Source organism: Adiantum capillus-veneris, chromosome 2, assembly GCF_014529385.1.
Source record: "Adiantum capillus-veneris isolate H3 chromosome 2, ASM1452938v2, whole genome shotgun sequence".
Lineage (NCBI taxonomy): Eukaryota > Viridiplantae > Streptophyta > Polypodiopsida > Polypodiales > Pteridaceae > Adiantum > Adiantum capillus-veneris.
The window spans coordinates 52,251,890-52,396,068 of record NC_140932.1 but is presented as its reverse complement, the minus strand read 5'-3'; the positions used below and the strand labels follow the sequence as shown (position 1 = coordinate 52,396,068).

Below are 144,179 nucleotides of genomic sequence, written 5' to 3'. Positions count from 1 at the left end.
CACTTAGTCATTTTGTACTCTCTTTTCTGTGAGAAGAAGAAGAAGCTTTCCATCTCTGTGTGCTTTGTGCTTGTCTTGTGTAGCTCTCTTGCATCCTCATTCTTTACATGGTATCAAAGCCTGGTGCAGGCAAGAGAGGCTAAGAGAGCAAGAGCATCACAATCTCTTCGTTCGCAATCCACGACCAGGGGTATTTCATACAAGTTTCTGAACAGGTCTCCAAAGTGCAGTACTACACAGAGATTTATTATACAAGTACAGTGGTTGTATGTACACTTGATTGTGGACACTCATTGAGTGTAGAAAGCGTTATAGGTACCACGATAGCAGGTTCAGCAGATTTGCAGGTTTTTGCAGATTGCAGCTATTTTGTCTTAGTGCTTCAAGATGTCTGACGGTTTCAATCAGATTGTTACTGAGGAGCTTGAGAAAAATAACTACCCTGCATGGAAGTTCAGAATAACTAATTTCCTAAAAGGAAAAGGTTATTGGGACTATGTAGAAGGAGACAATGAATAGGAACCAGAGATTCCCGAGGCAAATGCTACAGCAAAACAAAGAAAAGCTTTGAGGGACTGGCAACAAGGCCAGAGCAAAGTGATGTATTGGCATTCTATCAGCATCACAGATGGCATGATGGGCTATCTACAGGATGCTGAAACTCCCGCCATTGCATGGAAAAACTTAGGCACAGTTTTCGAGGTGAACACCAAGGCCAGGAAGCTTCAACTAAAGTCGGAGCTAAATCAGGTTAAGAGGAACAACCTCTCCATCAATGATTATGCCTTGAAGATCAAGAGTATCATTGAGGCTCTTGGATCTATTAAAGTCTCAGTGGAAGACGATGACATTGTCCATGCATGCTTGGATGGCCTAAGAGATGAGTATGTACATTTCAGGTCTTCCATGAATACAAGAGACGACATCCCCGTGTTCCAAGATTTGATTTCTATGCTTATTCTTGAGGAGAAGAACCTTGACACATCTTCTTCTCATGGAAAAAATAATTCTGAACAGGCCTTCCATTCTAACTCCAACAGAGGTAGAGGTAGAGGTCGTGGTCAAGGCCCAAGTGGTTGCAGGGGCCAATTTCGAGAAGGTCAATCAAATCAAAACAATACAAGTGGCAGGGGAAACCAGTCTCAAGGCAGGGGGAGTCAAAGAGGTCGTGGTGCAGGATCAAGCAGGCAACAATATACTGCAGATAGCAGAGAATGTTGGACTTGTGGTGAAAGAGGTCACATGTCACGTGACTGTCCAAAGGAAAAAGCAAGTGGAAAGAGAGAACAGGGAAACTATGCATCTACTAGCAGAGATGCAGATGATAGCAAAAGCCAGCGCATGTTTGTTATGCAGCATGTAATGAATACAATGACTGCAGAGAATTCCACCCAAGATGATGTTTGGTATGTGGATTTAGGTGCCTCTAATCACATGACGTCTCGTGGAGAGTGGTTTAGAGATATGCGCAAACCAGATGTGTCAGGCTATGTGCAGACAGGAGATGAAACAGCTCACCCCATTGCTCATGTAGGGGACATACCCCTAAATACAAAGAGTGGGAAATCAAAGTACTTAGCAGATGTACTTCATGTCCCAAACATCACAAAGAATCTTGTTTCTGTTGGACAAATGGTTGAGCAAGGTTTGCAGGTTCGCTTCAATCCGAATGGTTATTATGTAGAAGATTTCCAGAATGGCTGTAAGCTGATCACAGAGGGCAAATGTGTGGGCAAAATGTTTACGTTGAATGTAGACATGCTTGAGGTAAAAGCTGCATTATTTGCACAGGGCACAGGTGTTGTGGCTGATGTTGACATTTGGCACAAACGCATTGGCCATGTCAATGAGCAGAGATTGCGTAGCATGCAATCGAAACAGATTGTAAAAGGTTTGCCCAAATTCAAGGTGGATGGTATGCATAAAGTGTGTGCAGCATGCAAGTTTGGAAAACAGTCAAAGGGCTCATTTCCACATGAGCGCAATGTATGTAAAAAGTCACTTGAGGTGGTGCACACAGATGTTTGGGGTCCAACTGATACTGCAAGTATACATGGTTGCAGGTATTATGTCTCTTTCATTGATGACCATACAAGGAAAGTATGGGTCTACTTCATGCGTAACAAAAGTGAAGTGTTTGGTCACTTTCAGGACTTCAAAGTCATGATTGAGAAGGAGACAGATATGCAAATCAAGACATTGAGGTCAGATGGACGGGGAGAGTACTTCTCCAATGATTTTTTAGATTTTTTGCGAATGCATGGTATACGCAGGCAGTTTACATGCAGATATACTCCACAGCAGAATGGGGTCGCAAAAAGGAAAAACAGGTACATTGCAGAGGTTGCACGTGCATTGATGAATGAGAACAACATGCCTCATCATTTCTGGGCTGAAGCTATAAATACAGCTGTGTACATTATGAACAGGACACCTACAGCTGCGATGCATGATGTAACACCTTAGGAAAAGTTTGCAGGTACAAAGCCTGATTTGGCACACTTGAAAGTGTTTGGCTACATAGCTTACGTGCACGTACCTGATGAGTTGTGTAGAAAATTGGATCCTAAAGAAGAGAAATGTATTCTTGTGGGATATTCCCTTGAACAAAAGGGGTACAGGTGCTACAATCCTACTACACGAGAATTACGACTGAGCAGAGATGTAGTCTTTGATGAGATGAGCAGTTGGTACAGTAATGCACATGGCACTATTGGGCTGATGTAAAAGATGATGTGGTTGTACAAAATGTGAGGCCACAGACACAGGTTTTGAGTGGACCACAAGAGTCCTCTTCTCGTGGCTCTGTTGAGAAGCCATGGAATGGTAGACTACGTACACAGGTCACTCTACCAGCAGGTACAGGGAATGTATCACGAAAAGGGAAGGAAAAGGTTGATGAACCTCCCTTTATGGCTGATGCATCATCAGGTTTTTCACATGTAGACATGGATTCAGTTGGTTCTGAACAAAGTCTTGATGAGGAATTTGGAATTCCGGCTGTCAGGACACATGGTGTAATGAAAGTACAAGAAGATACTAGAGGGCAAAGGAGTGACCCAGGACCGCGCAGATCTAACAGAGTCAAAATTCCAGTTCAAAAATTGACTTATGATGGATATCTAGCGCATCACCAAGCCTACATGGCTAAGGTGATAGAGGATGTGGAGCCCACATGTTTTGAGGATGCAGTTGGAAATGTGCATTGGGATGATGCAATGAATGAAGAGATGGCTGCATTGGAAGCAAATGACACATGGGATTTGGTGCCATTGCCAAGTGGCAAGAAAGCTATTGGCTGTAAATGGGTGTATAAAACCAAGCATAAGGCTGATGGTAACATTGAGCATCACAAGGCAAGGCTGGTCGCAAAGGGTTATGCACAGACGTATGGCATAGACCATGAGGAGACGTTTTCTCCAGTGGCAAAGATGACGAATGTGAGAGCTGTCATAGCAGTGGATGCATCTAGAGGATGGATTATGCATCAAATGGATGTAAAGAATGCCTTCTTGAATGGTGAGTTGCAAGAGGAAGTGTATATGGATCAGCCACCTGGTTATGTCGATCCAGGTGACCCAGATTATGTATGCAGGCTTCTCAAAGCCTTGTATGGTTTGAAGCAGGGCTCTAGAGCATGGTATGACAGGATTGCCAAGTATCTTGTCAGTATTGGTTTTAGGAGAGCTCATGCTGATCATTCACTCTATGTACGTGAGATTGATATGGGGATTGTGGTCATTACCATATATGTAGATGATCTTATTATTGTGGGTGACAATGCTATGGAGATTGACCATGTGAAGGGTCTTCTCAAACAGGAGTTTGAAATGAAAGATTTGGGCGAGTTGCGCTACTTTCTTGGCATTGAGGTGATCAGGACTCCAGAGGGTGTATGGTTGTCACAGAGACAGTATGCTTTGGACATGTTGTCAAAGTATGGTATGGCTAATTGTAAGCCAATTTCTATTCCCTTAGATGTGAATGCAAAGCTGAGTGCAGAGAAGGGTGATGTTGTTGAGGATGTCAAGATGTACAGGAAGATTGTGGGTAGTCTAATCTACTTGACGATCATGAGGCCAGACTTGAGCTACACAGTAGGCTTGGAGAGTCAGTTCATGCAGCTTTCAAGGAAGACACATTTGGATGGAGTACGACGCACACTTTGGTATGTGCAAGGGACTATTGACTTCGATTGTTCTATGCAGCAGATGCTCCACTAGCATTGTATGGGTATACAGATGCAGATTGGGCAGGTAGCATTGTTGATAGGAGATCTACGAGTGGCTTCATGTTCTCTTTTGGGAGTGCTGCTGTTACTTGGAGCAGCAAAAAGCAGCCTACAATTGCTTTATCGAGCACAGAGGCCGAGTACAGAGGTGCAGCAGTTGCGGCGTGCGAGGTAGCTTGGCTACGCACATTACTTGAGGACTTGGGAGTGCAGGTGGACCAGCAGATTGTCATCCATTGTGACAACCTCAGCATCATGCAATTGGCTAGGAACCCAGTGTTCCATGCCAGGACCAAGCACATAGAGATCCATTACCACTACGTTCGAGAGCGAGTGTTGGCGGGCAACATCGACTTGGTCTACGTAAGCATAGAGGAGCAGATAGCGGATATCTTTACCAAGGCCCTCGAAGCTGAGAAGCTTCGACGTTTCCGGACTATGCTTGGACTCTGCGACATGCAGAGCTCGAGGGGGAGTGTTGAGATGTTGAGCTCTACATCTTGAGCTGGCATCCACTAAGGGTCTTGGCGGCTTACGGCATTTACTCACTGGCGCGTTAGGTGAACGACATGGAGGATCTCTACCAGTGATTCTACAGCTAGACTACACTTATATTGCCAGCCTAGTATGCTTCTAGCAAGTTCACACTTAGTGACCGCATGTACATATGTACTACTTTTCAGCTTTAGCACTTAGTCATTTTCTACTCTCTTTTCTGTGAGAAGAAGAAGAAGCTTTCCATCTATGTGTGCTTTGTGCTTGTCTTGTGTAGCTCTCTTGCATCCTCATTCTTTACACAACCGCGGTTCAAAACTCTCTTGAGTCTCTCCAATTCACGCTTGGCAATCTCATCTCGTTTGGTTTAAGGTGACATGTTCTTATTTTGAGATTCTTTTGTTCGGGTTTGCAGAGATTGAAGAGGGTAGATCTTCAATCTCATGGTATGTAAGCAGCTCGCCACTATTAGAGAAAGAAGAGGGGGACTTCTCTTCGATGAGCCCTCATGAGCTGCACCTGGAGCTCCATAAAAGGCCATACGCTTGCAACGTAGCAATGCCTAGATATGGATGGAACCCGCAACCTGAAGTTGTCGGTGATCTCATAGCCTCAACACCCCTCAACTTTTCTCGTCGCTTGGAGAAACTCTTAGAAACTCAAGTCAAGAAAGGTGGGTGGTCCTATGTGTAGCAATTGAGGGTGAGAAAGAAAGAAGGAGTTGGATGACAATGTTGGAGAGGGGGAATGGGGGAACACACCTGGCACAAACACAAGGGCCTCTCTATAGCTCAGGGTATCCACAGCACCCCTATCCTCTCGAAAAACACCTTCAAAAACACACTTTACACTAGCAGATCTCCGCCTGCTCAATTTCCACTGTCCACACACTCCACAAATCCTCCACACAAAGCACACCTAATGCCACAGTCTGTCTCCACCCTTACACACGCACACAGCCACTCAGCTTCACTGTCTCACACAAAACACCATCGGTCCGGGGAGGCACACACATCCACACTGCCGGCACCGAGGGGAAACATGAAACCAGGAGAAAGAGAAGGGGGGAAGGGGAAACAACAACAAGATAGGGCAACAGTGGCTTGATTGCACTTCATAAGGCATGTACACAGGCTTGCACTACCATCACTATGGCCATTTTCAAGAAAAAGTTTCAAAGGGATTAGCTTGTCAGAGAACTTCACTTTGTAGGCTTCAAATGGCACCAAAAAAGCCCCTAATTTGATTAAAATTTGACTTTTATAGGGGGGGGCTTCAACTTTGGAAATTATCTCTTCATTGGTCCATCTAGTACCCTGATTTGGCATCTTTAGGAAGGGGGTAACCGCTTTACTTTTTTTCTCTGCTCTCTCTTTCTCTCTTTGCACTTGGGGGAGGGGGGGGGGGGCATTAGCGATGTCGCTATTGCCCCCCTATGCATTTTTACCTTTTTATTTTTTTCCTCATTTTTTTACCCCTTCTAGGGAGCTTAGCTTATACTGCCTCTTTGGCCTAGCTTTGACCCTCTTATTGTCCGATTCCCTCCAGCCTTCTCTCTCTCTATTTCTCTCTCCTCCTCCTTCCTCTTGGTTCCGGCCTCTCTCCTTTGCTTTTTGCCCTTGCTCTCTCCTTTTTATCCCTTTGATTGGTTGCCCGGTCAGCTCCTCCTTGCTTTCACCTCTGTTTGGCCGGCCTTGAAATGGCCCCCTTGCACTTGGTCCACATGGCTGCCCTCGGACTCTCTCTCTCTCTCTCTCTCTCTCTCTCTCTCTCTCTCTCTCTCTCTCTCTCTCTCTCTCTCTCTCTCTCTCTCTCTCTGTGTGTGTGTGTGTGTGTGTGTGTGTGTGTGTGTGTGTGTGTGTGTGTGTGTGTGTGTGTGTGTGTGTGTGTGTGTGTGTGTGTGTGTGTGTGTGTGTCAAACCCTAGCATCTCTTCAAAGCCGTTGCCCTCCCTAGCCCCCCAAGCTCCCCCGTGGGCGAGGGGCTGCCCTTGGGGGGGCGTTAGCCATAGCCGTGCCCCTCCCCTTTTCAACCAGCACCGCTCGAAGCTCTCTGTCAACTCAGCTCTGACGACTCTCCACCAACCGAACTCAAAGCCCACGACTCTGTACCAGCCGACCTCAAAGCCGACTCTGTACAAAGCCGACGTCAAGTCGACATCCATTTCGGGCTCAAGCCGATCTCTGTTTCGGCCTCAAGCTGTGTCGACCTACTGCTACCTCAAGCCGACTCTGTTTCGGCCTATCGACCTCAAGCCGATTCTGCTGTCGACCTCAAGCTCTGACATCAAGCCAACTCGCTCTGTTTCATAGTAACCTCAAGCCGAAGCTCTGCCTACTTAATCACAGTAACCTCGAGCCCACTCTAAGCTCTGCCGATTTAAATCACAGTAAACTCAAGTTTTTTACCCCTCGAGTAAAACCATGGCCACTTGCGCCTCAACCCGAAACAAACTCACCTTTCTGGGGTTGTGGCGACACCCCCCAAAACGGACAACGTCAGTCATCTTCAAAGCGAAGTTGAAAGACTCCACAAGGAGAACGACGAGCTGAAACAAAAGCTCATCGCCATCGAGACCCGGCTAACTGCAGTGGAGAACCACCATATAGAGGAATCGGAACAGATGCAAACCAAGTTCACCAAAACAAAAGAAGAAGTGGAGACTACCCTTACACAAGCAGTCAAAAATCAAGTGCAAGAAGCCATCATTCATAAGGTGGACGACCGTGTGGCGTCCACGCTACACGAGCGACAACGGCAAGAGGAGATCGCCCTCAATGTTCGCATGGGTGGGCTGCCAAGTGACTAGAAAGGGGAGGGAGAGTTCAAGTTCCATGAAGCGATTGCCCGCATCCAGACAACAACCCACATGATAGAGTGGAATACACCAACAATCGACTCCATCACACACGAGCATCGCACCAATCATGCGATCCTCACTTTCAAGACCAAAGAGGGCCAAATTAAACTCCTTGAACAATCAAGGCTTCTCAAGGGCACTAAAATCTGGTTCGCAGAAGATCTTACCCCCGGCCAACTCAAGCAGAAGAAGACAGAACTACAAAAGGTGCGAGCAGCGCGTACGGCAAGGAAATGGGCAGTCTATCGAGGAGGTAAAGCCATTATTCAGGAGTTTCGAACTCCTAAAATGGCTCCCCTCTCACCTATCCCCCCTTAGATTTTAAGTTTTGTTCATCCCATCCCATTTTCTCTTTTGTTCACCCATCACTGGACCCTCAGTCCTTAACTGATATGTATCTGCCCTTCATTTAGAAGGAATCTTTGTATGCGCTGGTTTTCGGTCCCATAGGTCATATCTGACCTCCATGGACGATAATTCAATCTATCTATCTATCTATCTATCTATCTCTCTCTCTCTCTGGCTCAGTCTACTGTCGTGAGAACCCCTCCCCTAGAATTTGACCCGGTTGCTCTGCCCGTCTCCCTTCATCTCGGACACGCCCCTTACCCTACCATTAGCGACATCACGGGGGGGGGGGGGGGGGGGGGGGGGTTCTTCTTTCAAAAGATGGGACGGGGCTGCTACCCGTGTGAACTCGGTTCCCCCATTGGGAGCGCCATGCCACATCAGCCCCTGACGGTGTCTAGTAATCATCGCCGACCACCTACCCTTCCTCCTCACACGGGCGCACGCCCCTGGAGCCACCCCTCGTCAGCAAAAACTGCCTGGCATGCCGCCGCGCAAAGCCACAAGCGGACTCATCATCAAACTCCATAGCCAACGGAGCACCAAGCCCCTTCCTCCTCTGTATTGACTGCTCATGTGGGTATAGCCGTCCGCCGCCACGTGGCACCCCTGGACCACCAAGACTTTTAAGGCTTTTGAAATTCCAAGAACCTCTTTAAAAAATCTTGAAAATGAAACTTTTTTCCCCCACTTTAGAGCCTGCAATATTCCAATCTGAAATCCGATTTTTCAAGCCGCAAAGCCCGCCAACCGGGACTCCGTGGTGTCGACTCCCCCACAGGCAAACTTCATTGCCTTGTATCTCCTTCGAACCCGCTATCTGAGACCATAAAAATAGAGAAAATTATCTGCAAACCCTCCACCACCAAATGCTCCCATTCTTTCCAGGCTGTAACTCGGTGCTCGGGGCTCAGATCGACAAACCATGACTTCCTGCTGACCCCACATGGCATGCTTTATATTCTTGAACCCTATCGAGGCCTAGAAAATGCCAGATGGCGCATCCTCTAATGGGGGCAAGTAGGCTCAAACCCGGCCCCCCGAAAATATTTCACTTAACCCTAACTTATTATCAGAGCTCCGATTGGCAATCCGAGAAGATAGCCATGCTCCATAATTCTAACTCTACGCATGCATACACTAACATCAACCTGGGCCTCCTGTCCCCAACTGCCCTGTCCGTCAAGAATCTGCTAAACCTTCTAATTTGAACTGCAATATCTTGAGCACCGGGGCTCCATTTGACGAACCGTTTGGACCGGCTTGTAGAGCACATCAAACACTACATTCTAGGACACTGATAGAGAACTTTGGACACCTAGATCTTCCATTCCAATTGAGTAAACTTGGAGCTATTTTAGCCTAAAATGTTGCCTTGGGCATACATTCCCGCTTCCCTTAGGACTTTGGTACCTGCCCTAACGTTCTACACTGCACCTGCCTTCAGCCTCTGCCTGGCATAGACCATTTCCTAGCTTATACCAACTTTGGCTGCACCATCATTGCCCAGCCCCCTCGTCAAACATATATGCTCGACCAAAAGCATATGTACATAACTTAAAACTTGGCACACCTCTCTCACAACTGAAAGCACTTGCAAAAACTGCAACCCTATGTACAAGGTATGTACAAAAGCTCTGTTTTTTTCTTCCTTGCACACCGCATGCTTTAGGTGGGTTGCCCACCCCCCTTGGCTACAATTTTGATGCACCGCGGGCACTAGATTTCTGTCAAAGTATAATTTGAGCCGCACACCGTTCACCCTGTTCCTAAAAAGCTTTCCATTTGCTCTTACCAGCTGATAGGTCCCATTTGGAAAGGCCTTTTGCACTTTATACGAATCTGTCCACTTCTTTTTGAACTTCTTCTGGAATGTGAAATCCAGGTAGCTTTCGTACTTCATGACCAGGTCTCCTTCCTCTATCCTCTTGTCTGGCAGGTTCTGATTGAACTTGGCAACCCGCTGCTCTCTTTGCTTCACATAGTAGTCTGCCACTACCTCTCTGTCCATCTGCAAAGCTTGCAAACTGGATATCCGATCCTCTAGAATTCCTTGTTGAGTGTCATTGACACGCCACATGCCCTTCAAAGCACCTACCTATGCATGCACCAACAACATATCCTCCTTACCATAGACTAGCTCGAATGAATTGAAATTTGTAGCTACTTTATAGGACGTTCTATACACCCACAAACACTTTTCTAGATTTGTTTCCCATTCAGTCTCCAGCTTATACACGTACTTTGTTAACATTTTGATCAATTGTCCATTAGCACTCTCGACTAGACCATTGCATTGGGGGTGATAGGGTGAGGAAAATTGATGTTGAATCTTTAGCTTTTCCACTAATGCACTCATGAGCTTGCTCCTAAACCCCTGACCCCTATCAGAAACTAACACCCATGGAACACCAAAACGGCAATAGAGGTTATCGAACACAAACTGAGCCACCACATTAGCATTTACTTCCTTCACAGTCTTGGCCTCAACCCACCTTGTAAGCTAGTCAATGCCTACCACCATGTACTTCTTACCGCTCGTAGACTTTGGGAGAGGACCTATGGCATCCAGACCCCACTTCTCGAAAGCACTTTGTGCGATGATGGCACCTTGTTACTCCGCTACCATTCGTCTTTCAGCTATAGTCTAACAATCATGGCACGTCCTGCACCAGTAATGTACATCCTTCACCTTGGAAGGCCACCAAAAGCCTACTCTAAGCACTCAAAACAGAACCTGGTCTTTGCCTTGATGTCCACTTTCTTCGTGGCATTGCTCCAGCACCATTCCTATCTCTTCTTTGTACAACTCCCTTCTTAATACTCCATCACGCCCATAGTTCATGAGATCCTTGCCTACCAGTGTGAATTTGCGGGCCTTTTGCACCACTCTTCTTTTTGCAACTTGGACAAACCCTCTGAACACTGCCCTTTATTCAAAAACCCTTCAATCTCCTTTAGAGTCTCCCTACCTGCATAAGTGGCTGGGACCATATATGGACCTGCAACATGCACCTGCACTTTGCTACTTGCTAACTAATCCGCCTCTTGGTTCTACTCTCTTCTCACATGCTTGAATTGGACTTCTTCAAAAAACTTTAGCATCTTCTTGATGGAAAAGAACCAATGCTTCAATGAATCGCGCTTTACCTGCCATTGGCCTAACAGTTGCTTGATGACTAGCAACGCATCTCCTTTCACCACCAATCTTGAAATGCCGAACTCTATAGACTGCTTCAAACCCAGATGCAGAGTGAGATACTCCGCCTTGTTATTGGTGTGGACATCCTCCAGATCATATGCCTTCAAAAATATAGCTTTGCCATGTGGGTCGTGTATCACCACACCTCCTCCTGCCTTCTGTACTACCCTTCGATACGCTCCGTTGAACCACATTGTAAAAGCATCCTCTAAATCAGGATCCTCCTTAGCTTCATCTCGCACCACCCTTGGATAGGCTGGTAAATCGATGGCCTTGCTGACAAGAATGTCCGCCAAGTGACACCGACTCGTGTGATCTACTTTGAACTCGAATTCGAACTCTTGCAGCTCCAACACCCACTTCATAATCCTCCTTCCTGGCTTCAAATGTAACACTACCTCTGGCAATAGATTATTAACTGTCAACACAAAAAACTTGCCCACAATTAAATGCACCTCGAACTTCCTACAAGCGAAGACCAAAGCCATCACCCAGTGCTCTGCCTAGGTGTAGGTAGCCTCTCCTAGGCTAATCACCCTGCTTTCGAAGTATATCGGTGGCTTGTAGCTTCTCCCTACCTTTTGCAGTAGAACCGCTCCAATGGCAGCTGTGCCCACCATCATAGACACATAGAAGTCGTCCTCTCGATTGGGAGGACACACCGTTGGTAACTGACACAAAATTTCCTCGACCCTATCAAAAGCTTCCTGAGCTTCCTCATCCCACTCATAACCATGCACCTGTTGAGCTCTCTTTTGAAGAGGATGTACATATTGTGATAACATCCAAAAGAAACGTGATAGATACTTCACCTTATGAACAAACGAAGCCAAACCTTGAGCATCGGATGGTGGCTCCATCAACACCAACACCTTTACCTTTTTGGGATCAGTCTCTATACCGTTTTGCGGCACCACATGACCCAACAATTGCGCTCGAGGCTGTGCTAGCTTGCACTTCTTGGGGTTCAACTGACCTCCTTCTTCATCAAGCCCATGAAAGCATAACTGTGACTTCGATAGGTGCTCTAATCTTGAACTGTAGCAAGCCTATATCATCCATGAAGACCCTGATAAATCGGCCCAGGTATGGACCAAATACCCTGTTCATCCAATCTTGGAAGGTGGCATATGCATTCATCAATCCAAACGACATCCTGCGACGATAAGCGAAACAACCCCATGGAGATATGAATGCGGTCTTCAAATGGTCTTCAAGTGCAATCCCTATCTGAAATTACCCCAAGAAACCATCCATAATCGAGTATCTCTCGTGCCCGGCCACCTGGTTTAGGATTTCGTCTTGAAATGGCAATGGATAATGATTCCTCTTGGTCGCTGCATTCAGTGGCTTGTAGTCGACACAGACTCTCCATTTCCCATTCTTTTTAGGGGTTATAACCACTAGTAAGACCCACTCTGACTCTTTGGCAGGATATATGATGCCTACATCCAACAACTTATTGATCTCCTACCAAAGGGCCTCCTTTTGGATTTCCCCTAGTCTTCTTAGCTTTTGTGCTTTAGGCCTATGTCCCTCGTTGAGAACAATCTTGTGCTCTACCCCTTTTGAACCTCGCAAATGTTTGTACTTTGTCGCAAATAGATTTGGATAGGACTCACACAGTTGAACATAACCTTCCTTTTCACCCTTGGTTAAATCTTCACTTAACATGCTTGAAACCTCCTCTATGCTTAAACCTTGAGCTTGAGGCTGCATACCTTTTTCCTTGGGAGGGGGGGGAGTCATCTATGGTGATTCCGGATAAGTCTGCATCTATCTTCAGCATGTCATCCTCGCTCTCCTCTTTCTCTATGCTAGTATAGCCTTCATCATAGCCCGTCTCTGTCTCCTACTCGTAGCTCGTCGTGTCGCCCTCATCTTTAACTGCCATTGCTCTCCTTGGTCTTCAAATCAAGCACAATCTGTCTTCCCCTCTCTTTGTCAGGCAAGGTGAACACTTTGCTCTCCCAATCTTGCTTAGCACCTATCACCAAAAGCCATGGCCTACCCAAAATGATTGGATAAGCATTATCTCCTGCCTTCGTCACAAAAAAGTCTATCAGGCACTCTATGCCCATGACCTTGACCTTCACATCCTGAGCCACATCGAGACACCTGGCTTTAGTATGATTAGCCATCCTCATATGCACATTTGACTTGTTGGCTATAGCCTTGACTCCCGTCTCTCTCATTGCTGCTTCCGTCATGACACAAACTTGCGCTCCACCCTCTATGTAGGCATGTACCTGCATCCTCTTTTCTATAACAGCATCCACCAGTGGAAGAACATCAGTTGGTTTACCTACCCTCAAAGCCATGTTTTGCACCGCTTGCACATTTCCCTTAGCTATCGATGGCCTGGTGCTAACACTTGTGGACCACTCCCTTCTTGACTTTGGATTTAAAGCTAACATGACCAAAAGTAATGTTTGCTTTTTTGATTTTGAACATCACTTACCATATTGTACTTGGGATAGCCACGCCCTAATTGGAAATCCGCTTATTTGATTTTGCGACGCCTCCTTCTTTTGCTAGGCTCGGGCTGCTCTCTACCTCCATACACCTTCTCTTTGCCTTTGCGAGCTCTGATTTCTCTCTTTGTCTCTATCTCCTTCTCAACTCTCTCGCTCTCTTATTGCCCAAAATCTCGACATCTTGCTTATCCACCGCGATGATGTTCACTCTTGGGACTTTGCTTCCGTTTGGTGGAGCTGGCTGCACAAGATTATCCATCGCTTGCTCTCTTGGACCAATGAATTGCCCTTGACCTTGACCTCTACCAAACAACGCGTAAATACCTCCTCTCTCTCTTTGTGGTTGAGGAAAATCAGGTGCATAGTGCCCCTCTTCTCCACAATTGTAGCATCTACCTGGCAGTGGCCTTGCCCTGCCCCTTGCTCCTCTTGGTTGTCCTCTATCCATGATACTGAGCTGCAACTCCTGCATTTGCTCGGACAAATCTTGTACCCAATTTTGTGCACGACAGCTACACCTCGGTTTCCATGATTTTCTTCATGCATAGCCTCCCTCGGACTCTGTGGTTGAATAGGGGCCATTGTCTCGTAGCTTGACACGCCCTACTCTATCTTCTTATTTATCTTTCTGCTCTTTGATTGTGCAATTGCCACTGCACCATTGTAATTCTCGAGACTCTCAAAATCGACCTTTTCTCTCACCTTAGGATGCAGACACGCCATGAATTTATCCAGCTTAAAGTAGTCTCCATTAGCCAATTGCATGGCTGTCGCTAATTCTGTCACTCTTCAAAATGACCCAAAAGCAGATTGAATTCTTCACTTACATCTTGCTTAAGCGCCTTCATCTTTGCATCCATCTCGACTAGGGACACCTCCTTGCGAAAGTCGTGAAGGAACCTCGCCCGTAGAGCCGGCCATGCCTGCCTTGGCTCGCCTTCCAACGCTTCATACCATACTTTAGCTTTCCCACACATCACCAAAGGAAATGTATGCATCTTGCTATCCTCATTGGGCATACGCAACGATACCATATACAATTCGACATCTAACATCCACTCGTCAGAGCCTTCCTCGCCTGTGAAAATCGGTCCATAACTTCTTGCCGCCATGACTTCCAACATGAAAAACTGCTTCTCTTCGATCTATTGGGAGCAATCAGTGTGCTCCTCCATGGGGGCACCAGAAGATGGAGAGGGGGAATGGGGGAGCACACCCGACACAAACACAAAGGCCTCTCTATAGCTCAGGGTATCCACAACACCCCTATCCTCTCGGAAAACACCTTCAAAAACACACTTTACATTAGCAGACCACCTTCTGCTCAATTTCCACTGACCACACACTCCACAAATCCGCCACACAAAGCACACCTAATTCCACGGTCTGTCTCCACCCTTACACATACACACAGTTGCTCAGTCTCACTCTCTCACAAAAAACACCGTCAGTCCGAGGGGGCACACACATCCGCACTGCCGGCACCGAGAGGAAACATGAAAGCAGGAGAAAGAGAAGGGGGAAGGGGAAACAACAACAAGATGGGGCAACAGTGGCTTGATTGCACTTCAAAAGGCATGTACGCAGGCTTGCACTGCCATCACTATGGCCATTTTCAAGAAAAAGTTACAAAGGGATTAGCTTGTCAGAGAACTCCACTTTGCAGGCTTGTCAGAGAGGAAACATGAAAGCAAGAGAAAGAGAAGGGGGAAGGGGAAACAACAACAAGATGGGGCTACAGTGGCTTGATTGCACTTCAAAAGGCATGTACGCAGGCTTGCACTGCCATCACTATGGCCATTTTCAAGAAAAAGTTACAAAGGGATTAGCTTATCAGAGAACTCCACTTTGCAGGCTTCAAACGGCACCAAAAAAGCCCCTAATTTGATTAAAATTTGACTTTTATAGTGGGGGGGGGCTTCAACTTTGGAAACTATCTCTTCATTGGTCCATTTGGTACCCTGATTTGGCATCTTTAGGAAGGGGGAATCGCTTTACTTTTTTCTCTGCTCTCTCTTTCTCTCTTTACACTTGGGGGGGGGGGGGGGGGGGGGGGCATTAGCGATGTCATTATTGCCCCCTATGCATTTTTACCTTTTTATTTTTTTCCTCATTTTTTTACCCCTTCTGGGGAGCTTAGCTTACACTGCCTCTTTGGCCTAGCTTTGACCCTCTTATTGTCCAATTCCCTCCAACCTTCTCTCTCTCTATTTGTCTCTCCTCCTCCTTCCTCTTGGTGTTGGCCTCTCTCCTTTGCTTTTTGCCCTTGCTCTCTCCTTTTTATCCCTTTGATTGGGCGCCCGGTCAGCTCCTCCTTGCTTTTACCTCTGTTTGGCCGGCCTTGAAATGGCCCCCTTGCACTTGGTCCACATGGCTGCCCTCGGGCTTTCTCTCTCTCTCTCTCTCTCTCTTTGGCTCACTCTACTGTCGCGGGAACCCCTCCCCTATCATTTGACCCGGTTGCTCTGCCCGTCTCCCTTCATCCCTGCGGGACGCACCCCTTACCCTACCATTAGCAACATCGCTAATGTGGGGGGGTGTCTTCTTTCAAAATATGGGGCGAGGCTGCTGCCCACGTGAACTCGACCCCCATTCGGAGCGCCATGCCATGTCAGCCCCTGACAGCGTCTAGTAAGCATCGCCGGCCACATACCCTTCCTCCTCACGCGGGGGCGCCCCTGGCGCCGCCCCTCATCGGCCAAAATTGCCTCGCGTGCCGCCGTGCAGAGCCGCAAGCGGACTCATCATCAAACTCCATAGCCAAGGGAGCACCAAGCCCCTTCCTCCTCTGTATTGACTGCTCATGTGGGTTTAGCCGTCTGGCACGTGGTGTCCATGGACCACCAAGCCTTTTAAGGCTTTTGAAATTCCAAGAACCTCTTTAAAAAATCTTGAAAATGAAACGTTTTTCCCCCACTTTAGAGCCTGAAGTATTCCGATCTGGGGTCCAATTTTCCGAGCCGCAAAGCCCGCTGGCCGAGACTCCATTGTGTCGACTCCCCCACGGGAAAACTTCATTGCCTTGGATCTCCTTTGAGCCTGCTATCCAAGGCCATAAAAACAAAGAAAATTATATGCAAACCCTCCACCGCCAAATGCTCCCATTTTTTCCAGGCCGTAACTCGGTGCTCGGGGCTCAGATCGACAAACCGTGACTTCCTGCTAACCCCACACAGCATGCTTTATATGCTTGAACCTTGTCGAGGCCTAGAAAATGCCAGATGGCACATCCTCTAATGCGGGCAAGTAGGCTCAAACCCGACCCCCGAAAAAATTTCACTTGACCATAACTTACTATCCAGAGTTCCAATCGGCAATCCGAGAAGATATGCATGCTCCATAATTCAAACTCTACACATGCATCCAATAACATCAGCCTGGACCACCTGTCCCCAGCTGCCCTGCCCGTCGAGGATCTGCTAAACCTTCTAACTTTGAACTGCAATATCTTGAGCATCAGCGGCTCCGTTTGACGAGCCGCTTGGACCGGCTTTTAGAGCACATCAAACACTACATTCTAGGACACTGATAGAGCACTTCAGACACCTAGATCTGCCATTCCAATTGAGCCAACTTGGAGCTATTTTAGCCTAAAAAGTTGCCTTGCGCATACATTCCCGCTTCCCTTTGCTTGCCCAGGACTTTGGTACCTACCCTAGCCTTATGCATTGCACCTGCCTTCAGCCTCTGCATGGCATAGACCATTTCTTGGCTTAGACCAACTTTGGCTGCACCAGCGTGTATATGCGTGCGCACGAGAGCTAGAGAGAGAGAGAGAGAGAGAGAGAGAGAGAGAGAGAGAGAGAGAGAGAGAGAGAGAGAGAGAGAGAGAGAGAGAGAGAGAGAGAGTTCAACTGCGTTTGTGTGTGTGTGTGCATGGTGGCTGGAGTTAGGTAGGGAATGTGGGGTGACGGTTGAAGAGAGAGAGAGAGAGAGAGAGAGAGAGAGAGAGAGAGAGAGAGAGAGAGAGAGAGAGAGAGAGTTAGTTGGCACCAATTCGACCACTGCAGTAGCAGAGAGCGAAGAGTTTGCATGCAGGTTGGTTGCGGTTGGACTGGATGTGTGTGCACCTACTATAGAGAAAAAATTTGTTGGTGGTTGTGTGGATACAATGTGTATGGCATGGGATGGCAAAGTATGGCGGGTTGGTGGTTGGATTTTTGAGTGGTTTACTATTAACTGCTCGTGGAACCTCATTATCCCACCACTCATTATCCTATTTGCATTTCTCCGTGTGCGCAACTGGAGAGAGGGAGAGCTATTGACAACAATTTGAAGACTGTGAGAGACTACATGTTGCTGAGAGAGAGAGAGAGAGAGAGAGAGAGAGAGAGAGAGAGAGAGAGAGAGAGAGAGAGAGAGAGAGAGAGAGAGAGAGAGAGAGAGAGAGAGAGAGATCAAACTTTGCATGCCAAGGGGGGTGGTTGACGTGCCTAGATGATTGCTAGCCGCAGACAACAACCGGCCTAGTGGTCGCTAATTTGACTAGCCCCGCCTCATGCATGCATCGACGTCTGCATGTTGACCATGTAGAGCTTGATAGGCTTTGATGTTGAGGGTCCCAGGGCACTGTCGCACCGGCCTATAAATGGAAGATGAGTGCTAATGTTTGGAGGTGGTGGCAATGGGGCCCTAGGGGCAATGCATGCCAGCGCCATTGGCGAACATCACATACCATAAGCACATGTGCCAAAACATCGGCACACCCCTGCTATCACATCATACCATCATTGTAATGTCCTGTTTCATTCTTTTTTTTTTTTGTCTCTTGGGGGTTGTTCCCATGGTAAAGAAGCTCCTTTTGACATCACCTACACGGGGGCTACAAAGAGATATCTATCTACTGGCTTGCAAGAGAGGGACCCAATGCAGAGCAGTGGGTAAATAATAAAGTAAAATAACACGGCTCTCTTCTTACTTTGATCTGCACTTCTTTCAAAAATAATTCAATACTATTAATCATCTAATTATGCACGTTAGCAAGTGTTAATGATATTAACAGTTATAATTCCTCCTAATCACTTCATTAGTCTTTTTTAATCCCCTCTCTACTATTTAATCTTTGGTGATATCCTATCTAAGGTCGTATGCTAATCCCTTCTTATTATTGAGTATTTTCATTATGTTTAATATGCTCAATTACTATGTTTAATTATCATAATTTCACTAGTAATTACTATATCATGACAATAAAGAAGGAATTCTCTTTAATTTCAAAGATGACTAATTGTGTCATACAATCAACACTAATTACTGCAAGCTAAAGCAACTAACGACACTCACAAGCATGAGAGAAAAAAATACTTAGCTAATGCTTGTCAAAATCCTTAATCTTGGAGTGTAGCCTATGCAATTCTCTTTAATTTCAAAGATGACTAAGTGTATCATACAATCAACACTAATTACTGCAAGCTGAAGCAACTAACAACACTTACAAGCATGAGAGAACAAAATATTTAGCTAATGCTTGTCGAAATCCTTAATCTTGGAGTGTAGCCTATGCTCTAATACCACTGCTACAAACGGAATGTGTGGAAAGCCCTGCAAAATACTCAAAATAGCACCATACATACCATAAAATGATAAATCGGCATACCTAAATCGTTGCACATTCACATAATCGAGCTCAACACGAACACAGAGAGATAGAGCGAGGGAGAATGTGCAGGTGCACCTCCTAGAGCGGAGTGCTACGCTGGCATGGCAAGAGAGAAGAGAGGAGAGGAGAGGTGAAAGACACGAACACTGGGTGCAATCTCCCCCCGTGCAAGAGTGACCATTTTCCTCTTGCACGTATTTGATTTATAGATTTCTTGAATGGTCAATGTGAGTACAAACTGGCCAGCCGGTCATAAATGGTCAAAGCTCATAAAAGAGCACTTGAATAATAAATTATAAAATATAATATCCTTTGGAAATCCTTTCGCAAAACCCTTAGCCTTTTCACATGTCAGCTACACTAAACAATAAAATAGCAATTCCATTACAGTATCTCCCTAGTAGTAGTTGATTACTTAGCTATTTCTTTCTCAATGTTGTGCAGTGAGAAAGCCAAAAGAGAGATACAAAAATCACCCAATGTGAAGTGCAAGTTATGGAATTATGGTAGTCATCCATAGATATGATGCAATCATTAACTCCATATTTAATCAGGAAATCAAAATGAACGTGGATGAGGCAAAAATAAAGAGAACATACCTCTAATTAGCTAAGACAATCTATAATTCTCTACTAAAAATATCCAAATTATCACAAAAGCTTACGGCTACTAAATGAGAAAACATCTCGAGCATCTAGAAAACCTTGGCATACATTGTGATATAGTGTACCCTCATCCTCACTCCAAAATAAAGAGAACATACCTCTAATTAGGTAAGACAATCTATAATTCTCTACTAAAAATATCCAAATTATCACAAAAGCTTACGGCTACTAAATGAGAAAACATCTCAAGCATCGAGAAAACCTTGGAATACATTGTGATATAGTGTACCCTCATCCTCACTCCAAAATGATAGAAACATATAAAGACCAACATAAATTTTAAATAGCGACATAAGCTCTACACAACTTACATACCAAAAACTTTGAACATAAATTAGCAATTTTTGATAGCGAAAAAGCTTTGAGGTGCTAAGTTGGAATCTACATACACTCTTGGGTTTTAATTGAACGCGACGAGCTGTACCTAAAGTGCTTGGGGGTTGGTTAGCAAGAAGCCACAACCTGTATAGGGTGGTAGTCCTCTACAAATGGCGAGGAGTTGCACCCTGTTGTAGAGGCCAAGAGCTACGACATTGATCTACTAGTTACATAAGTTTTTCGAGAAGATGGTGGAGTGTTAATGGCACTGAGCTGTCAATTATGGGATGCAAGATTGAGCTGAAAGTTACCAAACAGCTGGTAGAGGCTTTCTTGAAGTACATGGTAGGTTCAAAAGGTTGTGCCCTCATGGATGACTTTTCTACCAAATTCCTCTTTTGAATTCCTTCATCAGAGGAGACCATCAAGAATCTCCAAGTGCTTGCTGAAAGAGATGTCAAAACCTGCACACAAAGAGGAAATTAACATGTATAAGTCGCCTCACAGAGAGAGAGAGAGAGACAGAGAGAGTGAGAGAGAGAGAGCAGACGTGAGAATATGGATGGGGGACTACTGTGACAGTGGTTGTTGGAGCTACGGAGATGTTCCTACTGGGGTCTCTCACTCACTCTTTCTCTCACACGTTACCTGTGCCCATGCCGTGCTTGAATTTTTGGTGGACATAGGGACAATCGATGGCAAAGAGTCTTCTATCTCACATAGTTTGTTTAGTGCAAAAAGCTTCTCTCTCTCTCTCTCTCTCTCTCTCTCTCTCTCTCTCTCTCTCTCTCTCTCTCTCTCTCTCTCTCTCTCTCTCTCTCTCTCTCTCTTGTTGTTCCTGTGTTGCAGGGTTGTAGAGCGCACTCACAGAAGAGAGGAACTATCGACGCATGGCAAGGAGAGGGGCCGGAATCCCACCTCGCATTATAGATACTATAGAGCATACATTGCGATACGGTATCAAATTAATAGAAATATATCAAGACCAACATAAATTTTAGATAGAGATATAAGCTCTACACATCTTACATACCAAAAACTTTGAGCATAAATTTGCATTTCTTGATAGGGAAAAAGCTTTGAGGTGCTAAGCTGGAATCTACATACACTCTTGGGATTGAGTTGAACGTGGCGAGTGGTACCTGTAGTGTTTGGGGGTTGGTTAGCAAGAAGCTGCAACCTAACCTACATATCAAGACCAACATAACATTTAAATAGCGATATAAGCTCTACATAACTTACATACCAAAACTTTGAGCATAAATTAGCAATTCTTGATAGCGAAAAAGTTTTGAGGTGCTAAGCTGGAATCTACAAACACTCTTGGGTTTTAGTGGAACACGACGAGTTGTACCTGTAGTGCTTTGTTACCATATACATGTGGTAGTGATGTGAGTGAACACACTAGGGCCACCGGAATATTTTTTCCCTCTTTAGGAGGTTTTTTCTCCCGTGCATTATATATACGCCCATCACTCTAGGGCTATCTATCTTTCCATTGCACACTAAGTAATATACTCTCTATTGTGTGCCTTGAGCTTCCTTTGTCTTCCCCAAGCTGTGTGTGTTTTCCTGCAACCCTAATTCCAACAATCGTTATCAGAGCAGGTTGCGTCCTCCCGGGCTTAGTCGCCAACTGCTCCAGCACACGCCTACTCACTTTCTTCGGTTTCAGTGAGCTTTGGCAAGCGTTCGAAGGTCGGCAAAGATTTCGAGGGAGCTCATAGAGCATAGTCTGCTCAAATTTTTGATTTGGGCTCGTTTCGGCCTCCGTTTCCACTACAGGCAGTACTGCACAGGCTATTTTCTCATTTTATGCAGAATTACTATTAGTGTCATTTTCTGTATAACAGGTGCCTTCAGTCTTCTACGGTTTGTGCTATATAGCACATGTTGTTCCCGCTTTGTTTCTCCTCTTTTCGATCAGTTTTCACATCAGGTGCAGCATTTACCATGGTTGACAACAACACAGATGTATTCAAGATGTTTGTTGCTGAGGAAAGATTGGATGGGGACAATTACCCTATGTGGGGCTAGATGATGCAACATGTTCTTGTGTCATAGGGTGTTTGGAATATTGTGCAGGGCATTGATGTATGTCCTGGTTCTGAGGATGTAGGCGATGTTGAGTTTGTTGCTAGTCTTGCTGCAAGGATTGTTGCTATTAGAGTTGTTTTACCTACGATAGAACAAGCTCGTTGGGATGTAAAGGATACGCAAGCTCATGCATTGATTGCATTGTCTGTGAAGCGCACCATTACTCCTCACATTCGTTCAGCGAAATTTGCAAAACAGGCTTGGGATGCATGAGGAAGATGATATGGACACTTTCCTTGTTGGTTTCAAGGATATCAATGAGCAATTTATTTCGGCAGGTGAACTCATTTCAGATAGTTCCCTTATGCAGATTGTTCTTGATGCCTTGCCAGATTCTTACCAGATTTTTGCTAGTACTTGGAGACTCATGACCCAAGGAAATCCTGAAGCTGTCAAGTTTGATGTATTGTGCACATTGCTGTTGCAAATTCACTTTTTAAGAAAAACAGGACTAGACAGCATGCAGTTAAACAGGCTTTTATTGCTGCTAAGAAAAAGGGTGGTAACTACAATGCAACCACTTCTTATGGTTCTTCTGCGAGTGGAAAATCATGGCACACAACAGAGAGTATATGGCTTAGTGCACAATGGTGTCCCGATGGTCCTAAGTGTGTTCACAAACATCACTACCACACAACCACATATATGATAACAATTATGTGTCATGACATAGTCCCTATGTGTTGGTCAAATATTTTTATTAGACCACTTCAAGGATGTGATATCGAGAACAATTTCAATGCCAAAAGTTGTCCGGTATCTAGTAAGACTTGCTAATGCAACAAGTGCTATAAATAACATTAGCCAATGCTTGTTTCAGCTTTTTAGGCTGCAACTCTGCATACCTATGGTGCACATAGCAAGGCTATGTCATGCGAATGAAAATGTTTCATTGTTTGTACATAGTTGTGGTTTATGTGCACATTCTATTATGGTTCAAATGTTTTTGTAGGGCTACCTAGTGAGTGTTCCGTATAGCAAATTATGAATTGCTATGGTTCATGGTGGGAAGTGTTTAATGTCTTTAAAAAGAGCTATTTACACATCTATTCACTCAACTTTCATGTATGATATGAGCATAACCTAAGCCATCGGCATTGGCAAGCACAACACACTGCAATAATGGAATTGCAACCTTCGATAAGTTTTTTGCTAATGCATGTGCACCATGTGCTATGGACCCTAGTGTTTAGCAAATCCATATCTATAGTGGCATGCATATTCATGCAATTGATAGCTTATGAAGTTGACAACTTATGAAGCATTTTAGTCACAACAAGTGTAGTTTCATTGTGGATTATTGCGGGGCTGCCAACCATCTTATGAGGTCATGACTCGCTATGGGTGATTGTAGATAGGCTTACTAAATTTTATAAGTTTATTCTACCCAAGTCCACTTTGTTTGTTGAAAATTTATATATGTTATACACATTGCCCAACAATATTGTCAATGATTGTGATACCAAGTTTAATAGTCTCTTATGAGGGATGTTTTTAAACGGTTGAAAACACCACTCGTCTCAGTATTGCAGCTCATCCATAGGCGGATGGGCACACAAAATGCTAGAGAATATTCTATGAGCATATGTTAGCAAGAAGCAAGCCAATTGGAAAAGATTGTCTCCATTTTGGTTGCTACGAAGAAAATTCAGAAAGTCAAGGACTTTATCCAAGATCATACGGATATAATGACAACTACTCATTGAAATGTTCAAGAGGCCCCAATAGAAATACAAGAACCATGTTGGTGAGGAAAGTCGGCATGTTACTTTTATAAAAAGGAAATGGATTCCTATGTGTCCCATAACCTTCAAAAAGTCTACAAGCTGGTCAATCATTTAGTTACCTTTTAGGTGGTGTAACCCATTTAAAATACTCAAGTGAGTTAGAGATTTGGTATACACACTCTTGTATATATGATTTATCACAAAAATGCTATGTGGGGACAACAACATAGTCAATCAATATGTTCTTGTTGATTTCCTTGAACCTCCCACCCACTTTCTTGAGATATGCCACTTTTGGCTTTCAAGGATGAAAACACTTTGTAATGAAAGGGCAATGGTAGGACCATTGGGCATGGCCTAGTCTAAGCATGCAGTTTAGGGGTGGTCGGCATTGAACTAGAAAAGGGTATATTATACTCATGAAAAACTTCAACTAGTGTAGAGGAGCCAGTTGAGAGATGCCAAAGTTGAGCAAGCTTGTTCTTTGTGTATAGTGGACCAATTCCTTAGAGGATGTGCTCATCCAATATCTTATATAAAGAATTTTCATGCAATGTTTGCTCTGCCAACGGCACTGGCTTTACAGGTCGCACAATAGACATCAAGAGTTTCCATTGACTAAGATTGAGTGGCAAATAACTTATGCAACAAAGCCAAATTAAAGAACTATGAGAACGAGCCTTGGACCCTCATCCCTGAAATGAAATGTTCGCACATCTTTTATTCTATCTATTACCCATAGGAGTTTGCCTCTAGTATGGGGAAACTATGTCCTTAAAAGTTATTTCTAACCTAGGATTGTTAGAGACAAGGAACTTTCATGTAATGTTTTTTCAGCATAGTGCATTGGCTTTTACAGCTTACACAAGAGAGATCAAGAGTTTCTCAATAAGCAAGAATGAGCACCAATAAAATTGATGCAAATTAAAGAACGATGCAAATGAGCCTTGCACCCGCATCCACTGAAATGGACGCACATCATTTTCTCTATCCAACTAGGGCAACCATGTCCTTAAAAACTTGTTTCTAAACTAGTTAGATCCGTCCTTTAACCACCCACCCACCCCCGCCCCCCCCCCCCCCCCCCCCCCCCCCCCCCCCAACACACACACACACAAAAAAAACAAGCATGACTTTCAAATGTGAAGGAGAAAGATAGTTATTCGTAGGTAATGTAAGTAGAAATAGAGTGGGCTCTATGAAGTAGGTACAACGTTCTTTCACCAAAAGGACAGGATGGTCTCTAGTGTATTGGCCATACACCAATTGAAAGATGCCATATCCCTAAAAAGAAGGATATGTAAGACTCGGCCCATAAAGAACGAGTACATCATGGAAGAATAGCAGGCAGGAAAAAGTCTTTGGTCATTAAAATCAAGCACTTGAGAAAAAAAAAAAACAAAAGGACATTGGAGAGAAAAATCAGGCACGTCTTATTGACCATGATTCAAGCTGAAATGGAAACCTTCCATAGCTTTTTTGACAACAAACTTTTTCTTTTTTTGGTTGAGGAAAATGTTACCATATGTTTTAGAGTATTAAATGGATATTTTTATTTCACCTTTCATTTTACTTCCTCACACGACTTGACTTCTCTTGCATTCTATTCTTTTAGAATGATACACACACACAATATATATAAATAAGTAAATATATAATTATCTATTTACACACACATATATATATATATTAACGAGAAAACCATGGTAAAGAGAAGGAAAAATAGATGCATAATGTCAAAACTGAGTTCAATAATCTTACAAATTAAAGAAAATTTGCTAGTATTTTTTGTTTGCTTCTTTACGAGGAGGACACTCAATTGCTTAATAGAAAAGACATTCTCGAACATTGCCTCAACTTATTTAAACTCAACCTAATGATTCTATCACTTTCTTATCGTTTTAGAAAGCCATGGCAACTGAGCTTAAACCCAGTCATAACTTGGATTTTAATCTCAGAAATAGGTTGAAATATGATGTGAGATGAAGCGGAGTGGCCGCATCGAGTGTATGGTTGCGCAACCCCCTTGTGTACGAACAAAATCGAAAGATGTCATCGAAAGTTAGAGCTCACTCTTTACAAAATAGACAAATTATGACACGATTGAGTCACATAATTCGGCAAATTTTGTCTCGTGGTAGATGAGAATTGAAAGGATTTTGGCTTTGTTCTCCTTTTTATCAATGGTTTTTGTGATCGCGAGTCTTGCCATACTTAGTATGATATTGCTAGCTTCGACATTGACTTCAAAAGTAAGGGTGGTTACTTATTGTTGCCTTGATCCAAATTAATCAACTAACTATCAGTATGAGCTTTATTTATAAGCTTTATTTATAAAATTGCTCCAAAGGAGTCCAGACTCTCCATGCCAAGGCCTCCCTGGTCTCCTAGGGGCCTCCAAGGTGCAATAGATAGTACATAAAAATTAAGGCAAATGTAAAGACTTGTTGTATGTGTGTGTGAAAGAAGGGGGGGGGGGGGGCGGATCAACAACACGTGTCTATTTCTCTTTATCTCGAAGTGTCGACCAACGTGGGCACGAGAAATCCACGCAATTGCAGGGGAGAGGGGGGCAGTTGTGGTAGTTGCAGATTGTCTACGAGCTGAGGGTGGGGGTTCGCACTTGAGGAGGAGTGGAGGATGGGCAGGGGATTAGCCAGAGGAGCAGTGGAGTGCAACAGGTGGTGACAAGGTTATGGTGGGAGTTACGACCAGGGCTTGAGGTGTACACGAGATGGAGCGTAATGTAGGCTATTGGCGTTCCCATGATCGGTTGCAAGATGCTAGTTTCCATTGACGTGGTGGGCATGTAGGGGCGAGTTGGCAGCTCCCTCTTCATGGTGGCAACCACCTGCGATAGTGGTGTCGGTGCAAGGCTTGCCTGTAAAAGCTTTTGTATCCTTCATCCCATCCGATTTTGCGGATGAAGGAGTCTTTGTGCAAGGGGATGGAGCTTATTGGCCCCCCCTTATTCAGCTCTATTCTTTTTTTGGCAGGGTGGCTCCCTAGTCAACTTGCCATTCCAACTATCTAGATTAACTTGTTATTCCAAGTATCTAGATCTTTGTTAATGGTATGTTGGCTCCCTCGTTAGCCTTAGAAGTGGTTGTAGTTCTTTTTGGACCTTCACATTCTTTAAATGACATGGTCCTCATGGTAGTGTTGCTACAGGAGGGTATTATGTAATATTTTTTGTTTTAATACATCTACAACCTCCACTGCCAAAAAAAACACAAGGCGAGGAAGCAATAAGGCTTGCTAACTTCTGAGCTAAGGGGGGATGAAAGTTAAGGAGAGTGAGTCTAAATGAGTTCCCACAATTATATGGCAGTTTTGTTATGTTTTAATATATATCAATTATACATACATAATCAAAAGTAAGTGTGTCCAAATTTTGGAGGTTGGTCTCATTAGAAGGTATCTCACAAGATACCTTCTGGAAACCAAAGCAAAAAGCAAATATATTTCTCTCTCTTTCTCTCTGTTTTCTTTCTCTTCCACGCATACGATGTGAAGATATTATTTTTTTCTCTCTCTTGTACACACTTTTTTTTAAAATTCTCTTTCACACATGCACACTCCCTCTCTAACGATCATGCTCTATCTCTTGCTTCTTGTTGTTGCAGGTGTGCATGCGATATGGCAATTTGTCTTTCTCTCCCTTCGCCTCTAAGTGCAATATTCTCCCTCTCTCTCTCTCTCTCTCACACACACACACACACACACACACCCCTGCAGACACACACTCTACGTCTCTGTTGCATACCAAGGTGACGCAAGCACCAAGAGAAGGTCTGTGTGTGTGTGTGTGTGTGTGTGTGTGGCTATCACGCTTGACATATGCACCGATGAGTTCTAAGAAGTAGGAACATGCGTTGCACGGTTAACAACAAGAGTGAATGCGAATTGATTGATGGATGTAGCATGGACAAAGAGTGAGGGGATCTACAGCAAGAGGGGGAGGGGGAGTATAAGGGGGAGAGTGGTAGCTAGGGCTTGTTGCAGGGGATTCTTTCACACTATGGCACCTCTACCAAGGGTGCCCATGGTGAGCTTCTACATGTTCTACTTCTCCCGCTGATTGTCGGAAACATCATTGCCCATAGCTAGCTTCTCCTTGTGCATGCAATCGCGTGCATCGCCTGCTCCCCATCATCGACATCCCTGCCCATAGTGAGCCTTTGTACATGCCATGTCCAGCTTTCCTCTCTGTGTACGATGGCATGCTGCTCGCCTGTTGCCCTTAGTAATATAACTATGAAGAAATCTTAATGTTTTTGCCCAATTATTAATCAAAAGTCCATACTCTGCTACTAATCTTCCACCTAGCTTCCTTGGAATGATAGAACACCCATTGATCCCTGGCTCCACTTTGTATGCATTAGGCGAAAATTGCATGAGATTCCATAATTTAAATATCCCAACTCCTCCTATATCCCCCCTGTCGGCCTCTCCGTCTGCTTTGCTCACATATCACAAGCCTCTCATGCACCATGCCCACTAAATTGGCAGGCCCCCCCCGGGCACTCCGATTGTCCCATTGAAGCGACTTGCACTCTCTCACGTGACCTTGCATAGAACACCCTCCCCCATGCTTATCCTATGAGCACAGTCTACAGGAGATCAGGCAGGACAATAAGAGGCAACCGATGCGTAGGCCGTAGGGCATCGAGAGAGAGAGAGAGAGAGAGAGAGAGAGAGAGAGAGAGAGAGAGAGAGAGAGAGAGAGAGAGAGGAGAGAGAGAGAGAGAGAGAGAGAGAAGCGGGACCTGCAGGCAGCAAGAGAGAGAAAGAGAGAGCGAACTGTAGAAAACTGTCGCCTGTGTAGCTCTAGCGCGCGCACGCACGCACACGCACACGCGCGCACACACACACACACACACACACACACACACACACACACACACACACACAGAGAGAGAGAGAGAGAGAGAGAGAGAGAGAGAGAGAGAGAGAGAGAGAGAGAGAGAGAGAGAGAGAGAGAGAGAGAGAGCTGTAAGATGTTTTACAATAACAATAAGAATTTCAAAAAGAAAAGAGAGAGAGAGAGAGAGAGAGAGAGAGAGAGAGAGAGAGAGAGAGAGAGAGAGAGAGAGAGAGAGAGAGAGAGAGAGAGAGATGGAGAGATGTACGCCACTGTACCCACGTGAAATAAAAACATTGTCTTAGGTAAGAGACATCACTTTTCCTCTCACCTTTGGTTCCACATGGCTTCAAAATTCCTATCGTAAACTATCAAGAAATTAAAGACCAATTTTTCCTCTAGAAAATATATTAGACTACAAATGATGTGTGGGAACAATTTATCAATCCCTTAAGACATCTTAGTCAAAAGAGCATCTCGATTGAGTTCCTAGCGGTTGAGTAATCCCAAATGCAAGACATTATTATTGTAGACTTTCAAACGTTGCTCGATCTCCTTAGCCATATGATGGGGTTTGCTGGTGTGGCTAACCATACTAGTTCACCCCTACTAGCGCGTGCCTTATTTTATTTGTTACTTTGCAAGATTCTTTCATTCCTCCCACTCGAGGCTTCCCTTCCACCTATTGAAGCCTCAAATTTGGAACGTAGTGCTTGAATCGGAGCCGTTGGGTTCTACGATTCACGAGAAGTCTTTGTAACCAATCCAGCTCGCATGCAATGTTGCAAGCACAATGCAGTCCATTTAATAAGGGAAAAAAACCGTCTGCCCTCTAATGGTGTTCGCCTTTGCCTCACTGCCATCTTGTCACCACGCCACCTTGTCTATCATCGTCGATCGCCAGATAGCACGTTCTGCAACACCCCTTTCTTTCCTTACTGTTTGCCAAATGGGATCTTCCCCGATTCTCTAATAAAACAATAAAAGAGATTGGAACCCCCCTACTAGTTCACCGGGTATCATTGTGCGTGTTGTTGGCTCCCTATAAAAGCTAGATATGTAGTCTCAGAGTGTCCATGGCAAAACATCTTCGCATGGGTTTCGATGTACATTTCTTGTTTTGCTTAATACAAATATCCCACACACTGTGGGAATTGCCAAAAAAAAAAACATCTTAGTCATCTCTAAAAATGGTAATGTAGCAGTCCCTTTGGACATCTTATCATTGGGTAGGGTATGTATATCCTCATTGACATTGAAAATATACTTCCATTGTTATAATTGTGTAGGTATATTCTCATTGACATTGTAAGCTTGTTTCATAAAACAATTAAACAACATGACTCAACTCGCTTAGAGGAACTCGTATCTCCTGGCTTTGACACATTAGTTCATATGCTAGATATTTATAAACATCTCTAGAGATTTGCTTGGAAACAAACTTAGGAAATGCTTTTTTTTTTTTGTTGCAATTCACATTGTGTTCACAACCGTGCACATCTGTAATCCGATGGCGTAGATGAACGTCGGTCACGCCTTTGATAGGAACCATTGATCTTCAGTGGGTGGTCTGTGTCAATTAATCTTGAGGCATTGCCTTGTGAAATGTAGATGAGGCTTGAGAGAGAGAGAGAGAGAGAGAGAGAGAGAGAGAGAAGAAGAAGAAGAAGAAGAAGAAGAAGAAGAGAATTTTAACGTCATAGGAAGATATCCGAAGAGACCCTAAAGATCTATCCGACGAGGAGAGTTGAACTCAAGACCTGCTGTTCAAGAGAAGAAGAAGAGTATTTTAACGTCGTGATGTGAAAAAATTTGGACGGTTGGATGCGAGATTTATGTGAGGACACGTTCCTCGCGACCCATTACTGTGTTCTTGTGGCTGCAAAAGACATGCATTGACGCTTCTTCCCAAATCCTTCTGTCGATGCCAGGGAGCTTCCTCGCCAGTAGGTGAAAATGACAGTCGACAAGCTCTCCTCTATGTTCCGAATCTCAGGAGTTTGCTTCCAATAACGGAAACCCACTCTCCCATTTTCTCTTCAAGCCGTTCTCCAGGTCAGCAATTATGGATCTACGCCAATCTCAGCTCCTCTAATGCATTTTGTTTGCTTCATTCCTCTTTTTTCCCAGTTTATTAGCTGTTGCATGCCATGGTGACTAGGGTATGAATGCTTTGATGAGTGTTGAGACTCCTCCTTGTCAAGCTTTTCCTGGCTTATCATTTCGCATTCATGGATACTCAGTCAACATTTCCTGGAATAAGTATGGCTCATCTACTTTGTTTTATCGTGGACCATTTTGCATTGTTAAGAAGATTGGTCCAAATGTTGCCTAGTATTGGACATAGCTAATCGCCAGGTTAGCTATGTAAACCGTTTGAAAGTACGATTAGGGAAGGGCTCCCATGTGGCTAGCATTCATTCTTGATCAAAGATGAAATGTTGGGTAGAATGCTTATTTCATGTGGAAGTCTGAAGAGTTGCATGCTACATGCAAGTTGGTAAATTGGTTCAGAGTCACTTCCTTTGCTGCGTCACTTATGATGTTGTCGAGGAATTCTCTACATTTTTGATTTCAGGTTGGCCCTCATTGCAGTTTTTGTCAAAAGCCCTTACACCAGAATGGTTAAGCAGCCCTTTAATAGTATCATTTGCTCATTTGCTGAGTTATGCTTATTTAGTTGTGGCGCTTGTACTCAGTTAAACTTGCACAAGCATGGAAGCAAGAAGGTGCACATATGAGGAAGAAAGAAACAAAGAAAGCTACTAACTTCTTGTAGTGGCCGAAGTTGGCCTACAGAATATTCATATAATCCACTTCAGGGGTTTCAAAAGAACAAATTAATGAGAACAAATATTGACTCAAAAGTGCTCCAATCGGATGAGATGTATATTACCAAATGTATAAGGATCCTATTTAACACCACTGTTTTCTGCTCGGGGGGATATATGAGAGAGAGAGAGAGAGAGAGAGAGAGAGAGAGAGAGAGAGAGAGAGAGAGACTATGCCCAATGTATAGAAAATCTATGTCTTCAACGCTCACTGCTTGAGTTATTTTCTGACACACCTGAGTAGTGATTGGATAAGTTCCATTAAATACGTCAACTTTTTTAGATATGATACTTTAATAAGGACAAATAAAGCGGGTCATGCACCTCCTCAATGCCTCTTCGATGTTTAACCATAGCATATATAAACAAGCACCAGAAGCTCTAAAACACACTTGATTAGACATTAGCATAGAATACGTTTTGAGCAAGAAAACGCCAAAGTAGAAAATGTTATGAGACAAACTGTACGTGTCAATACAGGCCGTCCTGTATTCTAAATAAAATACGCGTATTTTAGTTGCTATGCACTGAAGACACCTTGAAAATTGCGATTTTCAGCTTGTCATCATAGGAATACCATTTGAGCACCAATCACCATTTAGAACAATGATTTATAGACCGCAGTACACTCAAAATATTCCTTTTGTTGAATTGCAAACATAACACATTCAAAGTGTATGTCAAGGGTGTTCCTTACCAGATGCACGCACTTTGAACTCTTGACACAAATGTCAAAGTCTCCTGTTTTGATCTGCGTTTTACCCCCCTCTTCCATTTACATGCCTTCTCTAGCTGAAGCATGCAAGAGGCATATGCCAATGGACTAAACTTTGTTGCCTTGATTGGTTGAGTCTATCACTACTGCCATCTGCTTGTTTTTCCCTCTATCCCCATCCTTTTTCCCACTGTAATCTACAACCACAATGCTTTTTCAACCGTCTTTTAAGGTGCAACGGAAGATAAGGTGACAGAGCCAAAAGGACCACATCAACATAAACACCACTTCATGTGCGGTTGTTCTACTACTGAGGCCCATGTCACACTGGGGCTAGCACACCAGCATATATTCAATGTACTGATCCATATTGTACCAAATAGTGTACAATACAAGATCTATATGTATGTAAAAGGAACCTTGAGTACGCACCGAGCACTCATCCTAAGTTAAATCACCATAAATCACTTCCCCTGCACATTACACGTACATTTTCAGATTACATGGCATGCAAGTGTCAGATAGAGACCCTAGATTCACGAGCTTGTTTTGGAGAGCAGTGTGGGAGAATAAAGACACATAGCTTAAATTTTCTTCTTCGTTTCATCTATAGACCGATGAATTGTCGGAGATAGCCAACTTAGTGGTTTTGGATTTGTTGAAGTCCTATATCTCTGAGACTCAACGGGAGAAGTATTTGGTGTTGGTGGAGCTTGCTTACAAAAACACTGTTCATATGTCTACAGGGAAGGCGCCATTTGAGATTGTCGAGGGTATCAAAAAGGTTCCATCGATTTTGTGCACCAAGGACAAGATTTGTGAAGCAGATCGGTACACACAGGATCTGCAGAATGCTTTTGCTAAGGTAAAGGAGGCTTGGGAGAAGTTTCAAGCATGCATAAGAAGGCGGCAGACAAGCATCGATGCAACTGTAGTTGAAGGGGAACGATTGGGTGCTACTTTGGTTTGAGAAAGCATGCCAACATAAGAGGAAGGATAAGGAGAAGCTTCTTGTGTGCGATACTATGGGCCCTATAGATTCAGGAAAAGATCAACGATGTATTCTTTTGACTGAAGTTGCTAGATACTTTGTGAGGTGCAGCGGGATTGAAATGGTGAAGACTCAGGATTTACACTTCACAAATCTTTACTTCTTTCCTTACGTTAATGACTGCAACTTAGCATGAGTGATGGTTTCTTTTATTTCCCTGAAGAGAGGGAATGAGAGAGGTATAGATGTGTAGAGGGAGAAAGAGAGGGGGAGGAGGAGAATGACATCCCATGGGGTCCCAACCAACCCTCTCAAGGGACCCCCACAGTGTTGCCGATGTGGTACTTGCTTTTGATTGCGTAAATGGAATGTACACACATGCAATACCTCAAGTGCAGACTCTACTGACTCGAATGGGGAATGTCTCTTTGGTAACTCTTCAAGATGAAGCACCTCCGGGGCTGATTTGATGCACCTTTGGATCTGTCTCCATGTGGTGTCACGTGACACATCCAACCCTGTGTGTCTGTGGACAAGCTACAGCATGATCAGGGTCCAGTCAGTCTAGATTAGAAGTGATCTGGCACTTTTGTGAGTCTATTCGTAGACCGTGCATGCCCAGTCACTTAGTGTAGATGCATATCCTCTGGTTGCACATAGCATGATCATAAGCATTCCCATCAGAATCCATTAGAATCAGTCAGGGGAATTTTCCAGTGCATTTAGCCTATTTTACCTATTTTTGACATTTTTCACTTATTATTTTTAAGTGACTTTTGTTGGAAAGTAGGTAGGGCAAATTGAGTAAGTTTGTATATAAGCAAACTAGAGCTAGCACTATTTGGCAGAAGAGGCAACATGAGCCAAGCTTAGCAAGCAACTTCTCAACAAGACCTTGGCGGTTTCCCCCACCAAGCAAGAAGAATCAGCCCTAGCGTTTTCTCATCAGCAGATCACCGCGACGGAAGACCCCATTGCATAGCATTTTTGCATCAGCATCATCGCCAGTAGAACCCCCAACAGATAGGGTTTTTGCAGAACCTCAGCCTAGCGTTTTTGCAGAACATCAGCCTAGCGTTTTTGAAGATTTCAGCCTTTGCATATTTGCAACGGTTTCAACATTAGAAGACCTGCAAGATCAGCCCTAAGGAATAGCAGATTCAGCTCGGATAGACCATCAGTTTTCAGCCTTTAGGAACCTTAGTTTTCAGCCCTAAACCTGTAGATTTTCAGCGTCAAAGACCCACAGAAAACAGCCCCCAAATCAGCATTTTTGGATTGTAGCAGATTTCAGCCTGTCACAAAACGGGAGCGTACAGGAGCACTTAGAAAATCCGAAAATTATAATACTTTGCAAACATGAGAGAAGGGAGAAGATTGACACAGTATTGGGGACCAGAAGATGGGTTGGTCCCCCCCCCCTTAAGAGTATTCTTTTATTCAGGGAGAATTCTTATGCAAGCACGAGAACCCGAGGAAACCCCTCCGTTCTGTAATCTTAGACCCGAAGGTCGTGCTTTCCTGTAAAGGGCTTGGGCACAAGGCCGTTCCTTCCCGTAAGGGACTTAGGCCCGAGGCCGTACTTTCCCGTAAGGGACTCAGGCGAAAAGCCGAACTTTCCCGTAAGATGGGAGGTTCTTGCAAAACAAACCACACAAAGCAACAATTCTCAATGCGTATCAACACTATATACCTGTCGCTCCTTACTCGAAAAAACGACCTCCGTACTCAGTCGTCACACGAACACTTGCAGTTTCCGTCGCCAGTCCTTGCTCCAGAATCCCAGCGCTAGCACTTTCTGCTGCTTCCCGCATGTCCAGAAACTGAACGTTGGCTGTCCTTTTATAGGCCCTGGCACCTGGCGGGAATAGGGGCCCAAAAAGCAGAGCTTGGCGCTCCTAGAGAGAGGAGAGAGAAAGATCGCAAATTCAGCCCCCCCCCCCCCCCCCCCCCCCCCCCTCCCCCCCCTTTCTAGCGCTGCCTTTTTTTTTTGAGGGACTTGCTTTATTTTATTAATAAAGGCCTGGTCACTTAAAAGTGACCGGCCACTTTAATAACATAAAGTGTAAACCTGTTCAAACTTCAAAAACTCACTTAGTTAATGAAAAGAATGCTACACGGACACGTTCCAGGCGTCCCCGGGTGCAGGACACGACACAGATGCAATGCAGACACAGACTCCTCGCGGGAAAACATGTGTCCTCCCGCGATTGTTCCTGCCATTCGTAAAAAGCTTCATTGAATCCATCTTTAATCTTGTGCTTGCGTTCTTACGCGTATTTTCTTACTCTGTTCGGATTTCCTCCTTAGCCTACGGGATGCCCCCTTACTGATGCACCTGTCACCCATCATGTGACGCATCTGGGGCACTCGTAACCCGGCCCTTTCCACCGAACTTACGGAAACTCCTTCGCGATGTTTACTGTCACCCATCAAATGACACATCAGAGTTTGTCTGTTCTTGATGGCAGTTCCTGTAGCTACAATCTTTTAACAGTTCTTAGTGCACATAATAAAATATCCTAAAAAGAGATTAATCATTAAAAAAAATAAGAACATAGTCCAATTAGCAACACAGCCCATAGCGTTTTTGGACAACAGTAGAAAGATTGCAGATTTCAGGCCGTAGGTCGACTTCGTGATCATCGTCGTCATCATTGACATAGCCTAGACTTGCATCAGTCTCATGCATCACCATTGTACCAGTTTGTGCAATCAAAAGTAGACCACTCTCGCCGACGAGTGGGGCCTTCGGAGGAGGGTTTTACAACGTCTCTGGTGTCGTATCTCTCTTCTCTCTCTATCTCTCAGTCTCATACACTTGCACGCACTGTGTCCATTCACTTTGTTTGTGTCCATTGCACTCTCTCACTAAAGGAACGGAAGGCTCTCCCTTCCATAAGAACAAAAGGAACCTTGAGCACAGTTCGGAGCACTCATCTTGAGCAAAGCGCAAACATTCATTCCCGCTGCACCTTACATTGATATCAGAGCTTTGGCAGTGTTCTGTATCACTCAAGGAAAGAACCACAAGAATCACAAGAATTTTTTTTGCTTGTTACGGTCGCACGAACCCAAGTTCGCTTGGGCGTGTCGATTCCTAATCGTGTTTTTGAAGAGTGACAGGAATCCCAAGAAAGATGGGCTTGCCCAGCCTTCCCTTGTGTCTCTTTTCACTCATGAGAGCGGATCGTGCACTTAGCGGCCAGCCAATCGACGTGAGGTGGGAAAAAGCAAACTTGGTGTGAGCGCAAGGCCGCCTAGGGGTGCGCCCGCGGAAAAGAGTAGAACTCGGGTGAAGAGAAGATCCTTCTCAAACACAGATTGCAAGCGAAAGAAGAACCTCAAGACCCTCAAGAACCCTAGAACCAAAGACACTCAAGAAGCCAAGTTCATCGTGAACTTAAGAACCCAACACCACAAGAACCCACGACTTCAGAATGGTCATCACTCGAAGCGGAATGGATACTTCGCTTGGAGGCGATGAGCATGAGAGAGGCGAAGAAGAATTTTCCCCACCAGGAGGTTTTTCCGACCCTCCTCCCCCTTCCCTATCTACGTCAAGGATTGCCCTAACTCCTATGGAGGCTTTGGACTAGATGTTTATGGAAAGAAAGTTAGAACGCGAAGCAAGAAATGCAGAAAGAATTGCAGAAATGGAACGCAGACACGCAGAAAGAAGAGTAGAAAGAAAAGTAGAAATGGAGCGCAAACACCAAGAAAGAATGGCAGCCATCGTCAAAGGAAAGAGCGACCAACACATGAAAGAGTTCTTGTGACTCTTTTCTCAAGTTCAGGCACAGATGCACGAGATCCGGGAAAAGGAGACTCTCTCAGTCTCTTCTTCTTCAAAGCAAGACACATAGCATTTGCATGATTATGAGAAGCATGATGACTTGAATGATAATGATGAGCATGATGATTTGAATGACAATGATTTGCATGAAGAATTGCATGACAATGACAAGCATGATGATTTGCATGATCAAGATGTGATTTCTCACAAGCATGATGCTTTGCATGATCAAGATGTGATTTCTCACAAGCATGATGAGTTGCATGAAGATGACGTGATTGTTCACAAGGATGATGAGTTAGTTGATGCTTTTTCTAGCGAAGCTAACCTCATTTCAGATTCCATCAATCACGAAGGATCGATCTTGGCTCCCGAGCCTAGGTCCAAAGAACCCCCTCAGGAAGAACCGATCTTGGCTCTCGATCCTAGGTCCAAAGAACCTGCTCAGGCAGAACCGATCTTGGCTCTCGAGCCTAGGTCCAAAGAACCCTTACAGGAAGTATTATGTGTTCGCATGATTAGTACGCACGCATTGTACGAGTGTTTCATTCGTGATCGTTTCCTGTATTTTTGTCAGCGTCTTTATGTGATCCCTTTTCCTAGGCATGACATATTGTACGTTGAGCACGTTTCACTCATGAATGAGCACAAATGTATGCGGATTGTTCATGAAAAGCTGAAAAGTATGCATTCAAGTAAGTCACATTCCATGTCTCTTCCTTAGCACGACACAATTGAAGAAAGAGCACATGAAAGTATGAGTACTAAGCATGGGCATTTCCGTTGTGAATTGCCACAGTTGATTGCTTTAGATCATTAGAGAAATATTAGATCTCATTGTTTGTGTGTGTGTGGTGAACCGTTTGGCATTCCGTCTATTTGTTCATCTACATTGCATGTACAGTCTTTGAGGAAGACAATATTTTTTCCACTCACTTTACATGGAATAGGTATGTTCATGGTTTTGTGTTGGAAATGGGTTTAGGAATTTTCAGCCTCTGAGATTCTTGAAGAAGGTGAACCCACGTCCATAGACAAAGTTAAAGCATCGAAGGAGCCACAGAAGACTGTCGCTTTTGGTGCGGCCCAAAGAAGCAAGCATTGCAGACCTTTATGAAGTTCAAGTATCGCATGACCCACGCATCAGAGTGGGCCGGCGAAGAGTCCCTTCCAGGATTCCGGATGCTATTGGCGATCTCCCTCGATGCCATACAGTTCGGTACCAGTACCTCACTTTGAAAAGGAGGGGATGTCACGTGACACATTCAACCCTATGTGTCCGTGGACAAGCTACAACATGATTAGGGTTCAGTTAGTCCAGTCAGTCTAGATTAGAAGTGATCTGGCACTTTTGTGAGTCTATTCGTAGACCGTGCATGCCCAACCACTTAGTGTAGATGCATATCCTTTGGTTGCACACAGCATAATCATAAGCATTTCCATCAAAATCCACCAGAATCAGTCAGGAGAATTTTCTAGTGCATTTAGCCTATTGTACCTATTTTTGACATTTTTTACTTATTATTTTTAAGTGACTTTTGTTGAAAAGTAGGTAGGGCAAATTTAGTAAGTTTGTATATAAGCAAACTAGAGCTAGCACTATTTGGGAGAAGAGGCAACAGTAGCCAAGCTCAGCAGGCAATTTCTCAACAAGACCTTGGCGGTTTCCCCCACCAAGCAAGAAGAATCAGCCCTAGCGTTTTCTCATTAGTAGATCACAGCGACGAAAGACCCCATTGCATAGCGTTTTTGCATCAGCATCATTGCCAGCAGAACCCCCAGCAGATAGCATTTTTGCAGAACCTCAGCCTAGCGTTTTTGCAGAACCTCAGCCTAGCATTTTTGCAGAACATCAGCCTAGCGTTTTTGAAGATTTCAGCCTTTGCATATTTGCAGCGATTTCAGCGTTAGAAGACTTGCAAGATCAGTCCTAAGGAATAGCAGATTCAGCCCGGATAGACCATCGGTTTTCAGCCTTTAGGAACCTCAGTTTCAGCCCTAAACCTGCAGATTTTCAGCATCAAAGACCCACAGAAAACAACCGCCAAATCAGCGTTTTTGGATTGTAGCAGATTTCAACCCATAGCGTTTTTGGACAGCAGTAGAAAGATTGCAGATTTCAGCCCGTAGGTCGACTTCGCGATCACCGTCGTCATTGTTGACATAGCCTAGACTTGCATCAGTCTCATGCATCACCATTGTACCAGTTTGTGCAATCATAAGTAGACCACTCTCGCCGACGAGAGTGGGGCCTTCGGAGGAGGGTTTTACGTCTTCTCTGGTGTCGTATCTCTCTTCTCTCTCTATCTCTCAGTCTCACACTTGCACGCACTGTCCATTCACTTTGTTTGTGTCCATTGAACTCTCTCACTAAAGGAACGGAAGGCTCTCCCTTCCATAAGAACAAAAGGAACCTTGAGCACAGTTCGGAGCACTCATCTTGAGCAAAGCGCAAACAATCATTCCGTTGCACCTAACATGTGGAGTTGTTGATGGCCGCCAAAGGTTAATTTTGGGGCTGATTTGCACTCCTGATGTTAGAGGAATGAAAGGCTGAAAATGCAGATGATGATGAGGCTAATGATGAGTAGCAATTGTAATAGACTTGGACACTCCCAAGTGTCACGTGACACATCCAGCCCTATGTGTCCGTGGACAAGCTACAGCATGATTAGGGTTCAGTCAGTCCAGTCAAGTCTAGATTAGCAGTGATCTGGCACTTGTGTGAGTCTATTCGTAGACCGTGCATGCCCAATCACTTACCATAGATGTATATCCTCTGGTTGCACACAACATGATCATCAATCCCTTAAGGATCCATCAGATTCAGTCAAGGGAATTTTCCAGTGCATTTAGCCTATTTTGCCTATTTTTGGTATTTTCACTTATTATTTATAAGTGACTTTCCAACAAAAGTAGGTAGGGCAATTTTGCTAAGTTAATATATAAGCAAACGCAAGTTAGCACTAAAATGGCAGAAGAGGCAGCAGGAGCTCCCCGCTCACCAGGAAACTTCTCAGCAGAACCGCAGGACCCCCCCCCCCCAAACCTTGGCGTTTCCTCTCACAGCAGCAGGTAGCGTTTTCGGTTTCCCAGTAGTACCTCCACAAGATCCGGCATATCAGCCCTTGCATGTGTCGCCACCAACACAGAGCCATAGCGTTTCCAACTCTGCATCGCCTTCAGCACTCCAGCATCTCACTAACGCTAGAGGAAGGCAGTAGCGTTTTGGTTTTCAGCCCATCTGTAGCAGAAGATGCATCAGCGTTTTTGCTTTGCAACCCCTCTGTAGCAGATCAGTCCAGCATTTTTCATTTTCAGCCTTAGCGACAGTAGAGCAGCAGCGTTTTTCAGCAGTACTCATAGTAGCAGATCCATCCCTAGTTGGTTGCAGAAGAACCTCCATTTTCAGCCATAAAAACGCAGCCAAAACAGTCATTTTCAGCCACCGAAACAGTCCCAAAATTCAACAGATAGAAGACTGTCACAAAGTGATGACGTTGCGGGCAGCAAAAACCTTAATTTCTGCCAGAAACCCTAAAATTCCTGCAAACCCTAATTTTTGCCAAAAACCCTAATTTCCAGAAATCGTGGAGGCTATTAAAAAAAAAGTAAATAAAAAAATTGGAAAATGATGAGCGACGCAAATTTTGCTTTTTCTCTACAATATGAGAAAGAGAGAGAGAATGCTTTTGATTTCAAGTTTTGACTCTCTGAGAGAGAGAGAGAGCAATTGCTTTTGATTTGAAGCTTTTGGGGCTCTGCTTTTGGGCATCCCTTGTAACCTTTAAATTAGTGGTGAGGGCCTCACTTCTCAGGGCATCTGGACGCAGAGTCTGAGAGTGAAACCCTAACCGCTCTCTTGTACTTTGATGATTGATTAATACAAAAAGAAATACCGAAAGGGGCGCCAGTCTTTGGGGCCAATATCTCTAGGTACGGAACTCCGTCGGGCCAGTGCAAATCTATTGTGATCTGTGAATTGTTTTAAAGTGGTTATTTGGTGTTGTCGCGGTTGATTCTTGACTTGGAGTGTCCAAGTCTGTTACAGTGGTATCAGAGCACGACCGATTTCTCTTCTACAGAAAATCCGATCCCCGAATTTTTTTCCGTGGCGCCTATGGCTTCAGGCAATGATCAATCGACTCCCTCTGCATCTGGAGATGTGGGCTGGGATCACAACGAAGATTCAGTTAGAGAGTATGGCCCGCCTTGGCCTACTTAGGCGGAGCGGCGAGAGATGGAGCGTCGCCAGTTGATCGGCGATGCAACAAAGATGATGCTCAATTTTGCCAAGGACCCAAAGATGGCAAAATATATGAACCAGAACTCTTTGGAAGAGGTACTGATGGAGTAGCAAAGAACCACAACACCACTCCCGAAACCCGCTCTCAAGAAACCTTCTGCCTCCAAGAAAATATACGGAGAAGGAACTGGAGAACGTGGTTGATGCACGGATTGCTCAGCTTTTTGACGCGCAAAAGAAAGCCAAAAAGCACGGCAAAAAGCAGAAGAAAAGCACTGACTTTCCAGGTTATTTGGGTCGTCAGTCGACTTTTGACAAGGCAAAGAAATAGAAGAAGCGTGTTCGATTTGAAGGAGTACCCAGTTCTTCTTCTTCTTCTTCTTCTGATAGTTCTTCTAGCTTCTCGGATTCGAGCGAAGAAGACAGAAAAGGTAAAAAGCGAAGCAAGAAACAAAGCTTCGGAAAGGGCAAGAAGAAGGCTACACCTCGCCTAGAGAGTGAAAGTTCTACTGAGGACTTGTCTACAGACAGCTCAAATTCTGATCATGGAAAATTTTATGCGAACAAGAAGAATTTTTACAAAGCCAACCAGTATGACTTTCTCGAAGATGAAAGCAAGAAAGTCCGAGAGTTTAAGGAAGGTGGCCACTCGATCAAGTTTGATACTTTTTCAAGATACTCGGATGCTTCGAAGGCTTTGTCTTTTATACAGCAGTTTGACATCGCTTTCGCGGGAGGACGCTATTCAGAGCACTCCAAGATTCGGAGAGTTGCCTCTTACTTTAAGAGGAATGCTCGTACTTGGTGGTCCACGCTTCTTTTAAACAAGACTGCGCCAGTTAAATGGTTGAAATTTAAAAAGCTTTTTATTTCTTCTTCGTTGACGCAAGAATATGAACGAGATGTACGAGCTGCTTGGAACCATCTTCGGATGACCAAGAAAGATACAATCAATGCTTATTGTGAAAGATTCTGGAGCTCTTTTCTACCCGCCTCTTCATTCAAGAAGATCTCGTTCAGAGAACAGATTAAGCAGTTTACCTTGGGTCTACCTACAGAGATCCGAGATCACTGCTTGGAACAGAAGTCAGCTTCTATTCAGGAGTTGATGAGTCATGCGAAGCGGGGCTTTGCCATTCACTCTGGCAGTCTGACCTACCCCACAGATGAGGCCATGACACAACGAATACTACGGACCTTTCCAGATCACTGCCAAGATAAGTGATGTCTCCTTCCGATTGAAACTGCCAGATACTTGGAGGATTCATAATGCATTGCATGTGAGTCTCTTGAACCCTGTTAAGGGTGATGTGCCTGATGATGGGGAGCCTGATGAGCAACCCGAAGTGGAAGAAAACGAGGAGATCCTTGTTCCTGAACATATTTTGGCACATAACGATACGAAGAAAGGTAAAGTCCGAAGGCGGTTCTTGGTTTAGTTCAAGAACTTTCTTGCATTTGATGCGAAGTGGATGGAGGAGGAGGACCTAGCAGATACTCCTCGGATTGTAAAACTTTACCTCGATGTTTTGGTTTAGCATAGTCTACTCCAAACGGAACCCAGAAACTCAGCTTGGCCGAAGATCTGGTGCAGTGGGATGCACAAGAGGGAAGTTACTCCACTCCTTTGTCAACATATGCCTTGATTTTGATACTAAAGTCATTGATGTCTCTCTGAGCTTCAGGGATATTGAGAGCTGACAGTATTCTGTTGGATGACTTTATGAAATGGAATTCCTGATAATGATACTGATTTGTTCTTGACTTGTTGTGAGTGCAGGAACTGATAGCCGAAATGACTGCAACATTTTGGTCTTATTGATCTCGAATAGACATGGTTGCAATAGGAGTTAGTCAATCGGACATCGATGAAGTCCCGATTGGACCTAGATGTGATTGCTAGCTACATTGCCGATAAATCATTGTCTAAGATCCGAATGAATGTAAAATGTCATGTGATGTCCTGTGATGTCTGGTGGTGTCCTGTGATGTCGTGTGATGTGACTGTCGATTTTGTACATGTGCTAGATGTGTGTTCCTAGTACGTAGGTACTAACAGTCAATGTCTGCTAAGACGGTTTATGGCTTTTGTCGGTTTTACAGGCGTAATTGCGGTCGATTACAATGCTTTCAAGAGGGGGGTATGTCACAAAGTGATGACGTGGCGGGCAGCAGAAACCTTAATTTTTGCCAGAAACCCTAAAATTCCTGCAAACCCTAATTTCTGCCAAAAACCCTAATTTCCAGAAATCGCGGAGGCTATTAAAAAAAAGAAAAAAAGAAAAAAAAGAAAAATGATGAGTGACGCAAATTTTGCTTTTTTCTCTACAATATGAGAAAGAGAGAGAGAATGCTTTTGCTTTCAAGTTTTGACTCTCTGAGAGAGAGAGAGAGCAATTGCTTTTGATTTGAAGCTTTTGGGGCTCTGCTTTTGGGCATCCCTTGTAACCTTTAAATTAGTGGTGAGGGCCTCACTTCTCAGGGCATCTGGACGTAGAGTCTGAGAGTGAAAACCTGACCGCTCTCTTGTACTTTGATGATTGATTAATACAAAAAGAAATACCGAAAGGGGCGCCAGTCTTTGGGGCCAATATCTCTAGGTACGGAACTCCGCCAGGCCAGTGCAAATCTATTGTATTCTGTGAATTGTTTTGAAGTGGTTATTTGGTGCTGTCGCGGTTGATTCTTGACTTGGAGTGTCCAAGTCTGTTACAAAGACCACAAATTTCAGCCATCAAGTTGTCGTCGTCATCGGCATAGTCCCAAGTTGCATCAGTCCATTGCATACGCATTGTACCACTTTGTGCAATCAATCGTAGACCGCTCTCGCCGACGAGAGTGGGGCCTTCGGAGGAGGGTTTTACAACGTCTTTGGTGTCGTATCTCTCTTCTCTCTATCTCTCAGTTTCATACACTTGCACGCACATTGTCCATTCACTTTGTTCGTGATCATAGCACTTTCCACTAAGAATGGAAGGCTCTCCCTTCCATAAGAACTAAAAGGAACCTTGAGCACAGTTCGGAGCACTCGTCTTGAGCAAAGCGCAAACAATCATTCCGCTGCACCTAACATTGGTATCAGAGCTTTGGCAGTGTTCTGTATCACTCAAGGAAAGAACCACAAGAATCACAAGAATTTTTTTGCTTATTGTGGTCGCACGAACCCAATTTCTCTTGGGCGTGTCGATTCCTAATTGTGTTTTTGAAGAGTGACAGGAATCCCAAGAAAGAAGGGCTTGTCCAGCCTCCCCTTGTGTCTCTTTTCACTCATTGAGAGCGGACTGTGCACTTAGCGGCCGGCCAATCGACGTGAGGTGGGAAAAAGCAACCTTGGTGTGAGCGCAAGGCAGCCAAGGGGTGCGCCTGCTGAAAAGAGTATAACTTGGGTGAAGAGAAGATCCTTCTCCAACGCGATAGCGAAAGAAAACCTCAAGAACCTCATGAACCTCAAGATCCTCAAGAACCCAAGAACCCAAGAACCAAGACCCTCAAGAACCCAAGTTCCTCGTGAACTTAAGAACCAAAGATTCTAGTGCATGGTCTTCACCCGAAGCAGAATGGATACTTCGCATACATGTGATGAGCATGAGAGAGGGGACAAAGGATTCTCCCCACCAGGAGATTTTTCCAACCCTCCCCCTTCACCATCTACACCACGAGTTGTTCTAACTCCTATGGAGATGATGGTCAAGTCAATGATGGACATGATGCTGGCACAACAAGATGCGACTCGCGTCACTTTAGAAGCGAATCGAGTTGCGTTGGCACAACAAGAAACCAATGGCCTTGCTTTCGAACGCGAGCACGATGAACGAATTGAACGAAAAGCAGATAGGAACGTCGAGCATGAAGCTCAAAGGGAGCTACGCACTCAAGAATTTATTTCCCAAGTGCTAGCCTCGAAGACCGAACCACCCAAAGATCGTGGGAGTTTCTCAAGTGGTGCAAGCCACGACGCGGATTCCAACCATCCAGTCACACAGAGAAGTTGACTTTCAGTAAGTATGACGGTAAGATGGATGCTACGGTTATTCATTCTTGGTTGCATCAATTTAATGCTTATTTTGCGACAACTAAGAAAACAGGAAATAGCAAAGATTTGACGGCAGCTATGTACCTTGCGGGTGATGCCATTAATTGGTACCACGCATGGCAAGAGGCACAGCTAGCCGCGCACCTATGCCATAAGCTTGATTGTGCGGGGGCGGTATAAAGTGAAGAATATGGATGTGTATGTTCGTCCACTATTGGAAGAGCTACAACAATTGTGGATTGGCATAGAAGTGGTGGATATGAGCCGACACACAGGTCGACGGAATACTTTGATCAAAAGCATTCTAATGTGGACCATGCAAGACTATCCCGGACTAACAGAATGCTCAGGTGATTTACACTCAAACTCAAACACTGTAAATCTTGGTTTCTCTCAAGCTTATCTGTTATCATGTGTATACATGCAGGGCTTCAAACAAGCGGATACAGAGCATGTGTCACATGTGGACCTAGACTGAATGCACGTCGGGCGCCCTCATTGAAGAAGCAAATCCACGAAGGTCAGCGCTAGCCTCGAAGACCGAACCACCCAAAGATCGTGGGAGTCAAGTGGTGCAAGCCACGACGCGGATTTCAACCATCCAGTCACACAGAGAAGTTGACTTTCAGTAAGTATGACGGTAAGATGGATGCTACAGTTATTCATTCTTGGTTGCATCAATTTAATGCTTATTTTGCGACAACTAAGAAAACAGGAAATAGCAAAGATTTGACGGCAACTATGTACCTTGCCGGTGATGCCATTAATTGGTACCACGCATGGCAAGAGGCACAGCTAGCCGCGCACCTAGAGGCAGTCGACGGATTCACACCCCTTTCCTTCGATTGGGCTGATTTCCAAGACAAGCTCAAGGCGCGGTTTATGCCACCTCAGTATCTCGCACGATAGAAAGACGATTGACGCTCTCTCAAGCAAAATGGTATGCCATTCATGTCTTTTTCTAATCGTGTTTTGCAGCTAGGCACTCAATTACGAAAATCGGATGATGAGCGCAAGGAGGCTTTTCTTTTGGATTGGATGAGTATATCAAGTACGATGTCGAGGTTCTCGATCCAATCGATCTCAACAAGGCGATAGCGATTGCTCTCGCACAGGAGATGAATCACAACAAGGGAAAGCCTAAGGAGAACAAGACTTCGACAAGTACCTCGCAGACTTCTCAGAACGGTAAGAATGGTAAGAATGATAACTCTTCTAACCAATCTTCCAACAGTCTCTCATCAATTCTTCCAATGAATCTAAGGGTAAGGCTAACACAATTGCTAAACCTAAGCTTACTCTAGGTGATAAGGTAGCAGAAGGAATTGTAGGAGGATACATCACGTCGGAAGAGCAAAGCACTTATTCTAAAGAAGGTCGTTGTTTTCATTGTCACATTAAGGGTCACATAAAAAGAACATGTCCTAAGCTTGAATGGAATGAATCTAAAGAACCCACAACACCCACTTCCTCTGTCAATGCAATGAATGATAACACGAGTGTGCCCCAAGTTTCTAAGGACCCTCCCATTGATGATTCTCTCATTAAATGTTATGGTCGTACATTGGGGCACCGTTTTGTCATATTGTTTGACCCAGGTAGTATGCATGATGTGATCAGTTCCTCTCTTGTTGAGAGAGCCCGCCTCGAAGTTAGTCCGAGATCTGTTGGGTTAAAGGCTTAAATAACCCCTTTTTGTACATTTTTATACTTTGTTCAGGTTCAATATTGTTTAGGTTCAATATTGTTCACATTTTTTAAAGGTCACTTATAATAAAAGTGGGAAAACCCAAAACTCACTTATTGAGTTTTCCCCAAAAAAGTGAGCCCTCTCTCTTCTGCTAGCGCTTCCTCTCCTGTTGGCCTTCGCCTCCTCTCTCTGCACACACATTGCACTTCCTCGCGTGCTCTTTCACTTGCACACACCGCCGCGCGCTCATCAACTGGTATCAGAGCCTTGATTAGGGTTTGCCCCAAACCTGCAAACGCTGAATTTCAGCCAAGAAGGTCAACTTTCACGCGATATTTTGCAATTTCGTCGCCAAAGGACTCGTCCCGGACACTAGAGAGCTCTCGGCAACCCAAATTGACCCAAAATAGGTTGAAATTAGGTAAAAAACAGGAAATTACAGGTTATGACAGCAAAATACAGGTTTTGCAAATGATGTATTAAGGTGTGGGAATACTTTTGCTAAGTCCCCGCTACCCGAAAACCCTGAAATTGCCGAAAAACAAGCTCGCAAATTTCAGATTTACGCAAGTTTTTGCAAGTGTTTTTATGGTGCAATTACATTGGGGAAAGTGTAAATAGATGCAATCCACGCACATTTGACAAATTTTGTCGATGTATGACCATCTGTGGCTCAATTTCATGCAATTTTGATGCTACAAATTGGGGCTTTTGTGCTTACATGCTTCTAAAAGCTGTGTCTTAGCCTTATGTATGTCTTCTGAGGTTAAAAGAAACTAAATTTGTTGTTTTTGAGCACAAATTCGCTCGTTGAAATTTCCTGCGCATAAATTTCAGAAATTGAATTTTGTGCCCAAATCGTCCTATTTTGCCCCAAATTGCTCTTGTGACCATGTGGAGTTGTAGTGCACATCTCTGTGAGGCTACACTCTGATTTTTGCTCATTTTGCCCAAAAATTCAGCGTATTATCCCTCTTATTTCGTGCAACTATGGCCTCATCTTCTTCGGATGTGAAGAACCTCTTCGAGATTAGGTGGTACAGGTTTTGATATTTGGAAAGACAGGATTCAGGGAATCCTATTTCTTAAGGATTGCGAAGGGGCACTTGAACAGGTGAAGCCACAGAATATGACAGATGAAGCATGGGTTAGCATGAAAAGGAAAGCCGTTACATACATTAAAATGGCCATGACAGATGAGACCGTCATTGATGTGAAAGGTCTCACGACTGCTTTTGATGTGTGGGAGAAGTTAAAGGGAATGTATGAAAATACGCCGCCTGTCAACCAGGTGCACTTGATGCAAAAACTTGTTGGCATGCAACTGGATGAGTCCAAGAGCGCGGCAGAGCACTTGTCATTGTTCGCAGGTACTTTGTCGCAGTTACAGGATTTTGGCTTGCCCCCTTTAGATGATAGGCTGAAAGCTATCTTCTTGCTTATGACCTTACCTGAGTCATGGGAAACTTTGGTGGTTTCGTTGTCCAATAACCCCAATTTGACCTTTGATGGTGATAGGGGTTCTATTTTGAATGAAGAAATCAGGAGGAAAGCAAGTGGAGAGGGAGGCAGCTCTGCCAATATGGTTAGAGGCAGGATAGAAAAGAAGAATGCTTATGCACAAAGGAGTAAGAGTAAGAGTAAAGAAAGGGGAAATGCAAGCAAAGGCAAGGGTGATTCGACTTGCTATCAATGCGGCAGGAAAGGTCACAAGAAACCCGATTGCAGGTACTATAAAGCTGAGTTAGAAAGGAAAAAGAATGGCGGAGACAAAAAGAAAGAGAAGAAGGAAGTCAAGGCAGATGCACAGGATAGCTCAAAGGACAAAGAGAAGGCCAATGTGGCTTCTAGTGTCGTGATTGAGGAGCTGTCAGATGTAGAGGACATCTTGTGTGCCACTTTGTCAGATGATGATGCTTATGACTTTGATGCCTCTCTAAATGTTCATTCACAGGACATGCAGATCACCAAGAGTGATCTTATTGATGCTTTGTTGACTGTCAATGATGCATTGTCCCAGACTTGGATTGTTGATTCTGGTGCTTCATTTCATGTGACTCCTATCAAGGAGTGTTTCTCTACTTTTGATGCGGGCAAGCGTGGCCATGTATACCTTGGAAACAATCATGCATGTTCCATTGAGGGTATTGACACTGTGCATCTCTCCATAGATGGCACAAATGAGATTGTCTTGCATGATGTTCGATATGTGCCGGGAATCAAGAAGAGTCTGCTTTCTGTTGGTCAAATGGATATATGCATGGTTACAGCATCTTGTTTGAGAGAGGGTCATGGAAAATGACCAAAGGCTCAAGGCTGATTGTAAAGGGCACAAAGAAAGGGACACTTTACTGCATGCATAGAAAGGCTGTGTCGGACAAGTTTATTGCATTGGCTGAAATTAACTCTCACATGGAGTTGTGGCACAAGAGGCTTGGCCATATGAGCCAAAAGGGCCTTTCTAAGCTTTGTACTTTGAACAAGCTTGATGCTAAAGGCATAAAGCTTGACTTTTGTAATGAATGTCAATATGGCAAGCAAGTAAAGCGTTCTTATTACTCTGGTGTCTCTCGTAAATCGTGTGTGCTTGATCTTGTACATTCCGATGTATGTAGCATGCCTACTAAGTCTATGGGTGGTGCATGTTATTTTGTCTCCTTTGTTGATGATCATTCTAGGAAAATTTGGGTTTATTTGCTTAAGTCTAAGGATGAAGCCTTCGTTGCGTTTAAGAGATTTCATGCATTTGTGACCACCCAAACAGGTAGAAAGCTAAAATGCTTGCGTACAGACAATGGGGGGGAGTACACAAGTGCTGAATTTAACAAGTTTTGTGAAAATTTGGGCATTAAGAGGGAGCTTACTGTACCATACAGCCCCTCTTCTAATGGCGTGGTTGAAAGATTCAATAGGACACTTTGTGAGAGGGTGAGATGCATGCTGTCCATAGCTAATCTCTCTCATGGATTTTGGGGAGAAGCTTTGAAAACTGCAGTGCATATATGCAATCGATCCCCTCACATGGCTTTGAAAGGTGACATCTCTGAAGAGGTTTGGTCTGGCAAGCCTGCTTCATACGATCACTTACGCATTTTTGGTTCCGAAGCTTTTGTGCATGTTAAACCTGAGTTGAGGAGTAAACTAGATGCGAAGTCCATTAAAGGCCTCTTCATGGGATATGGTGAAGAAGGCGAAATGGGTTACAGGATTTGGTTACCTTAGCTTAAAAGGGTTGTACGCAGCCACGATGTTGTTTTTAATGAGGCAAGGCGGCTTCAAAACAATTGTGCCTCAAAGCATAACCATAAAAGGGTGAAATTTCAGCATGACCAGCCACCTGTTAGGCCTATTTTTGACCCTCAGGATGCACCACAAATGGCTGAAAATGTAGATCATCCAGTGGTGTTTGAGCCGGATGATGTTGGACAGCAAATTGAAGCTCCTGAAGGGCATTTGTAGCCAAGAAACAATGCTGAAAATGATGTACAACAGCCCATTGTTGATGATTTTGTAGTGCCACCTGATGTAAATCCATTGCCGGATAATGTGGATCATTGGGTGAGGCGGTCTACTCGTCAAAGACGGCCTGTGAGTCGATATGACCCCTCTTTGCATTACATTATGTTGACAGATGAGGGAGAGCCTCTTACGTATAAAGAGACAAAGACATGTGAGCACAACGACAAGTGGGAGCTTGCTATGCAAGAAGAGATTAAAGCTTTGCAAGCTAATCATACTTGGGATTTGGTTGAATTGCCCTAAGGAAGGAAGGCTATTCCTAACAAATGGGTGTATAAAATCAAGACTGTTGATGCAAAACCCAAGTATAAGGCAAGGCTTGTGGCAAAGGGATATGTTCAAACCAAGGGCATAGACTTTCAGGAAGTGTTCTCTCCTGTGGTTGTGAAGATGACGACTTTGCGTCTATTGTTTGCCATTGTGGCTGCTCTTGATTTGGAAATGGACCAAATGGATGTACATACCGCTTTCTTGCATGGTGATGTGGAAGAAGAGCTTTACATGAAGCAACCCGAGGGTTTTGTCATCCCTGGCAAGGAACATTTGGTATCTATGCTCAATAGAAGCTTGTATGGGCTGAAACAATCATGTAGACAGTGGTACAAGAAGTTTGAGCGCTTTATGCTTAAACATGGTTACAAAAGAAGCCATGCAGACCATTGTTTGTATACCAAACGTGATGATGGCAGCCCGATCATTCTTGTGCTCTATGTAGACGATATGTTGATAGCTGCAAAGAAAAGCACTGTTGATGCTCTTAAAGGGCAGCTGAAATCTGCGTTTTCAATGAAAGACCTTGGGGCAGCTGAACATATACTTGGAGTGCGTGTTACACGGCAAAGAGACAAGCGCCTATTGTATTTGTCGCAAGAAAAGTACATTGAAAAGGTGCTGGACAGATTTAACATGGCTGAAGCAAAGCCTCTTGGTCTTCCATTGCAGCCATATGTTAAAATCTCCAAGGATGATTGTCCCAAGTCAAAGGAAGAAGCCAATGACATGCAAAGTGTGCCTTATGCTTCAACTTGTGGTTCACTTATGTATGCTATGGTTGCTACTAGGCCTGACAAGCCCATGCAGTGGGAGTTGTGAGCCGGTTTATGGCTAATCCAGGCAGGTTGCATTGGGATGCAGTGAAGTCCATTATGAGGTACTTGAAAGGGACTAAAAACAAATGCCTCTGCTATGGTAAAGGACCAATTGAGTTGAAGGGATTTTGTGACTCTGACATGGCTGGTGATGTGGATACACGGAAATCCACAAGTGGCTATGTATTTACTCTTGCGGGAGGTGCTATTTCATGGTGTTCTAGATTGCAAAAGATTGTTGCATTGTCTACTACAGAGGCTGAATATATTTCAGCCACTGAGGCTTCCAAAGAAGCTATTTGGTTAGCACGCCCATGCAGTGAGTTTGGTTTGCCTGCCAAGGCACCTATGCTTGGTTGTGATAGCCGGAGTGCCATATGTCTGGCAAAGAACGCCATGCTTCATGTACGCACAAAGCATATTGATGTGCGGTATCACTTCATACGAGAAGTGCTTGAGGATGGCCTTATTACATTGGTTAAGGTCCATACATCACAAAATCCAGCCGATGCTCTCACTAAGTGCTTACCCAAAGCACAACATCATCTATGCACAGAGATGGTGGGAGTCACGTAGCTTAAAGGCGCCATTTATGCCTTTAAATGGGAAGTTGTTGGGTTAAAGGCTTAAATAACCCTTTTTTGTACATTTTTATACTTTGTCCAAGTTCATATTGAACCTGGAACCTGGACACATTTTTTAAAGGTCACTTATAATAAAAGTGGGAAAACCCAAAACTCACTTATTAAGTTTTCCCCAAAAACGTGAGTCCTCTCTCTTCTGCTAGCGCTTCCTCTCCTGCTGGCCGTCGCCTCCCCTCTCTGCACACACATTGCACTTCTTCGCGTGCTCTTTCACTTGCACACACCGCCCCGCGCTCATCAAGATCTCCTATCGAGGTCTTTGGCTTTCGTCCCGGTATGGACACTCTCATCACAGAAGAGTGCCTTGATGTGTTGTTTGCAATTCAATAGACTGCCTTCACTTGACTACCATGGGTCTATACCTTGCACTTTCCTTTAAGGGTGAATCTGGGCTTATCCTGGATTCATCTAGGTATATTTTTTAGTCATATAGCGGACATGCAGACTTCACATTGTGAAGTTTTCGTCCGAGTTACGACCAGTTGATATTGTGCTAATTTTTTCTATCTTTTGTGGTGCGTATGCCCTATCAACTACCTCATTTTTGTGCTAATTTTTTCGATTTATCGCTTCTTTTAGTGCTAGGCTTCATTATGGCTGAGTTTGCGCTTGATCTCCGGAGTCATGACAGAAACTTAGTACGCTGAACTTTGTGTTGATGTATGCTCATGTGTGTGTGCGTGTGCGTGTGCGTGTGCGTGTGCGTGTGCGTGTGGTGTGTGTTGTGTTTGGGAGCATATGTTAGTACCTAGTTCTACACCCACTATTGGGCACTGACGACGTTAGTGGGGATGTCGTGGTATTTAGTCAATACTATGCATGATGGAGCTGATGGTTATATTGTCTTGTGGGTGACTACCATGGGTCTATACCTTGCACTTTCCTTTAAGGGTGAATCTGGGCTTATCTTGGATTCATCTAGGTATATGCCTTCACTAGAAGATTTGTTGTTTCTCCTCTCTCAGGATGTGATATGATTTTGGGCATTCAATGGTTTCGTGATACTGACGCTCTCATTGATTTTGAGGCTAACACTTCAATGCCAAAAGTGATTCTCCTGTTGTCATTCATGGAGAGGACATTGATCATTCTCCATCTCTCATTGCTAATATGCAGAACAAGATTGAAAGGATTCAGGAGAAGGAGACTCTCTTAGTCTCTTTTTCTCCAAAACATGACACAGGATTTGCATGATTGTGTGAAGCATGATGATGATTTGATTGACAATGATTTGCATGATGATTTGGATGATAAAGACAAACATGATGATTTGCATGATGATCAAGATGTGATTTCTCACCAGCATGATGAGTTGCATGAAGATGATGTGATTGTTCACAAGGATGATGTGTTAGTGGATGCTTTTTCTAGCGAAGCTAACCTCGTTACAGATTCGATCAATCCCGAAGAATCGATCTTGGCTTTCGGGTCGAGGTCCAAAGAATCCCCACAGGACGATTCGATCATTCAGGAAGAACCGATCTTGGCTCTCGAGCCTTGGTCCAAAGAACCCTCACAGGAAGTACTATGTGTTCGCATGATTGATACGCACGCATTGTTCGAATGTTTCATTCGTGATCGTTTCCTGTATTTTAGTCAGCATCGTTATGTGATCCCTTTTTCTAGGCATGACATATTTTATGTTGAGCACATTTCACTCATGAATGAGCACGGATGTATGCGGATTGTTCATGAAAAGCTGAAAAGTATGCATGCAAGGAAGTCTCATTCCATGTCTCTTCCTTGGCATGACACAGTTTCCGAACGAGCCCATGATAGTATGAGCACCAAGCATGGGCATTTCCATTGTGATTTGCCACAGTTGATTGATTTCGATCAAACAGAAAAGATTCGATCTCATTGTTTGCATGTGTTTGATGAACGGGTAGTCACTCCGTCTCTATGTTCATCTACATTGCATACACAGTCTTTAGAGAAGACAAGATTTTTCCTACTCACTTTACATGGAATGGGTATGTTCATGGTTTTGTGTTGGAAATGGTTTCAGGAATTTTCAGCCATGGAGATTCTTGAAGACAAAAGAAGCAGGTCTCTAGACGAAGTTGAAGTATCGAAGGAGCCACAGAAGACTTTGAGTCGCTTTCGGCGCGGCCCAAAGAAGCAAGCGTTGCAAACCTTTATGAAGTTCAAGTACCGCACGACCTATACATATGCATATCCTCTGGTTGCACACAACAAAGTCATCAGTACTCCCTTCATGATCCATCAGATTCAGTCAGGGGAATTTTCTAGTGCATTTAGCCTATTTTTCCTATTTTTGGTATTTTCACTTATTATTTTTAAGTGACTTTCCAACAAAAGTAGGTAGGGCAATTTTGCCAAGTTAATATATAAGCAAACCCAAGTTAGCACTAAATGGCAGAAGAGGCAGCAGGAGCTCCCCGCTCAACAGGCAACTTCTCAGCAGAACCGCAGGACCCCCCAACCTTGGCATTTCCTCTCACAGCAGAGTAGGTAGCGTTTTTGGTTTCCCAGCAGTACCTCCACAAGATCCGGCGTATCGGCCCTTGCATGTGTCGCCACCAACACAGAGCCATAGCGTTTCCAACTCTGCATCACCTCCAGCACTCCAGCATCTCACTGACGCTAGAGGAAGGCAGCAGCGTTTTGGTTTTCAGCCCATCTGTAGCAAAAGATGCATCAGCGTTTTTGCTTTGCAACCCCTCTGTAGAGCAGATCAGTCCAGCGTTTTTCATTTTCAGCCTTAGCGACAGCAGAGCAGCAGCGTTTTTCAGTAGTACTCATAGTAGCAGATATATCCCTAGTTGGTTGCAGAAGAACCTCCATTTTCAGCCATAAAAACGCAGCCAAAACAGTCATTTTCAGCCACCGAAACAGTCCCGAAATTCAGCAGATAGAAGACCACAAATTTCAGCCATCAAGTCGTCGTCGTCATCACCGTCGTCGTCATCGGCATAGTCCCAAGTTGCATCAGTCCATTGCATACGCATTGTACCACTTTGTGCAATCAATAGTAGACCGCTCTCGCCGACAAGAGTGGGGCCTTCGGAGGAGGGTTTTACAACATCTCTGGTGTCGTATCTCTCTTCTCTCTATCTCTCACTCTCATACACTTGCATGCACATTGTCCATTCACTTTGTTCGTGATCATAGCACTTTCCACTAAGAACGGAAGGCTCTCCCTTCCATAAGAACTAAAAGGAACCTTGAGCATAGTTCGGAGCACTCATCTTGAGCAAAGCGCAAACAATCATTCTACTGCACTTTACACCAAGCCGAGAATCTAATGAACACAGTTCAGAGAAACTGAAAGAACTAAACAAAACTAGGAGAGAGACAACACGGCACGGCGAAGTTTTGCGCCCAGAGAGATTGGCCGCAAAGATTGCGTCCTTTTTATTATTTCTTCATTATTAATGCTTCACAAAGTACAATGTCCGAGGGTCCTCTTCTCGCAGTGCTCCCAAGCTAATCTGCGGGAGAGAGGCCTTGGCAATTCTTATATAGGCCTTTGGCCTTCCCAAAAGCAGTGTACATGAAAAGCTTCAAGTCTCAGAGCATCTTGGCCCAAAAGCTAGTACTAGAACCTACCCGCACGATTTGCGGAAATCCATATGGCGTGCCACATCAGCAACGCGAAACGCGGGTGTCCGTACAGCTGCCACGTCATTAGCCTTTTGCACAATTTTTGGGGATGAGAGACTGGGTCTGCTTTATTTTTAATTCCTTGTGTCTCTTAGGCCTCATCAGACAGGGTCCCATAAGTTGGTGTTACTAAATTGGCTTTATCTGGCAGAAAAATAATTCTAAATGAATTATTGGATTTATAAGTGAGAGGGTTTTCTCGCTTGGAACACCAGGAAAAAAACAACTCTAAATGAATTATTGGAGCTTTAAGTGAGAGGGTTTTTCTCACTAGAGACATCCGAGTACAAATATTTCTAGTGCGTCATTCAAAGTGATGACGGGAGCACTGTGAAAAGGAATATCTGTAAGGCCACCAGTGTCACATGCACATCTAACCCCATGTGTACGTGGACAAGCTACTTCATGGCAAGGGTTCAATTCAGTTCAGTTAGCCTAGCTTAGGAAGTGTTCTGGCACTTTTGTGAGTCTGTTCGCAGACCGTGCATGTCCGGGCACTTAGAGTAGATGCATATCCTCTGGTTGCACACAGCATGATCATCACATCTCCATCAGAACCCATCAGGACAATTTTTCACTTATTATTTTTAAGTGACTTTTGTTGGAAACTAGGAAGGGCAATTTGACTAAGTTAATATATAAGCAAACCTAGCGCTAGCACTTTCTGGCAGAAGAGGCAACAGGAGAACCTTGCTCAACAGGCAACTTCTTAGCAAGACCCCCACAGAGGCCTAGCGTTTTTGCAAGAGACAACAGAACCTAGCGTTTTTGAATTCAAGACCAGCCCTAGCATTTTGCACAGCAGATCAGCCCTGGCGACCACAGTAGACAGCAGATCCCCTAGCGTCAGCAGATTCCACAGCAGGAAGACAATTCAGCCCTAGCGTTTTTGAATTGCAGTTCAGCCCTTAGCGTTTTGCAGTTCCATCGTGACAAGATCAACAAGTGGACCAACGTTTTTAGTTTTCAGCAGTCAAGCATCGCAGTAGACCCCCCAAACCTCGCAGATCTCACCTTCCTGCACAGCAGATCCTCGTCGCACGGTGAGATTCATCAAGGTTTACAGTTTCAGCCCGGAAAACGCAGATTTCAGCATCTGGGTTTTCAGTGCGTCGTCGTCGCATCGTCGCCATCGACATCGTCATCGAGATAGAGTCAGAATTCAGCAGATAAAGATTTGCAGATTTCAGCCATTAGCGTTTGCAGATTTCAGCCTGTCTTGTCGTCGTCCTCATCGTCGTCGGCAAGTCCAAAGCATTGTAAAGATTTGTGCAATCAATAGTAGACCGCTCTCGCCATAGAGAGTGGGGCCTTCGGAGGAGGGTTTGACAACATTCTGGTGTCGTATTCTTCTCTCTCTATCTCTCAGTCTCAGCACCTTCATTCACAGTGTTCACCACTTTGTTTGTGTCCATTGCACTGTCACGTGACACATCCAACCCTATGTGTCCGTACAGCAGCACAAGGGTTCAGTCACTCCAGTCACTCTAGATTTAGAAGCGATCTGGTACTTTTGTGAGTGTTCCGTAGACCGTGCATGTTTAGACACTTAGTATAGATGCATATCCTCTGGTTGCACACAGCATGATCATAAGCATTCCCATCAGATTCCTTCAGGGGAAATTTCCAGTGCATTTAGTCTATTTTTCCTATTTTTGACATTTTTCACTTGTTATTTTTAAGCGACTTTTGTTGGAAAGTAGGTAGGGCAAATTGAGTAAGTTTGTATATAAGCAAACCTAGACTAGCACTAATTGGCAGAAGAGGCAACAAGAGCCAAGCTCAACAGGCAACTTCTCAAGCAAGAACCTTGGTGGTTTGCCCTCCAAGCCAAGATCCCATCCCTGGCGATTCCATCAAGCAGTCCTCCCTAGCGTTTTGCATCAGCAACCCATCTCCACACACTTCAGGCCTAGCTTTTTTAATCCAAGGCGTCCCGCAAGAAGACTCCCAGCCTAGCGTTTTTCAGACCATATCGCCCTCCCTTTTGGCTGGCGTCTTTCAACAATGAAGCAACAACAGATTCGGCCCTAAAAGACCTGCACTTTCAGCCCAAAGAACATCGGTTTTCAGCCCTACAGTAGATGTAGATTTTCAGCCATAAAGACCAGAAAAATCAGCGTTTCCCATAGCGTTTTCGGCAACAGCAGATTTCAGCCATAGCGTTTTTGGACAACAGATAAAGACCATTAGATTTCAGTCCATAGCGTTTTTGGATAGCAGGTAAAAGGTTGCAGATTTCAGCCCTTAGGTCGGTCTCGCCATCCCCATCGTCATCACCGACATAGCCTCGAATTGCATCATTCACAAGCATGCACTTTGTACGAGTTTGTGCAATCAATCGTAGACCACTCTTGCCAACGAGAGTGGGGCCTTCGGAGGAGGGTTTTACAACGTCTCTGGTGTCGTATCTCTCTTCTCTCTCTATCATACACTTGCGCACACAGTGTCCACTCACTTTGTTCGTGATCATAGCACTCTCTCATTAAGAACGGAAGGCTCTCCCTTCCATAAGAACAAAAAGAAACCTTGAGCATAATATGGAACATTCATCCTGAGAAAGAACAACATTCATTCCGCTGCACCTAACATTGGTATCAGAGCTTTGGCAGTGTTCTGTATCACTCAAGGGAAAAACCACAAGAATCACAAGAATTTTTTTGCTTGTTGAGGTTGCATGAACCCAAGTTCGCTTAGGCGTGTCGATTCCTAATCGTGTTTTTGAAGAGTGACAGGAATCCCAAGAAAGAAGGGCTTGTCCAGCCTCCCCTTGTGCCTCTTTTCACTCATTGAGAGCGGATCGTGCACTTAGTGGTCGGCCAATCGACGTGAGGTGAGAAAAAGCAACCTTGATGTGAGCGCAAGCCTGCCAAGGGGTGCGCCCACAGAAAAGAGCAGAACTCGGGTGAAAAGAAGATTCTTCTCTAACACAGATTGCAAGCGAAAGAAGAACCGCAAGAACCTCAAGACCCTCAAGAACCGCAAGAACCTCAAGAACCTCAAGAACTCAAGACCCCCAAGAAACCAAGACCTACAAGAACCCAAGTTCCTCACGAACTTAAGAACCCAAGACTTCAGTGCATGGTCATCACCCGAAGCGGAATGGATACTTCGCATACAAGTGATGAGCATGAGAGAGGCGACGAAGAATTTTTCCCCACCAAGAGATTTTTCCGGCCCTCCCCCTTCGTCATCTACGCCACAAAGTGTACCAAATCCTATGGAGGCAATGGTCAAGACGATGATGGACATGATGGCCAAACAAGAAGCGACTTGCATTGCCTTGGAACGCGAATGCGACGAACGAAAAAAAAGAAAAGCACAAAGAAAGGAGGAAGCTGAAGCAAGACGAGCGGTCTGGGTGACCGAGTGTGAGGCTTAAAGAGAAATACGCACTCAAGAATTGGTTCGACAAGTACTTGCCTCGAAGTCCGAACCAGCCAAAGATCGTGGGAGTTCCTCAAGTGGCGCAAGCCACGATGCGGATTCCAACAACCCAGTCATAGAGAAGTTGACTTTCAGTAAGTGTGATAGTAAGATGGATGCTACGGTTATTCATTCTTGGTTGTATCAATTTAATGCTTATTTTGCGACAACTAAGAAGACAGGGAATAGCAAGGTTTTGACGACAGCTATGTACCTTGCCGGTGATACCATCAATTGGTACCACGCATGGCAAGAGGCACAATTAGGTGCGTACCTAGAGGAAGCCGACGAATTCACGTCCCTTTCCTTCAATTGGGCTGATTTCTAGGACAAGCTCAAGGCGCGGCTTATGCCACCTCAGTACCTCGCACGATTGAAGGACAATTGGCGCACTCTCAAGCAAAATGGTATGCTGGTTATGTCTTTTTCTAATCGTGTTTTGCAGCTAGGTACCCAATTACGCAAGTCGGATGATGAACGCAAAGAGACATTCCTTTATGCATTGGACGAGTATATCAAGTACGATGTTTAGGTGCTCGATCCAATCGATCTCAACAAAGCGGTAGCGATTGCTCTCGCACAGGAGATGAAGCACAACATGGGAAAGCCTAAGGAGAACAAGACTTCCACAAGTACCTCGCAGACTTCTCAGAACCCTCAGAACGGTAAGAATGGTAAGAACGGTAACTCTTCTAACCAATCTTCCAACAGTCTCTCTGAAAAGAATTCTTCCAATGAACCTAAGGGTAAGGCTAACACAATTGCTAAATCTAAGCTTACTCTAGATTATGAAAAGGTAGCACAAGGAATTTTAAGAGGATACATCACTTCGGAAGAGCAAAGCACTATTCTAAGGAAGGTCGTTGTTTTCATTGTCACATTAAGGGTCACATAAAAAGAACATGTCCTAAGCTTGAATCGAATGAATTTAAAGAATCCACAGAACCCACTTCCTCTGTCAATGCAATTACTAATAACACGAGTGTGCCCCAAGTTTCTCCTGACCCTCCCATTGATGATTCTCTCATTAAATGTTATGGTCATATGACGGGGCACCGTTTTGTCATATTGTTTGACCCAGGTAGTATGCATGATGTGATCAGTCCCTCTCTTGTTGAGAAAGCCCGCCTACAGGTTAGTCAGAAATCTCCTCTCGAGGTCTCTGGCTTTGTTCCCAGTATGGACTCTCTCATCACGCAAGAGTGTCTTGGTGTGTTGTTTTCAATTCAACAAGCTGCTTTCCATAGAAAATTTTTAGTCTCTCCTCTCTCAGGATGTGATATGATTTTGGGCATTCGATGGTTTCGTGAGCATAACCCTCTCATTGATTGGGAGGCTAACACTTTTACTCTCAATGCCAAAAGTGACTCTCCCATTGTCATTTGTGGAGAGGAAGTTGTTCATCCTCTCTCTCATTGCTAATGTGCAGGACAAGATTGAACGGATTATGGAAAAGGAGACTCTCTCAGTCTCTTCTTCTCCAAAGCATGACACACAGGATTTGCATGATAATGATAAGCATGATGATTTGGATGATAATGATGATTTGCATGATCAAGATGTGATTTCTCACATGCATGATGAGTTGCATGAAGATGATGTGATTGTTTACAAGGATGATGTGTTAGTTGATACTTTCTCTAGTGAAGCTAACCTCATTGCAGATTCGATCAGTCACGAAGAACCGATCTTGGCTCTTGAGCCTAGGTCCAAAGAACCACCTCAGGAAGAACCAATCTTGGCTCTCGAGCTTAGGTCCAAAGAACTCTCATTGGAAGTATTATGTGTTCGCATGATTCATACGCATGCATTGTACGAGTGTTTCATTTGTGATCGTTTCCTGTATTTTAGTCAGCGTCTTTATGTGATCCCTTTTCCTAGGCATGACATACTGTACGTTGAGCATGTTTCACTCATGAATGAGCACGAATGTATGCGGATTGTTCATGAAAAGCTGAAAAGTATGCATTCAAGGAAGTCACATTCCATGTCTCTTCCTTGGCATGAGACAGTCGTAGAAAGAGCACATGAAAGTATGAGCATCAAGCATCGGCATTTCCATTGTGTTTTGCCACAATTGATTTATTTAGATCAGCACGACAAGATTCAATCTCATTGTTTGCGTGTGTGTGGTGAACGAATTAGCACTCCGTCTCTTTGTTCATCGACAGTGCATGCACAGTCTTTGAGGAAGACAATTTTTTCCAGTCACTTTATATGAAATAGGTATGTTCATGTTTTTGTGTTGGAAGTGGTTTCAGGAATTTTCAGCCATGGAGATTCTTGAAGAAGAAAGAAGCATGACTCTAGACGAAGTTGAAGCATCGAAGGAGCCACATAAGACTTTCACTTTCGGCGCGGCCCAAAGAAGCAAGCGTTGCAGACCTTTATGAAGTTCAAGTATTGCACGATCCACACATCAGAGTGGGCCGGCGAAGAGTCCCTTCCAGGATTCCGGATGCTATTGGCGATCTCTCTCGACGCCATACAGTTCGGTACCAATACCTCACTTTGAAAAGGAGGAGATGTCACGTGACACATCCAACTCTATGTCTCCGTGGACAAGCTACAACATGACAAGGGTTCAGTCAGTCTAGATTTAGAAGTGATCTTGCACTTTTGTGAGTCTGTTCGCAGACCGTGCATGTCCAGATACTTAGTATCGATGCATATTCTCTGGTTGCACAGCATGATCATAAGCATTCCCATCAGAATCCTTCCAGTGCATTTAGCCTATTTTCCCTATTTTTGACATTTTTTTACTTATTATTTTTAAGTGACTTTTGTTGGAAAGTAGGTAGGGCAAATTGAGTAAGTTTGTATATAAGCAAACCTAGATTAGCACTAATTGGCAGAAGAGGCAATAGGAGCCAAGCTCAACAGACAACTTCTCAAGCAAGAACCTTGGTGGTTTCCCCTCCAAGCCAAGATCCCATCCCTGGCGATTCCATCAAGCAGTCCTCCCTAGCGTTTTGCATCAGCAACCCATCGCCACACACTTCAGGCCTAGCGTTTTTGATCCAAGGCGTCCCGCAAGAAGACTCCCAACCTAGCGTTTTTCAGCCCATATCGCCCTCCCTTTTGGCTGGCGTCTTTCAGCAATGAAGCAACAGCAGATTCAGCCCTAAAGGACATGCAGTTTCAGCCCAAAGAACATCAGTTTTCAGCCCTATAGTAGATGCAGATTTTCAGCCATAAAGACCAGAAAAATCAGCGTTTCCCATAGCGTTTTCGGCAACGGCAGATTTCAGCCATAGCGTTTTTGGACAGTAGATAAAGACCATCAGATTTCAGCCCGTAGCGTTTTTGGACAGCAGGTAAAAGGTTGCAGATTTCAGTCCTTAGGTCGGTCTCACCATCCCCGTCGTCATCACTGACATAGCCTCGAATTGCATCATTCACAAGCATACACTTTGTACCAGTTTGTGCAATCAATCGTAGACCGCTCTCGCCAACGAGAGTGGGGCCTTCGGAGGAGGGTTTTACAACGTCTCTGATGTCGTATTTCTCTTCTCTCTCTATCTCTCAATCTCATACACTTGCACGCACAATGTCTACCTCACTTTGTTCGTGATCATAGCACTCTCCCATTAAGAACGGAAGGCTCTCCCTTCCATAAGAACAAAAAGGAACCTTGAGCATAATATGGAACATTCATCTTGAGAAAGAACATTCATTCTGCTGCACCTTACATGCACTCTTTCACTAAAGGAACGGAAGGCTCTCCCTTCCGTAAGTAAAAGGAACCCTTGAGCACAGTTCGGAGCACTCATCTTGGGCAAAGTTCAACATTCACTTTTGCTGCACCTTACAACCAGGAACGGGTACTTCTGATGCGTCACATCGGATGGGTGACAAGGAGCATCAGGAAGAAGTATCCGACCATTCGGGAACGGACATCTCTGATGCGTCAGAGGATGGGTGACATAGAGTATCGCGAAGGAGATTGTACCGTAAGTTCGGTAGGAAAGGACTAGGTGATGGGTATTCCTGATGCGTCACAAGGTGGGTCACGGGTGCATCGGAAAGGGAATATCCATAGGCTGGAGGAAATTCCGGACTGCTTAGAATTGTGCACAAGGAAAAGCAAGCACTTTAATGAAGATGGGTTCAAAGGAAACTTCGAGGAAAAAACAGATGCTTTCTCAGAAAGTGGGTTGCTTTTCGGGAAAGCAGATGCTTTCTTGCGAGGAAGTCTATGTCTACATTGCAATTGTGCATGTGATTGCATCCAGGGACGCTTGGGAAGTGCTGTGAAAGCATTGTTTTGAACTTATAAGGTTTTATTGAGTTTTTGGGCAGATCAGACTATTTTTAAAATACGCTCAAGTGGGCAGCCACCTCGAAAATAAAGCAACAAAAACCAGCCAGCGATCTCTCTCTCTCTCTCTCTCTCTCTCTCTCTCTCTCTCTCTCTCTCTCTCTCTCTCTCTCTCTCTCTCTCTCTTTCAGACAGAAGACAAAAAAAAAAAACGGCCGCGATCTCTACGCGGGCAGCCATCGCTCAGCTACCTTTGCAGTGGCCCCCTAGCTATAAAAGCATCACACGCCCTCTCCCAGAGGAAAGACCAGTTTTGCAAGGAGAAGATGCTGTTGCAGATTTCAGCCGCAAAGAAGACCTGCCGATGATGCCCATGGCTGCCCCAAGTGTACCAGATGTCTCCAGGACCCTCGCGAAGAAGTGCCTACGAAGCGTGTTTCCATCGCGACAAGCTGCTGTTTTTCTCTGTTTCCAGCCCATAAACGTCATAGACGGGGCTGATTTACAAGAGGGAACCCGAGAACACACCTTTCTGTGTGTAGGATTGGAAGAGAGGATTTTCTATGTAGATATCTCTTCCAGAAAATTGCTTTTCGAGAACCGAGTTGCGTTTCGAGCATCGAGACTTTGAAGGTAATGATTTTCATGTTGTGATCTCTGAGTATTTGTTTGCAAATGTACTTCCTCTCGATGAGGGAGTAGGAGCAGAGGAAGGCATGAGTTTCTGCAGGAGAAAGCGCTGTGAGGAACTAGAGCCAGATCAGCCCAAGGGTTTCGTACCCGAGTTTGGGACATAGATCCACGGATCTGAGAGTGGTAGACTCTTGAGTTGGGATCCGGAAGTTGAGATTCCCAAGGAAGGACTTTGCGTCCGGGAAAGCAGAGTTGTTCTGCGGGGAGAGGACTCTGGAAACAGAGTCGGAAAAGAGTTGCAGGGATGCCATGCCTTGAGTCTGGAAGTGAGATCCAGAGGCGAGAACCGTGATTCTCGAGGATTTGGAATAAGGAACGGAAGTTCCTTGGAATAGGGTTTTGCCCTAGGAATAGGAAGCTGAGGCTTTTGGGAACTATCAAGTCTTATTCTAGAACGAACGTGGTAATATGTTCGGTTCAAGTGCTTGTAAAGACTTCTTCTTAGTAATAAAGATACTATTACCGGGGGGGACCAACACATCTTCTGGTCCCCAGTACTGTGTCAATCTTCTCACTCTCTATCTCTCTCGCGCTCTATATTTCTCTCTATATCTTCTGGCTTCGATATTAATGTAGAATTTATCCAAGTATATTTTATGTTGCCGTGCGCTCCTGTTTGTGACAGTGGTATCAGAGCATGGTCTCCTCTCTTTCTCTGTAAAGGAGGACAACTTCTGGGAAGGTACGAGAAGAAGCCATGACATGCGAAGAGAGAAGTTAGCAGGTAGAACCGTAAGTCTTGTAGGAAGATCTCGCAGAGTTGGAAAAATTTTGCTGTTTGCAAGAAGTCGACAAGGCTTGGGATTCTCTGAGAAGGCGACAAGAGCATGATGCTCAAGAACCTTGAGAATCTGAGGAGCGGAATGCTCAAGATACTTCAGAATCCAGAAAATATCAAAGAACATCAATCCAAAACCATAGTCATCTTTCTGGGAAGGATATGAAGAAGGTGTATAGACCTCAAAACACTCAGTCAAGTTTGATACTTTTGACGAAGGGAAGATGTCCCAAAAGCTACCACTTTCACTCGACAGTTTGAAGTTGCCTTTGCAACGGCATTTGCTCAGAAGCGTCGAAGATGAGGCATGTGATCAAACACCTCAAGGGGATTGCAAGTAGTTGGTGGTATACCAAAGCTCTGCAAGGAACTTACAACAAGATTTGGATTCAATTGAAGGCTCAATTTTTCGACAAATTTTTTTCCTCTACACTTTGAGGAAGGTATCCAAGAAGATTGGGATCGGTTTGCCCAATAGGAACACGAGCGAGTCAAAGCAAGTAGTTGTTTACTCTTGCCAAGATATCTCCACTCTTGACCCTCTCTGAGGAAGGAAACATGAAGAAATTTGCCCAAATTTTGTAGATGCATCTGGAAGATACTTTTGCAGTGGATGGTGGAGTCAGCAATCCAAGCTGAAAGTGTACACCTCAGTGTACATAGAATCTAATCCCCGCAGTGGGACGGGAACCATTGAACACAAAAATTTCTTATCCCTCCTCGACGGATATGTGGCTATTCGGAGAAAGTTTGGAGTAAGGGAATTCAAACCGACTCCTGAGATTTTGAACAGAAGACTCCCGAACTTTAAGTGAGGGGGTAGGTCTTTGATCAAAGTTAAATCTTTGAGGAAGTCATAAACTTTGTAAAGATATGCATTTGTCTAACAAGGACAATCACTCTCGAGTATTTATGAGAGTAGGATCAAGTTGGAACATTGTTCTATGAGATGAACTGGTTTGCTATTCATCCAGAAGGTCAATAATTGATCTGGTGTCCGGTAGTTCTCCAACAAATTGCCTGCTATTGCGGGTCGGACGGCAGAAAGGAAGGAACCATTCTGCGATTTTAAGCAAGAAAAGCTTTCACTAAGCTTGAGTACCTTATGAACCAACACCCCCTACTTTTAAGGGAAGATATGGTAGTGCTTTTCGCACAAGTGAATGAACACTCTGTCACGTGCACATCTAACCCTATGTGTACATGGACAAGCTACTTTATGACATGGGTTCAGTTCAATTAGATCAGGAAGTGTTCTGGCACTTTTGTGAGTCTGTTCGCAGACTGTGCATGTCGAGGCACTTAGATTAGATGAATATCCTCTGGTTGCACACATCATGATCATCAGATTTCATCAGAACCCATCAGGAGCATTTTTACAGTGCATAGATCTATTTTCCCTATTTTTGACATTTTTCACTTATTTTTTTTAAGTGACTGTTGTTGGGAACTGGGTAGGGCAATTTGACTAGCCAAGTACATAAGCAAACTAGCGCTAGCACTTTTTGGCAGAAGAGGCAGCAGGAACTTCGCGTTCAACAGTCACCTTCTCAACAAGACCCCCCACCGGCAGTTTACCTAGCGTTTTCTGCATCAAGACCCCAGATCTAGCCTAGCGTTTTTGGACAAGATCAGCCCCTTGCGTTTTTTGCATTGCAGATTAGCCCGGCAGCAGCAGAAGACAGATCAGCCTAGCGTTAGCAGTTTGCACCAGCAGATCAACCCTAGCGTTATCAGATTTCCACAACAGTATCCCAATTCAGCATAGCGTTTCTCCATCAGCTAGAGACCTAGCGTTTTTGCGGATCTTCGCGACGACAGAACCACAAGAGGAACCGGCGTTTTCAGTTTTCAGCAGTCAGACACCGTAGTAGAAGTCCCGAACCTCGTAGATCTCACCTTCCCGCAGCAGATCCTTGTCGCACGGTCAGATCCATCGAAGTTTGCAGTTTCAGCCCGGAAAACGCAGATTTCAGCATCTACGTTTTCAGGGCGTCGTCGATGCATCGTCATCATCGCCGTCGTCATAGACATAGACTCAGAATTCAGCAGATAAAGATTTGCAGATTTCAGCCCTTAGCATTTTCAGATTTCAGCCCGTCTCGTCGTCGTCCTCATCGTCGTCGACATCGTCGGCAAGTCCAAAGCATTGTAGAGATTTGTGCAATCAATAGTAGACCGCTCTCGCCATAGAGAGTGGGGCCTTCGGAGGAGGGTTTGGCAACATTCTGGTGTTGTATTCTTCTTTCTTTATCTCTCAGTCTCAACACCTTCATTCAGAGTGTTATCACTTTGTTTGTATCCATTGCACTCTCTCACTAAAGGAACGGAAGGCTCTCCCTTCCCTAAGTAAAAGGAACCTTGAGCACAGTTCGGAGCACTCATCTTGAGCAAAGTTCAACATTCACTTCCGCTGCACCTTACGAGGGGAGGAACAAGCAACGGCTACAGCCTGTGCTCGAGAAATCCAAGGATTGAAATCCTAGTTTATTCGATGAGCGAGTTTTGCTCTAAGATCAAGCCAAGGAGTCATCAGGTTGAGCGTCTTCGCTCTAAGGATCTTACAAAGGGAAGGTAATTTCCCAGGTTCTTGGAAACTTTGACACAGCTTAAGAATTATGTACACCTTTGGGTACATGGATAACACACGAAGATGCAAACCTATACCAAGGTGGGTCATCTACTAGTCGAATTTTTTTCTGCTGAACGGAATGAGGTGAACCAACTTTCTTTTCACGAACTGGACGGGAGTTTGTTATACTCTCTTGAGTGCCTTTTTGCGCTCAAGGATATTCCAACACGAGAATCTCTATTTGAGATGTGTTCGGTAGAAGGAATTTGAGTTTCTCTACAAAGAAGAGGCTTTCTGATGGTCGTTGATCATTGAGTATGCTATGTGCTTTTACCAATACAGTAGCAACTTTTTGTTGCGGTAATAGGTTTCTTCGTGAGCAGGTCAAGTAGCATTTACACGCTGTTGGAATAAATTTGAACTATTATGTTTGCAAGAATATAATTCGCAACCGTTTCAAAGTGGTAAGAATTACCTTAACCACATATGGGAGAACATCATTGAGATCTAAAGCGGGGTCGCCCTTAAGTGGGCTGAGTTCGAACTTATGTTCACAGAATGGCATGGCTAGAAACACTTTTACTTCTTCTTCAGCTTCAACCAGCAATGTTGATGACTCTCAAATACGTCTTTTCGACCCTTCTTTCTTTTTAGTAGCTAGAAGTAGTCATAATCTGTATCAAGAAAGATTTAAGTTTTTAGCTAAGTCTAATTTGAAGAATTTGCATGTTTTTGGTGATGGTCTTATTCGTTGGGCTTCTTTTAAGAATGTCTTAGTTAGTACTCATTACACAAGTTCTTCCATAAAAGCCCTCAATCGTTTGAGGCGTTTAAGGAAAAAACATCTTGCGGTAGATCGTCCTCTAAGTCCGGTTCATACCTCTCAAGTTATTTATGTTATTTATAATATTCACGATAGTTCTATGATGTATGTTGGCCAAACCTTTTGAACAGCTTTTGTCCGTTTTCAGGAACATGTAAGAGAAGCGAGAAAAGTTCAAAGTAAGAGCACCGTACGTGAAAGTGTGAAACCCACCATTGTATGCGGCAATAGCAAAACATGGGTTTGAGTCTTTTCGTTGTTTTCCCATTGAGCACATAGAAGGTAATTTTAGAAACTCTAAAGAGTTCTTTAAATTAGCGTGGCCTCGAGAGTTGTTTTGGATGAGAACTTTGCATACTTTTTTCCCTAAAGGTTTCAACTTCGAAGGAAAGTCTTCGTTACGTAAAAATAAAACAATTTACCATAAGCAACCTATGCTTTGGCGAAGGCATCTCAAACCCGAGTTAGTTCTCCCTTCAAGTCAGTTTAAAAGAACTTGGATTCCTAAAGGTTCTCGTTCAGATCCACCTTCTATCCCTGAAATCAATCCAGTTGTCTTGCACAACACTATTTCTAATAGAGTACAAGGTCTCCCTAGGGCTTCAATCTCTAGAATTGAGAGTGATGACCCTTCTAACCATAGGATTTTTGCTTATAGAGATTTCAAACGGAGATTGATTTACCTATCTAGAGCCATGGAATTGGGTTCTTTTTCTTATAATTATTTGAAAGGTATAATATAAGGATCCTATTTAAGCTCTTGTGTACCCTTGAGAACTACTCTTATGAAGATTTGGAACTAAGAGAGTCTCATAGTACTCAACTTCGAGTACTGTTAGGCAAATTTCTGAAGTCCAAATGTCCTAGTCAGAAAAATCCCTTGGTTGGAAAGAAAGATTTGTTGATAACTATTTTTACCTCCCCTGACTTAGACAAGATTGGATTAAGCTCTATTTTTGAGATCTCAAGAAGCTTTGGATGCTCTCCCAAAAAGGTATGGAACCATCTTGTCGTAGCTTTCAAATATGTGAAAACTCTAGGACAAAAAGCTTTCAACTATAGTGACATAGGACGTAATCTTAAAAAGAAAGAGAGGCTAGTATTGATTGTCCTTGTAGTAAAACTGCCTTTTCTTTTTACATAAATGGAGCTTTGGGTCATGTAGTTACTGCCGATTGTTCTATCCTTCCTTCGGATTCCTTGAAAGACCTTTTCTCAAGAGGTACTAAATATAGGCTTTCTTCCTCAAACGACTCTTGCCTTCTCAAAGCCATAGAAAAAGGAATTTCTAGTTTCATAGTAAAGTTTGAGGAGTCTTTAGGAGTTCAAGGTATTTTTACCCATTGGAAGTCTGTAATCCTCAAGAAAGCTTCTTTGAAATTAGCATCTTGCTCTCGGAACGTTTCTTCAGGAAGGAATAGCTTATCTTCTTCTAATCATGATGCTCTTAGGAAATTTCATTGTGATTTTGTATTCTCTTATGTAGATAAGTGCTCTAATAACTTTGTTGTTACGTGCAAAAAGTTCTATTTAGAATGCTTGGTAGGTGAAGTAAACTCTCAGACTTACAATGATTGTGATCTTTCAATGCAAGAGGTTATCTTAAAACATCAAGACTTTTGTAAGTCTTTTGGTTTCAAGTGCCAGCTTAAATTACCTTTTTTATATACCGTTTGGAAGTTCCACAAGAACCCTATAAAGCCTAGATTTATAGTTGCCTCTTGTAACACCTCTTTGACCGAGGTTTCCAAATGGCTTAGTTATTGTTTCAAAGCCATTTTATCTAGTGTAAATGAATCGTGGAAAAATATGCTAAAGGAAGGAGACGTACCTACCGATTCAAGTTGGATTTTAAATGATTCAGTAGGTGTTATTCCTATTTTAAAGTTTTTGAACTCTTCAAGAAGCCTTAAGGAGAAATCTTCTCCTTTATGTCTCCAAACTTTTGACTTTACAACGCTATACACGAAGCTAAATTTGGAGGACCTTAAATTGAGGGTCAAGTCTCTTATTTCAAAAGTTTTTACGTACAAGCTTGAGAAGGATAGGTTTGTAAGGCATTGCTAGTAGAAAAGTCAGCCTTGAACTTTGACTTCTTATGGCTGAAAAATAAGAATGTAGATGTAGACAAAGGAAGAAAGAGACTCACTAGGATTGTAGATGACATTGACATCATATCTTGGTTAGATTTTCTTTTGGACAATTTATATATAACCATCGGCGACTCTCTTTTCAAGCAAACAATTGGTATCCCTATGGGTACCAATTGTGGTGCTTTTCTTGCTAATTTCTATCTTTTTACTTATGAGTTTGATTTTATGAAGCGTCTTGTCCTTGCTAACACTTGCCCAATATTTTTGCACAAGTTATGCAATGTAAGACGCTTTGTAGATGATCTTTTTGTCCCTGACGTTCCTTCTTTTCAAGATTTTATGTACTTGAATTCGAGTTCTTTAGGCGGAGGAAATGATCCCAAGGAGTTTTGTGAACTTAAATGTACCACAAATAGTGATTGTTGTGCCTTTTTAGACCTTAAGATTTTTCAGACTCCCTTGGAATTAGAAGTAGGTATCTATGATAAGCGCCTTGAACCAGAATATGCCAATCTAAAAATCATCCGTATGCCTCACATTTCTTCGAACATTTCTCTTTTAGCTAAGTACGGTGTCATTTGCTCTCAACTATTTAGATTTTCTCGTCTTTGTTCTAGTAAATCTACTTTTGTTGCTCAATCTTGCCATCTTATTTCTTTACTAGTTGAAAAAGGATACTCATTCAAAAGAATCATGAAAAACGTTCGTTCATTTTTGCATCGTAGTAAGTTTATTTTTAATGTTTCTTCCTTTGGAATGTTCAAGATAATCAGTAGTAAATTCAATAGAAGTGGGGAGCTAAAAAGCCCACTTATTGTCTGACTTAATAACACCTTATGTTGTTGTTTTGATCTTTAGCGCTTCTAGTATTTTTAATATAGCTTGACAAATGCTAGCCTTTGTCATGGCTGAGTATGCCCATTACCTCCGGAGGGTGATAGAAACTCATCTCGTTGGTTTTGTAGAGTACGTTCAAAGCATGAATGACCTCTATATAAACCTGCACCTACTCTTGGGCACTGACGACGTGAGTAGGGATGTCATAGCTGTTGTCCAAGCTATGCATGATAAAGGTGATAATCTTATTCTTCCTGTTTGGACAAGCAGCGAAGTTGAGATCACATATTGTCAAGTTTGGTTCTTTGCTCTTCGTAGGTTTGTAGTAGTATTCATTTTTCGATTTCGTATTTAGCTTATTTGAGGACTTAAGAATGTGTTTTGTTAGAAGTTGTTGTGTGAAGTTTGATTTCTAGGATTAAGTTTTTAAGATGTCTTATCCTTTTTTTGATTAAAGTTGAGTACTTGTTTTAAGCCAAATACGTTGCGTCAACTTATTTACACATGCCTTTTCTAAAAACATTTTTAAGTTAATAATGTTTTGTTTTATCTAGTTTTGTTTTGTAGCAAACAAAGTGATTTAGTTAGTTTGTTTGTTTGTATTTGTTTTTCTTTTCTTTTCTTGTGTCCCTTGCTTTTATAGTGTTATGAGTGCTTTATTCCCTTTTATAATCTGTGAGTTCAGACTATTCTGAACTTATGAAGGTATATATAGAGTTTTTATCTGCCTAAGATTTTGCGAGCAGTCCTAGATGCTTGCTAAGTGAAAAATTCTTGATGATTTCCGCAAGAAATAGACGCAAGTAGACGTAAAGAAAACACTGTAGGTGGTAACAAACCGCTGGAGGAAAAACGCGGAAAGACGTGCGGCAATGCATAAGGAATCTTTGGATTGGAACCGTCTGCATACGTTTAGCGACGGCCCGGAACAAGAACCTTCTTGAATGTGACCACAGACTCTGTTTATGAAAGAAAGAATTTGAGATTAATGCTCTGTGATTTGGGCATTCCCTATGTGGGAGGACACAAGAGGTTTAATACCCTTTGGACTAACAATGCAGGATTACGCGCAAGGACAGATACTTAGATTGATTTCTAGAAGGATTATTCTTCTCGAGGTTGAGAAGGCGAAAGTGAGCTAACAGATTCTCGGATGAGGAAACTTCCGATCTCTTGGAAAGACACGAATGACGAGTTCTTACATGGCTTGTAAGTTTGATGATTGGTGAAGGATATCCTCGAGGTACGGGAGGAAGGACATGAACCTGTAAGGTAAGCATTTAAATTATTGAATTTTTGTTTAATTTAATTATTAAGTTCTCTTCTATGAAAGGACCTGCTCAACTCACCATTTAGCAAGTTTGGAAATTTTTCCAGTTTCTCCCCGGACAGTTCAATCGGACATCTACAGTTGAGGGCAACTATTTGTAAGTAAGAGGGATGTTGGTAAATTGGCTTTATCTGACAAAAATAATTCTAAATGAATTATTGGATTTATAAGTGAGGGTTTTCTCGCTTGGCACACGAGGAAAAAATAATTCTAAATGAATTATTGGAATTCTAAGTGAGAGGGTTTTTCTCATTGGAGACATCCGAGTACAGATATTTCTAGTGCGTCATTCAAAGAGATGACGGGAGCATTGTGAAAGGGAATATATGTAAGGCCACCAAGAATGGGTAGTTTTGATACGTCACATCGAATGGGTGACAGAGAGCATCAAGAAGAAGTATCCGATCATCCGGGAACGAACATCTCTGATGCATCATAGGATGGATTACATAGAGCATCGTCGAAGGAGATTGTACCGTAAGTTTTGTAGGAAAGGACTAGGTGATGGGTATTCTTGATGCGTCACAAGGTGGGTGACGGGTGCATCGGAAAATTCTTAATGCGTCACAAGGTGGGTGACCGATGCATCGGAAAGGGAAATTCCGAATTGTGTTAGAATTGTGCACAAGGAAAAGCAAGCACTTGAATGAAGATGGGTTTATAGGAAACTTTGAGGAAAAAACAGGTGCTTTTTGAGAAAGCGGGTTGCTTTTTGGGAAAGCAGACGCTTTCCCGCGAGAAAGTCTATGTTTGCATTGCAACCGTGCATGTGATTGCATCCAGGGACGCCTGGGAAGTGCTGTGAAAGCATTGTTTTTAGCTTAAAAGGTTTTATTGAGTTTTTGGGTAGATTCAAACTATTTTTAAAATACGCCGGCCACCCACTTAATAAGTGGGTAGCCACCTGGAAAATAAAGCAGCAAAAACCAGCTAGCGATCTCTCTCTCTCTCTCTCTCTCTCTCTCTCTCTCTCTCTCTCTTTCAGACAGAAGACAAAAAAAAAAGAAGGCCGCGATCTCTATGTCGGCAGCGAGCGCTCAGCTATCTTTGCTGTGGTCAGGGAGCTATAAAAGCATCACACGCCCTCTCCCAGATGAAAGACCAGTTTTTGCAAGGAGAAGATGCTGCTGCAGATTTCAGCCTCAAAGAAGACGTTGCCGGTGCTACCCACGGCTGCCCCAAGTGTACTAGATGTCTCCAGGACCCAGTGGGCAAGTTCCCTCGGGAAGAAGTGCCTACGAAGCGTGTTTCCGTCGTGACAAGCTGCTGTTTTTCTTTGTTTCCAGCCCAAACCTACCATATCGCCAAAATGGCCTACCATGAGATGGTTAAATGTACCCATGGCACCTGTCAACCTAAAAGGCATGACCACATACTCCCATTGCCCTTGCTTTGTGCGAAAAGCAGTCTTTTAGATGTCGCCTTTGAATACCCTTGATGGTATCCACTTTTGAGATCGACCTTACTAAAACCTTTGCCCCATTGAGCCTATCGAGGATATACTCAATGCGAGGCATCAGAAACTTGTTCTTGACGGTCATCTTGTTCAATGCCCTGTAATCAACACACAAACGAGACGAACCATCCTTCTTGCGGACAAATAAAATAGGAGCAGCAAAAGGACTTACACTAGGACTTATGAATCCTCTGGCCACCAACTCCGTGAGTTTCCTCTCTAACTCTTCTTCTTGAGTCTTGTTCAAACGGTAGGGAGCCTTACTGACAGGCTGTGCCCCCTTCGTGGGTTTGATACGATGGTCGTCCGACCGCTCGGGAGGGAGACGGGGTGGAAGATCATCCTGCAAAAAGAGATGCTTAAACTCGGTAAACAAAGCTGAATACCTGTCTGGAGCCTGAATGCTCTGGGTAACTGGAGAGGCATAGATGAATGCCGCTTTGCTCCTCTTTGTAATTCACGCTTTGCTTGCACATGAGAAATGAGAGGCAAAGAATGCAGACCCTCCTCACCACGAATGATCATGGGAGAGTCACTTTTGGCAATTAGAGCGAGTATTGTCCGCCCAATCAATGAGAGGGTTATGCTCACGAAACCATCTAATGCCCAAAAGTATATCACATCCTAAGAGAGGAGACATGACAAATTTTCTACGGAAGGCAGCCTGTTGAACTGTAAACAACACATGAAGGCACTCTTGCATAATGAGAGAGTTCATACCGGGAGCGAAGCTCGATACCTCGAGAGGAGATGTGTGACTAACCTCTAGGCGGACTCTCTCTACAAGAGGCACCAATCACATCATGCATATTGCCTGAATAAACAATATGACAAAACACTGACCCTTCACATGACCATAACATTTAAAGAGAGACTCATCAATGTGTGTCAGAAACATGTGAAGACTCAGATTGGTTCATTAAAGTGCTTGTGGTAGTTGTTGGTGCTATGGGTTCTTTAGGTGGGGCACCCACTATTGGGCACTGACGACGTTAGTGGGGACGTCGTGGTATTTAGTCAATACTATGCATGATGGAGTTGATGGTTATATTGTCTTGTGGGTGACTACCATGGGTTTATACCTTGCACTTTCCTTTAAGGGTGAGTCTGGGCTTATCCTGGATTCATCTAGGTATATTTTTTAGTCGTATAGCGGACATGCAGACTTCACATTGTGAAGTTTTAGTCCGAGTTACGACCAGTTGATATTGTGCTAATTTTTTCTATCTTTTGTGGTGCGTATACCCTATCAACTACCTCATTTTTGTGCTAATTTTTTCGATTCAATGCTTCTTTTAGTGCTAGGCTTCATTATGGCCGAGTCTGCCCTTGATCTCCGGAGTCATGACAGAAACTTAGTACGTTGAACTTTGTGTTGATGTATGCTCATGTGTGTGTGTGTGTGTGTGTGGTGTGTGGTGTGTGTTGTGTTTGGGAGCATATGTTAGTACCTAGTTCTACACCCACTATTGGGCACTGACGACGTTAGTGGGGATGTCGTGGTATTTAGTCAATACTATGCATGATGGAGCTGATGGTTATATTGTCTTGTGGGTGACTACCATGGGTCTATACCTTGCACTTTCCTTTAAGGGTGAGTCTGGGCTTATCTTGGATTCATCTAGGTATATCTTTAGGCGGGGCTGTTTTAAGACAAGCCGCCTCAATGTGACCCTTGACGTGACATTGATAACAACAACCTTCCTTAGCATAAATGACTTTTTCTTTTGCCGTTATGTCCTCTTATAATTCCTTTTGTGGCTTTTTCATCCGGGCTTAGCTTAGCTTTAGCTGGTGTTTTATCTTTACCCTTAGATTCATTTTGAGAGTTCTTTTCCGAAAGATTAGAGGAAGATTGATTAGAAGAGTTACCGTTCTTACCATTCTTACCGTTTTGTGGGTTCTAAGGAGTCTCAGAGGTACTGTGAGAAGACTTGTTCTCCTTAGGCTTTCCTCTGTTGTGCTTCATCTCTTGGGAGAGAGCAATTGCTACCGCCTTGTTGAGATCCACGGGGTCGAAGACTTCTACATCAAACTTGATATATTCGTCCAACCCGAAAAGGAATACCTCTTTGCGCTCATCATCCGATTTGCGTAATTGGGTGCCGAGCTGCAAAACATGGTACATGATTGACATACCATTTTGCTTGAGATTGCGCCAATCTTCTTTCAACCGTGCTAAGTACTGAGGAGGCATAAACCGTGTCTTTTGAGCTTGTCTTGGAAGTCGGTCCAATTGAAGGAAAGAGGCATGCCTTCTTCGGCTTCCTCTAGGTGCGTGGTCAACTGTGCCTCTTGCCATGCGTGATACCAATTAATGGCATCACCGGCAAGGTACATGGCTCCCGTCAAAACCTTGCTATTCCCTGTCTTCTTAGTTGTCGCAAAATAAGCATTAAATTCATGCAACCAATAATGAATAACACTAGCATCCATCTTACCGTCATACTTATTGAATGTCAACTTATCAGTGACGGGTTTGTTGGAGTTCGAAACTCTGCTTGTGCTACTTGATGAACTACCAATATCTTTGACTGGCTCGGACTTCGAGGTGAGTACGTGTAGGACCAACTCTTGGACGCGTTTGCCTCTCTGCTCCTCACGCTCTAACTCCAAGGCCACTCGTCTTTCTTTGGCCACCAAGCGCGCTTGCTCGCGCTCACGCTCCAAGGCTAACCATCTTTCTTTGCGCTAGTGATTCTATTTGCCTTTCTTTCCTCGACCGCCAAGCGCGCTTGATCACGCGCGCGATCCAAGGTGACGCGTTGCGCCTCTTGTTGGAACATCATGTCGATCATCGTCTTGACCAACGCCTTCATAGGATTTGGTATAATCCTTGGCGTAGATGGGGAAGGGGGAGGGGCGAAAAAAACTCTTGGTGGGGAAAATTCTTCTTTGTCACCTCCATGCTCATCACCTCCACGCAAGGTAACCATTCTGCTTCCGGTGATGACCATACACTGAGATCTTGGGTACTTTAGTTCACGAGGAACTTGGGTCCTTGTGGTTCTTGGGTTCTTGAGGTCCTTGAGTCCTTGAGGTTTTTGAGTTCTTGAGATTCTTTCTTTAGCTTGCAATCTGTGTTAGAGAGGGCTTTTCTTTTACCCGAGCTCGACTCTTCCCTGCGGGCGGGCGCATCCATTGACGGCCTTGCGCTCACATCACGATTGCTTTTTCCCACCTCACGTCGATTGGCCGGCCGCTAAGTGCACTGTCCGCTCTCAATGAGTGAAAAAAGGAACAAGGGGAGGCCGTCAAGCTCTTCTTTCTTGGGTTACCTGTCACTCTTCAAAAACACGATTAGGAATCGACACGCCCAAGTGAACTTGGGTTATGTGCGACCGCAACAAGCAAATTTTTTTTTCTGTGCTTCTTTCCTTGAGTGATATAGAACACTGCCAAAGCTCTGATACCAATGTAAGGTGCAACGGAAGTGAATGTTGAACTTTGCTCAAGATGAGCGCTTCGAATTGTGCTCAAGGGTTCCTTTTACTTATGGAAGGGAGAGCCTTCCGTTCCTTTAGTGAGAGAGTGCAAATGATCACAAACAAAGTGAATGACACTGTGAATGAAGGTGCTGAGACTGAGACAGAGAGAGAGAAGAATACGACACCAGACGGTTGTCAAACCCTCCTCCAAGGGCCCCCCTCTCTATGGCTAGAGAGGTCTATGCTATTGATTGCACAAATCTGGTACACTGGTCTAGATACAATGGACTCGCCAACGATGTCGACGACAATGATGACGACGATGAGACGGGCTGAAATCTGAAAACGCTAGGGGCTGAAATCTGCAAATCTGCTAACTGCTGAATTCTGACATTGTGTCCGTGAGGACGGCGATGGCGACGACACAACGACGATGCACTGAAAACGCAGATGCTGAAATTTGCGGACAGCGGGCTGAAACTGAAAACTTTGGCTGATCTGACCGTGCAGTGAGGAACTGCTGCGGGTAGGTGAGATGTGCGGGGCTAGGGGCGGGATGTGCTGTGTCTAAGTGCTGAAAATTGAAAACGCTGATGCTAGGGGCTGATCTGACACCGGGAATTTGCAAATGCTGATGCTAATCTGCAAAAAAACGCCAAGCCTGATCTGCTAAAAAACGCTAGGCTGATTCTGTTGCCAAAACGCTTTGCTGATCTGCAATCTGCAAACACGCTCGGGCTAGGATCTGGAAAACGTTGGCTGATATGGGAAGTCCCAAAATGCCAGGCTGTCTTGTGGCTGAAAACGCTGAGTCTCTTGCCGGTTCTTGCTGAGAAGGGGCACTGCTAGTTGTTGGAACTCTGCTGCCTCTTTTGCCAAAAAGTGCTAGCGCTAGGTTTTTATTTATACTTGCTTAGCAAAGTTGCCCTACCCAGTTTCCCAACAAAGTCGCTTATTAATAATAAGTGAAAAATGGATAAAATAGGAAAAATGGGTTTTGTGCACTGTAAAATGCTTATGATGGGTACTGACTGTCATGCTGATGATCATGCTGTGTGCAACCAGAGGATATGCAACTACTCTTAAGTGCCTGGACATGCACGGCCTGCGGAGAGGCTCACAAAGGTGCTAGAACACTTCCTAAGCTGACTTGAACCTTGGAACTGAAGTAGCTTGTCCACATGCACATAGGGTTAGATGTGCACGTGACACTTGGGGCCTTATGCTTGTCGAACTTGACCTTTTGGCATACTAAACAACTGCGAACAAACTCGTCCACATTGTTTTTGAGCCTCGGTCAATAGAAGAACCGTTCCACACCTTTCAAGGTGGTTTCTATGCCGCGATGGCCCGAAAAAGGTGGATAGTGGCTTTCACGTGCGCACTTCACTTGCGCCACGTGGACATGCTTTTTCCATAGTCTAGCGTCAATCTTAGCATAGGACCTAGCCTGGCACCTTGTGAGCCTCTAGTAGGACATGCATGACTAGGCCGGTCACACTTGCATACCCTCTCTTGCACAGTACAGTCATTTCAACATGAGCATTTTCTACCGCGTGAGCCACCTCTTATAGGTCATTTATTTATAAGTGACTTTTGGAATTCTCTTTAAAAATAAGTGACCGTTGTTGGAAAAGTAGGTGGGGCAAATTGCGAAAGAGTTATAAAAGAAACCATCGGGCACTTAGTAGAAGCAGAAGAAGCAAGGACACAGAAAGGGCAGGCACCGCAGCAGACCGGCAGGCACCCTCAAGCTCCCCAGTGTTTTCTCAGCAGTTCAGCCCAGCGTTTCTAGCACCAGCAAATCAGCGTTTTCAGCCATCAGCCACCAACGTTTTCAGTTTCAGCCCTTAGCTTCGCTGGACTGCAACTCCCCCTTGCAGTTCCTCATCGCATTGATCAACCAGCAGTAGACCAGCCCGGCGTTTTCAGTTTTCAGCCAAGACAGCCAACATTTTGCATTTTCAACCAGATCAGCCTAGTGTTTTTGCATTTCAGCCCAAGTGCGACCGCTCGCAAACTACGACCACAGGCATCACAGTAAACCTCAAATGGTTTTTGCAAGTCTGAAAAAACCAACTCTGGACCAATTGTCAACTTTTCTTTGAGAGTCTTGAAGGTTGCAATCTCAGATGGTCCCCATGTGAAAGGAACTGCTTTTTGCGTCAAAACATGCGAAGGAGAAGCAATCTTTGAGAGTCTTGAAGGCTACAATCTAAGATTGTCCCCATGTGAAAGGAACCCCTTTTTGCATCAAACATGCAAAGGAGAAGCAATCTTCGCAAATTTTCGAATGAACCGCCGATAGTAAGAACACAAACCCAAAAAGCTTCGAACTTTGTGAATGTTCTTCAAATTTGGCCAATCTCGAATGGTCTCAACCTTGGCTGGGTCCATTTTGACACCCTCCGCAAAGACAATGTGTCCCAAAAAGTGGTACTTCGGCAGCCCATCGAGCCTTTCCTTGTGGTCATCGAGTGCTCCCATTGCTGTCCATCATCGGCATCGTCAAGATCTGTGTTTTCAGCCCCTCATTCCTCTCACATTGGAAGAGCAATGCAGCCGTAGATCTACCCCTTGGTGGCCATAAGCAATCCCACATCGAGAAGCATCCAAAGGTGCATCAAATCAGCCTGGAGGTTCCTCGTCTTGAGGAGTTACCACAACGACATCACTATTCGAATCAATTTAGTTTGCACTTGAGGTATTGTTTGTGTAGACGTACATTCCATTTACGCAATCTAAAGCAAATATCACATCGACAACGGTGTGGGGAGTCCTTGAGAGGGTTGATAGGGACCCCATTGGGTGTCATTCTCCTCCTCTCTCTCTTTCACTTCGTTAGCGTAGAAGGCAAAATCAAAACTCTGGCTTCTCGTTAATCCACGTGTCAGACTTTCAAACGACAGTTCGCTTGTTACGTCGTTTCATATGGCTCGTACGCTTTTCGACAGCGCTATGCTATCATCCTCTGGCTCTATGTGCCTGCGGCTACCTCCACCCTGTGTAGTCTCCTAGGCCCAAGTCACCTTTCCTCATCATGATGGCGAGCTGCATGAAAAAGACAACAAGAAAGCGCACATACAGCTGCTAAATGCTCACGGCTCACGTGTGATCATCCTCGTGCTACTAAACAACTCCTTGAATCTAAGCAGCTCTTTGTTGCAGAGTGCAACTCTTGAATTGAGGCACCTCTCGACCCAGCAGTAGGGCAGCAACAACTAAGAGAGAATTCATGATGAGATCGTATACTTCACCGGATGCGAAGGCAAGTCTCCAGATGCATCTTGCACCTTGAAGGTCTATACCCTTCCACAAGACGTTGACATGGATGAGAGTATGTATGCTAGATATGTATGTCGAATGTGGTGCTCTCACCAAAGCACGTAAGTTCTTGATGGATACGTATACTTCACCGGATGCAAAGGCCTGAGTCACCTTTCCTCATCATGATGACGAGCTGCATGAAAAAGACAACAAGAAAGTGCACATACAGTTGCTAAATGCTCATGGCTCACGTGTGATCATCCTCGTGCTACTAAACAACTCCTTGAATCTAAGCTGCTCTCTGTTGCAGAGTGCAACTCTTGAATTGAGGCACCTCTCGACCCAGGAGTAGGGCAACAACAACTCATAGAGAATTCATGATGAGATCGTATATTTCACTGGATGCGAAGGCAAGTCTCCAGATGCATCTTGCACTTTGAAGGCCTATACCCTTCCAAAAGACGTTGACATGGATGAGAGTATGTATGCTAGATATGTATGTCGAATGTGATGCCCTCACCAAAGCACGTAAGTTCTTGATGGATACGTATACTTCACCGAATGCGAAGGCCCGAGTCACCTTTCCTCATCATGATGGCGAGCTGCATTAAAAAGACAACAAGAAAGCGTACATACAGCTGCTAAATGCTCACCGCTCACGTGTGATCATCCTCGTGCTACTAAACAACTCCTTGAATCTAAGAAGCTCTCTATTGCACATTGCAACTCTTGAATTGAGGAACCTCTCGACCCAGTAGTAGGGCAGCAACAACTCAAAGAGAATTCATGATGAGATCGTATACTTCACCGGATGCGAAGGCAAGTCTCCAGATGCATCTTGCACCTTGAAGGCCTATACTCTTCCACAAGACGTTGATATGGATGAGAGTATGTATGCTAGATATGTATGTCGAATGTGGGGCCCTCACCAAAGCACGTAAGTTCTTGATGGATACGTATACTTCACCGGATGCGAAGGCAAGTCTCCAGATGCATCTTGCACCTTGAAGGCCTATACCCTTCCACAAGACGTTGACATGGATGAGAGTATGTATGCTAGATATGTATGTCGAATGTGGTGCCCTCACCAAAGCAGTAGGGCAGCAACAACTCAGAGAGAATTCGTGATGAGATCGTATACTTCACCAGATGCGAAGGCAAGTCTCCATATGCATCTTGCACCTTGAAGGGCTATACCCTTCCACAAGACTTTGACGTGGATGAGAGTATGTATGCTAGATATGCATGTCGAATGTGGTGCCCTCACCAAAGCACACGTAAGTTCTTGATGGATATGTATACTTCACCGGATGCGAAGGCATGAGTCACCTTTCTTCATCATGATGGCAAGCTGCATGAAAAAGACAACAAGAAAGCGTACATACAGCTGCTAAATGCTCACGGCTCACGTGTGATCATCCTCGTGCTACTAAACAACTCCTTGAATCTAAGTAGCTCTCTGTTGGACAATGAAACTCTTGAATTGAGGCACCTCTCAACCCAGTAGTAGGGCAACAATAACTCAGAGAGAATTCATGATGTGAGATCGTATACTTCACCGGATGCAAAGGCAAGTCTCCAGATGCATCTTGCACCTTGAAGGCGTATACCCTTCCACAAGACGTTGACATGGATGAGAGTATGTATGCTAGATATGTATGTCGAATGTGGTGCCCTCACCAAAGCATGTAAGTTCTTGATGGATACGTATACTTCACCGGATGTGAAGGAAAGTCTCCAAATGCATCTTGCACCTTGAAGGCCTATACCCTTCCACAAGACGTTGACATGGATGAGAGTCTGTATGCTAGATATGTATGTCGAATGTGGTGCCCTCATCAAAGCAGTAGGGTAGCAACAACTAGAGAGAGTTCATGATGAGATCGTATACTTCACCGGATGTGAAGGCAAATCTCCAGATGCATCTTGCACCTTGAAGGCCTATCCCTTCCACAAGACGTTGACATGGATGAGAGTATGTATGCTAGATATGTATGTCGAATGTGGTGCCCTCACCAAAGCACGTAAGTTCATGATGGGCATCCTTTTTCAGATGCCTCTTGTAGTGCTTTGATTGCAGGATATACTTAACATGGCTGTGGCAAGGAAGCTTTGGGTTCTTTTCACAAGATTTGAAGCAAAGACCTGCAAAAACTTTGAAAGCCTCCCCCTGGGTGAGATAATTCATGATGAGAGTGTTATAGTCAAGGGTTGTTCAAAAAGTTCAAGATGCCATGCCTGGCACTATCTTGGTCAATATGTATGCCAACTGTGGTGTGCTTTAGAAAGCACAAAAAGTGCTTGAGGAGCTTCCTATCCGGAATGTCGTCTCTTGGAATGCACTGATTGTGGGATGTGCGCAACAAGAGCAGGGCCAGAAAGCTATAGACTATTTCCAACGGATGCAAAGCAAGCTCTCTCTATATCCTCATGTAAGGATGACTTGGAACGACATCTCTTGGAATGCATTCATCGCGGGAAATGCACAACAGGAGCATGACAAAAGGCTCTAGGTTGTTTTCAATTTCTATCCAGAGCATGGATTCTTGAAATGCACTAGTTGCAGGATATTTCCCACAAGAGAAAGCTCTAGTCTGTTTTCAACAGATGCGAAGTGAGTGGCTCTCTCCAAATGCAATCACCTATGCATGCATCTTGAAGGCATCTGGCTCTACGCAAGATGCTGATATGGGCACAAAAATTCACAATTATATTGTTAGTTAGAGGCAGTTGAGAAAAGATGTCGTGCTTGGCAGAGTCTTGGTCGATATGTATGCCAAATGTCGTGCACTTGAGAAAGCACAAAAAGTGCTCGAGGAGCTTCTTGTCCGAAATCTTGTCTCTTGGAACGTACGGATTGCAGGATGTGCCGAACGTCAGGGAAGCGAGCAAGATGCAAGGTAGTTGTATTTCTCTAGCTTCAGTTCAATACAAACACAGCTAACGAAGCACTCTAGTTCTCTCTCCTTCTACACATCTCTATCGCACACTCTCATTCCCCCTCTTCAAGGAAATATAAAAGGAACCATCATTCAAGTTAAGAGGAATCTTAATGCAAGGAAAGGAAGTAAAGGATCTGTGGAAGTATAAAACCTAGATCTGCACTCCACAATTAGAAAACACAAGAGAAAAAAAACTTCTTGGGGATTGGCAGATTAATGCAAAATCTTCAAAGCTGTGATACCAATGTCAAGAGCAGCATAATTAAAATAGTCTCCCGAAGATTAGTCTGCGACCTTCCTTGCCAGGAACGAAAATCCTTGCATGGGCAAGACTCGTAGCGGTATGGAGATCTTCACTAATCAAGAAGGCGAACAAGTTACACCTTCCGGATTCCGAGATGCTCCGAAGGCTTTGGCTTTCATTTAGCAGTTTGATATAGCACTCAGAGCACTCCAAGATCAGGAGGGCAGCATCGTTTTTGAATGGAAACTCACGAACATGGTGGTCCACTCTTCTTCTGAGGAGAGAAGCCCCGACCAAGTGGCTGAAGTTGAAACGGCTCTTTATTTCTTGACCCAGGAGTATGAACGAGATGTGAGAACCGCTTGGAACCATCTTCGGATGACCAAGGGTGACACTTTGGACGCATATTGTGATAGGTTCTAGGATTCTTTTCTACCGACCTCTTCGTTTAAGAAGGTCAATTCTAATGAACAGATTGAGCGGTTTTGCTGCGGACTCCCTAAAGATGTCCGAGATTACTACCTTTAGCAAAAGTCCGAGTCGATACAACAACTGATGGGACATGCTAAGCAAGGATTCTCGATACATTCTAGTAACTTGACCTACCCTACTGATGAAGTTTTGACACAAAGGATCGGACAGAAATCGACATACGACAATAGAAAGAAGAAGAACTCTCAGAAAAAGAAGGATGCACGACCCCGATTGATTGCGGAACAGAGAGCTGACTATTTCAAAGAGGGGAAGTGTTTTGGTTGCGGGGAACAAGGACACATTTCGGCAAAGTGTCCCAAAAGGGCACAACGAGGACAAACTGAAGAAAGGCATGAGAGTTCTAGAGCAACGGAAGAACGTGGTAGAAAAGGCAAGATGAAAGTAGGACTGGTACCGGATTGCATGGAGACCGACCCAAGTTAGATGGACGAAAGTATGGAACTTTGCCGCGCTTGGGGCAAAGTAAAGGATTAAGAAGCCCTCACTTTCTTTGATAGAGGAGCCAAGGCCAACTTCATTTCACCTGAATTGGCTGCTCGACTTGAGATTACGCCCGTTAGGATGGGGCCACTGACGGAGGCAATTCTAGCAGGCCATTATACTTGTCATTGGCAAACTTCGTTTGCATTGTTAAGGGTATTTAGGGCACGAGGACTTTTACATCATGCCTTGGGAAGGATGTGATGTCCTCCTAGGAATCCCTTGGTACCACAAGAACAACGCCGTTGTTGATTATCAGGCCAAGAAAGCGACTTTGACCAATGAGAAGGGCATGAAAATTGTACTTGATGTAAAATTGAAGGGATAGTCCGTCCCTATTGTATCGGCTTCAGCCGTTTCGAAATTAATGAAATCCAGTCTTTTTGTTTACTCGATCTATTTGAAAGAATTGAATGATGAGCAAAGAACCAATTTGTCTGAATTGGATAAAGAACAACAAGACTTTTTGCACACCCATGCTGACTGTTTCTCAGAAGGCCTACCAGGCGAGTTACCTCCACCTCATCCTAAGGACCATACCATTGATTTGATTCCTGGAAGCACACCCCTGAACCGGCCACCTTACTGAGTTAGCCGAGCCGAGAATGAAGAGTTCATGAACCAAGTCAAAGAACAGTTAGAAAAGGGTCTTATCCAACCTAGTACAACACCTTATTGTTCTCCGGTTTTGTTAGTACTAAAGAAAGACGGATCTTGGAGAACGTGTATTGATTATAGAGCTCTTAATATAATCACCATCAAGAACCGATTTCCTATTCCGAGGATCGATGATATTCTTGATAGACTTCAGGGATCCTCTTGTTTTAGTAGGATTGATTTGAAAAGTGAAAATAATCAGATTAGAATCGCTCCGGAAGATGTCTACAAGACAGCCTTTTGGACAAGATTTGGTTTGTACGAATTTTTGGTGATGCCCTTTGGACTTACAAAATGCTCTAGCAACTTTCAATTGAATGATGGATAGGATTTTTCGAGAGCATCGACTTTTGTGGGCACTTTCTTTGATGACATTATAGTTTTCTCCAAGAATGAAGCAGAGCATTGACACCATTTGCTACAGGTCTTTCAAGCATTGCGCGATCATAGATTGGTTATTAATGCCAAAAGAGTGAGTTTTCCTTGCCGGAGATACATTTCTTGGGGCACATCGTCTCAGCAGCGGGAGTACAGATGGACCCGGCCAAAATTGAGACTATTCGCGATTGGCCTGATTTGAAGAATGTTCATGAAGCTCGAAGCTTTTTGGGCTTGTGCTCTTATTATCAGCGGTTCATTTGGAAGTTTGCAGAGATAGCCTCGCCTTTGCACTTATTGACTCAGAAAGGAGTTCCTTTCTCGTGGGGACCGACAAAGGTGACTGCTTTCAGCCACTTAATGAAAAATTGACTACTGGACCAGTGTTGGCTTTGCCAGATTTGCAAAAGCCATTCGAAGTTTATTGTGATGCTTGTGGTCGTAGTCTAGGAGCGGTCTTGATGCAAGAAGGCCATATGATTGCTTATGAAACCTGAATGTTTTCAAGGCCAGAATTGGTAGCCCAAATTTGTGAGAAAGAGCTATTGGCAGTGATCCATGCTCTTACATAATGGAGACATTATCTACCTGGAGCCGATTTCACAGTTTTTACAGATCATCAGAGTCTGCGCTACTTCTTGTCACAGAAGAAACTTTCAGAAAAGCAGATGTGGTGGGCTAACATCTTGTCACAGTTTCACTTCCAGATTGTCCATTTTTAGGGACAAGAAAATTTAGTGACAGATGCATTGTCTTGAAAGCCCCTTGTTGTGGCTATTCTCGTGATACATCATAGAAGCTTCGAGGATATGGTTGACCAGTACGCCACAATCCGGACTTTACCGATGTTTTTACTCGGATATAGAATGGGGAGACAATTTCAGGATATTCCATACGGGATGGCTACTTGATGAAGAAACGACGTTGTGTGTCACACAGCCTTTGAGGGAAAAGGTCTTGACAGAGTACCACTGTCCACCATTTACGTGTCAACACGGCATCGATACCATCTTGAAGGGGGTGGAGCGTTATTTCTTTTGGCCGAGACTTAGGAAGGATGTGGACGACTTTGTTTGCAACTGTTTAGTATACCAAAAGGTCTTGTTTGACTGACATAAGGCACAGGGATTACTATAGCCTATTCCCAGTCGCCCCTAGGAAAGTATTGCAATGGATTTCATCTTTAATCTCCTGAAGACTCAGAGTGGGTAGGATGGCATATGGACTATCATTGACAGATTTAGCAAGCAAGCTCAGAGAGATCCCCGATTCACGAGTTTGTTTTGGAGGGCTATTTGGGAGAACATTGGCACACGGTTGCAGTTCTCGTCATCTTTCCACCCGCAGACAGATGGGCAATCTGAGATCGCAAATTCAGTTTTGAAGTCTTACATCTCTGATTAGAAGATTCAATGGGAAAAATATTTTCCTTTGGTGGAATTTGCCTACAATAACACGGTTCACTCTTTGACAAGGAAAACGCCATTTGAATTGATTGAAGGTGCTCAGAAGGTTCCTCCCTTTCTCAGCACTAAAGACAAGATTTTTGAAGCTGACAGTACACGAGGGACTTGGACATTGCTTTTGCCAAGATCCGCGAGGCTCTAGAGAAGTCTCAAGAATGACACAAGAAGGCAGCAGATCGACATCCACACGACTTGAAATTACAGGAAGAGGAGCGAGTAGGCTACCGTAGTCAATTTATCTCCTTTTTTTTGGTGTTTCCAGGATGTAAATTTCTATGTATTTTTCCTTTTCTCCAGTTTGTCTCTGCTAGAAGTTTTCATGATTCATAATAATGATGATTGTAATGCTTATGATGGATTTAAGTTTACTGGAGTTTGTTACAATTCACGTCTTTCCGTCACCGATTTTTACCAAATATGACTGCTCTACCGATCTACCTATATACATATGTGTGCTGGTTTGGCTGTTGTACATGTTACGGGAGAAGATTCATGTTTTGTTTTAATCAACCTTTCATTCTCTGGTTTAGGCTTGCATTGACATGTATGGTTTATATAAATTCTTTGTTCTTTCAGGTTGATTCCCCTCAAATTGTTTTAGGCTTTCCTCTGTTGGAACAAAGGGCTAGGCTTTAGCTAGCTTCAAGCTCACTCATGTTACTTGTACTTGGCCCCTCAATATGAGGCTTCTACCCTGTATATCTGACAAGAGACAATGGCAAAGAAACTTGGAGCAGTTTCGCACCATCAACATCAAAGGGTCTTGGCAGGATCCAAATGGCAAGAGGTTTCCAAATTTGGTTTCTACAACCAAGTACACATGGTACTCATTTATACCGAAAGGACTTTATGAGCAATTTCGCCGGGTTGCAAACTTATACTTCGCATTTCACGCTGGCATTACTCTCACACCTGTCACACCTGTAAATCCAGTCTCAACAATTCTTCCTCTTGCCTTCGTGATTGGGGTGGCTATGGCAAAAGAAGGTCTAGAAGACCTACGGCGTGGACGAGCAGATAAAGATGTGAACAATCGTTTTGTTCGTGTTTTAGATACAAATGGTCAGTTCAAGAAGCGTCGCTGGAAAGAGTTGAAGGTGGGAAATATTGTGAAGGTTGAGTGTGATGAGTTTTTTCCTGCTGATCTCCTGTTTCTCTTTTCACACAATGCAAGTGGCAGCTGCTACGTCGAGACTGCCAACCTGGATGGTGAGACAAATCTTAAAATGAAGAGATGCCTTAATGACACTGCTGGATTGCATGAGGAAGAACTCAAGGATTTTACTGCTTCTGTAGAGTGTGAACAGCCAAACCCTTTAATCTACTCATTTCAGGGCAACCTTATTTGGAAAGATAAAACTGTATCCCTCGTTCCAGGGCAGTTGCTTCTTCGTGGTTCTAAGCTAAGGAACACTCGTTATGTGTATGGTTCAGTATTATACACAGGATATGAGACCAAGATTATGATGAACTCTACAGATCCACCATCAAAGCGCAGCACTGTGGAGCGTCAACTAGATTACATCATAATTTTTCAGCTTCTGCTACTTGTATGCATGTCCACAGTGAGTTCAATGGTCTTTGGGTTTTGGTTAGCTGGCGACAAGACGAAGCATTGGTACCTGAAGCCTGGTGCTAACAACGGCAAAAATTCAATCACAAAAGCAGCATTTAACTATGACAATCCTTTTATTGCGGGAGTATTACAGTTTTTCACCTGCTTGGTACTCTATGGTACATATGCTGACTGCTAGAAGAATTTCTGTGAGAATTTGAAAGAGCTCCATTTTGTCTCCTTTTTTTTAATATAATCCTGCTGTTCTAATGACTGTTTTATGCCACTTTTACTTTCATAGAAACTTTTAAGCATTGTAGTCGTTTTTCATGTCATTATTGCTTATATTGTAAGGAAAGGATTACTCAGCATACACAGGAAGTGGCGGAACGCCTTTTAGGCCACGATGTTGTAGGGGTTGTGCTTTGTACTTCCACTTAAATTGGTTGGTCAACTCGAAGCTTGCTGAGTTCAGCACCCTTTAGCCCAGCGTTTTCAAATTTCAGCCCTAGCCTCGTCTAGCCTCATCGTCAATTTGTAGATCCAAGTCAAATCAGTTCTGTGTTTTCAGTTTTCAGCCCTTAGCCTCGCAGATCCAAGCGCCCATAGCCATATCTCATCAACATCTCAACATCTAGGACCATTGTATTAGCATTTGTGCAATCTAAAGCAAATACCTCTCTAGCAATAGAGAGGGGGGCCATTGGAGGGGGGTTTGGGACCCCATCTGGTGTTAAGTCTTCTTTCCCTCCCTTTACTCACAAAACCTTCACTTATAATATCTCTCTTCTCTCTCTAGTCTTTTGCACATGCCATGAAGTAAAAGGAACTCTCTCACATTTGTTATCAAAGAAGTTTCGTGTCCTTGCCCCGGACTTATGTGAGAGTGCGCGTGTGCGGAAGCGTGAGAGCAGAGAGGAGAGAGAAGAAGAAAAAGAAGAAGAAGAGAGTCTTAATGTTGTAGGAAACTATCCCATGAGACCTTAAAGATCTAGCCGACAAGGAGTTGAACTCAAGACTTGTTATTCAAGAGGGAAATGGCATAATCAATCTACCACACTTGGGTGAGAGAATGGTTATACCATTTTCCTCTTTTTATTAGCGTGCACACACACACACACACACACACATATTTTTTTTGTAAATCTATTTGATTAATTTACTAGTGGGAAACCTCAAAGTGAGGAAAACCCACCAAAAGGGTAATATACAAGGGGAAGAACACAGAACTACTCAGCTGTACAGAGTAGCTAGAAACATTTTTAGGAAAGCCGATGTATCTCTGCAGTGATATCACCAACTTCCAAGGCAAACTGTAACGATTGCCTAAGGGAAAGCTTGAAGAGTGGGAACGGGTCTGCATAAGCATGATGAAACATGTAAGCATTACGCTGACTCCACAGGGTCCAATAAGCCCAGTATTTGACCCACATAAAGAAGGCCGCAAAGCGTTGTAGTGTCGATGAGAAAATACCAAATACCCAAAACCTTTTGTGAAAAACAACCCCAGGAAAGCAGAGCCGCATACAGGCCGATACGCGGCGAAGGAAGTCTCTAGTAATGCAGCAATCCCACAACAAATGATAAATATCCTCTTCTGTAGTAGAGCAACGGATGCAAGAGGAGGAGCGAATATGACGCGCCCTAAGAAAAGTGCCAACAGGAAGCACTCCAAGCAGACAACGCCAAAGAAAGAGTCGCTCCTTCAACGGCAAGTGACGTTTCCACAAGGCAGAGAGAAGCTTCCTGCACCAAAGATCAGATTTATGCATGTGCCAAAGGGCATTGCAGTGATCAGCAAGCCAAGATAGCGGTAGCAGAAGAGCATAAATTCGACCCGCAGAAATATCCCGAAAAGGAGTATCCCGAAGAGCCCAATCAGACATGCGATCACCATCAGGTAAAGGTGAAACTGGCAAAAAGTCATGCAACATACTTTGAAGTTCTCTCCAAAATTGACGGTAATGCATGCCCAATCCAAAACGGCGAGCGGCAAAGGGGAACTCAAAAGTATATCCAGCCTCATCGACTACATCCTCAACCACACGAATGCCTCGGCTAGAAAGAAAATAAGTCTGGCGAGGGGACGGTCGACCAAAGTAAGAGAAAATGCTTGGCTCCAATGGAGACTCTCCAAACGAATCGAATCACCTTCCTGTCGAGGATTCCATGAAAGATGAATCGTAACCTCTTTCCAGGCAGACACTAAAGTGGAAGCAAGAGGACATCTAGGAATATATCCTTCCATCTTGCCGAAAACCACCTCCCACATAGATGGTTGCCAATGGCCAAAAGAGGAAGTAACAACATGCTGACCAAGGTGTGCAAACATAAGAGTCCAAGGCTGAATTTGCTGTGCAAGAGTAGGCAACAACATAGCTTTCCGAGCAAGAATATGCCTGCGCAAATCCAAAATGTTAAGGCTACCCAGGCGTTTAGGAGTGCAAAGCTTTCCCATAGACATCAAGCGCAAGCCTTTTTTTTGTGCATGGGTCCGCCACAAATGGGACATAATGTCCGACATAAGAGAATCAAGGCAACGACGAGGTCAACGCATTAGCGGGCAAAAGAATTGAACATAAGCCAACAGAATACTCTGAACAATATGCAGATGAACATGCAATGGCCAAGTGGATAACTTCCAGTAGTGCAATTTGACTTTCGAACATTGCATAACCCAATCCACTTCCTAAGAATGAGTGACATTCCATCCAATTGGATAACCCAAATGCCTAGTAATCACGTTTGGAGAAACAATTTGACGTGGCCACAATAGACTGTGCCAATCACAAGAACGACGAGGCAAAAGCTTCGATTTACAAAAGTTGACTTTAAGCCAGCCGCAATGCCAAAAAGTTCCAATGCTTCCATAATCACTTCGACATCAGCCTTCTGATTACGAGGCATAAACAACGAATCATCTGCGTAAGCCTGACCAACAAAGGTAGGACCAGAAGGTAACTCCAAACCATGAAGACGCTCAACCGAGGTCAAGTGATCAAGATAAAGCAACAGCGGGTGAGTGGCTATAGCATACAACAAAGCACTAAGGGGGCAACCCTGCCTGACCGAACAACCAAGAGGCCAAGATTCCGTTAATTCGCCTTCCAAGATTCCCGAAGACGTGCTACATGCATACAAGAAATAAACCACATTGGCAATTTTAGGACCAAACCCTAGGCACCTCATCGTGGCAGCAATGAAATCCCACTGTACAGTGTCAAAGGCCTTTTCAATATCAACTTGCATAACCATCACATCCTGATGAGTATACTTAGCATACTCCATGCCGATTATAACATTAGCCAAATTGTTCAAAATCTGACGAGGTGGAATAAAACCATATTGAGCCTGATGGAGTCCTGCAAAAAGATGGTCCTTAATGCGGTGCACCAGCATCTTAGCCAATATCTTGTAAATCACCGGCATCAAAGTAATCGGGCGCCAATGTCCCGCTCACAGGAGAGGGATCTAGCCCAGATGCCGTCGGGATGGGTGTCCAGTGTCCGAGCGGACGTAGTGTGAACACGGCCAGTGTGGCCGGCCATTATTATAAAAGGGAGGCCAAGGTCTCATTTACAGTGATCGACCCCACTGGCAGAGTGCCAGTGGTTAGCCCGCGAGGCTAGGAGTGCGCAAGGTCACCTCGAGGAGGTGTGTATGGGACGCCCGGTCTTACAGGTGCACGCCTACGTCCTCGGACGTTGGCCCCAGCACGGGGGAGCTGCCGGATGGTGGCTATGGTCGGGTGGTTCGTTCGACGTGCATCTGTAGGTGGTCCGTGTGGCCGGGAGATCCTATCTCCTCGTTCGTTTCATGGTATCAGAGCTGGCTTGGCTGCACGAAGGACCGTGTGCACACCTACGGAACGGTTCGGGTCGGAAAACCTCGTGTTCGCGTAATTTTTTAGTGATTAAATTGCTGAAATTACTTACTTTTCTTCTCGAAAGCATGTTTGCAGGTAAATAATACAGTTCGACTGCTGATTTTTGATAAAAATCAGCAAATTAACAGATGGGAGTGATGGAAATTGAAAGATTTCCGAGGAATTTACTGGTTTTTGATGAAAATCAGTATATTTAACCCTAATTTACTGGTTTTGTATTAAAATTCAGCATCTGGTGACTCTTTCAATCTCTCTATGCGAAGCATATATATATATATATAAATTATATATATATATATATATATCCCCTTGTCCGTGCTAGCCACGGGCAACCACACGCTGGGCCCTTTCCTTCGTGAAATCTCCACACGGCAGCTTGAGCGCATCTTTTTTTTTCTTCCATGCTGGACTCATTTCTATGCTGCCCTCTCCAATTTATTAAGCCACTTTTATTTTAAGTGAGCCTTTTCTTTAAAACGAGCCAGGACACTTAAGTTAAAAAAAAAAACAAGTCTGAAACCTATGTTTTATTAAAAGCTCACTTACAGAAACTCATAAGTTGCAGGAAACTCACTTTTGGGCTCTGTTGCTTCTCTCCCACCACTCCTCAGCTCACCTGCTCGCGCTCCCATGCTCCGGCCATCACCTGCTCGCCTTCAGGCGCTCACGTCGACGCGTGGAGCTCCTCGAACTTCACTTTTTCGCGACCAAAAAGTGCAGAAAAGGCTCGGTTTTGCGTGAATTTTCCAGTTTTTCACGCACTTCGCCATGGATTCCTCCAGCTCAGATGTGCAGCGTGATGACGCGCCAGGCAACAATCAAATTCCATTCACGCATGCTGTCTACACATGGATTACAAGCACTTTCTAGAGCTTTGACCAGTGTGTTACCGCTTTGGAAAATGCGAATGTTCAGACGAACCTTCGCTTGGCCTCTCTCGGAGGGGTCGTACAGGGGCTCAGTTCCCGACTTTCTACTCTCGAAAATATGGCTCAGTCCACGACTGCGCGTATTTCCGAGGGCGAAACCCATCTCCAGCATTTGTGGACGCAGGTTGCTGCTTTTGGGCGTTTGCAGGGTGGTCCGACTGCTACAATTCCGTACAAAACTACAAATTTCTCAGGTGAAGAGAAGGAGTGTACGGAATTGGCCGTAAATAAGTGGCTGCACTCGTGGACCACATACTTTGATCTCCATGGGGAGCATGATGAACGGAGGATTCAGACGATTCCTCTCTATCTGCGCAGTAAGGCGCTTACCTGGTGGCGTGATATGACAGAGAAGCTTACGACGTGGGCTGATTTTTGTGTGAAATTCAACAGGGATTTCGCCAAAATGGACCCTTTGAAAGCCTATGCCAAATTGCAGAGTCTTTCGATGAAAACTCTGTCTTTTGATAAATATATGACAGCTTTCAAAGAGGCGCTCACCTTCTGCAAGGTGGATTCTACGCACGCCGTGCACATGTACTTGCTGGGGTTACATGAAGATTACCGCTGGACCTTGATCAAGGACAAAGCCCCGACCGATGTCGAGGATGCAGTGGCAAAGGCCAGGACGTTCCATTTGATAAATGGAGCGAATTATGAGAAGAAAAGAATTGCAGACCACCAATCCGGTGAGGGTGCTTTGAGGAAGCGACCCCGATTCCAGCATAAGTCCAAATCACGGCCGATATCTTCTCAGGAAAAGAAGAAAGCCAGAAATGCTTCAGTTGCTGATGCAGTGAAGAAGGGAGCTTGCTTCGGATTTGGCCAGACGGGTCACCAAATCAAGGATTGCCCAAAGAAGAAAAAGACGAAGTGACCGTACTCCTTGATAATGGAAGCTCACACAATTTTGTGGATGCAAAATTGGTGCAGAAACTGAACCTGCGGACGCAGGACATTGACCATGAGTATCGCGTGAAGATGGCTCGTGGCGTGGATACGGATGTATGGAATCGGATGGTTCCAGACTTGTCGCTCGAGCTGGCTGATCACAAAGAGAACCTGGATTTCCACATCATGCGCCTGGATAGAGCAGATGTTATTTTAGGAATTCCATGGTTTTATGATAAACAAGACTCATTGTATATAGACTATGTATATCACTCTCTTGTTTTTGTTAAGCAGAACGTGCCTCATGTATCTGTGTCTCTTTGTAATCAGAAGTCTGTAAATAATGGTTTTGCAATACCAGTTGTTACAGCTTTGGAAATGTATAAAGAAATAAAGTCTTCTGATGTTGACTTTTATCAATGTGTACCGTCTGCTTAGTTTGATTCATTAGTGCTTGGTACTTCTGTCATTGAATTTCGTAAAAATGTTTCATGTTCTTCTGTTGAACTCGGGGATTTCGACGAATCCAATCTTATCCAAGAAATCGTTACCTTGGAAATCGTTACTGAATTCAAGGATGTTTTTCCTGAAGCCTCACCCAAAAGTACATCCTTATTAGAATGCATCGCTTTTTCCCAAGCATCAATCAACGTGCGATTGTCATTGCAAGGAAGCTGCTTAAACGATACATTCTTGTTGGCATTAACTAGAGGAACATAATTATGGGAGGGGGTTGGAGTACGAATTTTCACTGTCTTTTTAGGCACCGCCCATGAGCTAACATCACCTGACCCAACATTCTTGCCTATCACTGTATTTACATTTTCAACATCAGCAGACTGCGGATTTTTGTTTTTTCCTTTGTCTACATTGGGAATCACCTTCATAGTAGAAACTCCATTCAATTTAGCATCACCAACAAATTTGCTTACAGGGGCAGGGACAGAAGCAAGAACAACCGAAAGAGGAGGTTGTAGAACTGGTGTAGGACATTCAGATTGCATGTGACCAAATCTACCACATTGGAAACAGGAGTTTGCAAATTTTCCCCATTTGAGTTTAAAAGGACTCTTGCCAACCCATGGATCCCCTGAATCCACCATAATTCCATCCGGGGTATGTTTGCCTGTATCCCAAAGAATGCAAAACCTATTGGTATTCTCCCCAAGCGAAGCCAAATGAGCTACGAGAGCACCCAACTGCCATTCCCCCCCCGGGGGGGTCAACTTCACCTAAAAGGGGTTGGGAAATGCATAATGGGAGACATTACCAGCCTCAGCGGACGCCACCTGTGAGTCGACGCCCTTCCAAGTGGGTATGGCATTTCCTAGGGGAAAACCGTCGGGTTTCAAAGGCAGTTTAGTGAGGTCAGCGACGATAAGTTACCTAGAGGAGGCAACTCCAAAGGGAAGACCGAAGCAAGTCCTGCAGTACCTGGGCCTATGAACAGAGGTACTTGGTCGCTGTCACGCCCACCGAAATGGGTCTCTCAAGGAAACAGTCATCACTCTAAGAGTGTAGATAATTCTGGCCTCCCGAGTCCAGAGGAAACTAGTGACAAAAGCGTCTGCCTTCGGTTTCTCGGGGCATAGTCCTGGTCGTTCTTCTTGTCCACTTTTACGGTGGATAAGGGGAGCGGTTGGGCTTGCCCCGCCCGACTCCGACTCCGAAAACAAAACAAAAACAAAAAACAAAACCTATTGGTATTCGCATCCAATTTCGGAGGGCAAATTACCTTGCCAAGCTGAGCAGCGAGCAACGGAAGAAAATGCCTCTACGTGCAAGGGAAATCAACTATTTCCACCCACACTGGACATTTATGACGAATAAGACTTTGGTAGTCCTTCATAAGTGACCATGGTAGAACACGAGTCATCGGCGTGCCAAAAAAGCGCGGAGACATCTCCAGCAAAAGGTTTCTAGCTTCAGTGTCTGCCAGTAAAACCTCATAGAAACCCCGAACACCAAAATAAACGCCTTGGACAGCCTGGCATTAAAGAAGGAAATCAACCCATTGTCCGACAACCTGCGCAATTGGCATTTTGCCCGGGAAAAACAAGATGACCGTATTCTTGGCGTATTGTGCTACCGGATCCATAAGGTCCTGTATTGGAATTCGCACCTCAAGGGCAGGTGCCTGACCATTCCAGGCTTTTCGAGCTTCTTCGAAGTCTTATACAGATAGCTTTTGATTTCAGAAGCACTCTCGGAAACGTTATCCATGGCTTTATGATGCTTAAAAACACACTGGAACTCTGACGTACAGCAACCAGACCACGTCCCAAACCAAAACGAAAGATTTCTTTTGTATTTTTGTTTTTTATCTATTCACAAAGGCCGCATAGATATATACATTAGCCACAGAGGATATACATCTTGCAAGGTAAAAGCCTGTACAAGTGCAAATTTTAAAGCATGTAAAATCTTAACTGTTATGTTCTGCTCTGACTGCACTGACTATAGTGGCGCTGAGGATGCAGCAGGGCGCTCAATAACTGACAGGGGGCGAGCCCACAATAGGGTTAAGCTGCACAGGGCTGAGTGCTAACTGCTACAGTAGGTCACGGATGAGCAGACCACGCAGCTTGAAGGGTGCCCAAAAGCTGAGGAAGGCGTAGGAATCTCTTGCCCACACACACGCACGCACACACACACACACTCACATACCCCCGCTGGCACAGGTGTAGTGGGCTGCAGCAGCGCGTAGGAGTTCGCGAATTGCTCATGCGTAGGAATTTTCACGCGCTAAAACTAGTCTATCAATCACACACACACACACACACACACACACACACACACACACACACACACACACACACACACACACACACACACACGAGAAGAAGAGAGTTTTAACGTCGTAGGAAACTATCTCAAGAGAGCTTAAAGATCTAGCCGATGAGGAGTTGAACTCAAGACCTGTTATTCAAGAGACAGTAGAACACAAACGCAAATGCTATTATTGGGGAAGAGGGAGCGATCAGCCCCCTTGACTACCAGAGCATAAGACAAGTACATCTATTTAAAATGGGTACCCCCTGGCCCATATATATGAGTGTCCAAGGTGGGCGGCCGGCTCAAGTGGGCGGCCAACCCCAAACTTGGACGGTGGCCAGACTGGAGACACTAGCCGTACATGCATGCCCTAGACCTGTGAAGCAGCAGAGTGGTGTAAATCTAACACCCCCTCTCAGCACTGGATGTTGAACAAACCGCATGAAGCCGAGAGATCTCCATGGTAAAGTGTAGTCACGAGCAGTGTAGCAAACTGTTGTACTCCGCCGATACAGGGTGAAGATGTTGCGTGAAGGTCCCGAATTGAGTGTGAAAACAACTCCTTGTCGTAAAAGAAGTGCCAATAGGCCTGCAAGTGTCTTGCCCAATAGGATCTGTGGTGTCTGTAGTCAAAGCGTCTGGAGAAATAGGGAAGCCTAGGAACCGTCATGAGAATGATTGGAAGCCTGTCAATGCATGAACGTGCAACCCAGTGTGACCAGGTGGCTAAGCTGTGAAAAAACTCCAGGAAGGCCAGATGTGGCAATCTATGCCGTAAACATCCTGCGAAACAAGGAAAGCTAGACTAAATAGTCTCCACTGTAGAAGCTATCATAAGCTGCAGCAGCAGTCATCGATAGACTGCACTACCCACCACCGAATGGTGTCCTGTCAGTAGGTAGGGTAATCCAAGATGAGGGGAAAGCTAGATTCAACAGTCTGCGCTATGAAGGGCCTCTGAGAAGAGGTGTGGTCAGACTAAGCTGTCTAGACCATGATCATCCTGTAGAAGTAGGGAAGCCAGATTGAGCAGTCTGCGCTGTGAATAATCTCTGAGAAGAGAAGTGGCCAGACCAATCTGTCTACGCCGTCTTGCCTGTATCTCTTGCCTCCAATCCTCCGGTGTCAACCAAAACAAAATCCGCACCAACAACGCCACGAAACTACATCTCAGTGTGGCTCTCAATGTGAATGAGCTAGGAGTGGCCTGCTGCCCAGGTTGGGGGATAAGTCTGTTGTAAGGTTACCAAGGGTGAGTGTAAGAAACTTTGAAGGTAGCAATCCAAATGATCAGGAGTGTAGAAGAGCAATTGCACTACCATCCAAGCCAAGCTCCGGGTGACTCCGGATGTAGTCGTGTGATGATGCCTGATCTCTCACATCTTGCAGGTAAACTCTCCAAGAGAGTCTAAAGAACTGTAGTTCCACTCCAGTCTGTAGATCCAAGCAATGAACCTGTTGAAGAAGAGATCCAACATCCTTTCCCTAAGTCCATGTAAATGCTCCTGAGTAAGCAAGTAATCTGATGTGTCGAGGTCAAGTGGTAAGTGTCTGTCCACCCATGTCTTCTTTGGGAATGTCGTAATCCCATATGCCATGAGCATGGCCATATCTCGTGTGAACTCCTCAGATGAGTGCATAGGTGTGTCCATAACAAACCACAAGTCACCACCCCCTCTGGAGTGCGCAACTGCTGAATGGTGGCTGGAATGAATGGATCTCCCAAGGATCTTACGCCCGTAGATGATCAAGCCGATGTCGAAGATACCGTGTTCTGCAGCAGTAGTCACTGAGAGATCGCATGGACCACCACTGGATGGTGTCCTGGCAGGAGGTAACCTCATCCTCTGTAAAAAACTCAAACCATGTTTCTGCTGTCCACCCAAAAACGCAACTGTGAGGTGATGAAAATGCTGCTGTCCAGCGATTTCCAGCGTGCTCGTACGCACCCGACAGGGTCTGGAGCGGTGCAGGGGGACCTGGGGAGGATGGGGAATCAAAATCACAACCCCAAGTGGGCTGAAAACAGAGAAAACAGCAGTGAGTGCCGGCTGAAAACTGTGGTATATGTAGAGGAATTATGACGGCAATGCACCAGATGCAAGGCCGGGTGGGGTAGGCAAGATCCGGGGTTGTCCATAGGCCTAGCGCTCCCCCTCTGTGCAGCAAACGCTGGTGTATGCTCCAAAAAACGCAAGCAGCTTGCTGCCCAGAAACGCAGATATGGCCTGAAAACGCTGATGGAGAGAGAGGGCTTTGTCATGATGAAACGGGCTGTAACAGCCAGCGCTAGGGAGGAGAAGGGTGATCGCCATCAGGGGATGCAAAAATGCAGGTGGAGAGGGGTTCCTCCGCGACAGAAACTCACCAAGAGCCTTCGCTTGCCTGGCTGATGCTAATCGCTGGCTGATCTTCTTCTTGGAAGGGAGGACCTCATGCGGGAAGCACCCAGACCATGGAGAGTTGAGCTGCCGATACCATGTCCCTCTTATCCTTGGACAGCCATTCACTGCTACTCGCACGGAAACCAAGGTGATGGATAATGGGTCAGCTTATGCAAGGATAAGGAGCAAGGATGGGGGGCGTGTAGTACAGTTCCTTACTGTTTATGTGGACCATGAAAGGAACCGTGAAAGTCTTAGAGAGCAACCCTTGCCAAAGACGAACAAAGAATTCAAGGACTACAGAGATACGAGGAGTTTTGGCCATGTACCATTGAGAGCGGGATTGCAGTGGTACAGAAGAGAAAAGTTCTCGCATGATGTATATGCAAAGGAAACATTTTCTACAGGTTTTGTAGGATTAGCAGACTATGGATCTATTGCTTTTACAAAGTGTGAGTACTTAAAGCGGGGTGAACGACAACATGTAAATAGTATACAAAGAGGTTTGAAGATGAATGGTTTGCTAGAAGATGGTGAATGCATTGCAGGTGTGTTTGATGAGTGTTCGTTTGTGGATACTGTGCAAGACTTGGAGTCTTTAGTGGATTGCAATTTTCATATGGGAAGTGAGGTCGTGAAAGTATGCTCAATAGAAATGTACAAAGTCATTGAGGATCTCAAAAATGCTCAAGGTGTTGATGTACGAGTGGAGACCAAGTACAAGTCTATGGCAAAGAAAGTGAAACCAGTGGCATTACCTCTATCAAAAGACTGTACGGATAAGATGGATTAAGCTGCTTTGCAACCTAGTCTTCGTGAGCCGAGCAAGATTGGACATAAGTTTACACATGATACTTTGAAGGAGTTAAAGATTGATTGCAAGGATAGTTTGACAAATATTGAAAGAGTATGCTTTGAAGGAATGGTTGCCAAACAAGGAAAGGATTTTGCATTCGAGCCGCATGAGATAGGGTGTGTTGATCCATCCATTGTTTCTCCTATGGTGATCTTCACTATCCCTCATGTACCTTGGAACTTGAGGCCTATTCCGGTTGCAAAGGCCCATTTGCCAAAACTCATTGAATTGCTTAATGAAAAGATCAAGATGGGTATTTTGGAGTCTTCTTGTGCTCCATATTCAAACAGGTGGTTCACAGTTCCAAAGAAAAACGGTTCTTTACTCTTTATACAGGATATGCAACCCGTCAACAAGGTTACAATTAGAAATGTGGATGCAGGGCCAATTGTAGATGAGTTTACAGAGGCATTTGCAGGAAGGGCAATTTATTCTATGGGAGATTTGTACTTAGGGTATGATCAGTTCCAACTAGCAATGGAAAGCACGGACCTGACTACCATGAGAACACCCTTGGGTTTGTTAAGGATGTGTACCTTACCTCAGGGAGCGACTAACTCAGTTGCGCGTATGATGAATGGTATGAACAAAGTCCTATGTGACTTCATACCTCAATCTACAATGCCTTTCCTTGATGATGTGTGCCAATCAAAGGATGTGATGTAAGCGATATAGATGTGGCTCTATACTCGAGGGGGTGCCGCAAGTATGTGGCAAATCATATCAATGATTGTGATGAGATCTTGTCAAGGTTGGAAGAAGTGAACCTTACTTTGTTTGGGCAAAAATCAGTGTTTGGTGTGAACGAAGTTCTTATTGTTGGACATATGTGCGGGGCCATATGGTAGAAGGCCTTGTCCAACAAAGAGATGTGCTTCAAAGAATGAAAGAGACATGCATAAATGTAACTAAGGTTAGAAGGTTCTTGGGTGCATGTGTATTATATGTTATCTGGATTCCATATTATGCGCATGTGGCAGAACCTTTGTATCAACTTTTGAGAAAGAACCAAAAGTTTCAATGGGAAGAAATGCATACACATGCCATGAGAAAATTAAAGAAGTTGCTGCTTATCTCTCCAACTTTGAGGAAAGTAAACTATGAATGTGGAAGATATGTAATTGTGATAGTGGATACTAGTCCCACAGGAATTGGATGGGCGATTGGGCAAGATGATGATGATGGCAAGCGATATGTGGTGAGATTTGGAGCAAAAGTCCTAAGTGCTCGTCAACGCAACTATCCACAGGTAAAAAGAGAGTTATGGGGAGTAGTCACATCATTGAATGCGACAAATGAATTGTGGAGACTGATTGTCTACCCCTTTTTTGAATGATCACAAGCTGCTCAACCCCCGACATTGCTATGTTGAGATGGATTGCCTACATAAAGTCCTTGAATCCAGAATTTAAGCATATTGCAAGGAAAGATAATCCAATTGTGAATATGCTTTCAAGAGCAAGGTATGAAAAGGAAGAAGACATGGTTGTCGAGGGCGATGATGTAGGCACACAATTCTATAGTATCTCTCATGTCAAGGGTGATCATGTTTGCATGTCAAATGCACTTGAGTCATTGACAGAGGACCTATATCAAGGTGACTCGTTGCTCATTGGACGCTATTTGAGCACTTTGACAAGGCAAGAAGGGTGGACTGACCAAGAGTTCAAAAGAATACGGAGAAAGGCCTATGGATACTTTTTGAAAGATGGGTACTTATGGAAGCGTCTGAAACAAAGAAATTGAATACCGTTGAGATTCGTGAATGATAAGGACGCTCAAAATGAGCTTATGAAAAAGTTTCATGAGAGTCTTTATACTGAACATAGAGGTGTATGGGCCACCTTTACTAAAATGAAGAGAGGTGTTGGTGGAAAGGTATGTATTAAGTTTTATCTCACTTTGTGGAGTCTTGTGAGACCTGTCAAATGTATTCAAATGTACGTCATTGTGATGGGTTGCACCCTACTTACCCATTGGCCATGCACTAAAAGTGGGTAGTAGATCTGGTTACAATGCCATTGGGCTTATGGCAAATGAGATACATAGTGCTTGCACAGGAAGGTTTAACCAACCAAGTTGAAGGCCGTGCTCTAAGAACAAAAAGCACAGAAGGGGTATGTAAGTTCCTCTTGGATGATGTAATTAGCCGTTATGGTTGTGTTGGGAAAAAAACAGCGGACAGGGGTGAGTTGGATGCTGACAAAGCAAGGGAGTTTTTCTCTAGGTTGGGCATTAAACTTGCTCTCACTACTGCATATAATCCTGAGGAAATGGTAAATCAGAGCGTGGGCATCCTCCTATCATTAAAGCTTTGGCTAAGGCCTGCAAAGGTAAAATGGGAGAGTGGCCTAAGTTATTGGCTTATGCTTTATGGGCTGATCGTACAACTCATAGCTGAGTTACTGGTTATTATGTCTTTTGAGTTGATGTATGGTCAAAAACCTATAATGCCAATCGAGGATGTAATTCCCACATGGAATGTATTGCCTTGGGAAGATGGAATGAGTAGGGAAGACCTTCTTGCTTTGCGCATACAAGAGTTAGTAAGAAGGCCCCAAGATATTGAGATTGCAATAGCATGCTTGAAAGATGCAAGGTTAAAGAATAAGGACAGATTTGATAAGAGGCATAGGCTTAGAGACCTAAAGCTATTGAGGAAGGTGATTGGGTGTTGGTGTCTGACAGTAGTTTTGAAAACCAACATTCAATAATAAGAAAGCTTTCAAAGAGATGGTTTGATCCTTATGTGGTTCAGCATGTACATGGGAATGCAACTTATACCTTGCATGAGTTGGACGGGACAGGAATGAAGATTCCCATTGTAGGGGAAAGATTCAAGTTATTCAAAAGAAGAGGTGATGCCGATCCCTTGAATTCACAGGGAAGTCAAAATGAAGGCTCCGATGAAAATTTTATGGATTTGGATGAAGAAAGAGAAGATGATGCGTTAGATTTTGTTGCAAGCGATGATGAAATCGACATGTATGTGGCCTTAAATGAAGACTGAACATGCTGTAAAAAGATATGTGTGGCACATGTCGGAGGATGTGCAGGTTTAGAGGGGGTGGATGTCGTGCCGTGGCACGTACATAATGTGAAAATAAAAATATCTACCTCACTCGTAATGTTTTTGATGTGGGACCAAATGCTACAATGTACATAGTGTGATATGCGAAAATGGATGCCATGGTTGCAGGCGTGTACATACCTTGTCGAGCAGGTGAGGCCAGGGATGTGGCACCGTTGCATGTTTTCTCACATTAGGGCATGCATAATCTGCTTTAGAAATGTACAAATGTCAAGTGTTTCAAAGTGGCACGCTCTTTTTGCCTAGAAAGTTCAATGCGGGCGATCTTGGCAAAAAATAGCAGGTTTTGTACATGGGAGTAAAAGACGTATCCAAAGTGCTTACCGAGTGGAAAAAAGAGGTTCAACATGAAATTTGAGCCCAATGGGAATTTTCCACAAATTTAGGGATTTTCCCAGCTCGTTTGAACATTTTACGAACCGAAAGGGGCATTTTTGGGCTAAAAATGGTCAAAATAACTTGAAAATAGCAAAAAATGGCTCAAATTGCCACATCAACGATGGTGTTGTCATTGCTCAAGTAGGGAGAGAAGTTTTAGAGCCAAGAATGAGCTCATTTGGGTGTATAAGCAAGGAGATACAACCATTCTAATACAGGGTGCTAGTGCAGTCCTGTGCTGCTTCCACTATGGTTGAGGCTGTGAGGCCTCCAATTAGGGTTTCCCCTCCTCAAATAACTACTTGGACTTCTTCAATGAAGTTTTGAAGTTTCCATGAAATGGTCACGATGAAGAATCGGAGTATCAATTTAGGGTTTTTTTAACAGGTCGAATGAGCACTACATCTATGCAATTGGGAGCGAGGCTACACCTAATCTTCACGCACACAAGAGTTTTGAGTTAGTATTGGTTCTTTTTCAAAGTGGAGCTTTCATGGCTGGAGTTTTGTTCTATTTGAGTATGTTTTTAACTTCAAATCATCGACTTCTTGCTTGATTTTGCTACGAATCCTCATAGTCAGAGGCTCGACGCTTTCCTAGTTGCACTACGCACTTCTTGACAATGCGCACTCACAAGTTGTATCAGAGCTTTGGTTCGGCGGCGGCGGGGGTCTCTCGGCGGCAACAGAGTTTCCAAGGAGCTTGGCGCTTCGCGGCATTGGATCCGGTTGATTCAAGGCGGATTTGACACGGATCGGGTGAGATCGGTGAGATCTCGGCTTCTCGATGCTTGCAGCCCCTCTCGGGCGTGTGAGGTATATTGAGAGGAATCTAGGAATCAAGCAAGAAAGGGAGCTCTGCAGAGTTTTTGATGCTTGCAAGGAAACATGGTGGCATCTCTATAAAACTGTGGATCTGCAGCAACCAATTGAGCTTGGAGATCTTGGAGCTCGGCACTAAGTAGCAAGAGCTCGGAAACAAGTGGGCTCGAATCGAAAGCATAAGCCTTGTGTGCAAAGGTTTGGGAGCTTTGGAAGCTCTGCAGGGTGCAAGCAAAGCAATAGCAGATCGGGCAGCCTCGGGAATTGTTGCAGGAGGATAGCTTGGCGGGCAGCGTCGAGCAGAGCTTGTCACTCACCCACACACACACACTTCTTTTTTTTGTAAATCTGCTTTGATTAATTTACAAGTGGGAAACCTCAAAGCGAGGAAAACCCACGAAAAGAAAGGGATACAAAAGACGGAGCACTACGAGGCTCTGAAGGCTAAAAACAGTCAAAGTAAATCCTGTAGGCATCAAGAGTGATGTCTCCAACTTCATAGGCAAAATGCAGCGCTTGACCAAGAGATAATTTGAAATAGGGAAAGGGGTCAACAAAAGTGCCCTGGAACATTAAGGAGTTCCTATGATGCCAGATGGCCCACATAGTCCAAAATCTGACCCAGGTGAAGAAGACCGCAAACTGAGATTGTGGCGACCGAAGTACCCCAAAAAGCCAAAATCGTCTGTGAAAAGAGCCGGAAGGAAAACGTAGTCGAAGAGCAGTCAACACTTGCCGAATGAAGGCTCTGGAGTGACGACAACACCACAACAAGTGTGGCACGGTCTCCTTAGCTTCAAGGCATCTGGGGCAGCGGGAAGTCGCAATATGCCGAGCATACAACACACTGCCAAACAGGTAGAGCTCCCACCAAGCACCGCCACAAGAAAACACGTTCCTTCAAAGGCAGATGACTCTGCCAAATGCGAGACAATGCGTGTTGCCACCACAAGGATGACTCGGAAAGCGACCACGGCTGATTACCCTGATGCACAATCCATACATCAGACTTAAGAATGGCATAGACACTGGCAGCTGAGATGCAGTCCAATCTAGTAGTAGCCAGATTCCAATCAGAGAAGCAAGAGTCTTCATCGAGAGGAGGAATGGGCGAATGAGCAGCAAGTATATTTGCAATCTCCCGCCAGAGAGGAGAATAGTGAAGACCCAACTGAAAACGGGAGACGGCAAAAGCGAAAGAAAGAACATAACCCGAGTCATCAACCACCTGATGCACCTGACACACACACACACACACACACACACACACACAATGGCAAGTGAATCGGGCCTTGGTAAAACAAACCGAGGCGGCATCATTGCGTTGAGGTGAAAGCAAGGTCGCCAGCAAGGAGAGCTCATCAGGTACTCGAGCAAGCCAGAGCAAGCTTGGCGGGCAGTGTCGAGCAGAGCTCGTCTCTCACACACACACACACACGCTCAATGGCAAGTGAATCGGGCCTTGGGTAAACAAACTGAGGCAGCATCATTGCGTTGAGGTGAAAGCAAGGTCGCCAGCAAGGAAGCTCATCAGGCAGTCGAGCAAGCCAGAGCAAGCTTGTGTGTGTCCATATGCAGCGACGACAGAGTCGGCATAGCAAAAAGACGGAGGTTTAAAAAAAATAAAAAATTCTCATGCTTACACACTAATGGGTGTGCAAGCCCTCGTTCCCACCAAAGCCCTTGACCACCCCCTTTGACTCCTCGACTCTTCGGTTCTCACACCCCGGCTTACACACATGCCCGAGGACGAGAGAAAGAGAGTTCCTCTCCGCAAGGGAATGAGTGAGTGCGGGTGAAAGAGAGCGAGCATAAAGAGAAGGTGCCGGTTTTTGTGATAGCAGAGCTTTGGAAGCTCATCATCAGCATGAGAGCAGCGAGAGAGAGAGCATTTTATTCTCTTCTCTGACGACTGCAGCACTGCACCGGTGGCTATGGCTTTGGTGACACCTTCTTCTCGACGATTTGCCTTGGCTCGGCATTGGCAATTTGCAGTAGCTCTCGACATATCGGAGAGCTAGGACATCCCGGTTGAGAGAGTTTTTCCCGGACAGCTTCGGTGTTCTCCTCGGCATCGGGAGACTCGTCCGGCGGCGGGAGGCGACCTCGGCATCAGTTTCGACACCGATTTTTGACGTTTTTCTCTTCGATCTTGGCGTTTTCCTCTATGGCTTCGCATTGACGGCTTGGCGCATCGGTTTCAACACCGATTTGCGGCTACTACCGCATTTGGCGATCACTTCTGTCCGGCGCCGGAAGGCAACATCAAGTGTTTTCTCGGCTTTGAGCACAGACGGCCATAGCATCGGCACTTCCGTCTGGCGGCGGAAGACGGTACCGACGGACATCCCGGTTTCCCGACCTCGACACAATCAAGAGACCATAGAGCGAGAGCGGCATCGGCTCTCTTCTAGCACCCATTCTGGAGTGGATTTGGCTTCGACGTACTCTCCACGGTCTTTTGACTTCAACGTTTTTTCTAGTTTCGGCTTCTACGGTACATATCGATACATACGGCTCCGACGGCCCATTCCAGAGCGGGTTCTTCCCTAGAACGCACTTGGCTCTTGGACGGAGTTTCCGATCGACGAGTTTACCGATCAATGAGGTAGTGTGTGTCAGTTTCCCAACGGTTTTTCTCACAGGTGGCACAATGCATTCCAGAGAGCTTTTTGCACAGTTTCATGCTATGTATGCATTATGCGGATACAACTTTAGCTTGGCATAGCTCGCAGGTTAGTAGGTTCGTAGGTTTACAAGTGTTTTTGGACAGGCATACGTCCATAGAGCCACTTGTTCAGGAGTGAGCTGTTTTGCCAGGGTTTTGGTAGTGCTATGTATGCCATTTGTGGATTTTGCTATTGAGACACTGAGTGTCTATCTTCATGGGTATTTGGTGAGATTTTTGAGTTTTTGCTCAGTTTTCAAGGGAAACTCTATTGAATTTTTCCCAGATTCTCGCCATGATTTATGCGTATTCGCAGTTGACTCTCTCTTGGTTTAGTGGTCGAGTTGACTCCACTCTGGCAATTATCTGTAGTTTTTTGGCTTGCGGTTTGCGTTGAGTTTTACTCATTTTGCAAAGAAAATTCTGCTCGTTTTTCCCCGTCTTCTCGCCATAAAAGTTTGCAGTGTTATGCCATCTTATATAGTGGTCGATATATTCCCTCTTTGACAGTGATGAAGTGTTTACTCTCACTTTGACAAGTTTTGTCAGCTTGGACACAACTTGGTGTTCTTGTACCCACTCTTGCAGGAGTGAGGATTGTGTATGCTTGTGTGGCTATAGACTTTGCCAGTGACACGTTTCACGGGTTTTTGCAGATAGTTTCTCTTGTGGGATGTGTCTTGAGCTAGTTTGCTCTCTACTTGCGTATATGGTTATGTGCTTTATGCTCGGTTGAGCAGTTTGTCCCAGTTTATGCTTGCAGATAGCAGATTTTGGAGTTGTTTTATACATATACGAGCATTGGTTTTGATGCGATTGCTCATAATTTTCATGAATGTGTAGTAGTCAAGTGATCTCCTACTTTGTTGCCATTTTGGCATTCACTTATGGCAGCAGACATGTGTGACAGTGAGAGATGGCGGTCTCATTCTTGCCGATACGTACGATGTTAGCATTGTGGGCACACATGGCACATTAAGCGCCGTTGTTTCAGGCATATGAGACAACAGCGGAGATCTATACATGGTGCACATGAGGTTTTGAGACATGCTAGAGCAGTGGCTTCATATGCCAGTGACGGTGATGTCACATTTGCCTTTAGTGTTCCTCCTGATTACATGTCTTTGAGCAGTGACACTTCTCCACATTGGTTGCTAGATGAGGATGTAGTTTTCCATGTCACACCGCATTGTGACTGGTTAAGAACTTTCTCTAGTGGGAGTTTTGGTTGTCTACACTTGGCCGATGGTTCGGCGTTTGACATAGAGGGTGCAGGAGACGTTTGTTTGTCTTTGCCCAATGGTGCATTATACACACTACGATATGCACGCTACGTTCCTCAGCCGAGACAGAGCTTGATCTCAGTGAGATAGTTAGCAGACTTTGGTTGCACATGTCTGAGGTTCAAGATGACATAGTCTCGGTTTTGTTGCTGACATGCTTTGAGCGAGAGACGAGACGTCTCTCTTTCGCAAGTGAGCTCCACCATGCTCACGAGACAGAGCTTTTAGTTGGGTAGGACGTGCCAATAGATTCTGTAGAGACAGAGATACAACGACAGCGCTCTAGTGAGACACAGCAGATGTTGTCAGACTTTGTGCAGGCAAGAGGTATAGCAGGTTTGTTCCCTAGAGACACAGATAGAGATGAGAGACATGGAGTTCTTTGATATGCTCATGTTAGAGGCTGATGAGTTGGTGCGAGGACGCACAGTTTTGCCTATGGGTGACAAGGACGTAGGTTTCCAAGTGTCAGTGTTGATACATCCATACGTGATGGTAGCCTTGTTGATACAGTGATTGCAGATAGCGCAGAGGAGGCGAGTACAGCCAGGTTTGCGCAGATTTCGTGAGTGTTCGGGTGGTCTCATGTTCGACTTGTTAGTGTCGAGGCCCGATCTAGCAGTTGTAGTGGGAGCACTTGCAGTAGGGGTTGTCAGTCGTGCGATTGTTGACACTAACTTGATGCATAGTGAGTTCCTATACATACTAGTAGTTTAGCTAGTAGGCTCACTTATCGGCGCATCGCCTTTAAGTGGGAGTTTGTTGGGGTAAAGTCGCTGTGTCTTTTGCCCGCCTTTTGCTCGGGCCGGACGTCCGGTGTCCGGCCGCTTGCCCACCGTGTGTACATGCCCTTATTCATTATATACATATGAATAAGAAGCACCTCACTCACTAGTTCCGAGAGGTTGCTCCACCCACAGCGGTCCTGTGCTTCTCCCCTTCCGCGCACGCACCGCACCGCACCGCACACACGCACTCACATGATGGTCTATGCACATTCGAAAGGTGCCATCTTTCTTCTGCACCAGTAAAACTGGAGAGCTGTAAGTCGAAGTACTTGGTCGAACTAGACCTTTTTTCAGAAGCTTGTTGACTTGCTTCAAAATTTCTTCTTGCTGGGCAAGACTTACTTTGTAAGGGGGTTGGTTTGGAGAAGAGCTGCCTGGTACGAGATTAATGCAATGATCTTTCAGATGTTCCGGAGGTAGCTTATCCGGAAGAGTGTCTGTGAAACAATCCTTATACCTTTCAATCAATTGAAAACGTTTAATAGCCAAACTAGAGAGCAAACTCGTGTTAGTTTTATCCTTTTCTTGTGCGAAAATTCAGTAAGCAGAAACGCACTTCTTTATTTCCTTTTCAATGGAGATATGGCTTACAATAGGGAATAGCCAATCCCCTGCATCAGCAAAACTTTTAATGTTCTTATGCTCATGCTCAAAGGCGAGGGTCTTTTCTACATAATCTGGGACCGGTTGCATATTCTAGTGCCTTGGCATATGCAAGATGATATCACATCCCTTGATGGGTGCCATCAAGAATGATTCACGGTCCTTGTTCTAGCCAATCCGAAGATTGAGCTGTCCTTGCACGGGAGTTGCATTGGTGGTCAACCCCTCGAATGCCGATCCGGAAGTGACCGGAGTTCCAAGCTGAGCCAGTGTAAGGCCCAAGCATTCGGCAGTTTGCAATGAGATAAAGTTGTTCGTTAATCCACGATCTTAGAGAATCAACACTCGTTGGTTATTCATAGATCCCTACCCTTTTAGGAGCTGACGCTTCCCTTTTTCTGTTTCCGTATTCCCACACCATGAATAGAATTCAAGCTCAGTGGAGTGGATTCCTTCTTTGATTGTTCCTTTTTTGAAGATGCTTGTTTCTACCGTTGCTGCCAAACATGGTAGTCGGTCTTCATGTGTCCTTTCTCACCACAATAAAAGCACCTTCCTTGCTCTTTGAAGGTTTGTACTTGATTTAGCGTGAGAAACTTGAGCCGTTTGCCGGTACCCTTTGGCTTCTTACGCTGATCAGGGTCCTCAGGGGACGCTTTTTACCTTCATCGCCATGGTCATCATAAATCGCTCTTTGCCTTGTACGATACTTGCTACGTTCCATCCGTCTGGGGGTACCTCCAATGGAATGTAGATCCTCGGTAATGATTGCCGACTCCATCATCCGCTAAAGGGTATTGTGGGGATACACCTTCATGCTCTTTCGAAGCGGTGGTTGAAGGCCTGCTTCGAATTTTCGAATCTTTTTGTCGTCGGAGATCTTTATGAAAGGCGTAACTTTCAGAAGAACCGACCATTCCTTGTCAATATAAGCCATGACTTTTGCATGTTCCTTCTGGGTGAGCCAGTCCCATTCTTTCCGAATGTCCTTCTCCGAAGTCAGGCGGAAGAATTTGCTCATAGAATTTAGATTTGAATTGAGTCCACGTTCTGGCTTGTGTACCTTCCAAAATCTTGGCTAACCACCAGTTGCAGTTGCTTGCGTCTCCTTGAGATACATCCCAACATGGTGCAACTTGGATTTGTCGGTGAAGTTCCTGTTGGCAAAAGCAACTTCAAACTACCTGATAAAGGTAGTGCCTTGGAGATGTCTCTCCGTCTTGTGTAATTGTCAAACTTGACCTCCTTGTCACCGGATTTGAAAACCCGTATTGTGCGGTGATGCTTGTGGTTATCCTTCTTGAACTTTTAGTATTTCCTAGGGAAGGAGTAGGGATTTTCTTCTTCGAAGTAGGTTTAGATGCTATATGAGAAGTAGTAGTACAATCATGAGAGTATGATGGAGAAGAGATAGAGACATCCTTGCATTTGTTCAACACAAAGAGTTTTTTTTCTTGGCCCTTGCTCTTGGAAGGCCGTTTGTTCCGATCAGGAGATTCCTCGTGCACTTGGGCACCTCTTTCCGCGCTTTCCGCCTTGGGTTGTTACCATCGGTAGGATTTTCCCGACGCCCATCGGCATCTGTTTCTTGCGGGTTCTTGATTCCTTCTAAAACCTTTTGGACAGCTGACAACTTGAGAAGCTATTGCAATTCCGCGAGTTGAACTCGTACTTCTAGAAGTTTGTATTCTGCGGTTCTTTCGTGGCTTGTCATGGCTCTTCCCGTTCCTTCCCGAAATCTTCCTCGATACAGAGAGAGAGGAATCCGAGTTGTGATACCACTGTCACAAACGGGAGCGCACACGAATAATCAACAAGTCGAAAATAAATAGACTTTCAACCAAAATAGACGAGGGAGAAGATTGACACAGTATCGGGGATCAGAAGATGGGCTAGTCCCTTCTTTTAAAGAGAATCTTTATTAGGGAGAATCTTTTTACAAGCACAAGAACCGGAGTAACCCCTCTGCCAAACTCAATGGTCTTTTCCTTCCCGTGCGGGGAATTCCGAGAGGTGAGCTCTCAATTTTGTTTTCGTCTGTACTTGGGGCGTGAAGCTCCACAGACGTGTCCTGATTCTGTTTCCGGAATCCTTGAGCGTAGACCGAGGCCTCCTTTTTCCTTCTCTGTGACGGAGTACCTGCAAAAGCACAAACACGAAATAACAACTCGTAGAGTGTATTTACAATCGGTACCTGCCGCTCCAAGTGCGGAAAAGCGACCTTCACAAGCTAGCTTCGCATGATCGCTTTCAGATTCCTGCGGCAGAGTCTTCAAGAGCTAGCGCTGGCAAAACTTGGAGACAGAGGGAGAACGCTGGCTGAATTTATAGACTCTTGAGACCAACAAGAATAGAGGGTGGGAAGCTGGCAACAATAGCTGCAGAGGGAGCGGTAGAAGAGAGAGGGAGCTGGTGGCAGTTTTGGCCACGCAAGAGAGAGAGATCGTATGTTTTATTCTCAGCCCATAGCTAGCGCTGGTCCTTTATTTTAGAAGCCTTGCTTTATTTTAATCATTGGTTGCCCAATTATTGAGAGGGCGGCTGGTCAATTTTAAAAAATGATGTGAATCTATTCAAAAACTCAATAAAACGTAGTGAGCTGAAAATAAGTGGGCGTCCAGTCAATTTAAAAAAATGATGTGAACCTGTTCAAAAACTCGATAAAAGGTAGTGAGCTGAAAATTGATGCTACACAACACTTCGCAGGCATCCCTGGATGCAAATCTCAGGCACAGATGCAATGCATACAAAAATTCCTTGTGGGAAAGCATTTGCTTTTCCCGGAAAACACTAAAAAATATTCCGCTTTTTAGAGACTTCTCAGAACCCATCTTTATTCTTGTGCCTGTGTCTTTAGGTGTATTCCTTTTTCCAGCTCGGATTTCTTGCTAGACCAATGGACTATTCCCTTTCCGATGTTCCCGTCACCCATCATGTGACGCATCGGGAATATCCACTTCCCAGTCTCTCCCACTGAACTAACTGTACAACTCCTTCGCGATGCTTAATGTCACCACATCAGAGTTGTCCGTTCCTGATGGCTTTTATCGATTCCAGTAGATCTACAATTCCTAACTTTCATAGTTCAAGTGTACACATTTGAATATTCTAATAGAAATTACTCAGAAAAATAAGACAGTAGTCCATTTAGCAACAGTTGCAGTGACACCCTTGATTAAAATCCATTTGCACTGTCAAAACTATCTAGCACAAGAAGACTTCTATATCTTGTCACTTGAGGGGTGTGATGTTCTCTTGGGGATCCCAAGGTACACTCTTTAAGATACAAGCGGCTGGAGTCAAATTAGGAGGAGCCCCCATGGAGATGGTCATTCCTCTCATGAGAACTGAGAGAAAAGCTGACCTCTGATATCACTTTAATCACCCTCCCGTTGTTTTGGCATAGTGTTACCTGTAAAGTGGGGCTTGTTGAAATGGTCTCTATTGCTTGTCTGCTAATATGTTGTGTCATTCGTCTTCTGTAAATCTTGTTTGACCAAAACTGTCTTCTACTAGTCCCTGTTTGACCAAATTTAGCATATCAAACGAGCCTTGTTGGCCTCTTTGTTCATGCATTTCCCTCTGTTGTATAGATTATTGATTTGTATTGGTTACTTGTCCTGTTTTTATAAATTCTAGGCTCTGTTACCCTGTATACAATCAGCCATTTTGTATGTTTCGTTTTTGTCAAAGATCTTATTTGTCTGCAGTTGCTCTGGAAAAAGCTAGGTATAAACTTGTATCAGATCAGTCTTTTAACATTTTTGTTTTTCCTTTTCAGGATACTTTGTTCCTATATCTCTTTATGTGTCTCTAGAAATAGTTAAAGTTATTCAGGCTCTCCTTATAAACTCTGATGTTGAACTATATTATTTGGAGATGGATAAACCAGCATCTGCACGTACTTCTAATTTGAATGAAGAGCTTGGCCAGGTTTGTTGTCCAGAAGTTTGCAATTCACCTGAATTTATTGTATCCGAATAAAGGAACTTCAAAGATAAATATCAAAGTTTACTGTATGTTAAACATCAAAGCAAATCAAACAGGCCATAATTTTAGGTTACACTTACAAAGTACATGGATATATTTAGCTACCTACTTGGCTTTTTTGGGGGGTGGGGGGGCTAGGAAGGTCAGAGATTCTATATGCTTTCATATGGGCCATCAGCTTATCAGGAGATGCTGATGCTTCGCCTTTTGTTCTGCAGTTTTAAGGTCATATCATACATCTTTTCTGGCTTGCTGTAGGTGAGTACTATTCTGTCAGACAAGACAGGCACACTCACACGTAATGAAATGGAGTTTTTCAAGTGCTCAATTGCTGGCATTTCTTATGGGATGGGTATCACGGAAGTTGAAAAAGTGGCAGCTCTAAGGACAGGTAAGGCCTTGAAACGTCGGCAGGAGGAACAAGGAGGAAGTTTTGAGAAATTTGAGAAGGGTTTTGCGTTGAGAGATTCAAGGCTTGACAATTTAAATTGGCAAAATGAACCGGAGAAGGATAAAATCTTGCGGTTTCTAGAAATACTTGCAGTGTGCAATACCGTTGTTGTTGAAGGGCCAGATGATCCTGATGCTATCAATTATTTAGCTGAATCACCAGATGAGGCCTCTTTTGTTGTAGCTGCCAAAAGATTGGGTGTCTTCCTGTATGATCGCTCAGAGATTTTGATCAACATAAAGTTGTTTAATAAGGATGGGAGCTTTACACCCTGCAGTTATGATTTACTCAATACAATTGAGTTCAGCAGTGCTCGGTGCGTTTAATTGGGTTGCTATGTAACGCATTTGTTTAGTCTATCCTTCTTTCATATTAATTTAGTGCAAGAGTGAAGTTCAGGCTTGTGGCTGATTATGATTCTGTCTTGTCTACTCTAGGAAACGGATGTCTGTCATTGTCCGTAAAGGCGGCCGCCTTTTACTTTTTTGCAAAGGTGCAGATGACGTGATCTTTGAACTGCTGGATGAGAATAATAGCAAGGACTTAAAGAACATCACAAGGCAGCACATGAATGAGTATGGTGAAGCTGGCCTCAGAACATTGGCGATAGCTTATCGTGAGTTGGAAGAGAACATGTATTCCGAGTGGCAGGTAATTTTTTGTTCATGTGGATAGTTTTTTATGTGGAAAAGTGAAGGTTATGCATGCATGTAGATTGTTAAATTCTGATATTGTATGTTAGATTTCAGAATAGTTGGACGACAGCAAAACAAGTAATTGGAGAATCCTCTGCAGGAAAACTCGATGAGCTGGCTAATGAGATTGAGTGTAATCTAACACTAGTTGGAGCTACGGCAATTGAAGACAAGCTTCAGGTTTTTTATGTTAAATTCTTTTCCTTGGATGAAGTTACCTTAATGAAGACCAGGTCAATCAAATGCTAATTATTGCAAGCAAATTTTCCTGCTTTTCTTGAACAGGTTGGGGTGCCACAAGCAATCTATAGGCTAGCCCAAGGTGGAATTAAGATCTGGGTCCTCACAGGGGACAAAATGGAGACAGCCATTAACATTGGCTATGCGTGCAGTCTACTGCGGCCTCACATGACTAAACATATTATTCGGTTGGAAGACAACATTTCAATCTTATCTGAGTCTGCAAATGGGAATAAAAATTTTCAACAGGTCAGATTCAATCAGACCTTTGTTTATTGTTTCTGCAGAATAAGCTTGTAATACCTGCTCCCTGCAAAGGTTATTCCCTGGCCCTAGTACCAGTTTTATGTGACCAGTTATTACTTAGTCCCAGTGGCAGTTTTATGTGAAAGTAACTTATTTGCTTGTCAACGATTTCCATTGCTATCAACATTCGTGAAGGGTAGAACTTCCAAGATCTTGATTCCGTTGAGGCTCTTCCCTTTCTAAATCAATTTGTCATCTTGACAGCTTGATAAGGTCTCCTGACCGTGTTATTTGAAAAGCATAAACGATGACTGCAATGTACTATATACGCTACATGTTACTACCTCCACTCTAAAGCATGTCTTTTTGTACAGCTGTGTACAGAATTTGTACAATCACAAATCCAGGATGGAATGGATGCTCTGGACAAAGAGCAAGATGACACTACGCCATCACATGCGATTATAATTGATGGAAAATCATTGGACTTCGTGCTGCAAGAAGACCCACTCAAGCAACAATTCATAAGCTTTGCTTTGAGATGTGATTCTATTATTTGTTGTCGTGTATCACCAATTCAGAAGGCAAAGGTTACTGAGCTCGTCAAAAACCAAGGGAAACAGATATGCTTGGCGATCGGTGACGGAGCTAATGATGTGGGAATGATTCAGAAGGCAAACATTGGTGTTGGCATTAGTGGAATGGAGGGGCAACAGGTACGAAACATTAAAGGCGAAGTTTGATGCTCTCTTTTTCATTCCCCCTTTGTGGAGAAGACAAAGGAGGGCTTATTGAATCAATCAGTCTACGTAGTTGTCTCATTATTTACCTTGACTTATACCCATTACCGGAGACATCCTTAGTTTCCATGTTCTGTACTATGCATATTCATCCAAAAACACTAACAAGTTGGCTGCTTTTTGAATGTAAAATTTGTATGTTTTTGTAGGCTGCCATGTCAGCTGACTTTTCAATAGCTCAGTTTCGGTTTTTGGAAAAATTACTGTTAGTTCATGGAGCTTGGTGTTACAAACGCATCACATTTATGGTGAGAAACATTCTGATGCAATTCTTTCCAGGGTATTAGGGACGATGATTGTGAAGTCTTTCTTTCCTGATTTTTGCAGATAAAATACTTTTTCTACAAGAACTTCGTATTTGGCTTTTCCATTTTTCTATTCAATGCATATACTCGTTTTTCAGGCCAATCTATTTACGCAGATTGGTTCCTTTCGCTGTACAATGTAATTTTTACTTCTGCACCAGTAGTTGTAGTAGCTGTATTGGATCAAGATCTTGGAGCAAGGTCACGGTTAAGATTCCCGCAACTTTACAAGAAAGTGAGTGATATCGTGAGCTAACTGGCAGTTCCGTACTCAAAAGAGAGCATTGATATTGATCATACTTGGTTTGTTCAGGGGCAAACCCATGGTGGAAACCTTCTGATTCGCAGGATCATGTTTTGGATGCTTAATGGTGTTCTTCAGGTTTTTCTTCCCTCCATCCTTGTAGATCCTAATTAAGGAGGGAAATAATTCTACCCTTTTAATTAGATTTTCATGTTGAAAGTGAAAATGATAAAAGTACAAAGTTTTCAACTTTATGAATATTGATGGCAAGCTTGTCGCTTTCTGTACTTATCTAACATGCACTTTTGTAATAGTCATTGTGCCAGACAGTGAAACAATGTTCAATTCTAAAAAATGAGCATATTCAATCACCAACTTCAATTGAACCAAAGCTAGTCTCATGCCATGGGATCGTTTGTGCTGCAAGGCTAGAAGCATATTGTTTTGCTTCTGGATTTCTCTTTCGAGTAGATTTTTCTTCTAGTAATTTGTGCACACTAAAAGAAAGAGAATCTGGATGTGAGCAATGATTGGTGATCATAAGGAAAGTTTCACTGTTCCTCAGCTGACTGAAGCGGGTCTGCTTGCACCAAAGCCTTGTACACTTGCTTGTGTCATTGTATTCCATAATAGAGGACGATTGATGTAACCTTGCATGATGGGATCGGTTGTGAGGGCTACTGATAGTTTATATCTTTGCCCTCTTGTGGGAAGTTTTGGCTTGTTCTTGGAATCATTTACGTATGCGCTCATGCCATATGTGCGAATATCTAGTTGGAGGAAGTCGTTATTGTGCAACTTTCTTCTCTAGTGATGCATATGGTTTATCAACGTTAATATGTTAATGATAGGCTCCATTATGCTTAAGTGTGTTGTGTGATTCCGGAGCTAGGACAGAAACTCAATGCATGCACACTTTGTTAAATTGCGTGCTTTGGTCTGTGATGTGTGCTCTTGTGTGTGCATGGAAGAATATAATAGTACCACATCTAGATCCGTTGACTGGGACTTGATGACCAATCCTCAATGATTAAAGGAAGATTTCTAGCAGTAGATAGTTTGCAGTATGTATGATGGAGCTAATGGTCATGTTGCCATTGAATGACCGTGTGGCATGGAATTTACAATTTTCAGATTGCACAACGTGGGAGTGGTCTGTGAATATGTAAATGCATCCATGACATGGTCTCCATGAAACATGTTCCGGCAGGGGTCCAACCTTGAAACTCCTGAAATGTTTCAGGTGGTGCTGAAACGGCCCACATGAAACCTGGGCTCAAAATGTCTGTAGTACGGCTTACAAAATTGATGCATTTTGAGCAATGAATTTCTCTTGATTTCAATATATTGATGTTTTGTTCCAACATTTTGTAACCTCTTTCCTGTGCTGTCTGAAACTCTGCGTTTCGGAATGTTTTGGGGTTGAAGTGTTTCATGGTAACGCCGATCCGTGATATTCTTTGATCAAATGCAAGAAAGCTATTGGTCCCATCCTCCGATTGTTGTGAGGTCTCCCTGATTTTTCTGTGTATATCCGCCTACCCTGTAGAAGTCAGCAAGCCTCACCTTACGATCTGTTGTAGCCTTCCTCTAAACAGTCATTTTTCCTTTCAATAGAATGTGTGAAGCTGATAGTTCTTATGATGTTTTGTCAAACATACAATGTCACTAAGGCATGATTGTCTATTATTGTTTGTCTTTGCTGTTACTGAATGTAGTTGTAACCAGATACTTCATGTTCACCGCTTGATTGGAGAAAGATTAACTGATACTGAACAAATTCTCCATGCCAGGCTGCTATCTGTTTCTTTTCCGTTATCTATGGTTACGGTTATGGCAAGGTTCCTGATCGCAGCGGAGGAAGGATGGTGGGATTATTCACAATAGGGACAACAATGTACACAGCTGTGCTGTTTGTCGTGAACTTTCAGATTGCAATGGTCATTCAGGTCTGTTCTTCCTTGTTAATTCAAATAAATAAGTGAATATATATTTATGTAGGCATGCATGCATGTATGTATAGAGAGCGAGAATGTGTGTCTATTAGCATGGCATCGCTTTCTAGTCGTTGCTACTATTTTGATGTAGATCCTGTTTTACAATTGATGATGAGTGGAAGATTTTGGATGCTCTACTGCAGTATTGGACTTGGATTCACCATGTTTTGATATGGGGAGAGCTGGTGGTTTGGTTTCTCTTCCTGCTTGTTTTTGGGGCTCTCCCAACAAAATTTTCTGGAGAGCTCCAAAGACTCTTCATATCAATCACAGCTACCTCATCGAGTTTCTACAGAGTCACTCTATTAACTACAGTTCTAGCGTTGCTTCCGAGTTTCACTCTCCACTGCTTTTGCAGGTTTGACACCAGCTTTTTAAATCGGTGTAAGATGCGCATATTTGATTTGTATGCTTGCTGCATAGGTCTTCAAGTAGAGTATTGACAATTAGAAGTCACGGGGTTCACCTAAAGGAAACTAGCTATACACGTGCATTCAAATAGTATTAGAAAAATTCCTGTACTTCACCATTATTGGGGTAATAAAAACTATTTTTTTTAACAGAAAATTTTCAACTTTGCAATAAAAAACCCCTTCTGTTAATGTAGTCTTGTGAAATTTTCAAAAATTTTACCAATTTTTAAACCCCTTATTTTGAACTCATCTGGAACACTTCCATTTCTGGAGGTGCAACCCCCAAGCTAGTGAAGGTATGTTAGGCACTTATGTGCATAGACACAAGCTTTTCTTCTTTCTTGCTCACTTAATTGGAATCTGATCAAAGTCACCGAGGAGCATTCAAAGCCCCTCCTTCCGTGCAAATGAATTCCATTACACATTCTAGAATGTAGTAGTGATCGTATGCCAGGTGTTGATCTACGGAATTGGAGCCTTCTTGAAGACTGAAGTGCATGTTTATATTTGATTTGAGATATTAGCTTCTCATGTTAAGTAGACTAATGGTGGCCTTTCTCAATTTACAGGGCTTTCTGCCCATCAGACAGCCAAATTGTGCAAGAACAGGAGAAGCTAAGCAGATTGTCAGGCTCAGGGTCCAGATCTACAACGAGCGCAATTAAACAAGATTTGGAGCTGATGCCATACCATAATGACAATTCTACTAGACCTTCACCTACAGAAGGTAAGCTTTGCATGAATAAGTATCAAGAATTTCTTCTAAGAAATGTGATGCCACATTTAAATTTTTAATTTCTTCTATTTCCAAGGGTCGATACATGCAAGGGACTCTTTTGAAGCACAATCACAGCCTCTATGGAGGGAAAATTCTAGTGATATGAGACAGAAGGGTCGGCGCATTAGGAGCGATGGCACCGAAACCGGCTCTAATGGGATTATTGAGCTTGATGGTTCAAGCTCTGTACATAGAACAGGTTCTGATTTGCAGAGAACCGATGTAAAGTAACCACCATTTTTGTGCAATGTCCCCCTTTTTGCCCTTCTCCCTCCTCCCTTTTGTAATTGAGCAGCTCCAATGAAAATCGTTTGGAAGCTTTTCATCAATACTAAATTAAAGCATTAAATGCTTTTAGACCTGAAGTGCCGACAAGTACCAGTCCATGAAAGACCTCAACATCTGAGCACATTGCCACTTCTTTTATGAACAAAGATGTCAATGATTCTTTGTTAGTATTGGATTCACCGCTAATAAAGTACAGTACATATAAGAATCCCTGCACGTTTGCTTGTGAGTAGAATCTGAGATCAAGTTACACCAAAGTATGTCAGAAATCCGAATGCCCAACTCTGCTTTGGAGCCTACAAGCACATTTTGTCCACTGCAAACACCACATAAAAATGGCACCTGATTAAATTTAAGACATGCAATTCAAGAATTAGAATAGATGATGGATTGCAAGTTTGTCTCAAGGGGTTCATCAACATGCCAGGAAAATCAAATTTTTTGTGCAAGTGGGATGATGCTGCTCCATGCTGCTCCTCAATTGCTCCCAAGACCTAAGCAGGCTCGCAGCAAACCGATCCTCCAGCCTCCTCTCAGACCAACTGTGCGCATCTTTGTAAAAATCCACCTAAAATCCAGTTGATGGAAGGGTGCCAAGGGCCTTTTGCACAAGGGACTTGAGCAACAACTCCTTCAAGGGCTCCTCCTTTGGAAGCAAGCCTCTGACCACAAACTTCCCAAGGAGGGCTCTGCTCTTCTGTGCTGGGTCAATGATCCCCCTGTCGCCCCCCCCCCCCCCCCCCCGGAGAACATGGTAAGGTGATGATCTGCCATGCCACTTTGGCCCGGGCTAATTGGGTGTCTTGCCGTGACCACAAAAAGTTCTTGATCGGTCTCTATAGCTGGTTGATGCAAGAGCTCGAGAAGATTTAGCAAGACGTGATGTACCACATAGCAACCAACAGTACTTGGTTGGCCACTACAACTCTGCTTGCCAAAGATAGCCGTGTTGAACTCCAGTGAAGCAGTCTCCTCCTAATGGACAGGAGGGGAGCAATCTGCTGCTCAGGGCACAAGTCCAAGCCAAACTAACAACCTAAATATCGTAAACCTGACAACCTAAATGTCGTATTGGAGTCCTTGGAGGGATCCACCTAAAGCTCTCACTTGGCGACCAATCAGATGTAGCAGCACTGCCAACCCAGAAAGCCATTATCTTCCTCCAATTGATTAGTGCTTTGATGCACAAAAAAACACCTCAAGAGCTTGCTCACACCTATGCAAATTGGCCTCTTGGCCCTCCATGTACACATTGAGAGAGGAAGAGAGAGAGAGAGAGAGAGAGAGAGAGAGAGAGAGAGAGGAGAAAACAAAGAGAAAGAGAAAGAGGGAGAAAGAGAGAGAGGGGGAGAAGGCGAAAGAGAGAGGTAAGTGGAGAAAACAAAGAGAGAGAGACTAAGTTAAGATCTAAATATCGTATTGGAGTCCTTGGAGGGATCCACCTAAAGCTCTCACTTGGCGACCAATCAGATGTAGCAGCACTGCCAACCCAGAAAGCCATTGTCTTCCTCCAATTGATTAGTGCTCTAATGCACAAAAAAACACCTCAAGAGCTTGCTCACACCTATGCAGATTGGCCTCCTGGCCCTCCATGTACACATTGAGAGAGAGAGAGAGAGAGAGAGAGAGAGAGAGGAGAAAACAAAGAGAAAGAGAAAGAGGGAGAAAGAGAGAGAGGGGGAGAAGACGAAAGAGAGAGGTAAGTGGAGAAAACAAAGAGAGAGAGACTAAGTTAAGATTTAAATTAAATTACATTTAGATTTATGTTTATGTTGAGTTTAAGATTAAGTTAGATTAAAAATTAGGGTAGTATAAAAGATTAGTTAGCTATGTTAGATTTAAGTTAGATTACATTTAAGTTTAGGATTTAAGATTTGATTAGATTTAAGTTTATGTTGAGTTTAATATTGGATTAGATTTAGATTTAAGATTAACTAAATTAGATTTAGATTTAAAATAGATTACATTTAGGTTTAGATTAGATTAGATTAGTTTTATTTTTATTTTGAGTTTAAGATTAGATTAGATCTAAATTTATGTTCGATTTAAATTAGATGAGATTTATGTTAGATTTTAGTGCATGTCAATGAAGCGCTTTGTCCAAAGAGCAAACAATAGTTACATAACAATATGTATATTCCCATCAGAATCTGACACCTATTAACTTACACACTAACCATATTCAATTAGCCGCGAATCGCCACACGTTCAACTAGGTTAGATTTACGATTATCAACGTCAAGTAGCTCGTCTCCCCTAATAGGGAGCTCTAAACCACACAAGCCAACCTGTTGTGAAGTAAAAAATTTGCTCATTGCCTCAACATAGAATAGAAAGAGGAAGGGGTCTAGAGAGCAACCCTATCTGATCGAACGCATGAGCATGAAGCATTCCCCTCTTCCCCCTTGCCAAGAGCATCGGACTGTCTGCACGCCTGTAGAGAGCTGACACACCAATGATCCAAGCATCTGAGAACCCCATCCTACGTAAAGTGTCCTCCAAAAAGTCCCAGTCAACTTTGTCGTAAGCCTTTTCAAAATCGAGGAGTATCACAAGATTCTTTCCACAGAGGCACGAGGACAAACGCCCCCCAAAAGGTGAAGATGTTGTCAAGGATACTATACTCCTTGACAAAACGTGTATGGGTTCCATGCATAATGCTCTCAAGTAGTGGCTGAATCCTCAAACCCAGAGCCTTTGCTAGAATTTTGTAGGGTGAGTTGAGAATGGTGATGGGACGCCACTACCGAATGTCATCCAAGGAGCCTTCCTCCTTGGGAATAAGGTAGATCAAGCCCTCACTCATGCTGTCACACATCTCTCCGATGTGCAAGATGTACTGATAGGCGCTGCAAAGATCCAAACCAAGCAAGTCCCAGTACTCCAAAAAGAAGCTGAGAGTCAAACCATCTTCCCCTGGACATGTACCATGGGGGAGTGCTCTGAAGGCCTCATAGAGCTCCTCTAGCTGGATAAACTCTAGTCTCTGACGCATCTTCTCAGTGGCAAGGCTAGACATTTGCACCCAAACTTGATCTAGTATGTATCCTGACGCTCTGACTGAGGCTCAGCTCACAGTAAATCATGGTAGAAATCAGTAGCAACCGTTCGTATATCCTCAGGCTCTGAAAGAATTGATTCGTCTGGTCTCCTCAATTAGTTGACACTGGTGTGCGCATGGCACGGTCCACCGTCTCAAAGAACTCCCTAGTAACTCTGTCACCCACTTGGGTCAATTAAGATGCCTGTCGATGGAAGGCAAATTTATGACGTCGCTCCTCAATGCTAGTCAGCTCCTGTCGAGCCTGTTACAACTGCTCCTCCGACCAAGGACTGTCCTGGGTGGAGCTCCCTGCCTGAGCTCCCTATGTCTTTGTCTGTTGTGTCTGCCAGCCTCCTAAGGCTGGGTTTGGGTCGAAGGTTTAGGCCTCCTCTATGGACAAGCCTTGCTAGGTGGCCATTTGTCGACAAATGAAGCACTAATTCGGGGAGGCCCGAATACTCCACATTCTGGCGAAGCCAATCACCACTCACCTAAGGTAGTAGAACGACCTTCGAGAGGGTGTGAGTATCTCGAGCCAGAACATGTTCTGAAGGAATGCAGATTGCCTTGGCAGCTACAGAAGCTGTCGTGCGAAGTGTCTCTAAGACAGTCTCAATCTCTGAATCAATCTTGGAAAGGAGTGAGGGTACTCTCTTCTCAGGCTTGGGAAGCAAATTGAGATGGGAAGGTCTGCCCCCTCGACAAAAACATCGGTAGTCGGATCAAATTCATGGCGCTACTGCCGAAAAAAACCTCTAGTTGTTTGAATGGCCAAGGGGCTCATCGGAATGACCTTGGACGCCATCTCGGAATCAAACTCTATCTAATAGTAGCTGCGTCCGAGAAGCTAAACGTTAATGATCTTGCGTACCTTTGCTAAAAGGCAGACCTGGAGGAGATCATGCACCTCTCCTCTGTCAGGTCTGGTGCCGATAATCTTGCAGATAATAGAGGTGGCTTGAAGACACGCCACCTCTGCCTCTAAGGTCGCTTTCTATGTCGGTGAAAGAGCAAGTCGGATGGTGGGTTTCGTAGGGTCGGATGAGGGGGCTTCAGTCGAGTCTTTGTGGCGGAGCAGAATCCTCTATTTGTGTCTGTTGCTACGACGGCGAATGAAAATGGAGTGGAGGCGAGACAAGACAATGAGGCAAGGTCGAAAAGTGACCATCCTGCCCTGAGAGAACAAGAGGCAGGGGTTGCTGGTGGGCTATGAGAGCGAGTAGGTGCTGGCGGGGGTAGCAGGGTGAGGTCTGCGTGAAGCACAAGAGGGGGGGCGGGGGGGGGGGGTTGGGGTGGGGTGGGGTGGAGTGGGGTTTGCATCAAGGTCGAGGAAATATGAAACTTAATATGTAGAATGCAAGGTATGGTGGGAAGATTACAAGTCAATGTGCGAGTTGGAGCTTTGTGTGCTCATGGTCATTCAAATTTTACATCAAGATAAGATACCATAGTAACTAAATGAAGTGTAGGTAGGTGGCTGCTTTCATTCTTTGGATTTAAGCACAATGGGAAGCAAGTTGACCTTAGACGTTGTCATGCATTTTTTGGATGAGCATAAAGTCGGTAGATTCTGCCAAAAAGCTTGCTAACTAGCCTCATGTATATATGTGTACATAGTTCTGCAAGTTTTGGGAGTGACCATGTAAAAATTCATGTACAAAGGTTTGGTTTTTCCGGGCTTGGGCGCCTATGTTTTGGGTTGTTCCAGCCCCCAAAACATGGTTTTCAATAAGTATTTTCAGTTGTACTTTATAGCTTGTGAATCGGACTTGTACATCATGAGTTATGGGCATCTAAAGTGGACGGTCTCAACTTAAAAAGTGATTGCAAATGCATGCGACAAGGGCAACTGAGCCAACTTGATAATTTGAATTAGAAATACTGAGATTTCTAGAAGTAGCCAAGGTGATGGGCTCCAAGCCATGTGTTATGGCGTGTCATTCTGTAACCAGAGCAATAAGTTATGCTTCTGGAAAGTTGTCCGAGAAGTTCTCTCGCTCAGAGGAAAGCTAGAAATTAGCTTGAACATAAGGGAGTTGGAAGGATTGTGGAGGAAACTGCCATGTGGCATGAGAGTTATCCCACATGAGAAGGGACAATGGAAGAATGGGGGTATATAGGGCAAAGGAAGAACTCCCATTAGGTGTATCACTTGGAGAAGGGCTTGGCTTGATGGGCTCGTGGGCTCTTGGGAGATGGGGGTGCCTTTTCCAGCTGTCCACACTTGCCTGCCCAAGCGCCTACCCTCCTTTTTGGTCCTTTAGACAAATCCCCCCCCTTCCCATGTGCACAAACTCCAGGTCTTTACCAAAAAAAGCCCAAAGTGAACCAATAAAAATGAAACCCCCAAGAGGCCATGTCGACTGAGGAGAGAGAAGAAAGGGATTTGATTAAAAAGGATAAAGGAGCCCATTTTAATAGCCGCAACACTTGCAAACTTTCCAGAGAGCTCATTTTTTAGCAAGAGGGAGTACACCTCCAATTTCGAGTGGCCATAACTCTCTCATTTCTCATCTGTTTTTTGCCTATGGATACTCTACAAACATCTCCATGAGACGAGCTACGCCATGATGTCCTTGGTTTCTCCTAATTCCAAGTGTGTTTCAAGATTGAATGGTTTTTCATAAATCTCTACAGGTGCTTGTCCCAGATGATTTCGGTAGTGCAATAGTTCTTCCTTCCGACGGTGTGACTCGTACAAGGCTATAGAGGCACTCGTTTTCCTTGTCGTTTGCACGCTAACAACGTATATCACACTAGGTGGCCATGTTGAGATGGCAGGCCGCAGGCATCGTTCCACAAAAAAGTAGAAGTTGGATTGGATATATCGTTATATGGTAGGCCTGAACCCTTTTACCCAAATTCAAAAAGTACCCCGTGAGCCTAATACATAGGTTTGGACAAACTATGTGCGCCACATATATAGCCATCACTCCTTTAATTAGGTGTGGTGGGGTGAAAAGCAACATCCTCAAGCTAGTTGTACCAAGATAAGAGCATATGGTGAGGCCACAAGAATTTCATGTGTTCTCATCTTTGGTGGTATGGTGACATTTCAAGACATTATTGCCATTTGTATGACCTAATTCTACACAACTCTATGAATAAACCAATTTATCAAGTGAAGTCTACTCATCGACAAAGGAGCTAGTTTCCATCGATAAAGAGAAGAATATAGTGATCATGCTACCCCGGTTTCATATGCCTTGGAGCTAGCTAGCCCTTTGCATATCATAGTTGTTCTCTTTTGTGCATATGGATCTACATCCATTAAGTCTTATATGTCCATCCCCCTCATCCCATATACACACGGAGACACCCCAATGTTAGTCCAATTTTAGTAGGGTTATTTTCAACACTTATCCTTTTTTTGGCCTGCTAAAGGCCTTAGTGCACTATGGCCAAAGGTCGTTTAAATTTCTTTGAGAGACAAGTGCCCCTAAGGGATTCAAATTTATTTGAGAGACAAGTGTCCCTAAGGGATTCAAAAGTCTTGCCAATAGAAAGCTAAAAATTTGGAATAAAAAGCTATTCTCCAAGGCAGCATTTACTTCAAATTTCTTGAGAGACAAGTGTCATTAAGGGATTCAAAAGTCTTCTGAATAGAAAACTAAAACTTTGGAATAGAAAGCTATTCTCCAAGGCAGCATTTACTTTTTCTGCATGCTTGAAAATGACTTTAGAGATCATTACATTAAACAAAATATTCATAGGAGTTTGATCTTATGATGCAGTCTTCAAGAAAGTCTTTTTGTCTAAGCGGCAAGTTTCCTCATACAAATAAAAACTGGAAATGCTAGTAGAAATTTTCAAATTTGAAGAATGTTCGAACTATTTTCTAGTATATTTTATCGAGTTTTTTTCCTTTACCCTCCTTTGCAATCGGCTAATCTCGATTTTCAATCGGCTTAAGCCTAAAGCTCAGACACACCTTTCTTGAACACTGATAAAGTGAGGTATTGATAAACGATTCTCTCATTTGAGGATTAAAAAAAAATCACTTCACTAAATTGTTTAATTATTTTCTATGCTTATTTGAAAGCATTAAAATATTCTTTTGTTTTGATTTTTAATGTGTCTTTTTATTTTACTTTCTTTTTGTTTTATTTTGTTTCAAAATACTGATGTGCAATGTGCACCATTTACCTTATTATTGGGGCCCCTTCATAATATATAAGCCATTTGCGAGTATCGGGTACCGACTAGAAGAAAATAAAAAAATGGCCCATTAGTGGAGATGACAAGAAGATGCTTGAGGAGATTTAGAAATAGAGGACTGCGAAGGGGGATACAGACCACGTGGAGGTCATGCCTCCCAATTAGGGATCTCTCTCTCTCTCTCTCTCTCTCTCTCTCTCTCTATATATATATATATATATATATATATATATATATATCTCGCGTTCTCCCTTGATATAGGCATAGTGGAGATGATGTGGGGGGACTGCTCTGTAGGTGCAAATCCATGAATGGTGGGGGAAGCTTAGGTGCAAGATTGCAGGAAAGGCAAATTTGCAGGCTCGTAGGGACGAGTCCAAAGGTAGGGAAGGACAAGACATAGACGAAAAAAGGTTTTGTCGACAGGAGCAGGAGGGTAAAGGAATCTTGAAGACATCTTTTAATCAGTGTATTTTATTTTAAGCAAGCTAGTAGGAGCCACTTTTTTAAAATAGATGATACAATTTTATATGAAAACACAACAAAATTCCATATGATTGTAAGCACTTACTTAAACTTACTCTCCCTTGTTTCCCTTTACTTAGCAGGCCTTCGTGCCTTATCACCTTTTTTTTTGGATACCGAGAGAACACATACATGTACGCCCATATTGTCTTATGAGTCACAGGCTGGCCTTGGTCTCTAGAAGACATTTTCTAGTGGCACATCGCGCTCCACTTTGTTCCTTTAACGCTTGTAGTTGAAATATTCCAAAAAATGGACATATAATTGTAGTAAAACATGTTCGTGGATATAATACAAATGGTATGGGACAAAACAACAATGTCAATGTTCTAGTTATTATTTCAAATGCAATAATAGAAAAGTACCGGTATTACCAAAGCCTATCCCACGCTTTCCTTTCACATTGCCATTGTTACTTATTGAGCTTTTAATTTCCCATTTTATATTAGTAAGCCCGTGTTTGATGTTGGGTGCCCATTTAAGTGGCCAAAAGAAGTACCAAGCCTTGTCTTTTCATGTTGGGCATCCTTTTGAGTGTCCAGAAGAGGATCTTTTTGTGCTACAAGACCCTATAATTCTTGATTCAACTAACAAAAGTGGAGGTGTCCAAAGGCCAAATGCTCAAAGCAATAGTTGCATAGGAATCTCTCCAGCCAACTCCAAAGTTGGTCTACAAAAAGTGAAACTGTACATGCCCAAAGGTGACCATTTTCATAATTTTTACCTCATCATTACCTTCCCCATTTGTGAGCGAGTGAATGAGACCCTGATTTCTCTTGAATTTCAGGGCCCTAAAAAAGTGTGCTTGATTGGACTCTATCGGATGTAAGCAGATTTTTGTGGATAATAGCCTTCCTCACCTCCTTGAGTTATTTTTTGAATAGTTCTTTGAAAAGGTGGACCTTAGTAGTAAGTACCTTCTTAGCCCCTCTAGGACAACGACCTTCTCCTTTGGCTTTCTTGAATTTCATGTACAACGGCAAGTGAACTGACAGGCACTACATGGTCACCACCTGCATTTTAATCAGTGAAGGCTTCCAATCAGCTTGATGAGAGCAGTACCATTATTCAAGCTAAGATGTCGTGCCGGCATACTCCAGGCTGGTGTAAGTAAACCCTGGCATGGAATTCCAAGGGCCTATCTCCCACATGTCCACTAACGTCCACTTCTCACACAGGCTTAGCCATTTGGTTTTCTTGGAACTAGCTAACATGCTTGAAGATTTGTCCTTTCTCTTCTCCACCATTTTAATGTCTTCAACCAGGAGCCATTCCCCTTCAACAAGGATGTCTTTCAGTTGCATCGCTCTTTCCTTCATTGTGCAAGGTGCATAGATGTTGATAATTCTAATATGACGATCTCCTCACATGACCTTCAATCTGAGAGCTCTCCTAGAGGGATGATTGAACACCACCTTGGCTCTAGGTCCTTGTCCACAATAGATAGGATGCCATTGTATTTCCTTTGCTAACTTCCTCCCAGAAAAGGAAGCTCTTCTTCAGGGTTTTAGGCCCCTACATGTTCCACAACACATCAATCTCTTCCATTACTGTGAGAGGGGTGTGAACTTGTCCACCTATTGCCTCTTGTCCTTTTCCAGTGGTCCTTTCCCATTCCCCATCTAAGAGCTCATCATCTAGTTACCATGAGATTTTCCAGGTTGGCATCTTGAAGAACCTCAAATATATTATAATATAGAAAAGGGTTTTTGGGAATATCTGACAGGGAGTCTTTCAGTAGACCAAACGCCCGTGCTTGGGATTTGAATTGCTTGCGAGAAATGTTGGAATTTTTTTCCAACCTCCATCTTTCTTTCTATATGTAGTTGGTAGTACAAATTTCTAAATGATGGGGTGTGTCGTTTTTAGCTAGGCGAAAGACGTGAAACAGTACCTCGAGGTGGCCTTTCCCTTGATGTGAAGGGCTTAAACGGACTTCTCTGGATTCTCTAGTGTTTTTGTGCTTGCGTCCATTTGCACACCTTCTCGTGACTATTCATTCACCTTTTGCAGTGGGGTCTCTGTTTCAATATCCATCCGGAGCGTACTAGTATGACTTTTTCTTTGACATTAGGGCCTGGAGATGTGATCAAGGGAGCCTTTTTTGCATAAAATTGTAATTTACTACTTAACTTGGGCGAGTAGTAAATGTTGTCAGTCTTTATGTAAGCAACATAGAAGTGTGATAGGCTTGATTCTCTACTTTTTAAAAAATGAGCACCATAGTATGGGAGATCTGAGTTTGTGAGATCTCCCATGCGAGGGCTCGCATGGGAGATCTGAGGTCGTGCAAGTAATGCAAGGGCTTGCATAGATAGTCTGAGGTCGTGCAAGTGCTCTGTGGTGTTGGTTTGGCGAGCCACTTGGAGAGGCACAGGGTCTACCGAGTGGCCGCTCGTGGTTTGAGCGGGTCAAGCAATTTGACGTCACGGGGGTCTTATGAGGTTGCTCTAGGTTCTCTTGTATGAGGATATTTGAACTAGATTTTTCCACTTCTGTGCCACGTGGTCTCTCCTTGACTATAGACTTGATTCCTTCTCACGACTATTATAGTCTTTATGGCTCAGTCGTTTTTAAGTAGCAGGTTAATCCAATTCTACTTACCTATGCTTTGACAAATTGGTTTATTGACTGTTATAGGTACATGCTACTCATATGCTGAACAAGATGACTTGCCTTATGTTTTTCTTCCAACAGCTACTCAATGACAACCATACTTACTTCAAACTGGATGACAAAGCCTTAAAACTCTTACAGGAGTAATGTCTTCCTTGAGGACTTTTATATACATACATTTCCTCCCTTTTGAGGGTCACTCTTAATTTTTCTATACTCATGGAATTAAAAATCTCATCTTTCTGGTGAGGCAGAAGGCCCATACACCAAGACCCATTGTGTATGGCGCCTGGGTTAGGGCAGGTACACACACACACACACGCACACACACACACACACACACTTTGTCACAGCAAGATGACCATAGCTACACACACATACACACACATACTTCTTTCTAGTTACGCAAATGCTACCATATTCTAGTAACAAAATCTCAAAAAAAAAGAGATCAGTGAGTTAACGGAGCAGCAAAAGGATACACTAGTTTTGGTTATACTAGTTATACTGGTTATATTGCTTGTTTTTTATGGTTGCAGTTAGTTGTGTTACACTCTCAAAAAAAAGGGGAGAGCTTATACTTGGCATGGTCTAGTTGGTTAGACTTTATATCTTCAGGAACATTGCAAAGTGGTATACTAGTTTTGCTGCCATTTTCTGGTTCAGTTTTGTTCACATCAGCATATGATGTTGTTTGGGCTTCTTTATCTGGTACTGACTGATCCTCTGCTACTGTGCTGGAGTATGGCCGATACAAGTAAATTGCCGATACAAGTGTTGCTCGATATTTTAATTTTTGGTAGTTACTCGAGCTTATTTTATGGTTGCTTTTTTTAATGTTGCATACTGGATCCTACTTTGATCTACTACTATGTTTTTGACTGGTTTATTTACTGATTTTTACTAGTTAGAAGGAGTGATTACCAAGATTTCTATAACACAACCTAATTTAACTTATTTGCGGATTCGATTGATAATACTGGATACATGAGTTTCTCTAGGGATGTTGGCTATCTGCTGGCTTTGGCTGGCCTTTGCTGGCTGTTTTGATGATCTCAACCTGAAGCAAATTTATAACGGATACCTTGTTTGGTTGTTGATTGCTCTGATTTAAGGCAGAAGTTAAAACAAATGGAGTAACTCTAGCAGGAATATGATGCTAAAAAATCCGTGGTACTTTATCATACAAGACAGTAGCTGGTCTAATAATTTTTAAGTTTGACATGGATAACAACTGATAGATTCCTTGAAGCCTGCCATACGTAGCCAAGTCTAACATATATGTTGTCTTGACTATATGGATGCAGGTGAGAATTCTATCTTGGCTTAAAGAGGTTTAGCTTGCTGCAGTCCGACTTTGGAAGCATTTTGATGATGCAATTGGGATAGTTTTTGATACCTTTGTACAAATTCCTTTGGAATGATACTTCATTCTTACTATATTGTACAGTTTTGATTCAAAGACTGAATTATTTTTGTACTTATCTTGCCTTGACATCTTTAGCCAATCGTCTTTTTGAACATCTTGCTCGGTTGGTGTGTTATTCATATAGTTTAGCAGCTACACACACACACACACACACACACACAAGCAACGTTCAAAAGTAGTCTCGAACATTGAAAAGCATCTCTGGCGTAGTTGTTAACTCTTTCCAAAAGCGCAGCAACAATACCAAGTGAAATGATGGCTACGGCAACAAACCTTCAGGTGCAATTTGGATTTTTTGGAAAAAAATTAGAACTCAATCTCCCTTTGTATAAACTTCAAAAGTAGTTTTGTTTATTGAATTGATAACAATAGGCCATAAATGACTTTGTATTTTACAAATGTATGGCCCCTTGGGATAACCCATTGTGGAAAGTGTTATCGTTCTCAGTGTGGTAGGATTTTAAGAAAAATGTTTGTTTCATAAGAAAGAGAAATTCTTTGAGAAAGAGTTGAAAAGAAAAAAAAAAGATAGACTCATTGCCCGCTGGGTAAGCATTAGAACAAACTTGGACAAAATGCATAGCTTTATTTTTCTATTTTGCATACAATGGAATGCCGTTTTAGATCTTGTCACATAGATAACATAAATTTTATGAGACAAATCGATTTAGGTAAGTTTTTCTATGGAAAGTATAGTGGTAGTGATTCTTTTTACCATAATGTGGTTTGGAAAGTATAGTGGTAGTGATTCTTTTTACCATAATGTGGTCTGTAACAAGCTTTTAAGAAGATAATCAACACAAAGAATTTTTTGGATAGGATAGTGAAACTGGCAAAAAATAAATAAAACAACGAGGATCATAACACTAAGGACTTGTTGCTAAAGTAGAAATAAATTTAATACCAACCTAGTTGGTATTAGTTGGACATGAAGGCAACTAATTTGTATACTGTAAAATAGGAATATCAACTGACTTCTTGAATGAGTGTTACCCAAGACCCGTATAAGTTGCAAGTGATTCGAGAAAATCTTAAGGCTACAAAGAATGGTTAAAAAAAAACCAAACCACTCTTGCGATGGTTTCATTAGAAAAGTGACCTCCAGATAATCTAGCATGTTCTTGTTCTATAATGGGAATATATTCATCTTCATGCAGATGTTGATACTTTCCTCTCCGATACAACTAGTTTCCAATCAGAGCATAGTCTCTTGCTTCAGATTCAATTGCTCTTTGACGGCATTTACTCATGTCCTCAATAAATGTTCGGCTTGATAAGTAAGTAACTAGATATTTACTCCACTTAGGAACGAGTGATATTTGGAACAATGTCACATGAGGTATGGGTGCTTGTTTCTGGCATTGAGGATAATTTTTACAAATGAGTGAACATCACTCCTCACAGTTTACCAAAATACTCCAAGTCTCAAGATCCGTTGCATAGTTTGGTCTTTCGCAAAGTGAAGTCCCACTATGGTAGTATGTGCTTGATTAGGTATTGTTTTCTCTTCAGGATTATTACATATAAACAATATTCCATCTTGATTTCTTTTGTATAGCCTTCCAGCTAGTAACTGATACATAGCCGATTGCTCAATTAATCCAATTGTAATAGGAAGTGGTATTTGCAAATCCACTTGAGCTATGGTCATCAATGATACCATATTTTCCGACCATCGAGGTATCATTTCCATGGAGAATAGATATGCATCTGATAGATCATCGTCTACTCCCTTGGGTTGTTCTCCTGATATAATCCTTGATAAATGATCTTCTCTTTGGTGAGTGGTGCCCTGTTTTACAACTACAATGAAATCAAATTCCAGAAGAATGATGAACCATTTCACTATTCTTCCTATGTTGCATGGCTTGTTGACCAAGTACAATAAGGCTTGGTGGTCCACAAAGAACACAAATTTGTTAGCTAACAGGTAATGTCTACACTTTTTTAACGACATAGATCATTCCTAATCCTTCCCTTTTGGTGGCTGTATAGTTTTTTTGTGCCATATTCAATTGTCTACTAGCATAAGCAATAGGAAAATCAATTTTCTCGTCTCTTGGTTGAGCTAGTATACACCCAATGGCAAAGTTGGAAGCATCTATATGTATGTGGAATATCTTATTTCAATCTGGTGCTTTTAATATTGGGACTGAAGTGAGAGCTTGCTTAAGCTTCATGAAGGATTCTTCACACTCATCAGTCCATTCAAAGAGTGTAATCAAGTTGTACATGGGTTTTGCAATTATATGTACATGTAAATGAACCCTCTGTAATATCCACAATGTCCCATGAAAGCTTGGAGCCGTTTGACTCTTATCAGTCTAAGCAATTCAGTAATAATATTAATTTTATCCACATCATTAGGTATACAATTTTTAGACACTATATGTCCAAGAATTTTTCTTTGTCTACCCATAAATGTGCACTTTTTAGGATTTAATAAAATCCTATAAAATCTACATTTTTCAAGGACCTTTTTGAGGTATTGAAGATGATTGGCCCGGATTGATGAATGTACACATAGATCATCCATATATACTTCCAAGAAATTCAGAAGATATTATTTAAAAGCATGGCTCATCAATCTTTGAAAAGTGGCAGGAGCATTAGTTAACCCAAAAGGCATAACCTAATACGCAAAAATATCCCATTCAGTTGCAAAGGCAGTTTTATGGTGATCTTTGGGGTCAACCAAAAGTTGATTGTATTCTGAAAAGCCATCTAAAAAGCTGTAAGCTTCTTTTCATGCAACTCATTCTAAAACATGCTCAGTGATTGGAAGAGGAAAGTTGTCTCTAATGGTAGCTACATTCACTTTCTTGAGATTGACACACACCCTTAATTTTTCATTTTTTCTTGGGTACTACCACAATTGGAGACACCCAATTTGTGTATTCAATTTCATAAATGAATTCGGCTTCCTTAATATTTTTTATCTCTTCCTTGATCTTTTTGGCAAATGTATCATTATATGTATATGGCCTTTGTCCGCTTGGTTTCGCATCATCTCTCATCGGTATGGTATGTTGACAGATTTATGGATCATCACCCTTGAGATCCTTATAAGACCAAGCAAAGATATCTCGGTATTCTTTCAGTAAGCTTAACAAAATATCTTCTTCTTCTTTCGTTAGGTCATTTATAATTTAGACAGGTCTAGGCTCTTCTCTTGGTTTGGCCAGATCTATCGTTTTTGCGTTTTTAGGTCCTTTATAGGACTTGCCCTGTTTTCTTAGTTCCCTGACAGGTTGTTCGACTATGATCTTTCGGCCTTGGAGAGTATATTTCTTGTAATGGGATGGAACACCGGGGGATTCACCATGGAAAACTTATTGCACCACGTAAGTGCATGAGAGGGAGTTTTTTACAAGTTACATAAGCGGGGTAGGCCCCTGATAATTTATCTCCCAAGCTTAAATATAAGGGAGAGGGGTATCATATTTATGGGGGGGGGGGGGGGGGGGGGGGGGGAGGGGACGTGACTCGGGTTGATTACTTGTAACGGTTGGTCATCGATGTGCACTAGAACTCGGATGAATTTAGGGGAAGTTTTTATTATGTCACACATCAAATTTCATCAAGCCGGTCATAGATAAGGGTTGATTTGGATCAGGGGTTGATTTACACTAATTGTGGATGGGTTAAAATTGGATGAGTAGCCAAAGTGCAGGCTGATCGAGCACATAGTTTGAAAGTCAAACTAAAACACATTGAAGGTACATATAATTATTAACAAAAGTGGTTTCTTTATACATTGCCAGTCACACTATGCTACACACTCTTTGACTAGTCTTACTCATTTAGATCATGTGAGACTTGAATTTTATATGTAAGATAGGAGTATGATAGTTTTCTTCATTGATTTTTATATAAGCGTAGAAAGGGGGGTCATATTCCCTTATCTGAGTCGTATATAGGAATTTTATCAAAGTTGTCCGCTTGAAGGTGGTGTCCCATTTTGTAGATAGAGTGAATCCCCCGGGGATGGAACACTCTTACATCTTTACCTTCCTCCTCAGTGGTTTCTATTTCACTTGTATATATCTCCTTTAGGGCTTTCTTCAGCTCTTGATACTTCTTTCTTTTGTTCAACTCGTGTCATGGTTGAATCCGTGTTCTAGTATTTAGGTTTTTCTTGAGTTTCCTTTCCCGTTTTTCTCGATGTTTTTGATATTCCTTGATTTTCATTTAAAGGATATCTACCAGTGATTTTTTCTTTGACACAATCATGTGCATCCATTTGCATCAGAAATTGTGTTTTGCTGGAGATTGATGGCATAGGTCTTGATTTGAAGTTTCTCATGTCTCTTTTCCTCTTATACCATTTTTGTCTTCTCGATTTCTGGTTTGGAAAGTCAAAAAACTTTTCCTCCACTCCTTTCATGAGTAGTTTCGCTCTCACATATTCTTTTTCCGACCCTGAATCATCTGAAGTAGTTGAATGTTCTTCCAACTCGTCTGTTGCATCATAGTAGAGGTCTGAAAAGACTTGTTGAGCTTTCATCAAGTCCTTGGATTCCTGAAGTTCATCTTCAATGTGAAGGGTTGAGATCATTTGTATGGGAATTACGTCATAGCCTTCCTCATTGCAAATTTGAGTAGACATAGACATATTTACACATACATCCATTGTTTCCAAAATTTGAGTCCACTCAAATGGCTCAAAAAAATGCTCCAAAAAGGGTTTAAGTACATAAGCTTCATCTGTGCAATCCCTTTCTAAGATACATTCTTCTCATTTTAAGATCCCGTTTTTTGAGGCTCCGCACATCCAAATAGGTGTATCTTTATTCAACCAAGATGGAAGCTTAGTTTTATCCGCGAAGAGACTGAGTCAAATTCTTGTATTTCATGACATTCCTATAAGTGTGATCTTTTAGATTAACCCTTGTTATTGATCCCACTTGCTTCAAGTACAAATAATTGTTTTCCCAATCCTGGATGAGTTGTACTTGTCACATGAAAGGTATTCCCAATACGATTTCATAATTGAGTTTCTTTCCAAAGTCTACTATTGCAAAAGTGTGTTGATAATCAATCCCACAAAAATTAACTATCACTTTTTCAAGCAGTCATAAGGGTTTTTCAATGTGTCTATCAACCAATTGCAATTTCATTCGAGTTTGTCTAATGGCTGGTTTTCCCATGATTCTCATACTGCTTTTGTGGCTATGGCTATGGCTGCCCCACTATCCAGTATTGCCATGGTTTCTATATCATTATATCTCACTGGAAGGGTTGTGTTTCCTTATTTCCCTTTATAGTATTCTCCAACTTTGTTCGTTGAAATGGATCTAATCTCTTTGTTATCCAATTCGTGTTTCAAAATTTTCAAAATTTTTTGCGATTAGCCCTGTTATCCCCACCTTCTCTAGAGTTTTTTGTGGATCATTCATAAATATAGTCGGATTTTTAATAGTTCTCCTAAAGTAAAAGTGCATTGAATGGGTGTAGACATGATTGAATGGATGTTGTCTACCTTTAGGATCTGTTCTACTCTTTTTATCTGAGTGGTTTTACTTACTATGGATTTGTCCTCGTTATCTCCCAAGTAAGAGGGTAGTGTTTTCAGAGTCATTGGTTTAGATATTCCTGAAGCTTCAGAGCCACAATCCACACACAAGGATTGTACATCCATATATATATCAGGAGGTAGATTGCCTAACCAAACTTCCCCTATAGAAGCTGACTTCAGAGTTAGGCTCCCATAATTAATCACTCTAACTTTTTTCCATAAGTGTCCTGGCCAGTCTTTTTCTACAAACTTAATTCCATCAAATGCATCTTCATTGTCAGGCACTATGAGTTGTGGCTCTTTAGTTTCAAGGTGGGGTTCTACCATCACTTCAAATTTCTCTTTACTCGTTCCTACCACAAGCTTCTCAAGTTTTGCTATACTCTCGAGCTTGGTTTTTTTTTCCCCAGCATCTCTTGAGTAATTCTTACGAGATTTTGATAATCTTCAAGCTTAGTTGCTTCCATATCTGGAGAAGGATAGTTTTTCCATTTGCTTTTCATGTTTTGTCCTGCTTTAAGTCCTGCTTGGTTAGCTTCCAAGGCTGCATTGATTGGCTCAAAAATTTTGTCTACCAAAATTGATCCTCCAAATTTCACTGTGGTTTCCTTGATTTCATTCCAGTTTCTTTCACTTTTTCCTGGAATAGTTTCTTTGCTTTCTCCTCAATTTCAACCCTTTGTTTCTGTTTTTTCATCTCATACCTTTTGCTTCTAAGTTCTCTTGGTCTTTTGAGAGGAAATTTTAGTATTCTTTGAATCATCAGAGGAGTTATGTTTCTTTTTCTTAGCATGGGCTCTGGTGATTACCTTGATTGGAACAATAGGTTCACTCTCAGATGAGCTACTAGGTATCACTTGGACTATGTTCACTACTGTTTTACCCTTGTTTAAAGGATTTTTTGGACAATCTTCAGGAAAGTGTCCTTCCTTTTTGCAACATTGTATACAAAAAGCTTCAACTAGCTTAATATTCTTGTCAGGCTCTGGACATTCATTTTTCCAGTAATCATCTGCACCATAGTTATGACAGTTCCCAGTTCTTGGCTTAATCATGGGTCTTACCATCATAGGTCTAACACCTTGATTAGCTACATAGTACATCGGTGCAAGCTCTAGTGTAGTATAAGTCACAGGTTCTTCCATTGGTGGTGGATGTGAATTATACCAATCTCCTTCTACCATTACTGTAGATGCAGACTAGGCTCAACATAGGGTGTAACATGCACTAGTGCTTGTTCATCTATGACTCCCTCTGAATGCATGTACTTTACATGCACTGCACTATGTCCAGGATATGGAGGTTGTTGACCCAACATGAGTTGAGGTCTTTCCATACCCATCTGTGGTCTTTGAGCTGGTGCCATATTAGGCTAATATCTATACATGGGTTGTCCTTGTGGCCTCATAGGCACATATTGAACATTCCCATCATCATCTTTGGTCGATAATAGCACTCATTGGTCTCATGGTTGGTCCATTTAACCTCGGCTGCACACCATTTTTGCAGCTTAATTGGTTGTCCTTGTTGAGGTATCCCTTGCCCTGGTCCCCTCATAGGTGCTTTTTGCATGTTATTCATCATTTTCTTCATCCTTTTAAGCATGTCTTCTATGGCTGTAAGCAGTGATGCAACAACAGTTCCCACTTGTGCTGGTTTGGTGGATGCTGTTTTCTCACTTAGATTATCCTTAGGGACATCTTCTTCATTGAAAATATCACAATTGTCTCCTAAGTTGATAACATCTGACACACAGTCTTCTAGGGTTATATGTTTCTTGCTACACAATATGGCATGAAGTTCTTTGTTTAGCAATCCCTCTAGAAACAATGATACTAACCTTTCTTCTACAGGTATTTCTAGTTCTGGGCATCTTGCAATGTATTGCTTCATTCTAGTTGCACAATCCCTAGCAGACTCACCTTGTTTCTGTTTGAAGCTATAGATTTGAGCTACAGTATTATGTTTGATCCCCGTTTTGGAACATGCAGCTACAAATCCTTTAGGTAATGTATTTAAGTCCATGATTGACCTTCGTGGAATGTTTTGGAACTATGTCAGTGCTTTTCCTTCTAATGTCATTCCAAATTCCTCAAACTGAGTATGGAAATCAAATATGCGTTCTGCTCTTAGCACTTCCTTAAAGCTTGCTAAGTAGTCATATGGATCATTGTATTTTCTGACCCATTTTTGAAAATCAGATGGTCTGACACGTCTATTTGGTTCAACTCCCGATCCTCTAGCAATTGGTCTTGTTCCTAGTTCTTCAAACGAGTCTCTTGGAAATAGTGACTCATGTAGCCCCAGACTGCCTTTAGTGTCACCCATTTTTCTTCGTGATGAGGTAGTTTTGGGTTTTTTAACATTGCTCCCAAAAGATCTCTCACGGAGTTCCTCTCTTGGAATAGTTTTTGGTCCTTGGTCCAATATCCAATCCGTTATGGAGTACCTTTGGTATTTGGATTTTTCCAACTCCTCAGGACTCATAAAAAAAAATATATTGTTATAACAATCCCTAAATAGGTAGGTTGGTAGATCTGCTGCACCCTTGTCCTTGATTTTGAAGATATAGATGATCTTCATGGATGTTAACTGTCCTGATTTGGCATGTGAAGTCCATAGAAGATCTTTGAAATTTCTATCTTCCCAACAATAGACTCCGATCCTAGGATTATCCGTGCTAAGCCGTTTCAAAGGCTTCAAATCGACTTAATTGTAGCCCTCAAATTCTAAAGTCGGTGGTTCTTCTTTTGATGCCATATATGGAATTATGGTATTTACTTCTAACTTACATTTGTCTATCACATCAGGGTTTTCAACTTATAAATAATGAGTTTCTTTGTTATCCATTTACATTTTCCCTTGTTTGTTTGCCCTGATTTCCTCTTCAAACACTATGTCATGGTCATCAATGCGAATAGTATACTCTCCATTAGGATCCAGGTAAAGCTGCATGGCCATTAGTCTTATAAAAGGTGAGTATGTGCTTATACCGCACTATCGTTCCAGTTCTTGAATGAGTAAAATAGGAAGAAATTTCAGATGTTGATTCTGAAAAAGTGTCTGAGACTTCTTCAAAGATAGTGTCCAAAACTATTTCGTATCCGTAGACTCAATTTTTGAGAATGTGGCTTAAGTCTCACTTTTGTGATCCAAATTTCACCAAATTTGATTTGTGGGCTTAATATAACATGCTAAAAGTAGTGGTATGTTGGGTTGGTAAAAAAAGTTGAAAAATGGGACAAAATTAAATAATTGCAATTATTTACTTCTGACAAATTTTTGCATCTTTTTGGTCAACTGAGCATATACACTTGTTTATCACTTCAATATAAGCCTATGAGTCAAGTTTCACTAAGTTTGAATAAATTTTTCCCAATTTACACTCAGGTTCTCAACAATCAATTCACATTTCAGCTTTTACCCAGGTTTTAATCAGTTTGGTGATCCAAATTCTATGGGCCTTTACAAAAGATGTTTATACACATGCATAGAGTCTCTGGTATCAACCTTGGTCACTTTTGAGCCGAAAGTAAATAATCGTGATTATTTGGTCCTAAATGAATACTTTTTTCAACTTCTTTAGTGGACAGTCTTTTTATGACCTATTTTAAGCCTCTGAGTCAAGTCAAAACTTAATTTGGATTAAAATGTCAAGTAAAAGTAAATAATTTGAGTTTTTGCAAACTCTTGAAAATTTACCTCAAATGTGTCCTTATTCGGTTTTCATTTGGTCCCATGTTACGGTTTTCCTTGTCGGTCTTTCCCTTTGTGGTATTGGTTCTAGTCTCCATTGTCTCGACTGAATTTGAATCATCCTCGAGGTCATTCATATACACGGGGTCATCTCCTGTTCCTATGTTTGTTTTGGAACTTGGCTTTGAATTTTCCGTATTCTGCGACTTCTTCCTTCGTGTCTTCTTTTTCTTTGCTTGGATAACTGACGCGGTATCTCTCTCTTCGAGGATATGTCCTGGCCCTTGAAGCATGGACCGTGTAATCGCATAAGCGGGTGCGACGGGTGGTATTGGTGACGTCACACTAGCAATTTCGACCAAATTTAGGGGTGTGATTTTAGGCGCATTTGGGTTATAGGGGCATTGGGCAATCAAGTGATCTATGCCACAACGATTACATGTGAGTATTGGCATTGCAGACGTGCTCCCTTGATTCATTTGCATCTGTGCAGCATTCTTTTGCAGCCTAATAGGGCACTCCGCTACTCGATGTGGTCCACCACACTCGTAGCATTGAAGAGGTGGCCTCCTAGCCTGGGTGTTGATATTTTGACCTCTGGATGCGAGAGCAGCAGCTTGATAAACCGGCTTGACTTGTCCCCAACAATCTTCCATGTAGTATATAGGACATTCTTCCAATGTATCAAGTCCGTAGGCAATACTAGTGTCTATTTCCTCCTCACAGCCATCTACATAAGCATTTGATGGCTCGCAACCCACTTGGTTCATAGGGGCGACTCTTGGATGCGGGGGCTGCGGTCCTAGCACAGGAGGTGGTAATGGTGTAGCTTGTACAACATTTTGAGATCTAGGGACCATGTGTTGCGGTAGTTGCTCAACAGGTGGAGTAGGCATCAATACAGGAGCTCGAGGCGCATCCGTCCAGGCTACAGGTGGTCTATTTGCCATCATACGTTTGATCATTAAACAATCCTTAGCTTGGTGACCATACCTACCACATGCGTTGCAAGTTCCATTAAATTTTACTCTAAACGTAGGGCACTCACTAGTGCTATGTGGACCTAAGCAAATGGAACACCATTGTTGCTCCCTTCTTGGATACATGTGACTATTTTGAGGGGGTCGATTATCCTTAAGAGACTCTTGGATTGCTTTGGTGAGGTCTGCCAAGAATGTCTCAAATACCTTTGGCTCATTGGCAATGGGCTTTGCAGTCATGGGTTCATACTCAATGGCTTGTGAGCTAGTGGATCTCGTGTCAGTAGACACCCTCATGCCTGCTATCATCAAGTTGTCCTCTAATTGGATTGCATTGGCAGTGACATCTTCCCAGGTTGTGATACCTCTAATCACTAGTCCATTATAGATTCCTTCATTCCTCAACCCTCGAATGAATCGATCAAGCCGTTGGTTATTGTTGAAGCGCTCATTTACAGGGCAACGTGAGTTTAAGTGCTTTAGACGACTAATGAAGTCCCTTACTGACTCTCCTTCCTTACGTTCGGCCTTCTGTAGCTGAGATGCTACACCCCAAAGCACACCTTCTCGTATGTACTCCTTTAGAAACAACCTTCGAAGGGTAGGGTAGATTGTTTTCTCGTCCACCCTTAGGGTTCTATACCAATCTCCAGCCTTCCCACTTAATGTCAAGCTTAAGGCATTGCACTTATGTAGTTCGTTGCGTTCCCCTAAGGAATCACATACTTGTTCAAACACTTCAATGTGTTTTCTAGCATCTTCGTCCCCATTGAATTTTTGCGTGAGTTTGGCAATTTGTACTGCCTTACTTCTAGGCTCTCTATCAGATGCATGACGCATATTTTCCGCGATAGATCGACCTATGGTTTGAGCAAACGCTGCCAAGTCACCTATGTGAGGAGGTAGGGCCGGTGGAGGTACTCTTGGAATCATATGTGGGAGAGGAACGGGTACCGGTCTTGGCATATGTGTGGATGATGCAGGATATGGAACATAACCGGGCATAGGTCCACTCGGATAAGAGCTAGGGAGCGGCACTCGAGGAGCATAAGCAAGTGGTACAATTGGAGGTGTGGGGGCCATGTGTGCATAAGGGGCTAGAGGCACATATGGTCGAGGCCCCATATTAGGTACTACGACACTAGGTAGTGGCACTGCGCTAACCGTAGAT

General features: G+C 43.5%; 2 protein-coding genes across 4 annotated transcripts; both read left to right on the top strand.

Moving 5' to 3' along the window:
• The first annotated feature begins 30,703 nt into the window (after positions 1–30,703).
• Positions 30,704–121,251, top strand: LOC147462785 (putative phospholipid-transporting ATPase 12). 3 transcript variants are annotated; one of them, XM_086485503.1, is made up of 16 exons: positions 30,704–30,937; positions 72,607–72,817; positions 88,265–89,422; positions 114,378–114,529; positions 114,845–115,353; positions 115,475–115,688; positions 115,787–115,912; positions 116,018–116,221; positions 116,593–116,934; positions 117,168–117,266; positions 117,346–117,558; positions 117,637–117,705; positions 119,361–119,516; positions 119,708–119,922; positions 120,547–120,704; positions 120,790–121,251. In XM_086485503.1, the coding sequence occupies exons 3-16, from the start codon at positions 88,369–88,371 to the stop codon at positions 120,984–120,986; spliced, it is 3,708 nt and encodes a 1,235-aa protein (XP_086341629.1). In that variant the 5' UTR covers positions 30,704–30,937; positions 72,607–72,817; positions 88,265–88,368; the 3' UTR covers positions 120,987–121,251. The 3 variants fall into 3 exon arrangements, with proteins under 3 accessions (XP_086341629.1, XP_086341638.1, XP_086341621.1); XM_086485512.1 differs by lacking the exon at positions 72,607–72,817 and adding an exon at positions 68,764–68,897; XM_086485495.1 differs by lacking the exon at positions 72,607–72,817.
• LOC147462786 (uncharacterized) lies at positions 33,165–46,687 on the top strand. The gene is made up of 4 exons (XM_086494708.1): positions 33,165–33,392; positions 41,793–45,844; positions 45,922–46,122; positions 46,473–46,687. The coding sequence occupies exons 1-2, from the start codon at positions 33,165–33,167 to the stop codon at positions 42,684–42,686; spliced, it is 1,122 nt and encodes a 373-aa protein (XP_086350834.1). The 3' UTR covers positions 42,687–45,844; positions 45,922–46,122; positions 46,473–46,687.
• Positions 121,252–144,179: the final 22,928 nt, after the last annotated feature.

Coding starts and splice junctions, on each gene's coding strand:
- LOC147462785 (XM_086485495.1), top strand. CDS start 88,369: ATGAGGCTTCTACCCTGTATATCTGACAAGAGACAATGGCAAAGAAAC. Junction 115,354..115,474: donor ATTGAGTTCAGCAGTGCTCG/GTGCGTTTAATT, acceptor TGTCTACTCTAG/GAAACGGATGTCTGTCATTG. Junction 115,689..115,786: donor ACATGTATTCCGAGTGGCAG/GTAATTTTTTGT, acceptor GTTAGATTTCAG/AATAGTTGGACGACAGCAAA.
- LOC147462786 (XM_086494708.1), top strand. CDS start 33,165: ATGTCTACAGGGAAGGCGCCATTTGAGATTGTCGAGGGTATCAAAAAG. Junction 33,393..41,792: donor AACGATTGGGTGCTACTTTG/GTTTGAGAAAGC, acceptor GCAAAGAAATAG/AAGAAGCGTGTTCGATTTGA.